Source organism: Alligator mississippiensis, chromosome 14 (genome assembly GCF_030867095.1).
Source record: "Alligator mississippiensis isolate rAllMis1 chromosome 14, rAllMis1, whole genome shotgun sequence".
In the NCBI taxonomy this organism is placed as follows: Eukaryota; Metazoa; Chordata; order Crocodylia; family Alligatoridae; genus Alligator; species Alligator mississippiensis.
Genome location: NC_081837.1, coordinates 26165185 through 26288887, shown reverse-complemented (window position 1 = coordinate 26288887; position 123703 = coordinate 26165185). Strand labels below are relative to the sequence as shown.

Genomic DNA, 123703 nt, shown 5'->3' with positions numbered 1-123703 from the left:
CCCAAGGTGGAGAACCTTGCATTTATCGGTGTTGAACACCATCAGATTCTCATCCGCCCACTTGCTGAGCCTGTCCAGGTCAGCCTGGATCATCCGCCTGTCGTCTGGTGTGGATGCTTTGCCCCAAAGTTTGGTGTCATCGGCGAACTTGGCCAGTCCGCTTCTGACTCCAGTGTCCACATCATTAATGAAGATGTTGAACAGTATGGGTCCAAGGACAGAGCCCTGGGGGACCCCACTGGTCACAGGACACCACGATGAGTGACTTCCATCAATTACTACCCTCTGGGTCCGACCCCGGAGCCAATTTTCCAGCCAGTGGATCGTGGGGGACCCAAGGCAACAATTGGCCAGTTTCTCCAAGAGACGATCATGGGACACCAGATCGAAGGCTTTTCTGAAGTCAAGATATATGACATCAATCTCATCTCCCTTGTCCAGGTGATAGGTCACCTGGTCGTAGAAGGAAATGAGATTGGTCAAGCAAGACCTACCCGCAACAAACCCGTGCTGGCTATCCCTTAAGATGTTGGCGTCGGCCAGTCCATTAAGGATGGCCTCCTTAATAAACTTTTCTAAGATCTTCCCCGGGATAGAAGTCAGGCTGATGGGCCTATAGTTAGCCGGATCCACTTTCCTCCCTTTCTTGAAGATAGGCACCACGTTGGCCTTCTTCCAGTCTTCGGGCACTACACCAGAGCGCCAAGAGTTTTCAAAGATCCGCGCTAGAGGCTGGGCTATGATGCTCGCCAGCTCCTTGAGTACCCTGGGGTGAAGATTGTCAGGGCCGGCTGACTTGAAGGTATCCAGCTTCTCAAGATGTTCCTTCACAAAGTCAGCATTAATGGAGGGCAGGGGATCACCCTCACCCGGACTTCCCGGCCCTGTAGTGGGCACGGGCGTCCCATGGGGCTGATGAAAGACCGACGCAAAGTACCTATTTAATAGGTTGGCTTTTTCCTGGGCGTCAGTTGTCAGTTGCCCCATCTGGTTCAGCAGGGGTCCAACGTTGCCCCTGCTTTTCCTCCGGCTCCCCACATATCTGAAAAAGGACTTTTTATTGTCCTTTATGCTCAAAGCTAGCTGGAGTTCAGTTGCAGCCTTGGCTTTCCTGGTCTGCTCCCTACAGGACTGGACCAGTGCAGAATAATCCTCCTTGGAGGTGACTCCCATCCTCCATCCTTTGTAGGCCTTTCTTTTTAGCCTCAGGAGGTCTGCTAGGTCCCTGGAGAGCCAGGGGGGCTGCTGTGCCCTCTTGCTGCCTTTCCTCCGAGATGGAATAGACTTAGTTTGTGCATTGAGGATCGCTCCCTTGAGGAGCAACCACTCTTCTTGAACTCCCCTCTCCCTGTGGTCACAGTCCCTTAGGGCCTCACTGACAAGCCTCCTGAGCTTGTCAAAGTCGGCTTTCCTGAAGTCAAGGACTTGCGTGTTGCTGACTGACTTGCCAGCTTTTCGGTGGATGGTGAAGGTGATCAGCTCGTGGTTGCTGTCACCCAGCTTCCCATCGATCACTAGGTCGCCGACAAGGTCCTCCCCAGGAGCCAGCACCAGGTCGAGCAGCGCTTTGCCTCTCGTTGGCCCATAGACTTCTTGAGTCAGGTAGAGGTCATCCACACACGAGAGGAAGCAAAAAAAAAAAAAAAAAAAAAGAGAGGATTTGGAGCTGAAGATGCACTTTAATGTGGGTCAAATTATAGATGTAGTAGAGATTTGGAGTATGCTCTATGTTTTTAAACAAGCACCACAGCACAAATGAAATAAAGACTTAGAAAGCAGTCTGGAAGCCAGCCCTGGATTATATAGCTTGCGGATGAAATGCTTACTTATAAAATGTGGATAACTGCTAACTTAAGGTACATTAGATGATACCTTTTGTGCAGTACTTGAACAGGAGAGGCTACAGAAGTGCCAATTAGCTATTTTTTTTCCTTTGCCCTACTAATGGGGATGGATATAAAACAATTTTTAAATACTAGTGCAAAACCCTACTTCTAATGCAGCGAGTTTTAACTTTTTTATTGCCTTTAACTCAGCATCACCCTGTATTTTTGTTAACCCATAGTGAACTGCCAAGAAGGAATCTGATATGCTCATCTCTTTAGGTACTAAATATAGTTTCCCCCCCTTTATTTAGATCTGAGGAACCAAGAGTCCACTCTTGTCACAGATGTTTGTTACAGCTGCTGTAAAATTCTCAGTGGGCCATATGAAAAACACGTTAGTGTTGGCTCTAGATATGCCAGCTGCATCTGACAATATGCTTGTTAGTTAGCATGTGTTTATAATCCAAGCCCCATCAACAGGCCTAGCCATGCCTGCATCACTCTGGTTTTCTAGTTGGTTATTAAGAGGTGGGTGGAACAACCTATACTGCAGTGAGAAAATAAATTAATATAATGTTTAGCAGCAGCATCTGGAAATATATAGTTTGGAATGTCCCACATCTTCACCATGATAAAAGGAAGCCAAGGGTTCATAACTGCAATAAGGCATGTGTGTTTTAGAAACAAAATTCCTCATTTTCTGCTGTGAATTAGCTGTCAAGTCTCTGGACAGAACCAACCCTTTATTGATCAGTTTTCCTACTCATGTGAAAATTTCTCTTGCCAATTCATTCTAATGAGCAGATGAGGACAAGTTATAGACTTTCCCTTAATACAGTCTTTAGTGAAATGCATTACTGTGGCACTTGTGAACACAGTTTACAGGATGGGAATGAGCTCAAACAGCAGCTGCATGTTTGCTGGTATGCAGACGCACAGAGAGATAGTGGTGTTTGATCCAAGAAGTAAAGGTGCACTGCATACAGTGTGTTCACTGAATGTAGGACAGGAAGAAACCTCTTGGATCATAGGATCCACTCCCGTGCTATCACAGACACAGTGTAATAATCCTTAAATGTACTGAGTTCTGTCTTTTACGTTCTGGAACAGCCTTTCAGTGGGAGGAGAGGGCAAACTACCTCTTTCTGATTGATTGACATAATGGTTAGAAACCTTTTAACTTCCTGTATCCATGCTCACTTATCCTTGTATCAACAATGTCACCTTAACCTAAATACACAGGGGGATAAAGCACTATTTACAGAGAGCAGTCAAATCTCTTCAGTCCTAGGAGTTTTCTTGATCTTTCTTTCTGTTCCTTTTGTATGCCAAACTTGTCATCAAGTTTAATTGGTACGTCTAATAAATAAATAAATAATAATAATTTAATAATAATAAATAAATATTGGTCCCAGTACTCATTGCTGAACTCTTCTGGAACCACTCTCCAGCTGGTACTTCCTCTTTTTAAACATTACCTCCTTATCTCATTTACAATTTCTCTACTCCAGTTTTACTAAGTGTCCTTTGTAGGGTTGTATCAAATGCTTTATTCAAATAGACATGTGATATAATCTTTGTTTAGAAAATTAATTTAGCTTATCAGGGAATGTTTTTGGTTAGTTTGTTACAACTGACCTTTACCAAACTTGTGATCACATGATACAAAATTTATTTTCTACAACTAGCCTTTCTATTATTTAGTAATGGAAAGTCTGATAGCATCTCTTGTTGGGTAACTATCTACATGGTGAAAGATTTCATTGACAAGCACATCCAAGGACATCTGGCTCCTAACATTACTCTTTGCTCTCCAATATAAACCATGGGGAATTTTTCTCCAATAATGACCATTTCTAGTTGCATACTTCTCTTTAATAATCCCCTTCAATAACACACCCAAATCTGACCTTGGGGTTCATGTGAGAAGTGAAGTCTTGTTTGTTTTGGTAATATATCCCTTATTGGACCAACTGTATACTTGGGAGAGAGATTAGACAAGTTTTTTTAGCAGAAAGTACTTTTCCTTTACATCAGGGAAAGCAGCAGATAAGGTGTAAGATAAATACCCGATAAAACAATTACTTTCCCATTAATGTAAATGAAAATAGTCAAAGAAAGAGAAAGCAGTAAATCTGTGGGGCAAAGAAGTTAACAGAAGTAGCTACCAAAGGGTAGCTAAAATCGATAACCTAATTATGTAAAAGAACATTCCTATTCAAAAGGATAGAGGGTTATTAATTATGGAAGTACAAGAAGTTAGAGCAGGTACATTTGTAATTGTGCCTGTCTCTGCTCGAAGGCTTGCTCCTGAGCTGCCTTTGCCCGGGCAGCTGACCTTGTTCACCAGGGAACCTTGCGTAGACCCCAGAGGGTATCTCAGTTACCTTCAGGGTGTCCCCCAAACTTGCCTGCCACAACTTTGGATGGTCTTTCAGTGAAGGGGGTCCCCTTTGAGGGTGCCTCCAAAGTGGTCATGTGTCCCAGAGGATGTCTCCGAGGCTCCAACCTCCCCTCCACCCCGGCCATACGCCAACCTTCTAGACGAGCCTCAAGATCTTTAGCAGCTATTCCCCATTGATATCTTCCCGGTCCCCACGTCTTTCCTCACCGACGGGTACCTTGAGCTCTGACTGGACCCAGAGGGTCTGGTGACACGCGGCCTTTGGAGATGTCCCTTCCAACACCCTGTGCTATCTACGGGAGATGCCGCTGCTGCTCTTCGTGCTCTCTTGTGGTCTCTTTCCCGCCTTTGACTGGGGTCACTGCTACCCAAGCCTGGGACAGAGGGCTACGCTAACCTGCACTAGGCAGGAAACTAAAATAGAACAGCCCGAAAAAAAGAAAACACAATTGAATACCTTCACCAACGTAAAGCCCCGGCCCCAGAAGCAACCTGACGCGAGAAACAAAACTGATACCCCAGCTACAAGAACAATGAGACTGGGAAGGACAAAACAGACAAGGGGAATCACAGGGAAGTGTCCCGTACTCCCTTAGTCCCCTAACGCCCCTAAGCAAGTGCGCCCTCAGAGTCGGGGTCCGTGACTCCACCCCAACCGGGGTTTCCTTCTTCCCCTCCAGGACCCGCCTCTGCCTTGTGGCTGCAGCCCCCGTTGCCTCTCGTAAGCGCTCCCACGCCGGCTCTCCCTGTCGGCTGTTTTGATCCCCGCCAGACTTCTTCGGCACAGGGATTCCCTGCAGCTCCTGCTGCCGCTGCTGGCTTCCCTGCCAGCGACTTCTTCAATCCCTGCTGGTCTTCCCCGGCTCAGGGATCCTTTATAGATCCTGCAGCCGCTGCTGCTGCCGCAGCTGCTGCCAACAGTGGCTGGATACTCTCTGTCCGGCAGTTCCCCGCTGGTCCTCCGGCCCTCGGTGTACCTGCTCCCGCAGTTTTTGGGCTGATTTTTTATCTTCACCAGCAGATGCCTCCTCATTGCGTCACCTGGCCCCAGCTGGAGATGGGCGCGGCTGATAAACCGCTTGGGCAGTTTTTTGCAGCACGCCTCCTCGTTGCCCCGGGCCCCTGCAGCAGGTATGGGTTTTTTTCTTTTTCTTTGATCTGGGGTCTGCCTCTGATCGAGGCTTCCCCCTTGCTTGACCCTGTGTCCCTGGGACACAACCCCCGCCCCCCCCCCCCAAGATGCCTTGGGGCGCTTCGTTGTCCAGCCTATGGGCCATACCTGGTAGGTTGGTGATCTCCTCGGCTTGGCTTTTTGGGTCATCAGTCCGGGCTTCGTCTGTACACCTGGATAGAAAATCCGTCACCACATTAGCTTTCCCTGGCCGGTGTACTATGTGGAATTTACACAGCTGAAGAGCTAGGGCCCACCGTGTAATCTGGGCATTGTCTGTCTTGGCCGTGCTCAGCCGCCTTAAGGGGGCATGGTCTACCACCAGCTTGAACACTGTACCCATCAGGTAATACCTGAAATGATCCACCACCCACCAAATTGCCAGACACAGTTGATCGTTGCGTACCTCGTTTCTGCCGGTAGTAGTTTGCGGCTGGTGTAGGCAACTGGCCTCTCTGCCCCCTCTTCCTCCTGGGTGAGAACGGCTCTAACTGCTGTCTCTGAGGCATTGGTCTGCAAGACAAAAGGTTTCCGGAAGTCAGCCGTGTGTATTATGACGTCCTCGCACAGAGCCCATTTTAGCAACTCAAAATTTCGGGACATTTCTTCCGTCCACCTTATAGTCCCTGTTTTCTGTCCTCTAAGAGCCTCCGACAGGGGTGCAGCCAGCTCTGAAAAGTGGGGTACAAACCGCCGATAGTATTTAGTTAACCCCAGGAAGGATCTGAGCTGACGGCAGTTTTGAGGGGTGGTAAAGCTGCAAATCGTCTCCACCTTGTCTGCCAGGGGTCTGATAGTGCCCCTCCTGACCAAAAACCCCAGATATTTGGTCTCCTTTTGACTGAGGGCACATTTCCATGGGTTTGCTGTTGGCCCAGCTTGCCTCAACTCGGGCAAGATGGCTCTGAGGGCCTTCCTATGTTGGGCCCATGTCTGCGAGAACACGACAATGTCGTCTATATATGCCGCAGTGTATTCCGCGTGAGGTGCTAAGACCCAGTCCATCAGGCACTGAAACGGTGCGGCTGCGCCGTGGAGCCCAAATGGCATCCTCATGAATTTGTAGAGTCCCCACGGGGTCCTGAATGCGGTCTTCAGCTGATCTTCCCTGGCTGTGGGGATCTGCCAGTACCCCTTCATGAGGCTGAGGGTCGTGATGTACTGGGTGTTCCCGATGCACTCTACTAATTCGGCCACATGTGGCATGGGGAGCGTGTCGAAGACCACCGTGGTGTTTAGCCTATAGTTGGCACATAGCCTCAAGGACCCGTCCGGCTTGTGCATCAGGCCTAGAGGGCTCCTCCAGGGGCTCCTTGAAGGTCGTATGACCCTTTGCTCCAGCATTGAGTCAGTCTCCTTACGGACTGCTTCTAGGAGGTGGTGGGGAACGGGCCTCCACCGCTCTCTCACTATCGCCCTGGGTGGGGTCTTTATGGCGTGGAAAATGTCCTGGACCCATCCGGGCTCCTCGTGGAACACATCCCGAAACTCTTTTACTAAGGCTTGAGCCTCCTGCCTCTGATAAGGGGACAGTTCCTCCCCTATTTTGATCTGGGTCTCTGCCTTAGAGGAGACGTCCCCTCTGTCTGTCCCCCGGGGTCCCAGGTCTTCATTGGCGGCGTCCGTAAAGGCGGCTCACCCTTCAGGTTCTCGCCATTCTCGGAGGAGGTTCACGTGATAAATTTGCCTTTCTCACAGGTGACCTGTCCAATGCACCTCATAGTCCACCGGCCCCACTTTCCAGGTTATTTCGAATGGCCCTTACCACTGAGTTAGAAGCTTGATTGTGGAAGTAGGAAGGAGTACCAGTACCTTCTGTCCTGGCTCGAATGCTCTTTCTTTAGCATGACTATTGTATCTCTCCTTCTGGTGGGTCTGCGCTTCACGCATATTTTTGCACGCCAGGCCCTGGGCCATTCTTATTCTCTGTTGGAATTCCTGTTGGTAGGCGGGTTGGCTCTTGGGCATGTCCTGCATCCTGCTCCCATTCCTCCCTCAGGACCTGTAAAAGGCTCCTTGGGCAATGTCGTAACACAAACTTGAATGGGGGAGTACTTCGTTGTGTCTTTAGGGCTATCTTGGATGGTGAATAACAACAGTGGTAGGAGCAGGTCCCACTTTCGGTGATCCCCTTGTATGCAACACCGTAATATCCTCTATCGTACCATTAAGGCGTTCCACCAGGCTGTTGGTTTGGGGGTGGTACACTGAGGTGCGTAGATGTTTAATCCGCAGAGTGCGGCACACCACCCTCAGTACCCCAGACATAAAATTTCGCCCCGGTCAGTTAGTATTTCCTTTAGTATCCCCATCCTTGCTATCCACTTTATCCATTCTTTGGCAATCCGCGGGACAGCCTCTGGGTACCGGGTGGCATAGTCCATGAAGACCAATATGTACTGATGCCCAGCGCTGCTGCGAGGAAGAGGCCCTATGATGTCCAAAGCTATCTGAGAGGTACATCTATGACCGGCATGGGTTGGAGGGGAGCCTGTGCAGGGCGGTTGGCCCTCGTTTTCTGACATTCGGGGCAGGCTGCGCATTGCCAGGCTACCTCCCCCACCCCTGGCCAGAAAAACCACCTTGCCTTGCGATGGTTTTGTCTCGCCCCAGATGCCCTCCAGCAGGGCTAGAATGTGCCAACCGTCGTATGACCTGACGGAACCGGGCAGGCACCACTAGCTGCGTGCCTTCAGTTCCATCCCACCTGTCCACTTGCACACGGAAAAGAAGTTGGTTTCTTACCTCGAAGCGTGGAGTGTCATCGGTCGGTGGGGTCAGGTCGTCTCCGGCATCTCAGGCCTGTGTCTGAAGTGTCCTAAGTTCTGAGTCTTCCTCCTGCGCTTCCTGGAACTGTAGGCTGCTGGCAATGCCACTGAGGTCAATATCCTCTGCTTTGTCCGCCGATCCTTTGCTCTCCTCCACTTCGCCCAACCACCCCTCATGGCTCCATATCCTCTTACGCGCCTCTTCAGCATTGCATACCCTATCCAGGGTGTTGTACAGCGGTGCCCAGTCCTGGCCTAGCAGCATCTCGCAGGCTAGCTGGGGCACTATCCCCACCAGAAGCTCTCCTTGATGCTCCATTACGTGGAGGCGTACCCACTGTCAATTAATCCACTTGGCCTCTCCATGGAGGCATGACACCTTCACCAGGTTGGCCCTTTGCCCGCCCTGAGGCTGCAGCAAGTCAGCCCTCACTAAGGACTGGGCACATCCTGAGTCTAATGTAGTCTGTATGGGATTCATAGATTCATAGATTCATAGATGTTAGGGTCGGAAGGGACCTCAATAGATCATCAAGTCCGACCCCCTGCATAAGCAGGAAAGAGTGCTGGGTCTAGATGACCCCAGCTAGATACTCGTCTAACCTCCTCTTGAAGACCCCCAGGGTAGGGGAGAGCACCACCTCCTTTGGGAGCCCGTTCCAGACCTTGGCTACTCGAACTGTGAAGAAGTTCTTCCTTATGTCCAGTCTAAATCTGCTCTGTACTAGCTTGTGGCCATTGTTTCTTGTAACCCCCAGGGGCGCCTTGGTGAATAAATCCTCACCAATTCCCTTCTGTGCCCCCGTGATGAACTTATAGGCAGCCACAAGGTCGCCTCTCAACCTTCTCTTGCGGAGGCTGAAAAGGTCCAGTTTCTCTAGTCTCTCCTCGTAGGGCTTGGTCTGCAGGCCCTTGACCATACGAGTTGCCCTTCGCTGTACCCTCTCCAGGTTATCCGCATCCTTCTTGAAGTGTGGCGCCCAGAATTGCACGCAGTACTCCAACTGCGGTCTGACCAATGCCCTATAGAGGGGAAGTATCACCTCCCTGGACCTATTTGTCATGCATCTGCTGATGCACGATAAAGTGCCATTGGCTTTTCTGATGGCTTCGTCACACTGCCGACTCATGTTCATCTTGGAGTCCACTAGGACTCCAAGATCCCTTTCCACCTCTGTGCCACCCAGCAGGTCATTCCCTAGGCTGTAGGTGTGCTGGACATTTTTCCTCCCTAGGTGCAGCACTTTGCATTTCTCCTTGTTGAACTGCATCCTGTTGTTTTCTGCCCACTTGTGCAACCTATCCAGGTCTGCCTGCAGCTGTTCCCTGCCCTCCGGCGTGTCCACTTCTCCCCATAGCTTTGTGTCATCTGCAAACCTGGACAGAGTACATTTCACTCCCACGTCCAAGTCACTGATGAAGACATTAAAGCGTATCGGTCCAAGGACCGAACCCTGCGGGACCCCACTGCCCACACCCTTCCAGGTCGAGACTGACCCATCTACCACGACTCTTTGGGTGCGACCCTCTAGCCAATTCGCCACCCACCGGACCGTGCAGTCATCCACATCACAGCCTCTTAACTTGTTCACCAGTATGGGGTGGGATACCGTATCGAAGGCCTTCCTGAAGTCTAAGTATACGACATCCACCCCTCCTCCTGTGTCCAGGCGTTTCATAACCTGGTCATAGAAAGAGACTAGGTTGGTCAGGCACGATCTGCCCGCCACAAACCCATGCTGGTTTCCCCTCAGCATAATTTGTCCTGCCGGGCTCTCACAAATGTGAGCCTTGATAATTTTTTCAAATACTTTACCAAGGATGGAGGTGAGACTGACCGGCCTATAGTTGCCCGGGTCCTCCTTCCTCCCCTTTTTGAAAATGGGGACCACGTTAGCCCTTTTCCAGTCCTCCGGGACTTGGCCCGTGTGCCACGAGCATTCGAATATTCCCGCCAGTGGCTCTGCAATGATGTCAGCCAGTGCCTTCAGCACCCTCGGATGGAGCCCATCCGGGCCTGCCGACTTAAAGGCATCCAGTTCTTCCAAGTGACTCTGCACCACCTCAGGATCTACGTATGGAAGTCTGGCGCCTTGCTGCTGCCTCTCTACAACCCCAGTGAGAGACTTGTCGTGCCCCTCACTTAGGAACACTGAGGCAAAGAACTCGTTGAGGAGTTCAGCCTTGTCCCCCCTATCTGTCACCAATTGTTTCTGCCCATTTAGCAGCGGTCCTATTCCTCCCTGGGCCTTCCTTTTACTCCCAATATATCTAAAAAACAATTTCTTGTTGTCCTTTACTTGGGTTGCCATCCTCAGCTCCATGGTAGCTTTGGCCCGCCTAACTGCCTCCCTACAAGCACGAGCAGAGGAGGTATATTCATCTTTAGTGATCTCACCCTGTTTCCACTTTTTATGTGCTCCCCTTTTGGCCCTTAGGCTGCCCTGGATTTCTCTGGTCAGCCATGGAAGCCTCCTGGCCCCTTTCCCTCTTTTGCCTCGCTCGGGGATCGTCTTGCTTTGTGCCCGAAGGATAGTTTCCTTTAGGCACAGCCACCCTTCTTGGGCACCCATCCCATCAAAACTCCTACTCTGCAGTGCTTCCTTGACTAATCGCCTGAGTGCGTTGAGATCAGCTTTCCTAAAGTCTAGCACTTTCACCCTACTAGTTACCTTACCCACTCGCCGTCTTATGTTGAATTCTATTATAAGGTGATCACTGTCTCCCAGATAGCTACCGATCTGGAGGTCCCCTATCATGTCATCTCCTGTTGCCAATACCAGATCCAGTATGGCATTCCCCCTAGTGGGACCATGGACCTCCTGTGTCAGGTGGAGGTCCTGTACACAAGTTAGAAACCTGCGTGAGCGATGGGACCTTGCTGTCTGCGTCTCCCAGCAGATGTCCGGGTAGTTTAGGTCCCCCATGACTACCGCCTCTTTAGCTTTTATGGTCTCCGAGAGTTGCCTCAGGAGCCCCGCATCTATTTCTTCCCCTTGGTGTGGGGGTCTGTAGCAGACCCCTACCACCGAATCCCTTTCTCCTTGCCCCCCCATGTAGCCTAACCCACAATCCTTCTACTTCCTCAACTTCGGATTCTGTCTTGATGAGGGTTGATGTGTATTGCTCACTGAGATAAAGTGCAACCCCCCCCCTTTCTTCCCCGACCTGTCCTTTCTATACAATCTATAGCCCTCAATATGTACCGCCCAGTCATGGGATGAATCCCACCAGGTCTCTGTTAGCCCCACTAAGTCATAGGTGTTTAGTGCAAGCAGGAGCGCTAGTTCATCCTGCTTGTTCCCCATGCTCCTAGCATTAGTATATAGGCACTTGAGCCCTGGAGGGATGTCCCTCCACCCAGGCGTTGACAATGGGGCGACTCCAAGTAACATCTTCTCCCCTGACTGCATAGCTGCAATCCATGGGCTCACTTGCCTCGAGTTCTCTCTGTCCCTCTACTTATGACCTAGGCCTGTTATTGGGGAGCCAACTTTCAGTGGGGTTACTAGGACATTCCCTCGAGAAGTGGCCATTCCGCCCACAGCGGAAGCATACGGTATCCTTAGTTGCCCCCAGGTTGGGCGGATGCCTATGCTCAAGCTCCTTTGGCGCTACCGAAAGGGGTCCAGGGTTCCATCTCTCCTGGGGGTAGCTGGCCTCGGATGTAGCAAAGGCCTCTGCCAACTCATCACATGTGCATGGTGAGTGCTGGCGAACCCAGCGCTGTGTCCGCTCCACCAGGTCGTTTTGAAACTGCTCCAGGAGGGTCTGATCCACCACGGCCTCTCGGTGGTGTCCCTCCGGATTTATTCATTTGTCTAGTAGATCCCGCAGCAGTTGTAACAGTACCATAGGCCGCCTCTCATCGGGCCCTTTCTTGGCCCAGAACAGCTGGCGGTAATGTTCTGGATTGATCTCCAACCTGTACAGGATGGCCGCCTTCATGCGTTCATAATTGCAGGCGTCGTCTCTCGGGAGGGCTTGGTATGCGGCCTGGGCTTTGCCCACCACTAGCGCTCCTAGTTGGCTAGCCCAATACACTTTGTCAAGCCCTGTCATGAGGGCATGGCATTCGAATGCCTCAATGTAGGCCTCTGGGTCATCATCCCCGGTCAACTTCGGCATTTTAAAAGACGCCAGGCTGTGCTGGAGCCAGTCCTGCTGGCGGTCCATCATCTGCTGCTGCGAGTCTAAGATCTGGTGTCACGGCGGGATCCTGCAGGAGGGCCGTGATCTCCTCAAGGTCCCTCTCACCGTGTCAAGGCCGGCCCAAGGGCACCCTCTTCTTCTCGCCTGCCACGACTTTGATGTTCAGTATAAATTGGGAGGCTGCCTTATACCGTCTTGGGCACGGTGTGTCGGGGCCTCTGTCCCCGCAGTCTTCCCGGACTCTTGTGGTTTCCCCGTACGATGGGTGCTACTCAGGCACCCTAGCCTTATGGGCTATGCGTGGCTCCAACCTCCCCTGATACCACGCCCCAAGCCTCGCAGATGTTTCTGGACGTTGTCTTGTCACCAATCAACTTGCCCGCTCCCTCGGCCTACTCTGTACTCTCTATGGAAGCACCACCCCCGGACTCCCTTCTCTGCGCCCACTCCGGGCTCTCTCTACTATACTGCTCCTCTCTTGGGGCTCTTGAGTCCGACTTTAGGCCTTCTCTAAAGTGTCATCCCTTTTAGGGACCCTTGTCCAGTCTGGGACTCTATAGTGAGCCTCCGGCCTTTCTGGCCCACCGCACTGCTCTCTCCTTCTCTCAGGGCCAACTGCACTGCTCTCCCCTTTCACTGGGGCCACCTCAGCGCTTTCCCCTGCTCCGGGGTTTGCCGCAGCACTCGCCGCTCTCCCGAGGCTCACTGCGCCCGCACTGGGCCTCTTAATAATGTTGCCCCCTCTCTAGGGCTTGCTGCGCCCGTCCTGGGCTTCTCCAATATCGCCCCTCTCGGGCTCCTCAATACCGCCCCTCTCGGGGTTCGCACTGGTCCCCTTCTCTGGGACCTTCTGGGCCCCCCTGGGCTCCTCAAAGTGCCCCTCTCTGTGGCTGGGATCTATGCACCCCGCACACAACCCGGGGTCTCTGTTCCCCGCCCGCAACCCACTGGTTGTGCTTGTTGCTGCCAGTTGTGCCTTCACTGGTGCGCAAGCTGCGCCTTCACTGGTGCCGGGGTCCTCACTTTACCGTGAGCCCCCCTATGAGGATAATGCGCCCTCCTGGCGCTAGACTGCGCCCTCACCGGCGCTAGGGCACCCCACCCCTATGGGGTCCCTATGAGGATAATGCGCCCTCTTGGCGCTGGGGCCCCACCCCTCTGGGGTCCCTATGAGGCCTCCTCCAACCCCTACAGCCTCACCCAAACCTCTGGTGTAATAAACAGAGCCAAACATAAACTCAAAGCACAAGCCTCTAGGCTATAACATAACTACAAGCCGCCTGGCTATAACTTTAGTCTCATGACTCGAGCCTCCAGGGCTATCATGAGCTATACTTGCAATCAGGCTTCTTTCCACCTCCTGGCCGAGGGAGCTCCTGCCTCTCCGGCTGCTGGCAGGGAACTGCCAGCCTGGCCTCAGCCCTGGGCTTTATAAGGGCCAGGCCCTGCCTCCTAAGGGGAGCCAGCTGCCTGTAGTTGCTTCGGCAACCCGCAGCTGCGCTCGTTACCCTGGCAACCCTCAGCTGGGCTTGTCATGTCATGCCAGGGCTCTCTCTCTCCCCCTGGCAGTTTCTCCTCTCTAGGAGCAGAGCACCGAGGTGCCCTGCGACATCTGGATTAGGACCTGTAGGTTCTGTCCAAGGATAGCTGTAGGGGCCATGGCTGCTGGTTGCATATTGGCATAGGCCGCCAAGTCGGGGTTCTCCATATTCCCGGCCAATGCACCATTTTGTGACCGTCTCCGCTTGAAGGCTTGCTCCCAAGCCGCCTGTCACGGCACAGGGTCTTGCAGGATGGCCATGAACTCCCCGAGATCCCCTTCCCATGCCAAGTTGGCCCAAAGGGCACCCTCAATTCTCGCCTGCCACATCTTTGATATTAGAATATGTTAGGGAGGCTGCCTTTACATCTCCTTGGACACGGTTTTTGATGTACTCCAAGTCCGTGGCTCCAGCCACCCCTTTACCGCACACCAAGCCTTGCAGATGGAACTGACATTGTCTGGTCTGGGCCTGTTTACAATTTAGCCCCCTTGTCCTCACTGGGCTCTCAGCAGCCCCTATTTTCTCACTGCGCTCTCCTGGCACTTGGGTCCTCCACGGCCCTGTCTTGCTCTGCGCCTTCTCTGGCGCCTGGGCTCTCCACCGCCCTGCAACGTGCTGCGCCTTCTCTGGCGCCTGGGGTCAGTGTACCCCCCAAATGCTGACCCTGCTCTGGGGCTTCTCAACTGCTGCCCCCTCTCTGGGGCTGGGGTTCCCACATGATCGTGAGCCCCCTATGAGGCCTCCTCCATCCCCTTATAGCCTCACTCAAGCCACCGGTTATTAAACAGTAAACACAAAACACAAGCCCCTGGGCTATAACATAAATTCTATCCGCTTGCCTGAAACATCCTTCAAGTCACCCCAAGGGTGCTCCAACTCTCACCAGTATCAGGCTGCTGGTGCAGTCAGGCCTCTCCTCTTTGTCTGCTCCAGCAGAGCTCCTTCCCCCTTGGCTGCCAGCAGGGAACTACAATCCTGGCCTCAGCCTGTGGGGTTTATATGGGAGCCAGGCCCTGCCCCTTCTGGTCAGCTGACCTCTGGCAGGTGTGGGCCACTAGCGCCCTCTGGTTGCCCTGGCAACCCACAGCTGGGCTCCTCACTCACTGCTAGGGCTCTTTTCCGAACAGTTTTTTTTTTTCCTCTACTCTTAGGAGCAGGGCACCTAAGTGCTCTGTGACACACTTCCCCTCTTTATAGGAGCAGAGCACTGAAGTGCTCTGTGACACCGCCTTTGCCCGGGCAGCTGACCTGCACCAGGGAACCTCATGTAGACCCCAGAGGGTACCTCGATTACCTTTGGGGTGTCCCGCAAACTCGCCTGCCATGACTTTGGATAGTCTTTCAGTGAAGGGGGTCTCCTTTAAGGGTGCCTCCAGAGTGGTCACGCGTCCCAGTGGATGTTTCCGGGGCTCCAGCCTCCCCTCCACCCCGGCCACACGCCAACCTTCTAAACGAGCCTCAAGATCTTTAGTGGCTATTCCCCATTGATATCTTCCTGGTCCCCAGGTCCTTCCTCGCTGATGGGCGCCTTGAGCTCTGACTGGACCCAGAGGGTTTGGTGACACGCAACCTTTGGAGATATCTCTTCCGACGCCCTGCACTATCTACGGGAGATGCCGCTGCTCCTCTTCGTGCTCTCTTGTGGTCTCTTTCCTGCCTTTGACCGGGGTCACTGCTACCCCATCCTGGGACGGAGGGCTACGCTAACCTGCACTAGACAGGAAACTAAAATAGAACAGCCCGAAAAAAGGAAAACACAATTGAATACCTTCACCAACGTAAAGCCCCGGCCCCAGAAGCAACCCGACATGAAAAACAAAACTGATACCCTGACTACAAGAACAATGAGACGGGGAAGAACAAAACAGACAAGGGGAATCATGGGAAGTGTCTCGTACTCCCTTAGTCCCCTAACACCCCTAAGCAAGCACGCCGTCTGGGTTGGGGTCCATGCCTCCACCCTAGTCAGGGTCTCCTTCTTCCCCTCCGGGACCCACCTCTGCCCTGTGGCTGCAGCCCCTGTTGCCTCTCCTAAGTGCTCCCACGCCAACTCTCCCTATCAGCTCTTTTGATCCCTGCTGGGCTTCTTTGGCACAGGGATTCCCCACAGCTCCTGCCGCCGCTGCCGGCTTCCCTGCCGGTGTCTTCAATCCCCACCAGTCTTCCCCGGCTCAGGGATCCCTTGCAGCTCCTGGTACTGCTGCTGCCGCCGGCCTCCCTGTCGGTGTCTTCAATGCTCACCGGTCTTCCCCGGCTCAAGGTTCCTTTACAGCTCCTGCAGCCGCCGCCGCTGCCAACTGCAGCGGCTGGATGCTTTCCGTCCGGCGGTTCTCTTCCGGTCCTCCGGCCCTTGGTGTCCCTGCTCCCATGCTTTCTGGGATGATTTTTTTATCTTCACCAGGTGACACCTCCTTGTTGCATGACCCTGCAACCAGCTGGAGATGGGCGCAGCTGATAAACTGCTTGGGCGGTTTTCCACAGCGCGCCTCCTCATTGTCCTGGGCCCCTGCATCAGGTATGGGTTTTTTTTCTTTTTCTTTGATCTGGGGTCTGCCTCTGACCGAGGCTTCCCCCTTGCCTGACCCTGTGTCCCTGTGACAGTAATGAACTGTAAAACCATTGTCTATGTTTAGTCTATGACTTTTAATATCCAGTAAAGTGTTTGAAATTTTTGTTCCCAGTCTTGTTTTCTGAAGTCATTTTGTAGATTTTCCTCAAGTACAAGGAATGCGGTAAAAATGGTGTGCTTTTGTTCTGTGAGAAATGTTCTCCTGCTGGTAATTGAGTGTTTTTATCCTTTATAGTTTTTGTGCGAATTCATTCTGGAGCACAGTGGTTGTTTTAGGTCTATCTGCATAGCTTCCAAGATAGCATTTGTCACATTGGTTGGGATCTATCATACCTTACAATAGATGTGTAAGATCCAAGGATGCTGATGGATTTGTTGTGGAGTGTATTGGTTGTGACAATGGTGGAGACAGTTGGCAGGGTTACATTCTAGTTTTTGGTATGGTGATCAGCAAGAATCAAATCTGTTGTCGCAATCTTCTTTGTTTATAGTTCCTCAGAGGACTCTGGTCTTGTCTGTCTCCACTGTCTTTTCTTCCCTTTTGGTGGCTCTAGCTTTTTCTCTTCCTTGTTATCTTATCTTCTGTTGTTTTTGTTTCCTTCAGTTCTCCAGTGCAGCAAACCTATTCCTCATCTTTCTCCTCTGCTAGCTGATCTCTTCCCTGCCTTGTCCTCATGAACATACATGCTTCCACAGGTCAGCTTTCTCCTCTCTTGGTCTGCTCTCTAGGTCATCTTTTTCAGCAACTGCTTGTACATCCTCAGTTTTTTGTGCAGTTTCATTTCCCCTTTGCCCACTCGCAATGTCTGATTTCATCATTGTCATCTTCAGCTGCTTAGTCTCCAGTGCTTAGAATATGTGCAGAGAAGATCTGTTATGCTTCATGCACAGCTGGGTTCTGTCAGGAATGTCCTTTAGGGTAACATACCTGTTGCAGCTGAAGTGAAGGAGTTCTAGGTTGAACATATGGAAGTGTCCTGCCACAAGACTTCTTGGCTTAGAAAATCTCCCACTTCAGCTTTGTATGGGCAAGAGAGTTGTACCAGTAGAGTCCAATCTATGGAAACTGTTGTATCCCTACATTTCTTCCCCAGCTAATCTGGTTTCAAATTGAAGTTAATGTTCCCACTGCATAACTGACCACTCCAGTTACCTTTCTACACTGTTTTACACAAAACCAAAAGCCAACAGTCACTATGTTCAAACAATTTGGTAAGCAGATAGGTCCCAACAGCAAGCCATTTTAGTCACACAGCCACTTGTAAGAATCTCAGGATAGTTTGATGATGCTTAACTGATCTATTAACTATTCCAGTGCAATTTGTGTTAAGCAGATGGCTTGTCTTATCCCAGTAAGTTACAAGAAAGCATAATTAAATAACTTGGGGAAAATTCCTGACAGCTGGGGAAGGACTCCCCACTCCCACTCGGGCAGCCAATAGGACACAATCTCCAAGAATAAAAGAAGGGAAGTCCTAATGAAAATGCCTTCAGGCACCATGGAGAGGAGAGGAGCTGCTTGAGACTCCCGAAAGAAAGGATCTGGTGGAGAGATCCAAGACACGAGTTAGGTGTAGAAACCAAGGGACCATGGAGCTCGGGGCTGGCAAACCCCGCTCACTACTTACCACGAGCCTACAGAAGTTGCGGTGGGTCTGGGAAAAGACAAGCCTCTGTGCTGGGATGAGCCGCAGTTCCATGCTAGGATGGGGCTGGGTAGCTCTAAAGTAAAAAAGGGGTCGCAAGATGAGAGGGGAGAGGGGAGCTGGGTCCAAGCTTCGCAACTCTGGTGGCGGGAAGATTCCCTGAGTTGCGCTGGCACAGAGCGTGGAAAGAGAGACTGTGTGGTGCCCGTAACAAGCCGCTAATGAGTTAATTGGTGGCGGGAAGCCGGGACACAGGCAAAGAAAGGCCCCTTTGATTTTTTTTCCTTTCCCTTATTATTTTGTGGGGACAATGACTGGGACAGCAGGGGGTCACCAGGAGTGACCTGTACAGAGAAAGGCAGATGGGAACACCCTCCATAAAGGCAACCGACGTAGAGCAGAAGCCACCAGGTATGCTGATTATGGGCACAGCCATTAGCCTGCGAAACACCGGCCAGCACTCACCTTGGGGATTTCACCACCAGAGAGCCTCCTTTGAGCCCAAGGGGGATCCCGGGGACAGCTCGACTGAGCTGCTGCCTCCCATTCGGTCCTCTATAAAAGAAAGAAGAGAAGAATAAATAAAATACTTTAAATTATGTAATGGGTCAGGAGTAATTATTCGGCCGGTATCAATTAATAACTCGTCAATCTCTTTCCTCCCCTCATAAGATCTAAGTCATGGCAGGCAAGAACCAGAGGAACGGAAGGTACTCCGCCAACCCGTTAACAAACTGTCTACAGGCAAACAGGAAATAATATAGCTTTTAAAGGTAGGCATAAATTAAGTTCTTAAAATTTTCCTTTATCTCATAATGAAAACCTCATAATAGAGCTTCATCCAGGAGTCTATGCTCCTCATCTTATTAGCAGAATTCAGCTAGTATTCAGTTGTTCCTCTGTTCACATAATATGTATTTTTAGACCATGCTAGTACAAATTAACGTAAAACACAGGTAGCTTAGATTAGATAATCCTGTAATGCTTACAGAGCATGAATCCAGGAGTCTGTAATCACTGAGAGCCGTGAACACAACAGCAAAACTGGTTAGTCTTTTTGCCAAAAGTAGGAGCAAAGGAAATGGGAGACAAATGACAGTGTTTACCGGGAAGCCAGGTGGACTCTACACTGACTAGTAAATCTTCCATGTATAACTTGGGAAGGAAAAAAAAAAAAACTACCTTTCTAATAGTCACTGTAATTCAATATTTTAGATGATGGCTTACATTTTTATAATGGCAGCATCCAAATTCCTTATGCTGATCACCTGCAACATTTGGGAGTTTCACTTGTCTCTAAATATCATGGGTTAATTCAGGGAGTTTAAAGTCTACCTTAAGTTAAAGAAATAATTGAAGCGTAGGAATTCTCACACAGTTCAGGTCACTTTTATCGCAGTCTGTTGCCTTTCTAATGTATAAGGTTTCTCTTTGGTGAAATATACAGATGCACACCTGCTTCTGCCTAAACAAGTAGTGATATGGGTGTAAATTGAGAGAGGGAGAGATCTCTGATAGCTAGAGGAGTCTCTGAAACTAAATTCCAAACAGAAAGAAAACCAAGCAAGTAACAAGGGACAAAAAAGGTCTTGAACTGATTTGTAAGTGGGTTATTTACACTGTTGCCTCTGGTAGGCCAGGTAGTTCTGCTATCAAATTTTAGTCTCTATTAACACGTATAGAACAAATCAAAATCCTTGATTTTCTCTGGACATTAAGAGAAGGGCTGTGACAGCTGAAATTATGTGTGTGTGATAAAGGTGCTTGCTGAAGGCCCTATGAAGATTAGAATAAGTGGGTTTTTTTTATTTGTTTAGATTTTAAGCTATATGTTGTTGCTAAAAGCCTAATTAAAGTTTAAGATGTAGTGAGGCCTTGTATAAAGTAAGGCCTAGTAAATTTAGCACAGCCTTGAAGTAGTAAGGCCCTGTGGTGTAGTTAAAATTACCTTATCAAAGGAATGCAAGGCTTGTACTGCTATTGCTCAGTCTAAGGACAGTTGAAGTAAAAGGAATCTGAGCGGTTGTTCATTATCAGAACCATTCAGAAGCTTTAAATTGGCTGGAATATCTGGAAACCATCCAGAAGGAAGATACAGCTCTGTGAAAAGGATTAGTTAGCTGTTGCCTGGATCAGTGGGCCTGTGGACCTCGAGGAGCCCAAGAACTGCATTCCAGGGTCCTTCCCGGTACCCCTTGGACAGCGCTGTTCAGGGACGCCTGACTTCGCTGAACTTTGTGGAAAGAGAAGCTTGCTGTGTATCGGGCATCAGAGGGGACTGCCGATAAGTTGCAGATGCGAATTGCTTTTGTCTGTCATTGTTTGTCTTGTTACTACGCGTAGTTGTGTTTTTGTTAAGTCAATAAACCTTTCTTACCTTTCTGCCACCGACCATACTCTCAATCCTGAACCCTCCGCTTGTGGCTGGGACAAAGGGCCACTTTCCACGCTGGCTTTTCCCTTGCATACCAGCCTATTTTTTTCCTCCTTGCAGGCTACTCCCTCTCAGTTGGCCCCTTCTACTCACTGTTCTCAACATTATTGAATTAGTTGCCAGAAAGATCGAGGCTCCAGACGGGTCTCGTCATCCTCAGTTAACATAAGGCAAACAAACCATGAAGATTCCTTACCACTGGTTAACTTTTAAACAATCTAGTTCCTATTTGTTTGCTTGTCTCCAGCTTTTGACTTGCATATTATACAGTGGACTAAGTTACAAAACTTTGATTCCTTTACAAGCTAACAGTCTGATTCAGTCACAGATGCTCTTGTTATCCATTGCAAACACACCAGTTTAACAAAGGATCATGTGCTAGGCACAGGCAATGCCAAGCCATTTTGTGGCTGGCAAATGCCAATACAGTATTTGGTCTCAGAGTAGTAGCCAACTTCGTGCTATGCTGAACAGGTAAAACCATACACTTCAACTCTAGCTCTGGCTAGGAAGTATTTCATAAACTAGACTGAAATGAAGGCATATATTTCAGAGATCAGGTGTACATTGATCATCCTGGAGGGATATCTCTTTTAACTTGTACTTTGTCTAATCACTGAAATGCAACAATCTCCCTAAGTAGCTTTGTTCCAGCACTTAACCATATTTTTATAAAACATTTTTTTTCTAATATCCAACCTAACTCTGTCACCCAAAGAGGTTTCTTTCCCTACCCACAGTGGACAAGAAGAATTGATCACGAACCTATTCACAAACTTTAAAAAATGTTATATCCTCTATTTCTTCTAGATTTCTCTTCTCATACACAAAAGCAAGTTGATATTAGCCAGCCTTATCTGATTGCTGTCTCAAGGGTGGCAAAACATAGCAATTCTTCCTCTAGATTTCTGACTCTGCACTTGACTATCACACGTTTGGCTGTTTGCACCACTGCCCCAGAGCCCACTGGTGAGGGGGAAGAGAGAAACAATTTCAACATTGCACCTTCTAGTACTTTCCAGCATAAGCTGAAAGATCCTGTCCCAGGGACACAAATTGGCATAGATGTGTCCTCTAACAGGGTTGGGAGCTCTAATCTGTTTTAGCATGGAAGCCCTCGCCACACTCTGCATCTGGCACAGATGGAACTGCAGCCTGGCATTGTGCAATTCTCATGGAGCAGATGTTGCCTACTTTGTTAGGCTGCAGTGCTCGCATGAATCCTGAAAAGTAGGTCCTGATTATACACACAGAACTAAGGGGAATGACAGGAAATAGGAAGCAGCTCCTCTATTGCCTTTCACTCAGGATTCCTAGTTATGGAGACAGTGTTATAGTCTAGGGGTCATTTCTTTATGATAGTGAAGAGAAGTCTTCAAAACATTTGGAGCTGCCAAAGCTCTCAGCTCTTCCCTGATGGTACACTCCAGAGGATTTATGGCTATTATGTCCCAGACCATATGGTCCTTTGTGTTGAACTTCGGGCTAAGTAGAGCAGGGTTTTTGAAAAGCATGTAACCAATCTAAATTTCTTGACAGTGGAGACAGGGTAGAGCAGTGGATGAGACATACTTTTCCTTTGGGAGACATTAAGGCTTTTGATACCTTTTCTCACCCATGTCAAGGAAATACTGTCACAGCTCTGTTGTGAACAGGCAGGGGTTGTGAAGTTAGAGCTTCTGCTAACAATGCCATTCTGTCTTTGGTATATTTCCTCCCCAGGGAAATCTTAATTTCATAAGACTACAATAACTCTTTCATGACACTGATCTCTCAAAAAAGAGCCTTTCCCACTAAAGATTCACTTAAAAAAAACTAATTTGTATCCGAAGCCAAATTAGCCAAAACTAATTCCAAATCTAAGAGTCCAGAACCATCAGTGGCCCTGCTACTGGCAAACATCCTCCACCTGCACCCAGGGCTTCAGATGTTTCCAAAACCTTTGGCAAGCATCTCATGTGCAGGCCCAAGCCCAGCATCTTGTGGTTTAGATGCCCCTGAGTTTTTTTTTTTGCTTGCACTCAGCCCTAAGGCACTTGGAGCAAGCAAGGGAGAAGACTCTCATTTCCATAAACTGGGCTTAAAGCTGCAACCCCTCAGTGGGTACTGAACCAGACCAGAAAAGCACTTCTTCTGTGAAGTGGTTCAGGAAAACTGCCTTCTTGGATGCACTCTCTCCAGGAAGCAGGAGCTCTTTCCACTCTTCACTTCCCTGGTCAAAGCCAATCTCCACAATCCAACTCCCATGCTGCATTTGGTCAGGGTGACCTCTTGCTTCTGTCCCATTGGTGGAATCCTCTTTTTTTTTTTTAATTTCCTGATGGGCATTTTCATTACCTCCAAGCCCACTTGGGCTCAAAGTGTCCGAGGCTACCTCAGACAGGCCCAGGCCATATTTGCATTTTAGTTAAATTTCCCCGTTCTCCTCAATAGATGGCAGCAGAGGTCTTCCTCTGTGGAGCTTCTGTCTATGTGGAGCTCTGAACCAGCTCCAGGCCACTCTTGCTATTTACTACAGGGTATCAATAAGAAACTCCCTGTATGCAGCAGCTTGAGGCTGCAGGACTGTACACTGCTAGTAGACGTCTATTCTTACTTACTGTTAATTGCACCTCTGATCTCATTCTAGCACTTTCCTGGTCTGGAGGCTGATAAGATGATCCTATTCATGTTTGTATTATGACTTGCATATAGCTCCCATTCTGATTGTTCTGTATGGTCCTCTGTTTAGACCTCTTACTCTAGCCCTTCTGCCAGGTTCAAATTTAGGGGTTTTACACAAGCTTCTAAAGTCTGGCTCAACCTCTGGCACCCAAATCCAGAAACCTGGGAAAGTAAATTTTAAGATGGGTTTTCTAACATGAACAAATTTTTCCCAATCCCAAGTAATTTCAAACTAAAACAGGGTTTATAACAAGGGGGGGGGGGGGGGGGAAGAAAAGCAATACAAAACCTTAAAGAAAAGCTTAATTACTGAATGTTAATTGAAACCTGAAACAGTTCAGGTTTCAGTCACTGGCAACCCAGTCCAGGAGAACAACTGCCTAGCCCAGTCACTTGGGAATGGAGAGTTGCCTAGGACTGCCATCCAGGGACTCTACCAGCTACTACCATACGTCAGCCAAAGTAGCAAGTGCTAGGTAGGGAGGCCCATCCCAGAGGCCTTGCTGCTCTTCACTGCCAGGGGCTGCTGCTCTGTTCCAGGGGCTCTACTACCTGTACCAGCCAAAGTAACAAGTGCTGGGTAGGGAGGCCTGCACTGGAGTTGCTGCCACTGATGCTGGGGAACGCTGCTAGGGATTGCTGCTGGGGAGCGCTTCCCTGGCTGCTGCTTCCAAAGTGCTACCAGGGTTTACCACCATTTCTCTACTGGTCTTTTTCGGGGTGCAAGTTCCATATTTTTTTAGCTTTTTTAGTTATAGTGAGTGTTAAGTTTTCCCTGAATTTACTACAGGGGCTTATGCTTACAATCACCTTCCCTTGAAAAATCAATAAGCTACAAAGCCAGGAAGTGATTATTAAGACTCTTTCCTTCTCCTTGTACACTCCAATCATTTCACTAAAACTGAGGGCCACCTCACTGCACATCTCTGGAAAGCTCACAGTGAGGGTCAGCTTCTCAGTGATATGTTTGTACTTTTGCATTAGCAGCATGTGTACACCTACAAACTTCACAATTTTGGAAGAGAGGGCCAGTGGGGACACAATCTGATCCACCCATCATTTACAATTTTACAAGTTAACCACACACCATAAACCCAAACCCACAACAGTGAAAACAGACATGAGCATCTCCAAACATACATACTAGCAAGGGTATGCAGATGAAGTGCACAAAGTTACCATTATAGAACATAATCATAGTTTGTACGTGAAGAATAGAAGCAGGGTTACATCACATCTAAATGTCTTTAAGGTATAGCATTACATCTACCATTTAACAGCCAGGCAACACACTGTCCCACTGACTTACCATTCCACTCTGTTTTAGTAATTCCCATTTTACCATATTCCTGTTTTGTCATCAGGTTTTTGAGTTCCAACCAACAACAGAAGGTATGAGAAACCTAACGAGCTGTTTACTGGGATAATTCCAGTCAAATTTTTGCAAATCCAGGAGACTTGAATAAGCACCTAAGCTTATGAATTAGTAGCTCAGACTTAAGGAAGTACACTTTCTGCCCAAACGGTTATCTAGAACATCTGTTAACTATGTAGTTAGTCCAACAAAAGCTATTGCCAAATAAATCCTGCTTATCAAAACTTGGTCTCTTTTACGGTTTATCAGGCATTCTTGGAAGTGAATGCTAATGCAGATGCCTTTAACTTATTCCTGTTTGAGCTTGAAAGTCTCAAGCAAAGGAAGTAATGACGTGAGTCACTCATTGAATTTCATACCTTGATGGTGCCCTGGGAAATTTCTGTTTTCCATTGGGGAACACAATCCAGATTCAGGGTGAAAAGTCTGGAATAAAATTGTGAACTCTGTCCTTTTGAGGAGAATACCTGGGTTGCTTTCTTTGTGTTAATGCAGTTATTTGCTTAGGTTTAAAGCAGCACAATCTATTTAAACCAGAGGCGGGCAATTATTTCAGGCGGAGGGCCGCTTACTGAGTTTTGGCAAGCCATCGAGGGCTGCATGACAGGCAGCCAGGGGCAGATAAATATTAATTTTCTAATTTTTTAGGGGCCCCGTAGGCAGGATAGAATGGCCTGGTGGGCCTTATCTGGCCCATGGGCCGCATTTTGCCTCCCCTGATTTAAACCATCCTAGAGAAATACTTCTTTAATTTGCGGTTACATATTCTGTGATGGAGCTTCCACAACTTCGCTCAGTAATCTGTTCAAGTGCTCAACTGTCCTCACAGATAAAAGAATTTTCCTAATACCCTTTACTACTTTTCCTCCCTGCAGACACAGAACAGTTGAATGTCTTTCTCTTTCAAATAGTCCTATTTGAAAACGTAGCAACTTCCCCTTTAGTCTGCTCTTCTTTGGACTAAGTCCAATTCTTCCAGCCTTTCCTTATATGCCAAGTTTTCCAGACCAGCATTTCCCAGCCAGTGTGCTGTCAGACATGTGCAGGTGTGCTGTGGAATCTTGGGAGGCATGGCTCCCAGCAGGGTGTGGCTACAGCCAGTGCTGCCACCACTGCCCCATGCTACCATTGTGCCCTGACCAGACCTGTGCCAATACCCCCTCCAACCCCTGCTCTGCGTTTAGCTATTTATTCCTCCCGCTCCGTGTTTGGCTGCTCGCTATTCCCCCCCCCAACCCTGCTCTGCATTGGGCTGGTGTGCTGTGGGACAGAAAAGGTTGGGAAATGCTGTTCTAGACCTCCAATCACTATTGTTGCTCTTTTCTGGACCCTACAATGATCCATATCTACCTTAATGTAATGCCACAAATGGGACATATTATTCAATGATGTTGAATATTGTGGTGGGCCAGTAGGGGGTGCTCCTACACTGAGCCACCCACCTCACCGTGCCCAACCACCTTCCAGGCTCTGAGTGCCTCCCTGGGGGTGCCTCGCATCTGGCCAACCCCCTTCCTGGAGTGCACCTGTTACCCTGGGGCTAATTCTGCCACCACCCAGAGTCTGGACTGATCCTGGAACTGTGCCCTTTGGGAAACACAGGCCTATTAGCCCTTCAGGGTACTTGACCCACTACAAGAACTTGGGGTGCTTCCCTCAGTCTGGAGCACAAATAGTGGTCTCTCTTAGTCAGCTGAACCAAAGGGACCCCAAGACATAATCTAGACCCTCTCCCAATAAGTCTCCCACCCTAGGTACAAAGGAGAACTTTTTTGGTTACAAGGAGTAGGTTTGAATTAGGGTACAGGGTAGAGCAATATCAGAGAAATACCTTAGAGGAAAGTGGCGTGGTAGCCTTTGATTACGCATCTGTGTTACTGCAAGCTATATATCTAGTTAGATCTTGGGTAGCTTACTCACGAGTATCATCCAGAGGCAGGTGGAGATTCCCTCTGGAGGCAGCCAGTTCACTGATCATGAGTTTCAAGAGAGAGAGCAAGTTTCAGATGGTCCAGCTTCTCTCTGAGTTTTCATCGTGGCTACTGCCCCTGGACAGTCCTTAACTTATGTAGACCTTATGACCTCATTTACCTGATCCAATGAAGTCCAGCAACTGTTGGCTGCCAGCCAACCAATTTGAAATGCATCACTGGTTGCCAGGTAGACTGGCAGGGTCTTTAGCCCCCTTTCAGTCAGGTTGGCATTGCTTAGAACAATAGGGAGCTTAAGACCCCCACCCAGGTATGTGATGCCAGTCACGTAGGCACAGGGAGCAGGTTTCCCCCCTCCCTCAGGAATGTATCCAGCTCAGGTTACAACTCAGGGTTACCTGAAGAGATGGGGCAGAGAAGTCTGCCCTTTGCAGTGACCATGGTAACCAAATTGTCAGGTAGCAGAGTTCGGGGAGAGCCAGAGATGGTATTCTGCCACAAATATAGTGGAAGAATTGCTTCCCGTGAACTGTGTGAAACTTCTTTTTAATATATCCCAGCATACTATTTAGTATGTTATCTTCTTCCAGTTTAACTTTGAGCCATTAATGACTATTCTTTTGAGCACAACTATCCAACCAAAAAGCACTCGCTTTTTATAGCAGTTTCATTTTCCTTGACAGTTTTTCCTTGACATGGGTGAGAAAAGGTATCAAAATCTTCAGCGTCTCCCACAAAATCAAGGTATGCCTCATCCACTGTTCCTCCCTGTCTCCAAATGGCCTGTTTTTACTGTCAAGAAATTTTAGATTAGTTGAATTATGACCTGTTCTCAACAAATCCATGTTAGCTTATCACCTTGGTATTTTCTAGGAGGTTACAAACTGATATACTCCAGTACCTCTTTCTGGTTATTGAAGTTAGACCCCTTAATCTGCAGTCTTCTCTGTTCTCCTTTTTAAAAGATGAGCACTGTATTTGGCAGTTTTAGTATTTTAGAAACTCACTTGACCTCCCTGAATTTTCAAATAATGGCCACTGACTCTGAAGTAATTGCAACCAATTCCTAGAGTTCTCAAGGATTAACTTTTTCAGCCCCTGATTATTAAAAAACATCCAGGGCTGTCTAGGTTGAGTACTTACCCCTAATCTTTGGTGCCAATTACTATTTTTTCCACTGTAAGGGAGCCAGAAATGCTAATGTTAGAGGTCAATAAAACATAGCAGCAATATTCAGGTCTCTGCTGGGGGTGCAACTGTGGCATCATCCAGCCAACCTGCCCCCAATTAGGCCTTGCCCCTGGTGCCAGGGGCACAGGCTGGTCAGATGAGTGCGGGGGGCTGGTGGAGCCTTGGGGACAGCAGCAGGTGCAGCTGGGGTAGGAATGGCAGCCATGAGCTGCTCACTGACCCTGCGATCATGTGTTATGGCCATATCAATGGAGGCCCAGAGTTGCCATGTCTCCTCCAAGCTCTGTATGACCAGCTGCTGCTCCCCCTCAATCAGGATGACCAGGCACCCCAGGGCCACCCTCCTAGCCTGGAACTCCCCAATGGTCACAGCATGGTCATGGCAGAATTGATGGTGCTCCCGTAAGACTTGGGTCTGGAAGTCCTGAGCCTGCTGGTGGCATAATCGCTCCTCCCAGACTGCCTCTTCCTGGTAGCCTTCTCACTGGGGGTGCATCTGGATAGCCCCTGGTGACTTGATGGGCCGCTCTTGGGCGCAGGGCAGCAGCCTCTCCTCTGGCAGATGAGCTGTCTGGAGAAAGAACAAGTGGATGGCCATCTTTAGATACAGCAACATGGCATGGGTCAAGAACAGCCTCATGAGGGTCCCCAAGGATTAGCCTTACTCTTGGGCACATGGCCACGCAGGCAGTCTATGCCCATGTGTCCACGCCCAGACCTATGTGGGCCCATCCCCCTGACAAGGGCCATGGCCATCCTGGGATCTGGCAATCCCCAGCCATCCCTCCCACTATATGCTCCTGGAGGGATCCTCCTGGGGACAAGCATCACAGCCAGCTCAGGCTATGGTGTCCAGCATCTCCCTCTTACCAGGGAAGATCAGTGTTCCAAGAAGGCCAGGTCCTCAGGTAGTGGCCCCATGGGCTCGTGGGGTGAGTCCTACACCTCCCCCCTGCCCCTTATCTCCAGGGCCAGTCCCATCCAGCAGAGAGTGCTGGCAAGATGTGGGGATTGTCTTGGGCCGGCTAGGAGGCAGGCCTCAGCATGGCTGATGAGTTGGGGTGGGGTGGGGTCAGGAGAGGAGGAAGGCAGGGAGGGAGGTGGCAAGGATGTGCATGAGGCACATGCAGACCTTGAGGAACGGGCCGGGGGAGAAGCTCCCAATTCCCCATGGCATGTGTAGGACTTACCAGGTCTTGGTGACAAGTGTCTGGCTTGAATGACGGAGCTGGACCCAGATTCCAATGGGGTGAGGGCTGGTGGCAAGGTTGCTGGGGTGTGCCCTCCACTGATCTAGGTGACACCCTGGGATGCCCCTCCCCACTGCTACTGCTGTTCAGCAGGAGGCAGGTGTCCTTTTGTTCGGGGCTCCCCTCAGGCGTGGTGGTGGCACTGGCTGTGGTTGGCGGTGTCTGTCCCTTGCTGCTGTTGTTCCTGCCACTCGTCGATGGTAGGCTAGCAGGTCTGGAGGATGGCCCGGCTTCTGGGGGCTCTGGCTGGGTCCCTCCTGCTGCCCTTTGCCCAGTGGCAAAGGAGTAGCGGGGGGGGGGAGGGGAACTCAGTGACCGTGGGCGCCAGGATGCGAGCTAGCTCCTTGTAGTGGGGAATGGTGGTGCGCCCTGCTCCTGACCACCAGTTGGCATCACGGACAGCAGTAAATTGCCGCCGCAATGCCTTGGTCATAGTGCGGCACTGCTGCCACGTCTTTTGATGCCCCCGGTCTGCCATCTGGGCAGCTATCGCCCAATAGATATGTTCATTATGGTGACCTGCTCTAAATTGCAGAAGTGTGTCCTCCTGGCCCCAAATGGCCAGGAGGTTGGCCACCTCCTTCGCCCTCTAGGTGGGTCCCTGGTGCTGGCCCTGGCCAGGCTCCTTTGCCAAGGTCTCACCAGTTGCCTCATTGGCAGGGATCCTGAGGTTCCCTGTTTACAAATGTCAAAACCTTGGATTAACAAATCCCAATTGCACCTATTAGAAAGCGAACCCCAAATACCTGTGAACTTCCATAAGTAAAGTGGGCAGTGCTTTAATGACATCTGGACATTTTTATGTGGTGGGGGGTGGGTGGGTGGGAAGAGACAGCCACACGTGTGCCCCTGCCCACTCCCCCAACCCCTACAACTGCCGGCATCAGGCAGCCCCAGGATCCTCACGGTGCTAGCTGCCTGCTGCTGCTGGAGTCCCCCAGTGGCTCCAGATGCCACCTGTGTTCACCTGCTGGACATGGTGCATGCCCGCAGGGCCCAGCTGCACCACTGTAGGATTGGTGGGGGTTCCTGGGTGGGCGTTGGGAGGCCCCCCCACACTCCTGCTCCTGCCACCCAGAGCCCCACAGCTGCCTGCAAAAGGCAGCTAATCTAGGGGTCTTTATCACAGATGTGATAAAGACTTTTTCAACAACAAAAAAATCATTATCTCTGGTGAAGGGGGGCCTGATACTAAAAGTTCTCCCAGGGCTGCCAGGAGTCTAGGTACAGCAGTGGTCTGATGTCATCAGACGCAGGAATAGTGAGACAGGTTCACTGCAGGTAAAGGTTCCTCCACTGCTTCTCTACCCTTGAAACTGGGGCCAGTAATGGTCCCCTGTTAAATTTAGTCTTTCCAAAAGTCAGTGAAGGTCATGGGGAAGGCAGTGATGGTCCAGAATGTAGCTGTTCACCTTCCGGGTTCAAGGCAAGCGCCCTATTCTTCCGTCGCCCTTCCTGTTGCTCCTTTTGAAGCTCTCCCCATGGGGTTACTTCCTCCTCCCCATCGTCCCCACTGCTTCCACCTGTTGTGCTGTGGGTTTTCGTAGGCTCTTCTCTCTCTCCTCCGTTGCTGCTGTCTCTGCAGCCTGCAGAGACTGCTTCTGATTTGTTTTTATTTTTTTCGGCACATTCCCTGCCGCTGCTGGCACACTCCTCCTCAGGAGCCTCCGCTGGCTCCTCATCCGAGGTTCCGCGCCTCCTGGGGGATTTCCAGTGTGCATCACCTGCCCGCACGCTTCTCTGGTCCATCCTTCCTTTCCCTCTGTCGTTTGCCATTTTAATTTTTGCTGGCCAGTGATTACTGGTGACGTCACTGGCCAGTCTCAGTTGAATAAAGACACGGCTGATGAGCTGCACGGGTTCCTCTTCCTGCTCCCACTTCGCTATGGCTCCTGCTGTGGGTAAGTGTTTTTTTTCTTATTTCACTTTTTCGGTTTGTCCCCTCCCCCTCTCATTCTTTCCTGTGACACCCACCTTTTGTAGTTCAGCTAGTAAGCCCAGAGGGCCCTCTTGTGTTGCACCCACGTCTGAGTAAAAATGATGATATCGTCTATGTCGGCTGCTACATATTCTGGATGAGGCACTAGAATATGATCCATCAGCTGCTGGAATGTAGCTGCTGCCCAATGGAGTCTGAACGGCATGCATATAAATTCATAAAGACCCCATGGTGTTCTAATGCCGTCTTAGCCCAGTCCCTCTTAGCTACCGGGATCTGCCAGTATCATTTTGCTAGTTCCAGTGTCATAATATACTGGGCCTTCCCTATGTGCTCCATTAATCCAGCCACATGGGGCATGGGGAATGCATTGAAGACTGCCAGTGCGTTCAGGTGACGGTAATCAACACACAGCCACAGGGACCCATCTGGCTTGGGGACTGGGACTAATGGGCTCTGCCATGGGCTCCTGGATGGATGCATTACGCCTTGTTTGAGCATCTTTAGGATTCCTTTGCAGATTTCCCCAAGAAGATGATGAGGTATTGGGCACCATTTCTCCTGTACTATTTCTCCAGGAGGCATTACTATCGTGTGACAGACGTCCCGGAAACACCCAGGCTCTTCGCGGAAAACATCCTTGAAATCACGCACCATTGTCCGCATTTCATATTTCTGGAGTGTCTATAATTCTTCTCCTATCCAGACTAAGCCTTCTGCCTTTTGTTTTTAGCTCCTCCCGTGTCACTCCCTGAGGGCTGAGTTCCTCTGTGTCACCTTCTGTGAACATGGCCCATCCTTCAGGATCGTGCCATTCCCTGAAATGGTAGATCCATTTTTCCCATAGGTGGCCTGGTCTTTGAACCTCATAATCCACCGGGTCTACCTGTTGAATTATTTCAAAGGGGCCTTGCCACTGTGTTAACAGTTTGCTCGTGGACGTGGGTAGAAGCATGAGGACTCTCTGGCCAGGCTCAAACTCCCTTTCTCTGGTACGGGTGTTGTACTTTTCCTTTTGCCAGTGCTGTGCTCCATGCATGTTATTCCTGGCAAGGTCCTGGGCGACCTGGATCCATTGTTGAAATTCTTGTTGGTAGGCAGTTGGGTTCCTCACACCTTCGGTATCCTGCTCCCAGTCCTCCCATAGTGCTTGTAGTAGAGCCCTAGGGTGGTGGCCCACTACAAGGTCAAATGGTAAATGCTTTGTTGCCTCCTGCGGGGTGTCCCAAATTGCAAATAACACCAATGGAAGGAGCAAATTCCATTTCCGTGGATCGCACTGTATACACCGTCAAAGCATCTGTTTTATAGTGCCATTAAGACACTCGACCAGGCCGTTTGGTCTGAGGATGGTATACTGAGGTCCGGAGTTGCCTAATTTGGAGGGAGCAGCGTATGACTTGTAATACCCCCAACATGAGGTTACGCCCTTGGTCGGTGAGGATTTCTTTCAGTATCCCCATCCTGGCAATCCATTTGATAAGTTCTTCAACTATCAGTGGTGCTGTCACCGCCCAGAGTGGTATCACCTCGGGGTAGCGTGTGGCATAATTGAGGAACACCAGTATGTACTGGTGTTCCATTGTGCTACGGGGTAAAGGTCCAAGTATATCCATTGCTATCCTGGAGAATGGTATATCGATGATGGGTAGGGGTTGGAGTGGGGCCCATGCCAGGTGGTCTTCTCTCGCCTTCTGGCATTTGGGGCATGCAGGCAACCTCCTCCCCTAACCCTGGCCAGAAGAACCACCTGGTCATCCTGGTGATGGTCTTATCACGCCCAAGATGTCCCCCCATAGGGTTCGTGTGGGCGAGCCTCCATATTACTTGGCAGAACTGGGTAGGGACTACTAGTTGTGTTCCCTCTTGCTCTGCCATATTCCCTCTCTGAACTCGATACAAAGATGGTTCCTTACCTCAAAATATGAGTTCCCAACTGGAATCCTTCTTTAGCTAACCCTGGCATTGAGGGCTTGCGTCCTGAGTGCCTGGAGCTCCTGGTCTACCTCCTGTGCTTCCCTGAACTATGGGCTACTGGCCACATTGTGCAGGTCAACTTCATTGGCATTGCCCATTGATCCTTCATCCTCATCAGGTTCTCCTATCCATCCTTTTTGGCCCTTGATTCTTCAACATTCTACTTCAGTGTCCTGAACCTGCTCTAGGGTGTCATAAATGGGTGTCCAATCTCGTCCGAGCAACATGTCTCACACCAGTCGGGGCACCACACCCACCAACAGCTCCCCCTGGTGTTCCATTAGCTGGAGCTGGACCCACTGACGCAATTTGCTTGCCACCCTTACAGGGCTTGCCTTGCGGTTCCTCCAGGATGTGATGATGTCGGCCTGTACTAACGATTGTGTGGATCCAGAGTCCAACGTGACTTTGACAGGGCAATTTTCCACCCATGCGTACACAACTGGATGTCCCCAGATGGCATTATCTGCTCCCAAGGCATAGCTACAATCCATGAGCTTGCTTGCATCTGTTTCTTTTTCCATGTTTCAGTTTGTCCCGTTAAGGAATTGTCATGGCACCATAGCTTGCCGAGACCACCCGGGTATTCTCGGGAGAAGTGACCCATCCTTCCGCATCAGAAACAAACCACGTCCTTCAGGTTGCCTCTGTTAAAGGGTCGCCTCCATTCTACCTCTCTAGCGGGTAGAGTCACCTGTGTAATGGCTCAATTCTCCCATCTATACCCTGCCTCTGATGCAGCAAAGGCCTCGGACAGCTTCAAGTCCTCTTTGCAGCTGCAAGGGAAGTGTCGACGGACCCAGTGCTGAGTTTGTTTCTCCAGATTGGTTTGGAACTGTTCCAGCAGTATTTGGTTTGCTAAGGTGTCCTGATCATAGACTGCAGGGTTGAGCCACTTATTTAAGAGATCCTGCAAAAGCTGTCTCTTGTCCAGCCCTTTCTTAGCCTGGAACAGCTTCTGATAATGCCCTGGGTTGATCTCGAGCCTATATAGGATAGCTGCCTTGACTCAATCATAGTCCCCGGCTTCATCTCGGGGAAGAGCCTGGTAGGCTGCTTGGGCTTTACCCACGACAAGTACACCCAATTGGCTAGCCCAATACCCTTTGTCTAATCCTGTCATAATTGTATGGCGCTCAAAGGCCTCTATGTATACCTCTGGGTTATCCTCCTGGGTCATCTTTGGCATTTGAAACATGGCCAGACTATGGTGTAGCCAGTCTTGCTGGTGGTCCATCATCTGTTGCTGGGCATCCAAAATCTGCGTGAGGGCTTGCAGATTTTGGCTGAGCACATCCAGAGGGGCCATTGCTGCCGGCAGCATTGTGCTATAATCTATGTCTACTGAGTTGTCTTGGCGTTTTCTGGCCAATGCAGCACTTTGTGCCTCCCTGGTTTCAAGTATGCTTTCGCAAGCTGCCTTAGCATGTGTGTCAGGTGTTGGCCATGGTGCTGGTTCCAGAGACCTCTGAATAAGCCCACGATCACCCTGGGGAAAGCCCAAAGACTCGCCTGCCACAACTTAGATGATATCTTCAGTGGTGGGCTCCCCTTCAGTGGACTTACTTGGATTGGCTGCAACCCTCAGCAGGTCTCCGTGGAGCTCCTCTACACCCCATCCATATGCCAGCTTCTAGGATGTCCCTCAATGTTCCCAAGGCTTACCCTCCAAGGTTGCCTCTTCTCTTGAGTTGCTCAAGGCCTCCCGACAGACCCTTGGCTAAACCTGGTTGTTGGCCGTAATCCTGCAGCCGCTCCTTTTGGAGTGTCACCTCCACTCCTGCCCTTACTTCAGGGCCTCTCAGGGTGCCTCTGCCCTCACCTCAGGGCCTCTCAGGGCTGATCCCCACCAAAGGCGTAAACAAGGAAAATCCCTTACAAAAGGTCAAAACAAAGAAAAGAAAAACAAAGAAGAGGATTTCACCAGTAGTTGGGAGTAGGGTTCTGGCCTGTTACTTTCTGACTTGTGGACTCTTTTGGATTATGGTGTTTGCCATCCCTCGATGTCATCCGAAGTCCTGACCCCTGCTGGAGGCCTCCTCTGGTGCTCCATCTCCGTGTCCCTCATTGCATGCCGGTGTTGTAAACACCTGCCGTGGGAAGCACCTTCGGTATGCGTCTCCTGTGGTGTTTCCTTGGCGTCTCCCTCAGTGCCTGCTTTTATCCTGGGTCGGGCGAGTGGGCATGGGTGGGCTGTCCCATTCTCTGTCCCACCGCGGGGGGGATCCCCCATCTCCTGGTGACTGTCCTCCCGGGACAGTGGTGTACAAATAGTCTATAATAATTGGCTAGGCCAAGAAATGATCTCATTTGCTATGGTTCCATGGGGCTGCAAATTCCTGAATGGCTTTAACTTTGTAAGCCAAGGGTTTTATGATACCCTGCCTCACCAGGAACCTGAGGTATTTGGTCTCTTTCTTACTCAATGCACACTTCTTTGGGTTAGCAGTCTTGCCTATTTTATGCAGCTCTGTCAATATGGCTCGTACAGCCTTAAGATGTTGCAGTCATGCTTTTGTGAAAATAACAATATCATCAAGCAGTTGTGTACCCTACATGAGGCGCCAGAATGCGGTCCATTAACCACTGAAAATGTTGAAATGTCGTGGCAGCCCCACGCAGTCCAAATAGCACCCTTAAGAATTTGTATAATTCCCAGGGCATCCCAAAGGCTGTTTTGGCTTGATCTTGCTGTGCCATAGGGACCTGCTAATAACCTTTTGAAAGGTCTAATGTGGTAATATAACAGGCCTCCCCGAAACATTCAACTAACTTGGCTATCTGTGGCATTGGGAATGTGTCAAAGGTAGTGATGGCATTGAGCTTATGAAAATCCACACAAAACCTCAGAGATCCATCAAGCTTGGTAATGGGCACCATCGGACTCCTCCACGGACTTCTCGAGGGCCGGATTATCCCCTGGTCCAACATCTTAACCAGCTCCTGATGGACTTCTTCCCGTAAACTATGTGGTATTGGGTGCCACTGCTCCCTCACTACCACTCCTTTATGGGTATGAATCTCATGTTCTACATCAGGGGTTGTCAACTGGGGCTACATGGGAAGACCCTAGGGGTTATGTGCAGGTGGGTGGGGACAGAATGCCGCCACCCACCACTCCATGCTACCACCTCCCAGGAGCAGGACCAGGGTGGGGCAAGGGCAGCAGTGCCTCTCTGTAGGCAGCACAGGTGCCGCCCAGGCACTTAGATGAGAAGGGAGAGCTTGCATGTGCCATCCACCACCCTGTGCTGCCGCTCCACGTTCAGCCACTCCTCTCCCCACCCCCACCCCCCCAGTGTCCAGCCACTGGGGGTACACTATTAAAAAAGGTTGAAAACCTGTTCTACATTTTTTGCCACCCTGGTTCTTCTCTAAATATGTTCCTGTAAGACTGTATGAGGGCCACCAGTTCTTTCCTCTGACTAGACTCATGATGGTCCCCAATCTATACTCTTTCTTCTATGGGTTCCTCTCTTCCCCAGTATTCTGTTTCTGGTTCCAATTCCTCAAGTTCTCCCTCTGGTGAAATTAACCAGGTCTCTGGTTCTTGCCATTCATGAAGCAGATTTACATGGTATATTTGTCTGTCATGACTATATCTGGGCTTGTAAACCTTGCAGTCTCTGGGACCAACCTCTTGGGTGATTTCAAAAGGACCTTGCCACTGTCTGTCCCTTTCTCAGCTCCCGAAGTTTAGTTTCTGCATCATAATCGGCTTTCTGGTGGTGTTGCGCCTCTCTCAAATTTTCACTAGCCAGCCATTGAGCTGTGCTCAGTCAAGTTCGAAACTCCCTTCAATACATTTCTGCCCCTATCGTGGCTATGTCTGGCCATTCCCAGCCTTCTTTTGCCACTTGTAGAAGCCCTCTTGTGGTATGCCTATATACTAACTCAAATGGGGAAAATGTAGTGGAATCCTGGGGAATATCTCTTAGAGCAAAAACGAGAGGGGTAAGCAGCAGGTTCCACTTATGGGACTCCTTCTGAGCACTGCACTGCAATGTTTTTTAATGCTCCTATTCAAACTCTCTACTAGACCATTAGTTTGCAGATGATAAACTGAGGTCTTTAGATGTTGGATCCCTAAGGTTTGACAAACTGCCCTCAGTACCCCGACATAAAATTTGTGCCTTGGTCCATCAGTAGTTCTTGAGGGATACCCTTTCGAGCTATCCATTTAATTAATTCCTCTGCCACATGGGAAGCCGTCACGGCCCTTGGGGCGCTACCTCCAGGTAATGAGTAGCATAATCGATAAATACTAAAATATATTGGTGTCCCACGCTGTTTTCAGGTAGTGGCCCTACCACATCCATGTCTACAAAGGAAAAGGAGTCTCAGTAATGGGCATTGGTTGGAGAGGTGCACTAGGCAGCTTAACCTTTTTATCTTGTTGACACTGGGCATGTAGCGCATATGTAGGCTACATCCTCATGTAGAGTTTTGGCCAGAAGAACCATTGGGCAATTCTCACCACTGTTTTACCACACCCAAGATGGTTCTCGGTGAGTGTGGCATGAGCAATTAGCCATATAATACGACAGAACAGAAAAGGTACCATAAGCTGGGCCACCTCTATACTGGTTTCAGGGTTCCTTTTTGATACGATACAAAAGGTTCTGCCTTACCTTATAATGACTATCTCTAGGAGGTCTGTCTGGTCGCTGCTCTTCTCCTTGGGTTATTTAATTTCACCGTATTTGTTTGAAGCTTTTCATCTTCTAGCTGAGCTTCACAAAATTGTGCCCCACTTATGAACCAGTCTAAAGCCTCTTCATCCTCTCTTCATCCTCATTTCTGTCACCTCCTTCAGCCTCCCTGAGCCATCCTCTGTTGTTTTTCACATGGCGTCTTTCTATTTCAGTTTCTTTGACCCTTTCTAGAACATCCTATATAGGATGCCAGTCACGCCCCAGAACCATCTCACAGGCTAGCTTAGGGGCAATGCCCACCCACAAATCTCCTTGATGCTCCATAACTTTCACTGGTAGGAATTTTCTTTCATAGTCTATCGATTCCCCATGGATACAAGTCATTCTTTTGGGTTTAGAGTCCCTCATTCTCTGTAGTGGTGCTAAGTCTGCCTTGAATAGTAATTGAGAACAATCAGAGTCAAGAGTGTCTTTCGCCAGTCACCCTCCAACCCATGCAGTCCCGACTGGGTGACTCCACCTGATACTTTCATCACTACAGCTGTAGCTGCAGTCCATAGCTTCAATAGTTTCACTTTCCTTTGTTTTTTCATGGGGAATTCACATAGATACCCTTGGTTTCTATTGTTCACCCAGGTAGCTCCTGCATTCTTTGCCTATATGCGCAATCTTGCCACATTTATAGCAAATTACCTTTCGAGGTCTGTGTTGGCTTGGGTCATGGCATCTCTCATCTTCCTGAGGGTTACTGGACCTGGTGCTGCAGTTAGCCCAATCCCTCACATAATCCCTTTCAGATACAGCAAATGCCTCAACTAACCTCATCGCCTCCTCACAATACTGGTGAAGGTAGCATCTCATCCAACATTGGGTATTATCTTCCAGATCACCTAGGAATTGTTCTAATAGAATCTGATCCTTTAAACCTTCCCTATCATACAATGATGGTCATTGCCTCAAATTGTGATGCAGCTTTTGAAAGACCTCACAAGCAAATGGCTGACTATCTTCACAATTTTCCTTGGTCCTAAATAATTGTTGATTAGTGTTCAGGTGTAATATCTAGTCAGTATATCTAGTGGCCGCCTTTACTTTCTCATAATCTCTCGCTTCTTCTTAGGACGATACCCTGTAAACTGCCTGGGCTTTACCAATTACCAAGGCTCCCAGTTGGCTCACCCCGTATACCCTCTCCAATCTGACCTGCATGACTCTTCATTCAAGTGCCTCAATGTATGCTTCTGGGTTATCTTTTGTCATTTTGGGCATTTTAAAGAAGGACAGATTATTATCCATTCTGGCTGCCTAGCCACCTGCTCCTGCTGTATCTCCAGCACTTTGCTAATAGATTGCAAAGTTTGTATGAAGAGTTCTGGGTGAGGCATCATGGCTGGTTGCATATTAGTGGTGTCTGGTTTTCCAGGGTCCTGCTCCAGGTTCCCAGCCAGTGTACCACTTTGTACCCACTTGAGTCCACAGTTGGTGTCTTGTATGCTTGGACCAAGTTTGTTTTGTTCTGGCAGTCTTCCACCACCGATGTACAGATACTTTGGGCTACTCACTCACGGGAAGTCTGCCTTAACTTGCCCGCCACATCTTGATCTCAAGGAAAAGGAATAAAGAAAAGGGAGGTTTCTGAGCTGGTGAAGACAACTGTGAGCATATTCCCATCAATGGTGTTTCTTGGGGCTCTGCCTCCCCTGCATCCTATCCACTCACCAACCAAGTCTTGATGGGTCTAGATGTTTCAGTTTTCAGCAAGATGCAGATCTTTCTTTGTCTTTAGTTTTTTCTTATACCTTTAATAAGGATAGGGACGCTACTATAAATTGATCTGGTGTCCTTTTTTTTAACCTGACAGTTCAGTCCAGCATAGTTCTATAATAATCCTGAATCCTTCCTTCTTAGTCTTCAATCAATTGCGTCTCCATAGTTTGCTATAGGGAGTTCCACTCATGCTTGGAGCCAGAACCCCTTCTCTGGATTTTATGACTCACCCTTTACCCTTCTGTAGAGCCTTCATCCACAGAGTTTCGGCCTGAGGCTTCCGTGGCATCCTTTCTCAGGGTTTTCATCTTTGGGTATCAGGGTAGGGGTGTCTGCGCAGACCTCGCAGCTCTACTGCGCTGCACCATCTGAGGGCTGGAGACCCCTCTGGGTCTCCAGTCTGAGGAATTAATCTGGCCACTTACCCTGGTTCAGTCTGGAGCAGTCAACGGAGACATGCTGCTTTCTTTCTCCTCGCTGACTGGCTTCCCTGGACTTTTAAACTCCAACGATGGGTGTGAGTTTTTTATGTCAGAGCCTGCCTGATTTTTAAGCCTCAGTGTGTACACACTTACAAACAAGGGCATTGGTGCCATGCGCTGCAGTTTTTTGCCAGCTCCACACCTGTGGGTAAGATTTGACCTTTTCCTGCCACTGCTGGGCAAAACAAGTGGGTGGTCGGCACCTCGGCTGAACTGCTTGGCTCCACGCTGCTACAGGGGTATCCGTATACTTTGCTGCTCAGCAACAGGCGCAAAGTAACACCTTTACAAAGTCAAATGTGCGAACAACCACCTCACCCTGACTTTGTATCAATTTCAGGTCAATTGCACCCATTAGGGCTTTTGGAACAGTTGCAATCCTACTGACAATTATCTAAAGTGCTATGTAGCAGTGGTTCGCTTCCTAATTACTTCCAAGTATAAGCATAAAAGCTGCAAATTGGGTATTTTAAGGGGCTGTCAAGTTTATAGACTGTGTAGAACCAGGGGCCCCTGGCATGATGGTCCATGATTGTTTATTAACCCTTAATTTGAACTGAAATTTGATTTGAACTGTGACGTGAATCAGTTAACACAGTTTAGAAAATAGTGAGCATGTCTACAAATTACCTTAGATACTCTTTAAAAAGTGAAACTGCAAGTGGGCTCAGGCTGGCTGGCTAGAATTTTGTAACAAGAATTGGAAAAAGAGGGGTTTTAACAGCCCAGCGGACAAAATCCTGTTCTGGCTTCAGGGTAAAGCCAGAAATCTGTGCTCACATGATATGCAACTGAGCCAGAATCCTGGTCTGCCTGCAGAACCTCTGGGGATGGTTTGAACTGCAGCTTCATTCACAGTAATCTGCTTTGGGGAGAGCCAGTTGGTGGGATTTGTAGTGTTCTTCCCTTTGGGCCAATTTGGGTGTGGTGGGCAAGTTAACCTGAAGTGACTGGCAGTTGGGAATGGAATAAAATAATAAGCAGGACCCTCAAGTTTCCTTTTTTGTTTCAGATAGGGGCATAGCTGCCTGGATATCTCAGAAGTGCTGAATAGTAGCAAGTCTCTGTCCAAGCTTGTCCATCAGGGCAATGCTGGACCTGCTGTAAATTTAATCTTTCAGTTGCTATAGCCTTTTGGTGAGGAGTAGAGCTAGAAGCATTTTACATTCCTTGGAACCAAATTTCTTTTCCTGGCAGGGCTACCTGAATCTAATCTTACTTGGAAGGAAGAAGAGCTGCTGGTGTTGGAGTCTCTTGATTGAAACATTAAAATACAAGAAATTTAGGTGCCTGTGAAACGACGTTGTTGACATGCTTTAATTAGCTGATGGGGTACACACGGGGCACTTTGCAGGCTCAATGAATAATCTCTTAACACTGAATAATGTCTACACTTCCTGCCTTCAAATGCACTCAACCTCTACCTATTTTTCTCTTTAGCACAAAGGGACATCTAGAGCCAACAGATGTGATAGGAAATTTAAGCAATAGCCACAAGTTACTTAGAATGACCAGTATACCATTAATCACCCAGCCAGTTTTAGTATCAAACTCGACATGGGCTGCAAAACCTGCTAGAGAAGCCCAAATAATTTCCTTGGTGTTTATCTGCTGCTAAAATTTACACTTTCTAGTAGTGCCAATCTTAGTTTAAAGCTAACTTGAGTATGTCTAGACCAGTGCTTCCAAAGCTTTTCCTCAGCATAACCCCCATTCCCCTCACTTCTTGCAGCCTCTTGCAAGCTTGAACACCTCCCTCCTGCCACCACAGCCTTACCTCCTTTGGCAGGTGGCATGGCCGGAGCGAAGCTCATGTGGGTGGGGCAGGATGCGGGCTGCCTGCTTTGGGCTCAGGGCTTCCTACACTGCTTCTTCCCCTGGGGGCCTCCATGGTCCAGTGGGTGGGACCTAGGGCAGGAGGGTGGGGAGGCTCAGTGCCACTGCTGGGAGCCCAATGCCAGCTGTGCTGCTGTGGCAAGGTGCACCCTGCCTGCCCAGCTGCAGTGGCAGTGGTGGCATGGAATTGTGCCCTTCACTGTGGCCAGGCAGGCAGGGGGCACCTCGCCTTGGTGGCGTGGCTGGTGTGGGCTCCCAGCAGCAGCACCAAGCCTCCCTGCCCTGCTCTGCCACAGAGGTGCCGGGGGGAGGGCAGCAGGGCGGGGAGGCCCGGGCCTGCAGCGGGCAGCCCACATCCACCCATGTCCTATGCACAAATCCGGGCAGCATATGCCTTCCTGTACCACCTTCCCTGGGAGTGTGCACAGTGATGGGCAGCCAGCCCTTTGCCACCTCCCAGCCAAGCCTCATCATGGGGCCTCAATCTGCCTTCACCCCACCTTGCACTTGCCTAGAGGGAGCTGCAGGAGCTGCTGTCCATGCTGTGTGGTTGTCCCATGTATGTGCATGCACATGGCGCCTCTTGCCTGATTGCTGTCCTCTCTCTGCCCAGCCCCAAGCAGCCTCTTACAGGCTGGATCTGTGCCAGCATGCAAGGGGATCCTGCCATTTCCTGTGTCCTTTTCCTTTAAAGGAGAAAATCTGTGATTATCTTTGCTACTCCATTTTTAATCATTGCAACCTCAAATGGGGTCACGACCCCAAGACTGGGAACTGCTAGTCTAGACTATAGTCACTTTAGTGCAGGCAACATACCTCTCATAGATGAGACTTGTGGACCAAGCAATTGTTCACCAGTTTTTCTTGGACTATATCCTGGGATATTACCCTCTTGCCTCTCCCCAAGCTCTTCACCCAGGAATATTTGATTCATAAATTGTATCCCCTTAATCCACACTAATTACTCTGGATTACTTCATTCCCTCCATTCATGACTTGCCCCTAGGTCTAGGATTCCCTTCAAAGAGCCTGTACATTTCAGGCTAGCTCCTTTCATTGGCCCATTCTGCGTCTCCTTGCTTGAAGGTACCTCCTAATCTGAATTTTTATAGGCATTTTAAGATCATGGAAAATATTTCTGGAAGGGAGCTCTTGAGAGGTTTAGTCCAACCCCCCTCCTCCAGGCAGCAGGGACATGTGTCTCTAAACCAGAGTTGGGCAATTATTTGGGCCTGAGGGGAGCTCTGATGAACTGTCGTGGGCCAGGTCAGCAGCACTCCACCTACCCCCACCACAAGTCATTAAACTCCCTGTGGGGCTTTTGGTGGGTGGGGAGCAGTGTTTGGGAGTGGGGTGGGCACAATCTGTACCTTGCACACCCTGCCCAGTGGGGGTGTGTGTATGGGGTGGGATGTCTGGGTGCTATGTCCCAGGAGTCAGCCAGGGGTGAGGGGAGGTAGAGGTGGAGGCGGGGAGCTCGCTTAGTTGCATCTGCCCCTGTGGCACTTCTCATGGTGCTGAGCTCTGCCTGGGCAGTCTGCACTGTGCTCCCATTTGAGCACACTGGCCCCAACCAGTGCACAGCTTTTGGTGGGGCTGTTCCCAGTGTGCCTGCAGTTGGCCGGGTGTTGTTCTGCTCCCCTTGCCTCCAGCAGGAGCCATCCAGCTGAAGCTTCCCCCCGTCCTCCTGCCTGGAGTGACACAGCAGGGGCAGGGGGAGGTGTGAGGGGAGCAGAGCAGCACCTGGCCAGTTGCCATTGCACCAGGAATGGCTCTGCTAGAAGCTGCACACACTGGGTGGGGTCTGGGCCCAGGCTGGCAGGGCTGTTTTGCTCCCCTCATCTCCAGCAGCAGCTCCTTCTCTTGCTCCTGCTGCGCCTCTCTGGGAAGGTGGGAAGCTTCAGCCAGGTGGCTCCTGCCCCAGTGCACAGGGCTCTGATTCCAGCTCCCAAGTTGCCTTCCACCTGCACCACACATCCACAGGTGGCTGCTCATCGCACTGGGCAGTCAGAGTGGGTGGCAGCCTGGAGCTGGAGCCCCATCTGTCGAGGTGGGAGCTGCCTGGTTGAAGCTTCCCACTTGCCTGCCCGGAGCAGCGCAGCAGCAGCCACATCCTCAGCTGCAGTTGGAGGTGAAAGAGTGGAACATCCCCACCAGCCTGGGCCCTGACCAGCACGTGTTGCTTCTTGCAGGGCTGTTACCAGTGCAACTGCAGCTGGCTGGGTGCTGCTCTGCTTCCCTCCCCTCCCCTCCAGCAGCAGCTTCTCTTTTGCTCGTGCCCCTGCTCTGCCCCCTGGGCAGGCGGGCGGCGATGGGGAAGAGGGAAGCTTCAGTTGGGCAGCTCCTGCTGGAGGCAAGGGGTGCAGAGCAGCACTGGGAACGGCCCCGCCAGAAGCTGTGCCCTGGCTGGGGCCTGGGCCAGCAGGCAGGAGCATGGCATATGCTGTCTGGGTGGGTGCTGTTGGGGCTTGGCCCCATGTGGAGCACCATGGGCTGGATCCAGTTAGTTGGTGGGCTGGTTCCGGTCTGCAGGCTGTATTTTGCCTACCTCTGCAAACTATCCTAAAACAAGGCCACTCTACCTACATATAACTAGGGGAGTGTGAAATGGTCTGTATTTGATTTGGATTTGGATTTGGCCCGAATCAGGGACAGTGATTTGATTAGTTGATTCGGATCACGTCCCCAGTTCACTGCGGCCGAATCCAACTCTGAAGATTTGATGCTGATTCGGAGAATCAACGATTTGGCCATAGACACAGCTTTACATGTTTTTTCTACATACCTCGAGGTACAAGGCACAGCCTGCAAACGCTGCAATGCTGGGGCAGATAGAGCGTCCCACAGGAGTGCCCCCCCCCCCCCCCCCCCCCCCCCCCCATACTCGGTGGCAAACCTGGAAGTGGACTGAAACTGAGTATTGTGTGTCCCTCATCAGACCCAAATGGGAATAGTGTGCTCTCAATTTTGCTCGATTTTGCTCCAATTATCCCAGGACATGGCAAAACAAAGAAAAGGCATGCTATCTCACCTCCTTCCTGACAGTGGATGACCACTTTTGCACACCACTTGAATGAGGGCAAGCTTTATTGATTCTAGCTGTGGTGTTTTGAGGTGCTTTTCCAATATAACTGGGACAGCTTGAAATAGTCTGATCCTCTAGGACTATAGATAACCATAATTGCTTATTTTGAATTAGTAAAACCAAGCAGATCAAAGTAACTTCTTGCATGGGTGAATAGATCAAAGGAAAGCCTTTAAAAGGAAAGAATACGGATATTACATTTCTCCATCTGCACTCATAATCACAAAAGATGCCAGAGGTAAAGAGAGCATAGAAGTAGGAAAAGCTACAGCACATTTCTCAGCAGGAAATAATTCAGTGTTTGACTAGTTTATTTTATCATAATTTAGTATCAATGACAAGCATGATCTTCAGGTTAAAAAAAACTCAGGAGCATGAAAACAGAAGGCTTAAGTGAAGACATCATATAGTCAGAGTATACATTTGTGGGAGACTTGCACAAAGGACTGAACTGCATACTGATAGTAGGGGCCTGATCCAGATAAAACTTGTAGGCATCCCTAGATCTTTGGTAGTGCTACTTTCAAGCTAGTTTTGCTTCTTTATATAGCTGTATTTCTGGGTTTTTTCCCTATGTGTAGCAACTTATTTGTATTTTGCCTTTGTTGAATTTCATTTTGTTTTCCATAGCCTGGCTTTCCAGTTTATCCCAATCCATTTGAACTGCAATGCTAGTTTGACCAGAGGCTAAGAGACTGCTTCAGTTAGCTTCTTCAGCACCCTCACTGTCTGTCCTTGACTTCTTACCCCATTAATTCCTTGCCGGCCACATTTTAGTTTTAGTTCTGGAGCAGTTTTCTGGTGGAGTGCTCTGGCTGCTAACATGCCCCTTCAGGTCACATGTTGGAATTGGGTTACATGTTTGAGAACTGATCCTGTGTCTCTTTTTAATAAATGTGGTCATTGGGATCACATGTGGCCTCTAAAATTGCTTTACATTGAGTCCCACCCATCTTTCCAGAGTCAGTGGCACCATTCACAGTCTCTCAGTAACTGTATTATTTGCATGTAGCTGTTAAACTAAGCTGTTCTCTCTGATTTACAATTTTTAGTTTTAAAGGGCAGAGCTGGAAATGGGTGTTTTGAGTCACGAAGGGACCATGCCCCAACAAACACAGATTTCTAGGTATAACAGAAAACTTACGTTCTTTACCTCAGCTTCCCTTTACCTAAAAGTATCTGATGGAGTTGCTGGTGCTGCCCTTCACCTAGTGGTGGGCTTTCATTGAGCCTATGCCAACATGGGATAGTCTTTTGAGGTTCTCAGCTGGGGTAACGCATAAAATAAGTGCCAAACTGTCCAGCTCTGATGAGATGGAGATGTCTCTGGATGTGTATGGAGACAGAACTTCAGGCATTTGAGAGAACACACTGGGTGGAAACTGGACTTGAGGCTCAGATTTCACCGGTTGCATTCCTAGACTTTTAAGCAGAATTTGGGCATTTAAATCCTTTTCTGGATTAGGTTGCAGTGTTTGAACATAGCTGGATTGGTACAAATGAAAATATTGGGGACTAGATCTCAAATATTTGATGACCTAGGCAGGGTGTCTTAGATTGTTCTGGAGGAATGGTCATGGTACTAATGGGGTTGAGTTGTACTTCTTGCTGCAACTGCCTCTCCTGCTGAAGGCTTTTTCTAATTGCACCTCTGATGTGGGATGTGAAAGAGATGTGGCCAAAATTAAATCCAGACACCTTTTAGCTTTCCAATGCAATCCCAAGTCTGGGTTTCTTTTTCTCAGTTCTATCTGCTTTAGAAAAAATCTTTCATTGTTCACTACTTTTTTTCAAATTTGAAATCAATTGACTGTCAAGTACTTCCTAATCTAACAAAATCAATTTGTAAACATTGATGAGTATTACCCAGGAATCTGCAAGCTGTTTCACCCCCTGTTTTGGAAGGGTTATTAATACATAGAATAATGGATATCTCAGGCAAGGCTGATATTAACTTCATTATTAATGATTAACAAGGCCTTGAGGCAATTCAACAAATTTACCTTTCTCTGTGGCTACTGGGATTACATTACTAATGCCAGCATTCTCCTTGCAGCTGGTGTTCAGAGCTGGGTTGGAGCCCAGCTGCAAAACACAAAGAAAATGGCTTTATTTCTGAACTGCATTTCCTCACCTTCCCCTTCTTCTCCCCTGTGCAAATGATCTTCACAATCTGGGCCCCCCTTTTTTTTTAACATGACATGTTTTTTCTTTGCCATGCCAGTTAAACTCTGCAGCTTGTTCTGCTACACTTCAGGTGCGGATGTAGACAGAAATTGGGTGATGGGTATCATATGTGATACTGGTGTAATCATGCTTTTAGACTGTTATAGCATAATTCAATTTGGTGAACAGCCTACATAGGTAGGAGAACTGGCTTAGAGTCAGGCTACTCTACATGCTATGTGTAAGACTAGCAGGAATGGATGAAAGCCAAGTCATCAAAACACATTAAATCCCAATGATGCCTTGTTCTTTCTCATTCTTCAGTCTTTTGAAGACTGCATGCAAGTCTCCTGTAGGCAGTATATAAGTGTTGTAGTGGCAAAAGTGATAGTCCTTCCTTTAGAACTTACAGTGAGCACAGAATTGAATATTTGCCAGCTATTTGCAGCTCACCCGATATGGGATTGGTACATGTTGTATATGGCACTGTGCATAGTACCTTTAACCTCCCATCCCATCCTGTACAGACATTTAAAGAATGAGGTGCTTCCTGGTTCAATAAATAATGTGTAGAATGGAAAAGAACATTAAATAGGAAAGCCAGGGAATTGAGGTACACTGGAACAACTTTTTGGAGCGAGTTTCAAAAGTTATAGAAAGCATATAAACTGCTCTTCCAGAATAAGAAAACAGAATATTACAACCAGCAGTTGGACAGATTGAGGTTGGCAATTATCACCAAAGATAGTAAAACCTTTTGGCTACTTGTGTCAAAGGGAATGGCTAATTATAATTATAATGTTGAAAATAACATTACTGCACACAGTTGGGTAGAATATTTTTTCAATCAGTTGTATCAATAATGGGTATATTGCCCCCTTGATTACTATTTCTTTGCTCCATGGAAGAAGTAAACTAAGTATCAGGTAACAAATGATCATATAGAACATCTTCTCAAAGTACAATGGAAGAATAAAGTCCCAGGCCCAGATAAACCTCCACCAGTATTCTATATTGATAATATCAAATGGTGGACTCCAGTCTTAGAAAAATGGTATAACTTTATAATTGATCTGGGCCAAATCCCAGATTCCTGGAAAGGGAGTACCGTCATACCTATTTTCAAGAAAGGTCTAAAAGATGAGTCAGAATCTTTTCGCTCATAAGTTTAATAGACGTTTCAACTAAAATCTTTGGGTGCCACTTGTTATACCAACTCATAATATGTTTTCTTCTCTTATCCATGCTATATGAACATCAGACTGGATTTAGGGATGGATATTCCACTATTGACAACATATTTATCCTTCAGTTTTTGAGACATAAATATATGCAAATGCACAAATCAGTATTGTATGTTGCATTTATTGAGCTGTCAAGAGCTTTTGACAGCATAGATAGACGTAAACTTTGGGATAAATTTTTAAATTATGGGATTGACCCTTTTCTTTTGCATCTGCTGATAGACTATCATAAAAATACATGGGCCCAAGTTAGGTGCGGCCTGAGGGGCAAACTTGCACAGAAATAAAAAGGGGCTAGACAAGGATATATTTTGGCCCCCTTGCTATGAATGACATTATTGGAAACATTGAGGATGCTTATTTTTACCCCCCCATAATTATTAGCAACCCCAATCCCTACTTTAGTATACACAGATGACACCATCACACTGTCAAGAACCCCCATTGGGTTACAGAGAGCAATTACAACTTTTGAGCATCTTTGTGGACAAAATAACTTAAAGATAAACTATGATAAATCCAAAATAATGTTTGGGGGAAGCTGTTTGATGAAATACCCATGGAACATGGGCAGAATCAAACTCAAAGGTGTTAAAACCTACAGGTATTTGGGTGTGATGTTTACAGCTTTTCCATCATGGAAACACCACATTCAGTCAGTTAAAAGTAAGGCAGCCCAATTGGCAGAGGCTATAAAGAAATTTTATGAGACCACAGCAGGATGATCAGTCCAAGCTCCCATATTACCATACCAAGCCGAAGTTGTGTCTTAGATCCTGTGTGGTGCTGAAGTATAGGGCTATGCTGCCAGTAGTGATGTAGACATGCCTCAGAATAAGTTTATCAGGGCTCTTCTGGGTCTTCCTCCTTCAACTCTTGAGATTAGAGATGGGATTAGATTCCATTTTAACCAATATTATTATTAGAATGGCAGGATTCTGGTTTAAAATCCTACCTCTTCTACCATTGTGCTTGCTCAAGTTGTGCTATATAGAAGACATCAATGATCCCCCTTCTCTTCAATTTCCCTAGCTAGCTTTTCTTTCCCACACTTTTGCATTTTCTGGGATGGGACACTATGCCAAAGACAAAGAAAGACTCTTCTCCCCCATAGAAAAGGTCCGGCTTTTTCAGAGGTTCTCAGATATTGCCAGGCAGAATGACTTTACAGTGGCCAGGGCTACTTGCATCGCCCTTCTATATATACTTTGAAAATTAGATTGTGGGGGAGAAAGGTATTTACAGCTGGATCTCAACAATAAATGACAAACCTCTTTTGCTAGGCTCAGGACCTAACAGATGTCCACAGCTGTTTTGGCTGGATGTAGACTTTCCATTCCAAGGGCTAAAAGATGTTGCCCAGCCCGTCTAGGAGTTTTGGAGTATACTATTCATTATGTCTTAGAATGTCCTCTATATAATGACATAAGAAGAAAATATTTATCACCCTTCTTGCAGAAATTGACATACTTCTCAAACAAAGAGAAATTAATATGGTTACTCCAGCAAACTGATCCATATTTAGTAAACAGTCTTGCAATTTTTGCTTACAAGGCTGAAGCGATCAGAACTAAACATGCTTTACTGACGATATGACCGATAAATTTTATCATTATATTTGTTTTTTACTGTGTTAATTGTGCCTATGCACAACATCTTTATAAATTAATGATCTGATTTATCACCATATTTGTACTTTATTATGTTAATTCTAGTAGGAATAATGCTTTTTATAATGGTTGACCCTATTTTATTATTATATTTGCACTTCTGTTATTTTTGTTTAAATTTATATTATGGTTGTATGTCTGTTGCATTGTTTTTAAGAGCATGGCTTTCAGCCAGAATCCTGAATAAACTGAAGGACAAAAATATATAAATTCTTGTACCCCAAGTAGGGAGTCTGTAACAAGGTCCTGGCAGTGGCGCAGCACCTCTGGGTGGGTGCTCAGCCCTAGCTCGGTCCATCCTTCTGAGGAACAAGCCCCTTTGGCACCTGCCACGACTTGGTGTTATGGTTTATATCTGAGAGAGGCTGCCCCAGTGGGCCAACTAGACATTTTGGGGTGTCCATATATGCTTGTTGTGCTCAGCCCTTCTGGCTTCAGCCACTTTTTCTCTTGGCTGGGTCCTGTAGCCTAGGCCCACTGCACCAGACCTGGCTTTGGGTCTTGGCCTTGTCCTAGCCCTCTGTGGGCTTTGTCTGCCCTACTCTGGGCTCTGGGCACACTACCCCCCCATACTCTACCCTGCTCTGGGCTTACTACTGCCTCAGAATGCCTTGACCCTGCCCCCAGCAGGGCTCAAGGCAACTATGTGCCCCTAGGGCACTAATGAGACTTCCAAATACCTCCCCTCACAGTCCTAACCCAAAACCACTGGTCTGATCTACAACCAAAAGAGAAGCCCCCCCATGCTAAAACACAAGCTCTCCCTTCTGGGCAATTGAACAACAGCAAATGGAAAAACAGTATGCTGTCACTTTAAACGTAGGAAACCATTCCACCACCATCAATCAGGGTGGGTAAGCAAGCACCCAGGGCAGCCCTCCCTCGGTGCCAATATAACCTCTGCTCTGTTGTGCCCCCCCCATGTAGGCATACACAGCCTGGTTGGTAGCTCCCAGGCAGCGTAGCAGGCTGACATGCCCTCCTTGGCAGCTTCCTGGTGAGGAGCTCCACCCCACCCAGTAATGGTGTAGGGACCTGTTACACCCTCACTGCCCCTTTTCTTCTGAACTCATGATCCTGATGCCTCAGCGAACCCTCTTCATTTCACAGAAGTGTCGGGAAGTGTAGCTTCCCCAGATGGTGTTCCACAATAAAATTTATAAGGTTAGGAACTAAGCCACCATCAAGTTAACTGGGGATTGTCCACTTTCATCTGGTGCAGTCAACAGAGAGGTGCATGGTTAGTTACTACTGTAAACTGTCTCCCCAATAGGTAATACCGGAAACTCTCTATTGCCCACGTTATGGCCAGGCATTCTTTTTCTACGATAGCATAGCCTCATTCCAGGGGGTGCAACTTGTGGCTAATATAGGCTATAGGGTGCTCTTTCCCCATTCTGATTATGCGACAGCATGGCCCCTGTGGCAGCATTGGAGGCATCTGTTTGCAACATGAAGGACTTTTCCAAATCAGGTGCATGGAGCACTAGCTGCAAGCGCAGTGTATTTTACCCTGTGGAAGGCGATCACCGCTCCTGTGGTCCACTGTACCCTGTTTGGAGCTGCAGTCCTGGTCAGCTCATGAGCTCCAAGAACATGGGGACTGGTCGGCAATAGTAGCTTACTAAGCCCAAGAAGGACCTCACCTACCTCTTTGTATGTGTCAGGGGATAGTCCTTTAAGGCTTGCACCCAGTCCATGAAGGATTTGATTTGCCCTCTTCTGACCAGGAAACAAAGGTACTTTGTTTCTCTTTGGCCCAGGGCACACTTCTTTAGATTGGCTGTCAAGCCAGCTTTTCTGAGTTCATTTAGGACTGCTTGGAGGGCTTTTAGGTGCTCCTCCCACCCCTGTATGAAGATTATCACATTATCACTGTAGGCAGCTGCATACTCCTGGTGGGGGGCTAGCACCTGGTCCCATTAAACTTTGAAAGGTGGCTGCTTCATGTAGCCCCAAAGGCAAACTCATAGAAGACCCAGTGGGTGGTGAAGGCTGCTGTCTCCCAGGACTGGTGTTCCAGGGGAATTTGTCATTACCCCTTTGAGAGATCTAGGGTGGAGATGAAATGGGACTCTCCAAACTGCTACAACAGGTCTTAAACTCTGGGCATGGGGTAGGCATTGAACTTTGTGATCTCACTGATCTTATGGAAGTCTTTGCAGAGCTCTAATGTTCCATTTTCCTTCAGGACAATCACAATGGGGCTCCACCATTTGCTTTGCGATTTTTGGATGATGCCGTGGGTGAGCATCTGGCTCTCCTCCTCCTTCACCAGCATCAGCATCTGCATCTCCAGCCTTCTCACAGCACCTTGTTGGTGCTTGTCTCTACACGGTGTTTGATCATTTGAGTGAACCCTGGCTCCTCTGTAAAGCCTTTTGGGAACTCCTGCACCACTTGCTCTAGCTTGGCCTGCTGGGCTGCATATAGGTCCTCCACATGGGCCACTGGTCTGCTACACTCTGATTCCCTTACCTGGGGCTCCAGCTTTTGCTGATCTGGGTAAGGCACCATGAATAAAAACTCCCTCTCTCTCCATTTCTTCAATATATGATACATTTGACATGTCTTCCTTCTGCCAGGCTGCCATTCTTCATAGCACACCAGTCCTATCTTCTGGGTGACCTTGTACAGCCCCTGCCATTGGGCCATTGATTTGGACATTTCATCTAATAGCAACACTATTACCTGGTTTCCAATCTCAAAATGGTGCTCCTGATGATGGAGGTAGCTGCCTCATTACAAGTCTTATAGAATGATCAAGAGCATTGTGAACTATGGGGAGCAAACATTCATAGTCCAATACTTATTCTACATGATAGGCTGTGAATTTTTGAGCACATACTTTAAAGAGGTTATTTTTAATATGCAAAACTTTTACGTGCTGTCCTTTATGTGAGCCATCTCAACATAATTATGTCTCCGACTCAAGCAACTGGGTCAGTTTAAGTACCAATTTTCCTTTAAATGAATCAATTCTCCCCACATTAGGGAAAAGCACCAAACAAAACCCACAACCCCAGGTCATTAGCATAAGGACCAAATCTTCTGCTGGCTCTGAACCAAAGCACTCTGGTAAAAATAGGTTTCAGTTTCTTGTACATCAGATTACCGGTGTTAATCTTTTGTACTGACACTGCATAGCCTTCAAGAGGAAGTGGTGCATAGGTGCATATGTTCAACCTGTTTGTCTTTGAGAATTTGCTAAGGAGGCCAGAAAGATGCAGCTGTTTTTATATTCATCTTTCATAACTCATTCTTACCCTGTTCACTCGCTTGCTCAAAATTCATTTAGTTAAGAAAGTGAAATCTTCCACACGATGATTGAAATTGCCATCTCCCATGGTGTCACTCTCATGCCTTCGATACAGCTGCTTCAAGCAGCGGATTCCTATTTAGAGTTGCTTGCCTACCTCTTTTTATCTTTTTGCTACTCCAGAAAATGTGAGGGGAGGAAACCAGGAAACCTTTGTTTCTGCAGTGCTGTTCTGTGGTATTTTTGTCTGGGGCAAATGTAATACTGCAGCCAAAGGACATTCAAAGTAATTTGATTTAGCAGTGTAAAGATTTGGTCATTATCAGCATCTGCTCTCCTGCATGTATATGCATCTTCCAATGTCTTGAAATGCAAAAGTGATGATATTGGTGTAATACAACGTGCCAACCAGACAGGACAGGGGAGTGTCCTATTGTTTGAGAGAATATTGTTCTACCTATAGCAGGGCGATGCTTAAGGGGTGCACATGAGTACATGTGCACCCCCTATGCATGGTGGTGCACCCCCTGCAAAAAGGCACCGCCAGCAGCATCTGCGGGTGGTCCCTGATTGTCCCTGGCTGCCGCCACCTCTGCCGACAGCACCTGCGGGTGGTCGCTGACCCATGGTCAGCACTCGCCGTCCCCTGCCTCCCCCTCCATTGCCACTGACAGTGCTTCCCGCTCCCTGCTGCCAGGCTTCTGCTACTGCCGGCACAGCTGTGCCCCCCCCCCCCCCCCAGCCAACGGGGGCACACACCATTCATGACCTATAGGTTGCAAGATTATACTAATGGCTGGCTGTTCTGGTCCATGTCAGTACTCCTGCCACCGTTGCCCATTCACACCATCTAGTTTATAGAAGCTGAACTGTCAGCTAGGAAGGGAGAATCAATCTTTACGGTCCTAGGCAAAGCTGGAAGTAATAAGTTTGTTGTGTAGACAGACTTCTGTCTGCTTTTGAAGCTGAGGTCATGGTCACTTCTAGGTCCATGTTTCTCTGCCTCTGTTTGGTGAGGGTCTAGAAACCCCATTGTTTATTGTTTCCCCTCTCCCATTTTTTTTATAAAAATCGGCAAATTCCATAGCTTGCATACAGTTGTCAGCAAATCTGTGCTGTTCAACTATGAAGTCATTTCAAACAAGTTACACTGCCTTTCTCATGGCTGCTTTTACCTAGTTTTTTAGAAAAGGTGCAATTCAAGTTGGCAGTTTTTGCATCGCCCTTGATCCATGAAGTAACGCGACTTAACCTGTGATCCATATTGATTCCACTGAGATACGGGGCCAAGGTAACCTAAGAATAAAACCATAGGGCATAGTCCTTAAGAATAATATGCATGTGTTAAAGGGATCAACTTTTTTCGTCAGGTTCTTTTAACACTTTATCACCATGGTATATAAGCATCTTCTAGAAGTGCTGTCAGATGCTACGTGTGTGCATGTCCACGTGCGTGTGCATGTGAGCACATTTCTTCCTGCTACTTGGTGCTTCTATTCTTGATAAAAAAGCTTTACAATGTCTTCTATGTGAGACTGGGAGAGTAAAGCTTCATCTTTGAATAAGTGAAATTTTGGGAGGGAGTCTTGCTCTGTTCTTGAACTGTCTGAAGCAAATTTTAGATCCTATGGGGCATGAAACTCCACGGCTTCTGCTTTTGGGACAAAACTGGCCTTTTCCCTTCCTCACTCCTGGTGACTCCTTTGAGATATCCTGTGGTAGGATCCTGGATCCCACATTGGGTCTGCCTCCCTTAGCCCATCTTCTGGGTTTTGAGGTGGTTGGGTACAACTCTGTTCTCCATGTTTCCCTGGAATGCTTCCACATCTATAGTATAAACTTCCTTTGAGCTTACTTGCATAGGGATTAGCAGAAGATTGACACTCTGGCACTCCTGTCTTGTAATTCAAATACTAACAGGCCTTTTATTCCCTTTTCCTGTCTCCTATTGTAAATGGCTAGTTTTATGGTCTCTGCTAGTGTCGCATCTTGTAATGCTCTCAGGGGGACCATTTGGCTTGATAAAATACCTTATAAATTGGCAGAGCTGTTGCTTTTTGAGGCTTTCTTATGTGACAATTGTGAGCCCAATTAGGGATTTCCTTTCATACAAACACAGCATGTTTCACTTGACTACATGGCTTAAAATTATCATCTTGTGCTGAAGAGCTCCATGCTAGATGTTTCTCCCTTTTGATTTGTTGCTACAGGACTCCATGCTCAATGTAGTACTAGATATGCTTGAAAAACCATCCCAGGAGTCCTGTTGCAGCCTGATGGTCCATTTTGTGGGTTATATGTGCATTTAAAGGCAGGATCTCATGCTCACAGTTGTTGGTTGGTGTTCAGTTATACAAGATGCTTTGTAGTGTAGGGACCAGTTGATTAACCCTGCTGAGTCATAAATGATGTAAATATACATGGCACCTTGCAGCCAAATAACTCTTCTCCTTGTAAATAACTTACAATCCAGGGTATGGACTGAGATATTGAATACTGATGTTCTAATGATGATTCTCAATTTGTCATAGGTATGGTTCTCGCTTAGTAACAGGGGCTCTTTTTTTTTTTTTTTTTGAAGGGCTGTCAAGCATCTGACAAAGAACAGAATGAAGAAGTCTGTAGTTAGCTTTCTTCATAGTGCAAAACAAATCAATTAAGATAATAGCTGTGCACAAACAAGACAGTATTCATTTGACTGGGAATGAATAGAGGATTGCAGTAAATTTATAGAGAACTGAATTTTTCAGCTGTCTTTGCATCTTATATCTTCAGGTTTCTTAGCTATTCAAAATTTATGCTTTCATCTAGAGCCAGTCACAATGGAAGGGGCAGCTTTACCTTAGGAGTCAAAGGAATGTTATAGGCTATGATGCTGTTGTGTAAAAAGGGGGATGGTGGTGGCTAGTCTGCAGATATGTTTGTTCTATGGTTAAATGCATCAGACTAAAAATGCCACAAATGTCAATGCCAGATTCAACTGCTTGCCTGCAGTCTCATAAGGGGTGTGTGGGGAGAGTGGCTGACTGGCTTGCTTAAGAGATGAATAGTGTATAAATTCTTCTGCAGAGCTTGTGTGTATGTGTAATATGCTGAAATACAATTGCCTTGAATAGAATGTCCACACCAAAAGCACTGATGCTGCCTTACGTACAAAGAAAAATCACATAACAGAAAACAATCTGGCCCCGAATCTGAAATGGTACTTAAATATATTTCCATTATGTTATCAGTCTTAAATACATGGCTCACTGCATCTCTAACTTTTATTGCTGCAAAATTGTGCAAATTGCGGGCTTAAAGAGGTTCATTAGAATAATACACAATGGATTTATTTTCATGAATAGAAACGATGCAAAACACAAGGCTTGTCTTTTGTGAATAACCAGATACAAGACTTGAGAAGATATAAGATTGGGCCCAAATGGCAGTTGAAATCTGATTGGACTCGCAGTGTATCTGCTGAGCATTAATAAGCCTTCAGATGCAAATATTCTTTCTCTTTAGAAAAGGATGAAATTACTTTCCAGGAATGTTTGCTATTTCCTTGATCCGTTGCTTGGAAATGATTCCTCCTAATTTAAGCTGCTGCCTAGAATATTTGCAGGAAGTCTAAATGAAATGGAGGGATATTAGTATGAACAATCTTTTGCAAGATTTTTTGTCCCATTCTACACCTGGGTTGGATATAGTGTGAGATGCAGGATAGGCAGGCAGGACCATCTCATTGGTGGGTGGAACTGCCCTACAATCTAATAAAAGCTTGAATAGCAGAAACTACAGGTCCCAGTGGCTACCAGGAACATCCCAAGCTAGTTACCTTGGTGTCCATGGGTTGCATGCAGCTTCATTTTGCAGGTTGTCATATATTCTTAACCTTGAAATGTTAATGAGACTTCCTACGTTTTTAGACTTTGTCCAATTTTAAGATGTGTTCATAGCAATTTATGCAAATGTTCATTGCAATACAATTGGTAAGAGTCCAGATTATCCAGAAATGGCTTGAGTTATTGTAATCAAGCTTTTAGTGCGATTCTTCATGCAGTCCAAAGCCAATAAACATTTTTCCTTTTTCCTTTATTTCAGAATGACAAAACACATGCTTTTGTGTGGCCCTGCTTTTAACTACCTTTCACAAAAATAGATCTCTTAGATAGCCAGAATCCACAAAGCAATTGCCTGATTTCTGAGTGAAAAGACAAATTATCTATGATTTAGTTTCCTTTTTCTTCTATTCCCTAAACAGTAAACATTTTTCATAGATGCACCCAGTGCTTTCAGCATATTATGGCTGTTCTTGAAATATTTGTTCACTTTAATCAAAATCTTGAAACAAGCAGGAATGGGGGTGGGAGGAGAGGGAGGAATAAAAGCCAATAATGTGCATGCAGTGAAGCCCATAGTATAATGAAATATACAAAGCCAGTAGTGGCTCTAATGTTACATCTTACAAATATTTGCTTTGACTTGCATAAGTGTCAATTCACCATTCCCTTTTACTTGATACATGGCACCATGGATAAAGCGGCTGGCTTTTAAAAATCAATTTACTTAATATCTGCACATCTCTGGAGGAAAGTAAGTCAGTACTTTGTTATGGCTAGATAACAGTGTATACTAGGGGAACCTCACATAGTGCTTTCAAACAATGCTCAGCCATTATCTTTCTGCTTTGTTATATACCATGGTGTTGCTTGAGTTATCAAGAGCAGGGAATGAACCTGAGACTTCAGCTTTTTTTAATGCATGAATGTAAACTTCTTGAGTTGAAACCCAGCAGTTGTTAACCAAGGCTTTATTAAGCTCAAGCTTAGAGGCCAGTAGAGGAAGAAAGCAGGCAGGTATTGGTTATGCTTACAAAATATGGAAAACTGGATAAAGAACAAATTTGAAGTAAAAAAAATCACTGGGTTCTTTTAAAGACTAATGTGCTGGCACTATGTTGTGTGTTTGTGGTGGCAGGATTGTTTGAGGGGGTTGTGTTTTTTGGAGGGTTTTTTGCAGTTCCCTATAGCAGAATTAAGTACAAGCCTATCATGAATTGTATTGCCTACTTGACAACGGTGCTTCCCAATATTGGTACTTTCTCTAGTCTTCTGCTCTCTGTATTCCAGAGGGCAGAACAATCCACTTCTATTTTCTCATTTTGTTGACTCTTGCTTTTTTTGGCTGCATCTACATGTGATGCTAACTGCAGTCATTACTGCACAGTCATTTAATACTTGTATAAATAAGTACTAAATGACTGTGCAGTAACTGGAGTTACTGAGCAGTAGCACTGAGGAATGACATTTTTGTGACACTGACTGCGCAGTAGCTTGTGACTACTGCAAAGTAGCGTCGCATCACACTTCCTGCCACACAACATTTACTGTGCAGTAGTCTCAGGCTACTGCTCAGTCAGCGTCTCATGTAGACGTGGCCCTCGTGAACTACACCAAAAGTCTATTCTTGTAGAGATAACACAAGTTTCTTCAAATATTCTCCCTTTGTTTTTCTCTGTATAAGGCTGTTTATGTCATGCCAGCTTCTGGCTTGGAAAACCAATACTTGGAGTACTGCATGTGGAAGGGGGTGGGTTTGGCAGCAGCATCAAAGCTGGAGTGAGGGCTTCATTCAGCTTCCTCCACAAACAGCTGTGCAGCAGCAAGTAGGAAGTCCCACATGAAAAGCAAAACTTATCCAATTGATAGCTCTGGAGATAGATTTGCTCTGTGGTCATAGAAGCAAACCAAAGTAACATTAATGCTTACAGTGTGGCTGAATGAAGAGTACAATTTATTTGCTGTGTCACAACATTGGACATAGGCCAACCAGGAATGACAAGCTCTTCTCAGAGGCTACTAAATGCTCAATAGCCAATTTCTTGGGACAACAAATGACAAAACAAGAATGGAAGTTACAAATTAATGGTGCCAAGGAAGGACATGAAGGAAAAGAACTCTAGCCAAGTGCCTACTGCCCTCTGAAGGCATCTGAAGAGCTACTGGATGCTGCCCAGTGAAATTGCACAGATATGCATGGACAAGGGAAAGGAAGAGCGCTCCACAGTTGCCCAGGTTCCCTCTGGCCAGCATCTTCTTCCTATTCTAGTGGATGGACAGCTTAGCCAAGGCCAAGGAGGAGGTTGATCAGAAGGTTCTGGGATTTTGTGGGGTTTGTATAAATGGAAAGGTGCTGGGAAAATTGCAACCAGAACCTCAACTAAAGGTTCTTGAGGGTCGTCGAAGAGGGCTTGTAGCCTGACACACTCCAGATATGTGAGCACCAGTCTCCCTCTTCCTGCAGTAGGCACAGGTGTTGGAGTCTGTAAACCAGTAGCATCTGACATGCTACTGCTATAAACCTGTGCTGAGGGCTCCATGCAGAGACCAGCAGCCAATATCGTCGGTGGGTTGCAGGACTAAGGTGGAGTATACGCTCTAGGAGGCCATTAGGGCTCCTCACCCTCAGCAAAGGTAGTTTTGCCATTTAGTGCCTGGATGGAACACGAGGGCAAGTTGATGAATGGTATGAAGCATTATATAAGTGGTGGTAAGGTATTGTTCTGAAGTGGAAAATGTCACCCAACCTGCTCAAATGGAGTGGCAGGCAGTGGCAGAGGGCTGGCAAGCCAGGAGGCCTGCGACAAGAGGTGGAGGATATGGGCATAGGGGGACTCTTGTCTCGCAGGACCCATTTGGTGGATGTAGTCAAGGGTTGTTGGTGGCAGGGTGACCTTGACCTCCTAAAGTAAGTGGTAAGTAAGAGTACAGGAACCAGGGTCTATGCAGTGTTAATGCAGGGCTCAACTTTGTTTAAGTAGATGCTGTAATGGGAGGTGAAGTTTGGTACAGGGCTATAGCATTGAGCCCTTCCTCTGCTGCTGCTTGGCAGGAATGTAGTCCCACATGAGAAACAAATCAAGGACCCTTCTTTTTCCTTCTCAGTGCTGCTTCAGGAGAGTAATTTGCTTTGTGACTTGTATCTCTTGTTTCATATTATTTGTTTTAAGCAGTATATGCAAGGATCTGCTCTCACCGTACAGAGGTGGGTAACAAAGATGCCTTCCCAGTGTTCATAAGCTATTATGGATCCAAGTCTTCTTTCTCTGAATATTCTAGATCAGCTGCCTGACACTGAACAAAAAAAAATCCAAGCAGCAAAAAAAGAGATTTATGAGGGGCCGCATGTTGACATGCCCTGCACTGGTCAAGATTTGTTTACTTTAGGATTGTTTGACAAGAAAATTAGAGGCTGTAAAATCTGGAGAGACTGCCCTGGATTTTATTTACTTGGGAGAGAACTGATGAGGTGACTTGAAGTGTTTCTCTAAATACCAAGCACTGAGAGCAGAGCAGAATGAGGATGTGTGAACATCCCCTCTCTCTGGCTATTCTGTTTTATATCACAGACCTTAATGGTTAGGGCAGCTGTTCAGGTTTAGAGAGCAGTTCTCTCCTAACTGCAAACCATAGATAAGTCCCTAACATTCCCATCGCCTGTTTGTAAGCCATGAGGGATGAGGTCACCTTCACTATACTCAGAAATGGAGGTGCCTATGTATTGCAGTACTTTTTAATATGGTCACCTACAATGGGCATTACTCAATGCATTCATCATGTATATAAGCTTCAGGGTCAAAGCTCTGCTGTAATATACACAAAGGCCTTTCAGAAAAAGCCAAGAAAAAAAAATCAGCTGTTGAGTGTCAATGTGGGTATTTCAGAACATTCCAGATGAGCCCCGTAGCACTGAGACTGGGCCACTATTTACAGAATGGAACTGGCAGCTGTGGCCTAATGTATCATAGGGCTGAGACAGGGGACCTGGATTTAATTCCCAAATTTGCTGTGGACTTATTGTGTGACCTTGAGCTGAGTTACTTGTCTCGTCTGGATGGATGCCTGCAGCCTCTATTAAAATGCTCAGACCCAAGAAAAATGCTGTGTAAGTGTAAAAATTAAGGAGGCTGCAAGACGGGTAGTATAAATCCTGCAGAAACTCAGCAATTTCAGGGGAATTATTTCTAATTCAGATGAATAACTAAGAGTCAAATTTGATGCACTATGAACTTTAAACTCATGGTGTAACTATTTCAGGTTGGCTTAGAGTAATGCTACCTTTTAAATTGTGTTTAAATGGCATCAGGCTACAGCCCTGAAAGCCAGCAGTAGAAAATCCCAAGATAACTTTCCTTTTGCAGGATGGTGCACATCTGGTCTAGTTTGTCAGCCTCATCTGGAATGAGCAGGACTCTGGATCCTTGCTGTTTCTGTGGATGATTGTATACTTTCTCTCTTCCTAGGGTCAGTAATGGCATAGTAAGAGACTAACTGTAATGGGGACATGCAAATCTGTCCTTCGTCAAGGCTCTTCAGTGTGTTTAGTATCACTCCCATACTGTTTCAGCCTGTGATGCATAGTATCCATGGCATGATTCTTTTAGCACCTCTGGATAATTAATTTATCCTCTTAACCCTCCTGTGAGGTATGAAGGTACTGTTCCAATTTTACAAATGGGATACTGAGGATAAATTCATTATAGGATAGTAGGGCTGGAAGGGACCTTACAAGTTTATCTAGTCCCACCCCTGGACTAAATTGACTTGTGCTCAAGTCACAATGGCTCTGTGAAAGGAAAAGCTTGGCTCTCTTGGGTCCCAGTCAATTGCTTTAACCACAAGGTCACTTTTTTCCTTCACTTGCAAGCACTGTTCTCTGGGAACCAGGGGTGGCATTCTTCCATCTACAGTCCAAAAAACTCTTCAAAGAAACCTTCTAGGAGATGCCCTATTTCCTAGTGTTAGAGAATAACAAGGCAGACTTGAGAATCTAATGTCTCATCCAACATGAGCCTGCCATCTTCAGTTCAAGGATAAATTCCAATGTCTGCACAAGATTGTCCAGGCTTATTAAGGAAATTGGAAATGAGGTTTCCTGTAATAGCTTTTCTTTACAGACTGTCCCTCTAAATTCCTCATTAATAATGCTACCCTCATTAATAATGCCTTTTATCAGTGTAAATCAAACTGCCAGGGGGATTTTTGAGTTCAGCTCTTCCACCAACTGGCCTGATGTCCTGTCCTGCTCTAATTAAACTGTTAGTGGGGAGTGGTCAGGGCTGTGGGGGAAGCTCTTTTTGATCAGCTGTTCCTTTTTCAATCAACAGGGTGGGAAGGGTGGGATCTTGGGAATAGTTTTAGCCTCTGAATTAAGCTCTAATATCCAGATGGCATTCAAATAAAGGTCCTAATTCTCCTGAAAAGAGTGGTGCGGAAACTGATGTGCCTATCATAGTACCCATGATTTTAAGTTTATTTTTTTCCTCCAAGATGAGTTCTCGTGACAGGGCAGCTTATGCACTTAAGCCTTGTCTTCTTTAGCACCTACACCGTTATTACTGAGAGAACATCAGCGCCACTGCTGATGAGTTGTTGTAATAGAGATACTAATAATTTTAGAATAAAACAGTCTAAGCAGAGAAGGCCCAGATCCTGTTGCTAAACACATGAGGATTGGAGCGTGGCAAGATTTCACTGTACCTCAGTTGTTCTTTTTATCCCAATGTGGATGTTTTTCACCTTCCTTATTATTGACAGAAGAGTCTGCTGTGGTAAAGGCCAACTGCAGGACACAGCTGCTGATTCCAGTTAACATCTTGCTTTTGGCAAATTCATATTGTTTTACATGAAGAGTCTGTGAGCTGCACTTACCTCAGAAGTATGACACAAGGGTCCCTATTTCAACAGGTAGGGTTACCCACCAGCATGTTTAAATATGAATTCAAGGCCTGGATAGCTCAGGGGATTAATCATAGAGAATATTTTACCTCTAAAGCATAACCTAATTTGAAAATTTTCTGGAAGTTCTTACACTACTTAATCATCAGGTATGTGAAACAAATTCTGATCTCTCCCCTTCACAGCAGGACAAGTGTTTACATCATAACTTTATTGGATTTTAGTTAATATTTTGATACGTTTCTAATAAAATGTTTAATAAAAATGACAGATACTTGCATAACTTCTTGCTTTCCCAAATAACATACAACACTGCTATCCTGTTACTTCACAAGATGAGTACACCACCAACCCAAACTTTTGTGAGTCCAGAAATAGTTTTTCCTATTTGCCATATGCCTAAAAACAAGCAAGCCATTAGCTTTCTGGAGGCTGATGTAGAAGTAGGTTACACACTTCAAAGACATTGCTTTAGCCCCCTTTTCACCTTTGACAGGGACACCATACAACACTGTGGTTCCTGTCAATCTCTGTACCCATTACCTAGGAAGTAAAATGACTTGCCTGGCCCCTAAAACATCTGTTTCAATCTGTCTCCTTTGAAACCAGTCCCAGCAGAAAAACTGGATCAACCCTACTTCTGGTGCTGTTGGTTGCTTAAGGATATGGTTAAAGGAATGCTGTTCACAGCTCCTTGGTTTAAGGGACTTTTGTCTTCTTCTGCCTTGCCAGGCTAGTGGCTTTCACCAACACTGAAAAGCTCTATTAAAGACAACTTCACCTCAGCAATTTGAGTGGGCTGCAAATTGTCCCATCATGCTCTGGAAATGAAACTTTAATAATAAAGTGCCTCTGGTGGGAGCAAGTGCCCTTCACAGGTGCCAAGAGAGAAAAATGCCTGTCTGAAATGGTCCATCTGGTGTTTGTTTTCTTCTCTAATGGGGACTGTTTGATGAAGCAGCTCCATTATTAGAGGAATGGACTGTCAGCACTTGGACACTTCTTAGTAATAAAGCCAGTGAAATGGAATGTGTGGAAGTAATCAAAATGCAAGTCTTTTGTTTTTTTCTTTTTTTAAGAGAGTGGGGGTGGATAAAACAAGCTGCCTGCTCAAATCCAGGGGGGCTGCAAGGATGTGGAGAAGGAGCAGATCCTCAACAATGAATGACAGCAAGATGGTTGCAACATGATGGGTAAAAGGAAAAAAACTTAAAAATATAATTTGCCCAAAATGTTAAAATGCTTTTGGCCCAATGAGTCACATGAGTTCTTTTCTGAATCTACCCAGCACTGTTTGCCTGTTTTAGGCTTTTGTGATGAAACTTCTTTTCTTCAGCCCCTCACCCCTTTTTGAAAGCCCCCTTCTAGTTCAGCAGAAAGTCAGACCTCTCATTTGAAAGAGTGCGCAACTCAACCTTTCTTTCACCTGACCTGAGATTTCATGTGCCATAAAGTTCAGCAACAGCTCTTTAAGGACCTGTGTGTGCTGCTTCTGGAGTGGGGCAGAGGGGACCAAGAAGCTCTTGGGAAAGGAAATGAGGGAAGAAAAGGGGAAGAACATATATCCCTTGCAATAATTTGGTACAAATGAACAAAAATGAAATGGCAATGTTTCTATCGCTGGCTTTGGTTGAAGTTTTCATATATGTTTTTTTCCAAAAAAACAGCAGATTTCAATTTTGGTTGCTATTTATGTTCTGAGCAAGACTGTTAGTCAGACATCCTCTAGTTCCCCAAGGCATTTGCATCTTGAGTTTGTGATTTTGCTCCCGGGGGACTAGATTCTGTAAGATTGTCTGAGACCACTTCATAACTGCAAATCTTCAAGCTCCAATACCATGGGCAAGCCGATTTCATATTACTGGGTTTAAGAAATTAAGCCTCCCCCTTACAAAATAACTGGATAGGAGTGAATGGGAGGTAAGATCCTTTATCTCTGAAGCCATGAGGTACTTGATTGAAAAAGGGGCTTAAGTTCAGAAGTCTAGTCCACTCCCCTGATGGAGGCAGAATAAATATACCTACACCATGTCCAATAGATATTTCTCAGTCTAAGCTGTTTTCTCATAAACCTCCAATGACATCAGTTCTTTTTGTTTCTTCAGTAGACATGGGGAACAATTGATCATTTGTTCTGTAACAGCCCTTTGCATCTTTGAAGATTTACCATGTCTGCCCTTCGTTATCTTTTTATTTGTAGACTCTGCCAACCCACTTCCTTCAATCTTTCCTCATACTCCCTTTCTCTCCAGTTTGTCCATGTTTGTTTTAAAGTGTGGTGCTCCAAATGGGACTCAGACCTCGAGCCGGGACATCCACAGGGCCAAACAAAATGTCTTGCCCCAGGTCTACAGCACTATACTACTTCCTGTAGGATTATTTGCCTTTTTCATTTTCTGAAGGTCACACAGGACATTATCATGAGCCTTACTAAATTCAAGTGATATTGCATCTATTGCCTTTACCTTTATCCACAAAGCCAGTTATCCTGTCCAAGTAGAAATTAGATTGGTTTGACAGTGTTGTTCTTGATAACTTCATGTTGGTGGTTTTATTCTTTAGGTGCTTGTAAATCAATTGTTTAAATTTGTCTTCATATATGTGTGGGTTTCAAAGTTAAGCTGTAGTTTCCAAAGTCCTAGTAATTCCTCTCTCTTGATTATAGATGCTATAGTGTCCTTCTGTGACCCTCTGGGACCTCCCCTGTCCTCCACAAGTTAGTAAAGATAATTACTAAATGTTCAGATATTGCTTTGACTACTTCCTTAAGTGCTGTAGGATGAATTTCATTAGACCCAGATGATTTGATCATATCTAATTATTCTTTAATCTACTCTTCTTCCTATTCTGGCTGCATTCTTATCTTTGTTATCATTTTCTAAGTATCTGTTCACAATTAACCTTTTTTGTGAAGACTGAAGGATTAACACTTCAGCCTTTTCTGTATCATCCATTTCTGTCCTTCCACATTAACTACATTCCTTCTGTCATCATCTTGCTTATATAATATCTCTGTTACCTTTTCATGCCCCTTGATAGTTATAACTAATTCTATGTCTTTGCCTTTCTGATTTTATTCCCACATGCTTATACTGTTCCTTCATGAACATCCTTTGTCATGCATCCTCCGTTCCACTTCTGTAAAACTTAAAGTTTTTCAGGTCCTTAAAGAGCTCCTGCTGAAGCTATTATGGACTCTTACTATGTTTCCTACTTTTCCTTTGCATTGGGATGGTTTTGTCATTAAAAGTGCAATGTAAGTTCTTTCAGTATCTGCACTCCTTTTCCTTCTATATTATCGTCACAAGAGACCCTTCCTACCAGTTCCCTGAATTGTTTGAAACCTGCTTTTCGAAAGTGCATTGTTTTTATTCTCCTCTTCAGCACTTCCATTTCTTAGACTAGCGTACTCTATCATTCTGTAATCACTTTCACCCAAATTACCTTCCACCTTTATATTCTCTGCCAGTTACTTCCTACTAGTTGTCACAACCCAAGTTGTGAGTTTTTGTTTTGTGTGCTTCGGCACAGCTAAATTGCTCCCCGCTAAATTGTTCCCACCAAATTGCAGCTTCTTTGCACGGTGGAGTTTTCTGCTGCAACAGAGAACCTTGGGTGCAAAAGAAGTTCCCGCCAATTCGTAGCTTTCTTTGCAGTGTGCATTTCTAAGTTGCAGCACGGTGATGCACGTTGCAAAGAGTTCCCGCCATTTGTATTCTAATTCGAGCCCCATTATTGGTTTACGTTAAATTATTCACACGTGGCAGCTAGCGATTGGCCTGCTAGCCGTATAAAAGGCTTGTGTGGTTTCCGCCCTAGTTGGAGAACTCCACGAACACCAGGAGAAGGAGACTTCGCACTGTGTGAAGATCTCTAAGCGCTGCGGATCCTCACGGACCCAACGCATTCTAAGCAGGCAACAGAGGTCTGATCAACCTCTAGCCTCTCCCCGTCACCGTATGATCCTAGACGTATCCTTCCCTGCGCGCCAAAGAGACGGATCCACGGAGCCTAGCAAACTTCGTGTGAGTGAGTCTATTCAGAGCTCTTTACCGGACGGCCTTTCTCCGGTTGGTCTGACAGGCTCATGGTTTAGAGCCTCCAACCGGATGGGCTAGAAGAGTGTTCCCGGAGGAACTCTAGTCCACCTCTCTTCTTTTCTATCCGCAACTGTAACTCAAGCAAGTTTTTCAGCCTGCACCGCGACCATCTCGGTGTAAGTAAACAATCTTAAAATCAACCGTTACGCGTCTGTGCCTAATTCTAGCTCGGCGACCTCCCTCTCCGACCCGGCCTGCCCAGGCTGCCGGCCACAGCCCGCGTGCAGAGCGACGAAAGTGACCCGGGGTCAGACCCGGCGTGCACACTAGTAAAGAATAAATCTAAAATAGCAGCTCTCAGAGTAGCTTTCTCTACCTTTTGAAACAAAAGTTGCCCTCAAAACATTTAAAGACTTCAACTGTGTCCTGCTGTAATGGGTAATTAAACTCCCATTATTGTCATTTTTAACCTTTTGGATGCTTCTACACATTGCTCTGAAAAGTGCTTTCCTCCTTCTATAGCATAGTTCATAATAGACACTGTCATAATATTTGCCTGTTTTTTTCTTTGAATCCTTACCCAAAGAAATTCAGCCAGCCTGTCTTAAATCTCTTCCTGAATTTTGCAGCCAGTAGATACATTTATGACCATAGCATCTTCACCTTTTCTTTCCCCCTGCCTCAATGTTGTTGCTTCTTATACTATTATTGCAGTCCTGTGTTTTTTGTCCCACCAAATCTCTAAGGTGATACTTTGGGTGTGTACTGGGGCTTTTGGTTCCTGTTTGTTCCCAATCATTAGGGAATAGCAGTCTTTGTTATTGCCCAATATTCTCCCTTTGGGTCTCTTGTGCTTTTCGTTTTCTGATTCATCTTCCTCATATTCTGATTCTTTGGCCAGGTCACTATTTTATTGACCCACTTGGAATTTACTGCCCACCTTTAAATCTCACTTGGTGAATTGTCTTGAAATATCTTTCCCCTCCCCACTATTCGCAAGTTAAGACCATGGTGAAGACTGCCAAGGTCAAGACTCTGCCAACACAGCTGGGTGCCCTGCTCAAACAGAGGATGAACTAGCAGGATGATCCTGATGTACTGTTTTCCAACTACTGTGAGTTTCTTCCTGTGGAGTATTTGCAGTAGCGCAAAAGTAACTAGCCTGTTTCTCTAGTGTGCTCCTAGAGCGCATAGAAGTCCCACTCTATGGACTATAGTCTGAGTGAATCTCTCCCTCTCTGGTTCATTTCCCTCTTAATTCTAACATAATTTATACTGCTGTGACTTTAGAGCCCTGTGTGATTTCATACTAGTAGCCAATTTGGAGGGTAGTCTAGCCCAGTCAGTAATCTAGAAATTGGCAGAAACTGGCTAGAAACTGGGCAAAGCTTAAAATAGGAGGTGAGGCTAGAGCCACTGCCTAACATCACTTGCTGGGAATACCTAGTCAGCCACACACAGTCCTGTTCACTCCAGCTGTGTTCCATAGGTGAACTGACAACACCATTATGAATAGGGCTAGCTGATAACTTTCAATAGCATTACATCATTGGTAGAAATAACAGCTTAATATTGTGCCTTGAGGTGCCTTGAGGAAGGAGTAGTAGAAACTGAAATATTATTAGACATTTGGGATCAGATTATGCTTGGCAGGAAAAATATACTAAATGTCTCTCCCACTGTGTCATGAATACTTGGTGGTTTATTAGAGGTACTCAGAGTTATAATCTTGCTGGGCCACTCTGCCAGTATCTTGACTCTGACCCATTATACTTGTGTGGGAGGTCATGGGGGGGAAGGTAGAGTTCTGACTGCTCTAGGATCTCCAGTTAAAAACACATTTTTCTAAGGACTGTTGCTTCCAGCCTACAAAACCATTTTTGAAACATTGACAACCAGCAATGGTACATAAAACTTGACTGAAAACCAAAAGGTTGAGTTTTCAGGACAGGTCAACACCCAGTCTGCTCTGACAACCCTTTTTTTAAGGGACTAAAGCTGAAATCTTGTCCTGAGCTATGATCTTTAGGCAGTTGTCTTGGTGACTGGTTCATTACCCATTGACACTCCATCTCCTCCAGAGTGCTTCAGCCTGGTTTTTGTCCCTCCACAGCCACAGCCTTTGGTCACTTGGTCTCTCTTGGAAATGAACCATTTCTGTGGGTCTGTATTATCGTAGCCTATGCAATAAAGCCTCAATAACTGTATCTCTTTAATAGCCAACTGATCTTCAGAGCTGTCCCACAATTGTCTATTCAATGTGCCATGCACTCAAAATGATTCACACATGTGAATTGCTGCTTTTGAAGTTATTTTATTCATCTGAAACTGCAGAGAGCTTGTTTTTAGTACTAAGTGCCCTGCAGCCAGCTTGTTCTCCCAGGATTAAAAGCTTGCCTTTGTATTGCTCCAGGCATCCTTCCTGCTGCCATTCCTTTCAGGGAGACTTCCTTTTTCCAGACTCATTCCAGAAACAAGATTCATAAAAGGGTAATGCTCACCCCATTAAAGGAAGAGTGTAATCTTTTTGAGACAAAGCTTTCTTAGGCAAAATGGACAGCTAGGTGCTTAGCTCCCATTTGGATCTCTGAAAATCTCTCCATATTTCTATAGGTCAATTTTTCAACCAGCCCAATCCAAATCCAAGCAGAGGCCGCATCTAAACTTACAACAGGACAAACCTGAGGAGTTGTTATACAGTGAAAATCCTGGAATCTCCTATAATTATCCATAGTTCATTTCTCAACAAGCAGAACAGAATAAGGTCCCAAAGAGTTAGTATTCCACCCCTTTCAGTGTCTTTCAAAAATGGGACTAGGAAAAAAAACAACATGTTAGGTTGTAAGAGGGAGGTCTGTATCTTTTTAATGTGAGAATATTCTACTGGGAGCTTAAAAGCTCCCAGAAGGAAAAGGAAGAGAGAGGAGGAAGCAAACTGTGAAGGGAATAGCTGTAACGTGCCCAGTGCTGATGTGGCAAAGACACCTCTCCTGGCCACTGCCCAGGCCCTACTTTGTTGCAGCCTTTGGCTCCATAGGCTCTCACACTGTTGTCTCACCTGCCACACCTTGATGTTACAAGTTGCCAAGGAGGCTGCCTGTAAAGGGCAAAAGGGGGTTTTGGATAGCAGGTCTTTGTCTGGGTTGAGGCCCCCTGTCCTTATTCCACTTTACTTTGGCTGATCCCCTCTGCCTGGGGTCCACTGTTCCAGGACTGCAAGTTCCCAGGCCCTAGGTCTGGTCCTCATGGGCTCTGGGCTCCTCACCCCCTGTTCGCACCCTTATGAGCTCTGGACTTGTGCCCCAGTCTTTGATATGTTTTATCTCTATCTTCTGTCAGACAATAACAGTCTTTCTGCAGGTGTGGGATATTGGACCTGTGCAGCCCCCTGGGTCACAGCCCCGGGAAGGGCTCTACACTGAGGGCCCTTGCTGTATTCCTTGTGGCCTCCAACCTGCCCCTTTCAGCCACTCCTGGTTAAACGAAAATCAAAAAACATGTGTGTCCACTTCAAAATGAAGGGTTTCCCTCCTGGTGTTAATCTTGCCCTGCAGAAGTCCTGGTGTAAATGCCTGAGGCAGTTGTCTGTTTCTGTTTGGGATGCAGGGGTCCTTTCAACTCCCCGTCAGCTCAGAGTCTTTCATCTGTGCCACTTGGCCTGGCTCTCTCCTGCAGCTCTGCCACCTGAGGTTCTTATGGCCAGACTGCCCCTACTGGCATAGGCCACGTGCTTATGGGTCACCTGACCCTCCACTTCTGCCCCCCAGCCTGTCGGTCACTGCTTGCACCTGGGATGGGTAGCTATTTTATTCCAGGGCTCTATGCCTGTGTTAGCCTGTCCCAGGGGCTGGGGAAGGCCAGTTACCCCTGGGCTCCCTGTCTCCTTTAGTAATGGGGTAGGGACACCTCCTCCTTTCTTTTTTGGTGCTTATGGTCCTGTGGTTCTTGCTGGCCCTGTAAAAAAAGTCAGTGTTACAGTGCTACTTCCTTGGTTGGTGCTCTATCATAAAATTATAGGGCTGTAAACTTAAAATCCAGTGGGTTAACCAGGGGTTATCTGCCTTCATCCAGTAGAGCCACTTCGGTGTTGCACAGGCTGTTACCACTATGAACTGTCTCCCCAGTAGACTCCCCGTGTTGCTGACAAATGCCTTTGGCATCACCTGGTTCTCTAGGACTAGGGTTTGCAGGGTTTTGGCCTGGCAATATTGCAAGTATATTATATGTTTTATCTTAACTTCTCATTTCTGGGCCCGCTTATTAGCAATGGCTTGTTGCCAGGCCCACAAACATAGCAACTGCTCCATTTCCATATTTTATCTTTCTGGCACCTGGGACAGGCTATGATTTTATTCCAGGGATCTCTACCCATGTTAGCTTGTCCAAAGGGCTGGGAAGGCCAGTTACCCCTGGGTTCCCTCTCCCCTTTTAGTAATGGTGTAGGGGCTCTGTTGCAACAGCCTGCTGAGCTGAGGCCAGGGCAGAAAGGGGCTCTTCTCCAAGTGTTGGAGAGGACAGAGGGATTTTCTTTTCTTTATTTAAAGACTAAGCTTTGCTGTGGAGAGCTGGCCGAGGAGCTATTTAAGTGACCCGCTTACAGAGGCATTCTCGGCTAGTTCAGAAAAGTATATGTGAAAGGTCATAGTGACTGATGCCTCTTGGATATCTGTTCTTGAGTTAAACTAAGAATAATAGAAAATTAGGGCTGGAAGGGACCTCAGGAAGTCATCTAGTCCCATACCTGCTTGAAGGAGGACCATACCCAACTAGATCATCCTAGCCAAGGTTTTGTCTAGCTGGGTCTTAAAAACCTCCCAGGACGGAGAGTCTACAACCTTTCTGGGTAACCTGTTCCAGGGCTTTACTGGTGAGAGAGTTTTTCCTTATACCTAACCTAAACTTCCCTCGCTGCAACTTGAGACCATTGCTCCTTGTTCTGTCATCTGCCACCACTGAGAACAAACAGTCTAGCTCTATCCTCCTTCAGGTAGTTGAAGGCTGTTGTTAAATCTCCTCTCAGTCTTTTCTTCTCCAGACTAAATAAGTCCAGTTCCCTCAGCCTCTCCTCAGAAGTCATGTGCCCCAGTCCCTGAACCACTTAGTTCTTCATCTATGGCACTGTAAAGTGCTTGGAAACCGTGGCAATGGGGTGCCTTAGAAATCAAGCATTTCCTTTTTATGTCTATATGAATTTATGTATAAAATTCTTATGAATGACTTGACAAGCACAGTTAAACATAAAAACCAATCTGTGGTGATTGCTTCAGCTCATGTAGATGATCTTCTGTGGAATGGTGTTTTGCTTTTCTCTGTCTTACCTTCCCTGTTACTCCCACCGGTACTTTACCTGCAGTCCAGCAAGATTTGCACCACGCCTATCATCCTGTTACTTCAGATCATTCATCCACCACCGGAGTCCTGCTTGCTGTTCTGGGTCAATCTCATCTTGCTTCCTACTTATGAGCTCTGCACTGGGGCAAAGGTGAACACTGCTCCTACACATAATGCATCTGGGCAGTTATGCAATGCCATAAAAAGGGGCAGCAGAATTATTTCCTGACCAACTCCATGCCTTATTCAACCTCTGAAACAGAAATTGCAATTACTCTTGTTTTATTACTCCAACTCTTCTTGTTGTTCAAATTTTACCTGTACATGGCACATAAATAGCAATCACTGATCAAATTAATCTGCATTGCTAGCTGCCATTTCGAGGATAGTGACTATGTATATAGAGAGCATCCTTGGGAGTGCAATGAAAGAGGCATCCTTGTATAAGCAGCTTTAATCCCTTGACCTTCACGAGCCAAATAATTTATTGTCATTCACAACTCCCTGTCCCCCTCCCCCAACAAGAACGCGTAGGCACATAAAAGCTTAGAGAATTCTAATCAGGATAAATGTAACGGCATTTCTGGCCCTGTGAACACATGCTTTATGACTATTGTGTTTTTTAAAAAAGTCCCACGGGGTTTCTGTTAACATAATTGTGTTGAGCAAACTTGAAATATTTGAAAGCTTTTAAGTGCCTGTTATATACATCCAAGGTTTGTATTGGAACATGCTAGGCAGCAATAGACATTTTCCAATTAAGTGTAACAGCAGTGAGGATAATGGGTTTATGGAAATGGAGAAGCCATGCTGGAGGGAGATGGAAAGCCAAAAGGCATTAATCTTAATAGGATCCTTTTTCTTTCTTTCTTTCTTTTTTTTTTAATGCTTTGCTTCTCCTTTAAGCTTTTTATTTCTCCAGGCTTTTGCCTGGTTCTGCAAAGGAGTGCTCCTGTCTTAGAAATCTGTCTCTCTTTTACCCCAGCCCCTTTCGAATCATTCTTTTATCCTTTTTTTTTTTCCAAGAGATCATCCATGCCTTCCTTCATAATGATGTATACTCATGTACATACACAACCATCAGTCACTTTAACCACATACACATCTTAGGGAATGGAGTTCACAGCCTTCTGTTCCAAAATATAATTCTACTCTCATAGGAGCAAAGCCTCTTTCATTCGGCCTGTAGTAGGGGAAGCCTATATAAGTTACCTGAATGGCTGTAATTAAATCCTGGAGCCCAGTCACCTTGGGTCAGACTCTCCCCACAGTCACGGTGAGTAGAAACTTACTGCATGAATATCCTCGGGGAAATAAATGAGATTAAGTCTACTATGAGTAGCAGAGTCTGCTGCCTCATACTGTCATCGTTTTGTATGTACTCAGGTGGGAAATTCTCAAGGTAGAAAATGCTGTTAGCAAGCCAGCAAGAGGCAGTCTGTGCTTTTGCGTGGTCATTGGACTAATGCGCTGGTCGGACACTAGGGGGAAGGATGCTGTGCTGCTAGAGATGTAGATTTCAGACAGGATTTGATCAAGTGCTAATTCAAGGTTATTTGCCCAGTTTTGGAAGAGCAGGGGTATTGATGCTGGTGTCCCAACCACATTCTCATGGTGTAAGTTAGTTTGCTAGAATTGAAGCATGAAAGATACAAATTATTGGGTGTGTGACTTGTTTTACTGAGTACTCATTTAAAACTCATGGTGATTGGGAGAGGTCCTTGGATGATTGGAAAAGGGCAAATACAGTGCCCATACTTAAGAAGGGAAGAAAGGAGGATCCAGAAAACTACAGACTGGTCAGTCTCACCTCAGTTGCTGGAAAAAACCATGGAGCAGATCCTCAAGGAATCCATTCCTAAGCACTTGAAGGAGACGAAGGTGATTAGGAAGTCAGGTATGGATTCACCAAGGGAAGTTATACCTGACCAACCTGATTGCCTTTTATGATGAGATCACTGGCTCTGTGGATGTGGGGAGACCAATGGATATAGTATACCTTGATTTTTAGCAAGACAAGGTTCTTTGGGTAAATGTGATATCTTTTATTAGACCAACTAGTTGGAAAATTGTTCTTTGAAAGCTTTCAGGTACAAACACCCTTCTTCAGGCATAAGGAGAGTCTATTGGTGTTTGTATGCTCTCCCGGGTAGAATAGAAGCCAAAATGCAAAATGCAGGTCTGTGAAAATGCAAATGCATGGCAGTGAGGATCAGAGGAGTGGAAGATAATAAGTGTGAGATAGGGAGGGGGAAATGGGGCATACTGAACCATCAATAGAAGACTGTAGCTGGTAAAATACAGATTGTGCTGGGGTTTTCAGATGGCAGGCAAGTTATAATGTGCCATAAATGCAATGTCTATATTTAATTCATGGTTTTTTTTAATCCAGTAGATTTGTTAAGTTTGTAGGTTTGTCTACAAAAGGTGTTTTGTAAATTCCCTTTGAGGATTAGAACTGATAGGTTGGAGATTTTGTGAGAAGTGTGCACCCACTTCTCACAAAAATTGCATATTTTTGTCTTTGATAGACTTTCAGTGTGCATTCATTCTGGTACGCAGTTGTTGTTTGGTTTCTCCTACATATTTTCCATCAGGGCATTTAGTGCACTGGATGAGATGCATTACATTTCTGGAGGTGCAGGTGTAAGATCCAGGAATGGTGATGGTTCTGTTGTGGGGTGTAGTTTTTGTTGGAGTGATAGAGATGTGTTGGCAGGTTTTACATTCCTTGTCCCGCATAGTATGGATCCATTTAATGTGCTTTGGGCCATAGGAAATTTGCTTCTGGTGATGAGGTTGGTAAGGTTCAGTGCTTGTTTAAAGGCTAGGATGGGTGGTTCTGGAAAGATTTCTTTAAGAATTGGGTCTTCTTCTAGTATGGGTTGCAATTGTTTCAGGATTTTCTGTATAGGTTCCAGGGAGGGATGGTGTGCGATTCATGGGAGTTTTCTTTTTCTACTGCAGCAATTCTTCACGTGGTATCTGGGTGGCTCTTTCAAAAGTATGATCTATCTCTCTGGAAGAGTGTCCTTGTTGAGCGAAAGCCCTTTTGTGATTTGCAAGGTGACGATTGCAGATATTCTCTGCAGTGCAAATTCAGTGGTGTTGGAGGCCTTGGCTGTATATTACAGCTTTCTTGGTGTGTTCAGGGTGATTGCTGGTTCTGTGTAGATATGTATGTTGGCCTGTGGGTTTCTTGTATATGGTTGTTTGTATTTTACCATTCTGGATATTGATCATAGTGTCTAAAAAGGAAATGTTGGTGCTGGAGTATTCAAGAGAGAGTCTGATGGAGGGGTTGATGGTTATTGAATTTGTGATGGAAATCAGTCAGAGGCTGCAGGTTTTTGGTCCAAATGACAAATATGTCATCTATATATCTTAGGTATAGCATGGGTTTGGTGCGGTTTTTGAAGAATTCTTCTTCCAGGTGGGCCATGAAAAAGTTGGCATATGGTGGGGCCATTTTGTGGAGACCATAGCTGTGCCCATGGTCTGGAGGAAGTGTTGGTTGTTAAAACAGAAGTTGTGTGAGAGGATGAAGTGTAAAAGTTCACTAATATCTTTAGGTCTGTTCTCTTGATTTTTAGCAAGGCTTTTGATATGGTCTCCAGCAATGTTCTTGCAGGCAAACTAAGGAAGTACAAGTTGAATGAATGGACTATAAGTTGGCTAGAAAACGGAACATTGGGCTTAGAGGGTAGTAATCAATAGCTCGATGTCTGGTTGGTAGCCAGTATCAAGTGGAGTGCCTCAGGAGTCAGTCCTGTGGCTGGCTTTGTTTAATATCTTCATTGACTTGGAAGATGGCATAGGTGAACCCTCAGCAACTTTGTAGATGACACCAAGATGAGGGGAGTAGTAGATGCATTGGAGGGTAGTGTTAGTCCTAGACAAATTGGAGGATTGGGACAAAAGTAATCTCATGAGGTTCAATAAGGACAAGTGCAAAGTCCTGCACTCAGGATGGAACAATCCAATGCACCAGTACAGGCTGGGGGCTGACTGGCTGGGCAGCAGCTCTGCAGAAAAGGACCTGGGTGTTACAGTGGACAGTAAGATGGATATGAGTCAACAGCGTGCCCTTTTTGCTGAGTCTAACAGTATGCTGGGCTACATTAGTAGGAGCCTTGTCAGCAGATCGGGGGAAGTAATTATTCCCTTCTGTTCAGCACTGGTGAGGCCACATCTGGAGACCTGTGTTCAGTTTTGGGCACCCCGCTACAGACAGGATATGGGCAAATTAGAGAGAGTTCAGTGGAGGGCAACAAAAATAGTGAGGGGCCTGGGACTATGACTTCTGAGGACAGGCTGACGGAACTGGACTTAATTATTCTGGAGAAGGGAAGACTGAGAGAGGATTTAATAGCGGCCTTCAACTTCCTGAAGGGTGGTTCCAAAGAGGATGGAGCTGGACTGTTCTCAGTGGTGGTAGATAACAGAACAAGGAGCAATGGTCTCAAGTTCTAGTAAAGGAAGCTTAGGTTAAGATATTAGGAAGAACTTTATCACTAGGAGGGTAGTAAAACACTGGAACATGTTGCCCAGAGAGGTGGTGGAAGCTCCATCTTTGGAAATTTTAAGACCCAGATAGACAAAGCCTTGGCTGGGGTGATCTAGTTTGGGCTGGTCCTCCTTTGAGCAGGGGGTTGGACTAGGTGACTTCCTTAGGTCCCTTCCAACCCTAATTTTCTATGATTCTGCTGCTGGTTATTTGTGCAGTTTCCCTCCTGACCATGAGGAGTACCAAATGGAAAAATTCTAATCTGTTGTGTTCCGATCACAACCTACCTCACCGTTTCTGGGTCATCCTGCAGACTATCCCCATTCTCAATGGCAATCCTGCTTTATCAGGTACTGGGCATGTCTACAGGAGATGTTTACTGCAGACTAACTAATTAGGTCCACAGTAAATGTCTCAGAGTCTACACATGCAGCGTTATTAGGCTCGAGTAAACTAATAAACTCCACAGCTGGTTAGTACTTGCAAATACCAGTATTACCCTGCTGCAGTGTGTTTTTTCATCCGCAGCAGCGCATGTGTAGATGCTAACCTAGCTGGCTGGGTAGCACTGAAGCACCCCTGTGCTTCAGCCAGCCACTCTGCAGTACATTGAGCCTGGTTGGAACAGCCCCAGGCTGACAGGCTGATACCCGGGGCCCCTGGCAACTAGGACTGCTACAACTGGACTCCAAGTGCTGCTCAGGCACATATTCAATTAGTGTGCCTGGGAGCAAAAAGTTCCAGAGCCATAAGCTCTGGAGTTTATTCATATGCACTAATTGCCCACTGTTAGGCACAGTACTTCCCCAAAGGATTTCTTGGAAGGGGCAATGGGATGCTTAGTTGAGATGCCTATCTGTTTAAATGCCTCCTCTTGAATGAAAGTGGAGGTATTTTGTTGAGGAAGTGGGGATGCGGTATTGTTTGACATCCTTCCCCATATCCAGTGTAAGTTGGAAAGCACAAGTTGCTTGTTCCTTTAAGCCTTAGCAGTCACTTTTACATTTTCAAAGCTAACTTTCCAGGAAAAAGAGCCTAGAGACTTAATTTAAAAAAACAAGAGCTCTGGTTCTTCTTTATACCTATCTTCCCCCAAATAAGAGGGGCATGAGATCTTGAAGCCACAGACTTTATATATAAGTATCCTTTCTCCCCAGAGGTGGCTTCATTTCAATACTAGATTATGTTCAGGTTAGATAGACTTCTGCACTGGAATAGTCCCAAAGGCACAACATAATTCCATTCTATTGAGGTTCTAATACTGCACTTGTCACTGTAGTGCCTGTATGATATTAGAACAGGTCAATAGAGAGAGTCTATTGATCCCATCTGTGTACCGTCGGTAGCATCCTCTGCATTCTTTATGTCCAGCACAAGTTCATGCTCAGTTTTTTTCTGCCCTCCATGTAGCAGATTATTCTTATTTTCAAGCAAAGATGAAGGGGCTTTTTACCAATCTTGCATTCAGTATTTCCTTTCATTTTTTTTGAAAGCATTCATTTTGGAGTTGGACTAACCTTTGTGCTCACTGGCTGGTGTCACACCCTTGCCTTCTGTATCGCATCCAGAGCGTCTGTTTAAACCCATAAAACTTTTGTTGAGGTGACCAAACAAGGGTTGACTTTCAAGTAAATTTGATCAGAGAGAGATGACTGTGGTGGAAACAGTATGAAAGAAAAATAGTTTTGATTTGAGTTTTAAATTGTTTTGACAGGGTATACATTTAAATAACCCCAAACATAGGAGTGCCTACCTGGCATAACTGAAATTTGCAAAGAGCCGTGCCCAAGCTACTGCAGAATCAGAACTTGAAAAATCTTCATTAATCTGCAACAGCACATTTTACCAAGTTGCAAGGGTCGTTTTGTTTTTTTTTTATCTTGAGTTGTCCACTGAACTGGCCACAGGGCATGCAGAATACAACTATGATGTTTATAGCGATGCTGCAGATTTGTGAAGACTTTTTTTCCCCGCTTGATGGCTCATGGAGTGCTTTCCTACGCTATCTAATTAATTTTGGATTCCTGGGGCTCATTGTGCTATGAATAGTGTGGCCTATGTGGCTCAGGGAATTTGGTGATTATCCATCTGATGAAGAAACTCTTGTCTATGCTCCACTGATGCTTGCATTTTCTGCATGGTGGGAACTGGGTTGGGGGAACTGAGGTTTATTCTGTAGAGCCTATTAAGATACTGAGGTGGTTATATTTTGAGATCTTCATATTGAGGATGCATCTCGTAAGACCAGATGTCATGTTAAATGGATTTTGAAGGGCTCAGAGATTAACTCTGAGCTTGCTTCAACACTTCATTATTTGGATTTGTTCCTCTAGGAGTGGCATTCAACACCAGACAAGTTTAACTTCACTGCAGTCACTTCCAGTCACTGCAGTCAAAGAAGCATGCGGGAGAGTACTATCTGCCCACCTTCCTGATCCCAATCCCTAGCATGTTAGCTCCTTTCTCCAGTCAGGGAGCTCTGGAACTCAGTTACGGGACACCTTCTTCAGTATCATTGCTCTGTAAACAGTTAACATGAAAATACACAAAAACTCTGAAAAGCTGAAAGATTGGCTACTGAACAGGATTATATTCTCAAATAAAGATGCCTCCTGTCCTAGCCTGGACTCAAATGCACTTGAAATATATATCTTTACAAATAAATAATGGCTTTGTAGATAATTAGATTTTATACCTCTTTCTCTTCCCTCCCCAGATTTATTTCATTTTCCTTTCTAATTTAACTCTAGAGCTGACCTCACAGCTATTGCATGTTCTCTCTTGGATATAGTTCTGGGAGGTTTAAAATCTAGCATCCAGGTAGAATTTTAATATGTTCACCCTCTAGGGGGTGCTCCTGCCACATCGAGAATAAGGTGAAAAACAGGCATTCAGAGTTGTACATGGTTCACAGTGTATTATTCCTCATTTTAGAACTGTATGTATATTCACAACAGAACCTGGCTGTGTTTCATGTGGTTCCTTTCTGGCTTCAACTACATTCTGAATGTTGTCTAATCCTAGCTACCTTGCTTTTAGCTCTTGGCTTTTCAGCCCTGACATGGGGTAGGCTACAATCCACACTGGATTTGGAGCCCTTTGGTTTCTCTCTTGTAAGATCCACAAAAACTCATCTGCTAATATTTCTCCCTCAAATTTCAACTACTTTGTGAAGTAGCCTGAAATTCTTTCATCTCCTGCTGAAATTCTTTCATCTCCTGCTACTTGATATGTGTTTCCTTTTTATCTGTGTTTATGTTGTTTAGACTAAATACTTAAAGCATTAACATACTTGTGACATTCAGAGTAACAGTCCTCACCTATCTCAATGGTAAGACATTCTGTCCCATAGCCACTTAAAGCTCAGAGTTAATTCAAACTTTTTCTCAGGCCACCTTGCAGCAAGGCCATACTTTTGCTATTGTCCTATACTAAATAACAGGGGAAATTAATTTGAGTTAGCACTGTGTCTGCCTGCTGTGACTGCAAGTAGGCCCACCAATGACTCTGACCTCAAAAATACAGAAAAACAGCACTGGTTCCTGTAAACATCTAAGAAAGTCTGGGGCTATGTAGTGCCCACTTTGCATAAGTAAAGTAGACTTTCTCTTATGGTGGGAGACACCAAAACCTAAATTTACACAGGCATGGTCATGCAGTTTTCTTGTTGACAATCAAAATACAGTCCCCACACAGCTTTCTCTTGGGCGTCTCTTATCTAAACCATGTCAACTACAAATTGCTGCTTTATGTACATTCTCTCAAAAATTTTTGAATAGAAAAGAAATAGATGGCTTGCAATATTACAAGTCACCTGGTGGTTCTGTTTGAGAGAACTTGCACATTGGTTTCTAACAACAATATGGACAGATAAAACTTGAAAGAAATAGTATGTTAGTTGTGGTGCAGTTCTTAGAAACACCAGTAAACTTTACTAGTTAAATATATCTGAAATGTTCTTAGTATAGTCTAATTGATTGAGGATAAGCTTGGGTAAAGCAAGCCAAAAGCATCAGCTGTGGTCAAAACGACATATGTAACCCTTCTGCTGGGCACCAGTTGGCAGCAACCGGTTGGCTGGGTTCAAATTTTGGGGTACCCAATAATTTTTCACTGTGGCTTGAGTCCCCACCCAGAAAGCCAGATCACTGAATTTGGCTAGAGTGTCCTGTATAAACAAAAGCCCCTCCTTGCAAGCAGCATAAACACAAAGGACAGAAAACAAAGGCAAGGAAAACAAAGGGAACACCAAATGCAGTTGGAAACAATATTAACAACAGGGTATATTCTCTAGTTTGCACCCCTTTTGGGGAGGCTCCACACATGCCCAGGCAGTCTGGGATGTGGGGGCTCACCCAAAGGATTAGTTTGGGGTGCCTGCACCCCTATATCTGCCCACTCAGCAGCAGGTTGAACAGGTGAATCCACACTGGAGTTGTATGAGCTGCTCATTGGGTTCACTGCACCTTGGGGAGCTACTAGAGAGCATAGGTTCTTCTGCTGTGCAAGAGGCTCCTTGTTGCTCCCTGGAAAGCTGCAGGGCGCTGAGCTCCACTTCTACACAGCTGCTTTGAAGGGGTGACTTGTAGCTTCAGTCAGCATACCGCAACCCCAAAATTCCTAGTTCCAATCCCCAGCTCTCCTGGAGCAGAAGATCTGCAAAAAGAGCTCAGAGGGGCCAGGCCTCAACCCTGGCCCAAAACATGCCAGCGGACATACAGCTGTGGTTCACCACACAGCTAGAGTTGCAACAGCAACAAAACATGCCAGGCTTCCACCCTGGCCCAAAATGTGCCAGGCTTTTAATCCTGGCACAAATCTGCCAGGCTCTAACCCTGGTCAGTGTGCTCCAGGGTTTAATAATACCCCAATGGTATTATCCCACTCCAAACCCAGGAAAACAGAAGGGGAAGGAAGAGGGAGAGAATAGGAGTCCCAAGCCCTGAGACAGACTTTCTCTCTCTGTACCTAAGGCTTTCCCTTCACATAGCTTCAGCTTGCTTCTCTAGTGAAGGAGGAGCAGGTGGGGGGACAGGCCCACCCCACGAGGAGCAGTTTTTCTGCAGCTCAGCTTTTCCTCTCCTTCTTGCAGCCACCAAACTTACCTTGGCATATTATATCACCCCAGGTATCCAACTGGGGGTTGCCAGGTCTCCAGCCTTTCAACCATTTAATTTAAAAGAGAACACTACCCAGTTAAGCCAATCAGGCTATGGGTCTGATTTCCCCCTTCCCCCACCTATCTGACTTTCTGGTTTCATCCCACAGTATGGGGTACTCTAAAATAAAAGCCGCAGGTATCTGCATATGTGCAGTTTCTCTTCAAATCACCAAGCCAGAAGAGATGAGGCCAGATACTTAAATTTTACAGCACATATAAAAGACACGATTATGTACAACATGTATGAGAAAAATAACAATGTTTAAATTAAAACAAAATAGCCAGCATCATGAAGACTAGATCAGGCTTTGAAGTACAAAATGGCTTTTACATTTTGCGGGTGTTACACATGGATCTCATGCATATATTCCAACACATCTATGGTGTGATTATGCCTGTGAGGCTAGAGAAGCTGACTTCTGTACCATCTGCAGCACCAAAAAGCTGCAACAGCAGTTTCAGACCTACCTCCTATTCAGGCAGACCTGGGTTTGTCCGAGGACCTAGGCTTCTAAAGATTTAGTAACTAGGCTCTGATTTTGCTGCCAAACAATGATCTTTCAGTATGCTTGACCTGATTGTTTTGCTTGCACTGGTGTAAATCAGGAGTAACTCCACAGAAGCCATTGGAGTAAATCAGCAGGTGAGGTGAATAAACACAAGGATTGCACCTAATTATTATGCCACCAAAAATCCAGTCCCGCCTCAGTTGCCAATGGAACTCCTTTGTAATTGTACCTGTAAAGACCCCATTGTTTCCATGCTGCATCAGATCACTTACCCTTATATTGCTGCCTGTTGCCACAATAAATTCTTGAAGCCCCACTGGAAGGGGAACACACTTCCCCACACCTAGGGGCATTTGGTTAGTTTTGCAATGTTGTGTGCATGCATTATTCCTTCCTGTTGTAGACACAGTTGTTTTTTGCCTTAAAGCATGAGCATTCATTATCCCTCCCCACTTTAGTATGCAGAAGTGCAAATGATGTTCTTGAGGTGTTGTGTATATTAATTTGCTAATGTTTGTACAGCACTTAGCAATTACAGCATGCAGCACTTGAAATTTCCAAATGCTGATATGCAGCTGCTAAGAAAAGATCAATCAAACATGAGTCTGTTCCTTCTGACCTCATCATTTGGCACTGATGACAGACATCATGACATACCACTGCATCTCAAACAAATGGTGAGTCTATTGAACCAGAGTCCCCTAAGCATGAGGTTAGGTAAGGGAGTATTAGACTTGCTAATCAGGAGAGGTCTGGCATGATGTTGGGGCATATTATCTATATTGATGAATTATCTATGTGTTTGGGTCAGTGGAATAGATGGTGACTATTAGGGATGGTTAAACTAATATAGAAATAGTGAGAATTTCCCAAATCTCAAGCCTACCCCTAAAAGAAGGAAGTTTCCAGAGTATGTGATGATCCTACCTGCAGCTACCGCTACTGTTTGTCAAAAACTTCTCTATTCATTTTGGTTGATTATTATTATTATTATTATTATTATTATTCTCTTTTGATCCTTCCTTATCTACAACTCTTCTTCTTCTTCCCCCACTTCCAACTTTTTCAGTTATTCCAAATCTGGAGTAGTATTGCTGTAGAAGGTGATGGTCTCTGATCTGGGGATGTTGCTGCCCGGCTTATGTCTTGAACATGGGATTTTAATTTAAAAAATACCTGGTTCTGCTCCATTGAAATCCATGATAAAACTCCTATTGAAAGGCATATCAACATCCAGACTGAATCCTCTGAAACTCCCTGTGCTTGGTTCCCACAGGCTCTTTCTGGCTGCGGACTGCAGTTCTGGGCAAACCAAGTCCCTGAGGTCACAGAATATTTGGAGACCGGCAGCTATTGGGCATGGTGGCCAAGTAATTGGCCGAGATGTGAAGCATATGCAACATGTCAGTATGTGGTGGGCTGTTGTAGACCAGAGGAATGGAGTGCGAAAGGAAAGGGAATGGTCTTTGTGCATGTGGGAGGGAAGCAGAATGGAGTCAGTCGTACGGTCTGCCCTGGCTGGTGGTATGGAGGATGAGGTTTAAACAGAATGCACGTGGTTAGGGTATTAGACTGGAACTGGGGACATCTGGGTTAAAATTTCTGTCCAGCCACATCCCGAGTAGCATTGAACAAGTTATTTGCCCAAATGGAGCAACTGAGGCAGAGGAAAGTTAACACCCCTGTTTATCTCACAGGGTTGTGTTGTTGAGGATAAAGACATTAAAGTGCATAAAGTGTTTAGGCATTATGGTAGTATGGGTAATACAAGTACTTAAAATGGGTATTGTATCCCGAGACTTGCTTGTGCGTCTGCTTTTCTTTCCCCCTTTCAAATTACAAATATACGAGAGGAATGAATTGCCTCAAGGAACTGAAATAGCCTCGCAAACTTTCTCAGGATCAGTTCATCCAGTTTGCCCATTGGTGGCTGACACAAATAGAGTGGGTCTTTATATGAGGTAACAATTATCAACCCCAATTAAATCAAAATAGCTTTAAAAAAAACCCCAACGTAATGCAATTCCCTTAAAATTGAGCTTATGTCAGCAACTTGTTTTAAGTACCTCTCATGCTTTCTAGGCAATATTGCAGCTTCTGCTGAGCTGTTTATTTATCTGATGAAGGGCAAAAAATATAATCATATGAAACAGGTTTGTTAAGTGGCTGCTCTCTGCATTCCCTGCTCTGCTCCACTAGGTGGCAATCGCATCCTGCAAAGCTCTAGAAAGCAGAAAACACTAAAGAGTCCAAGGATTCTGAACAGAAATTAAAAAAAAAAAGGCAAAGAAGATAGGAAAAAAAAAAAGGAAATGTATAGAAAAGATTTTCCAGGAGGCTCATTTTTGTTTGTTTGTTTGTTATTTTACTTGCTCAGCAAAGCGGATTAACGTGTTAGGGGGACAGAGGGCCCCAAATAAATATGGAGGGGGGAGGGAGGGGGAAGAGGATATTGCTTTTTGATGCCCCAATGGGTTGAAAAATATGTGGTTTCCAAACATGATAGTTAATGCTTAATCTGACAAATTGCCTCTTATCACCAGGCTGTATGTGATAGGCCATTATGTGATAATAGAATTCTATATGGAAACCATGGGAGACCAGTTCCATTCGATTAATTTACAGAACTGCAAACCTCCAAAGTGTTATTTTGTCTTGTCTTCCCCCTACCTTATTTTTTCCTTATCCTGAGAAAATGAGAAACTGGATATTTCTATTTGTTTTGCAGAGGATTAGCACCAGCTAATAGGATTAATATCCTGAGTTGTGTGGTGAATGGAACATTGTTAAGTGGGTGATTATTAGGGAATTATGTTGGGGTGAAAAAATTAAAGCAACTGAGAGAGAACTCCTGGCATTTGGAGATGCTGCCCCAGTACTGAAATATCCTAGCCTGACTCCACACACAGTCAGGGTAGTTACTCTGGGCATTTTAATATCCCTTGTACTTTGCTAATTCTTACGTCATGGGATAGGAAGGATTCCAAATGGTTACAGCCCAATGATAGACCCAGGGGCATTTGGTTAATGCATCTACTGTCCCTAGAATCTGTTGCAACAGACATGTATTTGATACTTGGTGTAACAGCTGGATATGAGGACTTATTCGTACCAGCCATGTAGTAGTTCTGCCTGTACGTTCCATCCCATTCCAGTCAGTGATGAAATCTTCCCCACTGGCTTCTACCATCCATCAACCACCACTGACTTCCTCTCATCTCCTTTCTCTCTAACCAACTGATTACTTTATTTTTTATTCTGCTGTCAGTCTCTACCTGCTCCCCCTCGCATCATCAACCACCCTCATACAAAGGCCAGAATGCCACTTCTATACCAGATGAGCAGTAGTGTGCTATGTGAGTATTTCTGCGGAAATCAATTGGCCTCATTGGCATGCATGACAGTGGCAGTCTTTGACCAAGTGCAGCCTTAGTGTTGAGCTCTGCCATGCCACCTACCTATCATGACTCCATTGTGTATGGTCTAATGCACAATAGAGTTTGGGGTTTGGGTGCCCGTCTGCATTAGTCCTGAGTTTTTATACAGCCAGCCAAACACAACAGGCAAAAGCTTGAAGCATTAGTGCATATTAAATGTAAGGCCCAGTATACAACTTCTGGAAGCTTGTAAGATGCTTTTTCATAGCAAGTGCAATGGAATGGGCTGGATTTCTGCTTTATAGCTATATGCTGGTTTAATACATTCCTATTCAAGACCCACAGCTTTCCCATTTTCTAAGAAATTAGAAATCGAGAAGAGACGCATCATATTTTTAAGTCACTAGACATTGCCTTTATTTTTAACAATAAAACAAATTGTAACCCTTCTGCTGAGTACTGGTTGGTAACGATAAGGGCCAGGTTCAAATTTTGGGGTACCCAATAAGTTTTCACTGTGGCTCTATCTTGGATCACTGAATTTGGCTAGGGTGTCCATCATAAACAAAGCCCTCTCCTTGCAATCAGTGTAAACACAAAGGTAAAGAAAACACCAAATAAAATTTAAAACTACCAACTACAAGGCATAACCTATAGTTTGCACCCTCTTGGGGAGGCCTCACCCATGCCCAGGCAGTTTGGGACTTGGAGCTCACCCAAAAGGCAGTTCTGGTGGCCTGCCCTTCAGCATGGGGCTGGAGAGAGGGGGCCACACTGGAGAGTCCTCTGAGCTGCTCCTCGGGTTGGCTGCACTGCGGAGAGCTGCTAAAGAGTGTAGGTCCTTCTGCTTTGCAAGGAGCCTGAGAGAGACTTTTCTTTTACCTTGTATTCTCCCTTCACAGCTCCAACTCACTTCTCCAGTGCAGGGGATGGGGGGATGCCCCCCCATCCCCAGGAAGCAGTTTCTTTGGCTCCCAGTTCAGCAGCCTCTGTAGCAACTCTCTCTCATGTCCCCCCCACAAAAAGCAAGCCTTACCTGAGAGTTTCCTATATAGCCTGGCATGACATCACCAAAGCTTTTTCAATCGTTAGGCCTGTGTGAGTCAGCAGCGATCCGATCTGGCTTCGGATCCAGCTGCTTCGGATGGCAATGACCTGATCTGGAGCTCTGAAAGCAAAACTCCTGTCATGTCTACGTGTTACAACACAGGGGGGTCAAAACTGCAGGGCTGGTAGTTCTTACTGAGGCTACAAAATCTGCCATGTTTCAAGAAGATCGGTGTAGGGGTTTGGGGGGAACTGCCCCTCAAGCTGAGGACAAGCAGAACTCATGACATGAGTGACCCTGCGTGTGTTAAGGCTGCAGGGATGGTGGCCCCTGCTGTGTTCACGATGCCTGCCAGCTGCTGAGGATATCAGTGCAGGGGGGTTGTGGGGCCCTGCACCCCTAGCTGCTGACAGACAAAACTTGTGATATGGGTGCTAGTGGGACTGCCTGTCTCTGTCTTGGGGCAGTTGATTGTCTGTATTGATTCTTTCCTCTCCTTAGCCTGGTTTTGTAGGTGCTAATTGATGGCAATTAACTGACTACATTAGCTAGGTCCTGTGTATTGAGCTGGTCCCTGAGTGAATCATGACAGATTGGTAACTGGGAACACAGCAGCTTAGCAGCCAGGCCTGCAGTAGTGTCTCCCCTCCCCACCCCAAGACAGAGACAGTCAGTCCCACAGCGCCCATGGTGCGAGTTTTGCCTGTCAGCAGATAGGGATGCCGGGCCCCAGAACCCCCCTGCACCGATCTTCTCGACAGCTGGCAGGCATCGTAGCCACAGCAGGGGCCACCACCCCTGCAACTGTCACCCTGCTGTGCCTTAACACACGCAGTGTCACCCATGGCATGAGTTTTGCTTGTCCACAGCTTGAGGGGCAGTTTCCCTCAAACCCCCACACTGATCTTCTTGAAACTTGGCAGGCTTTGTGGCCTCAGTAAGAGCTACCAGCCCTGCAGTTTTGACCCCCCTGGGTTGTAACACATAGACGTGACAGGAGTTTTGCTTTCAAGAATTTGGGGTGTAGTTCCCCCCAAGCCCCTGCACCAATCTTCTTAAGACTTAGCAAGCTTCATGCTCTCTGTAGAGTCTACCAGTCCTGAAAATTTCATCCAAATCAGACAAAAAACAATAGTTATAGATACTTTATTGTTTCCCCATTATACCTTATGGCCGGAAGCTCTGAACCGCTTCAGGAAGTCAAACGAGGCAGCACTTTGACCCGGATGTGCTGCTTCGGACCCCGAAGCTCTGTCCAAAGCCTCGCACAGCTCTACAAATCATGGCTTGGCCTGCTTACAGTTTTTCCTCTTAACCAAATTAATTCTACAAAAAGAGCGCTGCCCAGTTAGCCAGTCAGGCTAAGGGTCTAATCCCCTTGTCTACACGACTAGAAGCCGGGCCCTCTTGCTTACAGTAAACACAGGGGGGGTTACTAAAACAAAAGACCCACTGTTCAGTGCATAATACAGGTTCTCCTCTATACTTGACCCCTAGATAATATGACTCTTATTATAGCCCCACCAATGGAGAAATGATTCATTAGCATGTACTGTAGAAGCTCATGATTTTAGCTTTGGAGGTCCCTCAGTTGCTCCTTAACCTGGCAACCAAGATGACAGCTATCATGATGGAAATCAGTAAAATGCAGGTGAAGCAGATTTCCCAACAGATAAGTGCATAACAAAAGTGCTCTCTGCTGTCATGCAGTCAGTTTAGGCTCCCCTATGCCACCACCCTATTTACTACTACCAAAACAATCCCCATTCCTTAACCAAACCTATGGTTTCCAAATGCTATATCATTTTCCTCGATGTCTGGGAAAAGATAGGCATTGCTATATATCTTGATGGGTAATGTGTGCTAGTCCCAGATGGTCAGTACTATGAGGAATGGGGCTGTAACAATACCCCTGTATTGAGCTTCTGGATCCAGCCTACATGTCATAGTCTCTAAGGCACAGATCCTCCAAGGTATTTAGTCCTGAATGCTTCTGAGGAAATTCTGTTCCAGCAATTGCTAGGAACATATTTCCACCATTTGGATACCCATGAATGTTATGAGTCACTACTATTTATATCGGCTGCAGATTTTTCCCAGTATTGGCTATTTCTGGCTACCTCCCTCATGCTCGGCAGAGATTTAGTGCTTTTTTATTACACTTCCTTTTAAAAATGTTTTTCAAGGTTTTTGCCTTTCATTCTTATTTAAGCAGCTGTTGAAATGTCTATGCATTTGGCTGCCCTTGCCTGCAGCTCGTCCTCCTGCTGGAGCTTGGGATATCACTAATGCTCTTTAGCAGGTGCAACTCTTATGATGAAAAGGGGAGTGATTAGTTTTTAGGTGGCAAGAATATCTCCTTCACCAGAGAGAAGGGAATGCTTTTGCATCAGGGAGAAGTTTACCTGTTGGTACAACTCAGATGGAAATAAATTCACTGTTTTTCTAATGCCTCCATCACCATAAAATACGATTACCTCAAACAAACATGAATTTACCTTGATGAATTGGAGAATATCATTAGCCCCATTGTACAGGTGGGAAGTTGGGACACTACGTGTAAGCAACTCTCAGAAAATGATACCTGGAGTCAGTACTGGAGTTGGGCATTCGATTTAAATTTCGCAAGATTTAGACCAATGCGTGATTGGTCATAGCCTTACTTTAGAGGCCAGGGATTCCTTGCCCAGCTCTTCCTCTCTCACTTGCATGTTTATCATTTGGGACACTAAGGCCAATTGTTTTCTGGTTTTGACTAGATTAAGAAAACTGATTTCTTCTCCTTTCCCCCACCTCCACTCTGGTGACCTTGGATTATGTAAAACCCACTGACCTGCTCTACAAGAAAGAAATGCTTAGATTGAGAAGATTTGTCAAGCATGTGTTTAAATAGAGTAGGCACATCAGGGTCATGTGAATGTAGCTGTACCATATTTAACCCTGTTTTCAAGACTTGCCCTTAACTCCAGCTCCCATCAGTTGTAGTAGGTACAGCAGGTGTTTGTAAATGAATAAAACACTACGTGTTGGGGCTTTTAAGGCATCGGATATACAGTAACCAATTAGATGACCGCAAAAGTGAATTAGAGTAGTGATTTTTCCCCCAACTATTTTAGTTGGTCTTGTGGCCCTCTGAGGTCTGACCTGAAATGGAGGAGCAACGTCCCTCTTTGCTTGCCTGCTATGACTTGATTACAATGAAAAGAATACATAAAAAGGAGACTCCAAAACTATATGTTCTCCACCCTTTCAACTCGAGGTTCCTTACAGGTGTACTTCTTGAGGCTACACATCCCCTACACCTCTTCCATATGCCACCTGTGTTAAGTCTGCAATGTCTTGCCATTTAGGTCTCAAAACAGAGAACTGTGGGGCTTTGCCAATATTGTAGTCACTCTACACTCAGCAGCCTTAAAGGGACAGTAAGGAAAATATGCTCAGGTAGGAAAGTTCCTATCACTCATGACTTGGAAAAGTTCTCTACTAATGTTTGACAAGTGCTATCACGGTCTTGACTTGTCCAATTCTTAAGTATATAAATGAACACACAGAAAAAAACAAGAAAATATATCCATCACCTCACAGCACCCTATGTCTGGCACAATGCGAGGATCAACTCACGGGACTGGTTCAGTAACTGCCTCCCAATCTGCAGTTTCACTGTTGTCAAAAAGCCTTGCTCCCTTAGGGACGAAGACTCCTCCAAGTTCTCTTCAACAAGTTTCTCTTTCAGGTGAAACTCCAGAGCCTCTCTTCCTTGGCTCACTGAAGCTCGGAGTTATCTTGAACTTTTCTGTCTGGCTCAACAGCACGGGTTCAGGGCTGGATCAGAGTATGGGGGCTCTCCCAGCTGCCACCATTTCGCTCTGGCTCCCAACAATCTCCTGCCACCTCCAACTCCCAGCTTCCCTCCGTCTCTGGGTGCTTCCTATATATGTCACCCTCTGTGTGTCCTCCAAAATGCAGGGAGTATATGCTTTTAAAAAAGTGTGGGAGCAGCACATGTCACTCGAAGAACTCTACTACAGACCCTTTCTTTAACATGTCAGTAGCCCTTCCCAGGCTACTCTCCCTGCAGGTTTGTGAGCGATTAGATGAAGCTCACCATGTTCCCCCAGCAGGTGCACCATTAGTCTCCCAGCCCAGTAACGGGTCTAATAAAACATATCAGATTTACGCAAAGAACCTTGTCTGCCTATGTCCTTAGACCAACAGGGCTACAACCAATACCCTTGGAATAGTGATGTGATTCCTATATGTCCCCCAGATGGTGGCTCTCCAGCATTCCTATATTGGTTTGCTGTATAAATAGGAACTGCCATTCTCTCAGGCATCATCACTGGGTTCTCTGTCTCACTAGGCACTCCTATAGCATCTTGTCACTGTAATGCCTGAGCATGTAGCTGTGGCCTGTGTTTCTTCTCTTGCTTAGGGGGGCAGCCTATGAAACCAATCTCCTTATTGAGTCAAGTTAGGCATTCCTAGCAAAAGGGGGGTGTGTGGGGGTGGGGGGGAGGGGGAATAAAAGTCCATTTAGTTCAAAGATTAGTCTTCTTGTGCCAAACTATGAAATAATTTTCAGAACCTCCCCCCCACTCCATAAAAGGTTCCCAGTTAATTACCAGTTGCAGCTGATTTCAGAGCAATTTCTCTGCCTCTAGCTAAGGTCTTGTGGTAGCCCTTTCATCTCTCAGGCTTATTGGGAAAAGCTGCATTAAATATCTTTAATCCTGCCTCAGATGCACTACTGTTGATCACCTACAAATTTTATATATAACATGCATAGGTTTGCATATGTGCACACATGCACCCTTGGGGAATGCTTTTAACCACATTTGTTTGTTTGTCTCTCCCGTCTGATCTGAAGAATTCAGTGAACGTAATTGAAAGTCCAAGATCCAAATGACCACCCAGGAAGTAACAGATGACACTTAGAAATACCTCCTTAGTAATTCTGGGAAGCCTGGATAAGTCATCATTACACATAGCATTGCTCTTAATTCTTTCTGGACTTTCTTGCTGGGATACAGATTATGAGAGATTCCCTTTTTCAAGAAGTACCATTTTGGGTAATGTGAGGAATGTGCATTAGCTCAGGGGAGAAAGTTTTGCCAGATTTGTTCTTCCCAGCAGTGGTATTAAAGTAATATATAAATATCCTCCTCATTCTTCCTGACATTAGGGCAATCAGCTAGTTACCTCAGGTGTCTGTACATGAATGCACAGAGCCTGAGAAACAAGTAGGAAGAACTGGAAGTCCTCACACTGTCACAGAACTATGATGCGATTGAAATAACAGACTTGGTGGGATAGCTTGCATGCCTAGAGTACTGTCACGGATGGGTACAAGCTGTTCAGGAAGGACAGGCAGGGGAGAAGAGGAGGACTTGTGCTGTGTGTAAAAAGAGCTGTATGATTGCTCAGAGCTCCATTATGAAACTGGAGATAGACTTGTCGAATGTTTCTGGGTTAAGATTAGAGGGGAGAGCAACAAGGGTGATGTTGTGGTGGGTGTCTGCTATAAACCACCAGACCAGGAGCATGAGATCGATGAGGCTTTCTTCAGACAACTAGTGGAAGTTTCCAGTTCACAGGCCCTGGTTCTCATGAGGGATTTCAGTCACCCTGACATCTGGGAGGGCAATACAGCAGTGCACAGGAAATCCAGGAAGATTTTGGAGATCGTTGGAGACAACTTCCCAGTACAAGTGTCGGAGAGACCAACTAGGGGCTATGCCCCTCTTGGCCTGCTGCTTACAAACAGGGAAGAATTGCTTGGGGATGTAGTAGTAGATGGCAATTTGGGCAGCAGTGACCACAAGATGATCAAGTTCAGGATCCTGTCAAAAGGAAGAAAGGAGAGCAGTAGAGTGTGGACCCTGAATTTTAGAAAAGCAGACTTTGATTCCCTCAGGGAACTGATGGGCAGGCTCTCCTGGGAGGCCAGTTTGAGGGAGAAAGTAGTCTAGGAGAGCCGGTTGTATTTTAAAGGAACCTTATTGAGGGTGCAGGAACAAACCGGCCCAATGTGCAGGAAGAATAGCAAATATGGCAGGTGACCAGCTTGGCTTAACAGAACTGGAAGCTTGGCCATTTCACTAGGGAGGAGTATAAAAATATTGCTCAGGCATGCAGGAATGAAATCAGGAAGGCTGCAACAAACCCAGCCTGTGTCCTCCCTATTGCCCACTCTGGGGGAGAACTGTTCCCTGATGAGACTCTCGCCCACCATAACTTGATGGTGATGAAGTCTAATATTATAAAAGCCTTAATCTGTCTGTCTGTCTGTCTGTCTGTCCATAATGCTTTAGTCGTTGGGGTCGTTCCCCAGCTCCCCCTTGCTCCTTGGAGGTAACAGTGGCGGTGATGGTGCCCCGTGAAAATGGAATTTTCAAGTTGCTTACAGGACAAGACTAACATGGGTACATTTCACTATTATTACACTCTATGTTAACATCACCTACATTAGTTCAGTTCATGCTACAAGAGTTCAGACCCTCCCAGCCAGGGCCCCTCTCCCTGGCAGCTGCAGTTTCCTGGCTGGGACTTCCAGGTTGTCGCATGCTGGTGGCATGTCCTGTGGCACAGCGCCTAGTGCTCCAGCTGCATCGCCCCGTGCCTACATCAAATTTCACTGGCCCATTGGTAAGGGAGAGGTGGTGAGTGGGGGCCTCTCCCTCTTTAACCCCCCTCACGCTGCCAAAGTGCAACTGGATTTGCAGCTAGCAAGTGATATGCAGGGTAACAAGAAGGGTTTCTACAAGTATGTCAGCAACAAGAGGAAGGTCAGGGAAAGTGTGGGTCCCTTACTGAGTGGGGGAGGCAACCTGATAACAGATGATGAGGAAAAGACTGAAGTATTCAATGCCTTTTCTACCTCGGTTTTCATGGGCGAAGTCAGCTCCCAGACTACTGCAGTGGGCAGCACAGTTTGGGGAGAAGGTCAGTAGCTCTCAGTGGTGAAAGAAAAAGTTAGCTACTATTTAGAAAAGCTGGATATGTACAAGTCCATAAGGCTGGATGTAATGCATCTGAGGGTGCTGGGGGAGTTGGTTGGTGTGATTGCAAAGCTGCTGACCATTATCTCTGAAAACTTGTGGTGATTAGAGGAGCTTCTGAATTATTGAAAAAGGCAAATATAGTACCTTCTTTAAGAAAGGGAAGAAGGAGGATCCAGGGAACTACAGACCACTCAGCCTCACCTCAGTCCCCAGAAAGATCATGGAATAGGTACTCAAGGAATCCATTTTTAAGCACTTGAAGGGAAAGAAGGTGATTAGGAACAGTCAGCATGGATTCACCACGGGCAGCCTGATCAACCTGATTGCCTTCTATGATGAGATGACTGGTTTAGTGGACATGATATACCTTGACTTTAGCTAAGTGTAACCTGGGTGGCGGCCCAATAGTTGCCACCTCTGCCCAGGTATCAGGGATGGTGTGGCGAGAGTGGGGCAGGGCTTCCGGCCAGCACCAATTTACTTTCCAGCTGGCCCTGCTCCCCACAGAGCAGCCCATGGTCCCAAGAAGGTCTAACACTTAACTGATTTAACTATTTACACTTTATTTACAAACCAAGAATAATAGGAAAGGTTATTTACAAGTGAACTTAAATGGCAAAACAAACCAGAATGCATTAGTCAACCCTTGACTCAAGAACCACAGGTAGGTTACCTGGCAGCTTTCACTGCTGAGATGCTACAGCAAAGAAGCAGGGTGCTCGTTTGCAGCAATTCCAACAGGCTTCCCAATAAATGACAGATTGCAACAGTGTAAACTCTTCTGGTCTGCAGCAATCAAATTGTAGCAAACCCCAACCCCCCGAAGAGGCTGAAGGGTGACCCTTTGTGGCAACCAAAGAGACAAGCAACGTTGCTGCAGGAGCCCACTATCAGCATGACTCAAGCACAAAGCTCAGGGACTCCATCCAATGACAATCAGCTGTAGAATAAGGGACAGGGCTGAGTCCCCTCTGGGGCAGTCAGTGGCAGAGGGTCAGCAACACAGGCAGCTCCCAAGGGTCACTGCTTTAACCCCCTGCTCCAGATGACTGGCCAGGCACCCTACATGCCTTGTGGCTTGCCAGTCCCGCTCTGAGTGCTGGCCTGCGCCCTGAGCTGCCAGGGACCCTCATCCTGGTGCTCTGCCACTCCTCAGGATCCCAATGCCTTGTTTGCTGTCCTGCTTCCCCAGGTAGGCAAGGGGTTTCCTCAACTCACCGGCCCAGCTCCCTGCTCCAGATAAGGATGCCACCTATGCTTCTGGCCGCTGCTTCTTCTCGGCAGTGGAGTACGGGGCTGACTGCCACCCCTAGCCTCCGGGACGCCCGACACATCCAGCACACTGCGATGGGGCCTTGGGTCACCAGCTCTCTGCCCCAAGCCCTGGCCACGGCTCCCTTTCTGCTGCAGGGCTTGAGGCATGGCCGACTGCTGCTGCCTTCTTCTCCCAGGGCCTTTGAGGCTCTTCAGAGGGATCTCTCTGCTCCCTCTGCTGGGTCAGCTCACTCAGCTCTTCTTAGGCCTCCTGCGTCGTTCCCCGGAGTCACTGTCAGCAGCCCCCACATGCCAGTTCGACTGCTGCTTTTATCCCTTCCAGCAGCCCCTCCCTGGCTTGCAAACTGGCCAACCAGGGCTCAGGGTGGCTGGCCCACAACCCTGGCCATCCCCCTTCCATGTGAATGAGGGGATTGAAAACCCCTTCTTTCAATTGGCTTCTCCTTTTCCACAGGGCAGGGCTCCCCTGCTCCACCCTTGGGGTCGCTCAGACTTCACCGGCACTGTTTCTAGCCCAGGGTAAGTATCTTAAGCCAATCTGGTGAGCCCACATTGGCAGTCTGTTACATAAGGAAGTATGGGTTGGATGAATGGACTGTGTAAGATAGATAGATACTTGGCTGGATTGTCAGGCTCCGCGGGTAGTGATCAATGGCTTGAGGTCTAGTTGGCACTTTAATTAAAGTGTGCCCTCCCCCACTACTCCCTGGGCATATGTAGAAAATCCCTAAGAGATGGTTCCTGCCCCAGCCTAAACAGAAGGGAAGTCATTTTGTAGAGGGTTTTTAGTAGATTAGTGGCAGAAACCAGTCTTTAACTCCTAGTCCTGTGTCTTAGCAGGAGGAAGAGAGTCCAGTGGTTATGACAACTTTGCCTTGTTGTTTTAGTAACACTAAAAGGTTGTAACCTGGAATAAAAGCCCCTTGTCCCAAGTGTTGTCTGCACATAATGAAAAATGCTTTTTCAGAGCTCAAAGGCTTTGTCACCCAAAGGTCATCAGAATTTTTTTGCAGGAACAATGTCCCTTGAAAGGATCTCAAATGTTGTAGACTAGAAGCAAGGGAGATAGGGGGCAGGGTGGGAGGAAAGAAATCTTTATCACAAAAGTGCAGCACTTTCTTGGATGGAACTGACAAAATATTTAATAGGGCGCAAGAATGCCACATAATATTGACTCTAGAAAACTTGGAGTATCCATATGAAAGCTAGTACTGTACAACAAACAATGTTGTATAAATCCCTGCTGGGCCAGACATTCAAAATGCTTGACTTTCCAGTTTTTACTTGAAGCTGTGCACCCAAATATATAATATGATTCATTCTTTTATTCTCATGGGGATTTGTACTCCCAGCAACCCAGTTTGAGCACATACTTATGGCAATTGGCATGAGAATGCTGGGCATGTGGTCAGTTTCCTTAAAACTCAAGCCTTATAAATGAAAAGGAAAAGAGTTTTTTCCGAGAAAGGCCCATTAACTCAGTTTAAAGGAAAGGGAAGCCGGGAGTGATCTCTTTGTTCTTGAAGCATCCAGTCTGAAAATAACTAGATGGTAGGAAATGCAGGTTCAGATCTCAGAGGGGTCAAACTCAGTCCTTTTGTTCTGCAGAGATCGATAAATGGAGTACTCCACAGTTTATGTGGTGTCTTTTCAGATGAGACCTTGGCCCTGTCAGTTTTGTGCAGACATCAGATTCCCAAGAGCCCGTTTTGTAAGCACCATATCTAGCTATAATTCCTCTACTATTTCCTGCTCCTTGTGAAGCATTGGCAGTTGCTATCCTCTTTTTCTAACTTTAAATAGGTGGATTGCACTGTAGTGTAAGAGATAGGTGTGCATATAACAAAACTGCTGTGGGGATACATCAAGACAAGAGTTACAGTACATTTGTCTCTAGCAGGACAAAAAGAGAAGATGGGAGTATGGGAAGATGGGACCATGCTAAAGAAAAAAGAGGACTTGATTTTTCAGAACTGCTGCTGAGTTTGGTAGGTACTGAGCATCTATAGCCACTAGGTCCCGAGAAGCTTAGGTGATATCTCATCCCTGCTCGGATCACTGGTATCACAGTTAACTAGAATAAGGCAACAGACTGGGATTCCATGGATTCAGCTGAGAATCCTTTTGCAATCGCAGGTAGAAAGAATTTGGGAGAAAAGTGTGAATGTCCAGCAGCCTGTCTTCCAGAGACAACTCCCCTCAATAGCCTGCTTCCAGCAGCTGTTACAGCTCCCTCAGTAGCCCAACAATTGGGAAGAAGCACATGTAGGTTTAAAACCACCTTGTTCCCCTCACCCTGGTTTGTGCATCCTGCACTTTCTTCCCTGTACAGCTCACAGTATACTAGTGAGACTTTGTGCTTGATGACAAAGCAGGTTACTGACTAAACCAGTGTCTTTGGACTTATCTGGTATTGAAATGCTTTTAGAAATATGTCAGGAAATGCAGATGCAGTACATCAAACATTGCTGAAGTATGAGACAGAAGCACTGTGCTGCTGAACACTATCCATTCTGCATGGCCTTGCTAATAAAGGCCAGGTCCTGAGACGTACCAGGCATCTATCCACCTCCTGCTGACTTCTTTTGGAACTTCTTGAGTCTGAGTCCAACCTAGTGATGATGAAGCATGCTGCAAAGATGGCCGAGCCCCTCTAAAAGGGAAGTAACATAGTACAAAGCATTACCATTACCTCAGTTGCCTTATGTCTACATCTCAGAAGCTTGCATCTCAGGAAAATTGTTCTTTCTGATGTGGCATAAGGATCTTATGAAACACCAGTGGGCAGGGCCCAGATCAGTGCTGCAAAGCCATGAGGGCACCATACTAGCTCAAAGAGTCCAAGACATGAGAGGAGGGTGTGTATGCGTGTGTGTGCGCGCGCGTGTGTAAGCTGGATGACCCTGAACTTGTTTCAGTTCTCCACTGTGAGTGCAATGGACATGACAAAGTGCTAAAACCACTTTCCCCTCCTGCTTCCGAGGTGATCCCAAGGGAGCTCATATGTAATTGGGCTACAGAATCCGGCAATGGCTCAGCAACCCTTGCTTGCAATCCCTGTATCTACCCTGCACACAAGAGAGCCTATATGTTAGCCCCCAAGAACTCTAGTGGGATACTCAAATGGCATGAGTCATCTTGGTGACTGAGGGTGAGAAGTAGGTACAAATGAATAAAAACACCACAGAGGGAATAAAAATGACAAGAGTGGGCAGACAACATAGATTGTGAGAGGGGTAGGGTTGTTAATTCAGTGGTCTATCACAAGGGGGTACTCTACCAATAAGAGAAGCTTCTGTCTTCTACCTGCGATTGGAAAGATAAGGAAATTTGCCCCTTAGGGCCGTGAACTTGTAGGGACTGATGGCTTCGGCACCAGAAGATCTGCTTAGCCTATGGGACTATGGCAGAGGACTCTGATGTATTTTTAGAGTCTTTGGGAGAGAATGGAACATGAAGATCATCTCTGGACCTTGGCAGCGATGCTTAGGCTCTGTTAGACCAGGTAGAGAAATGTGATGGAACAGTTTTTTTGCTGGAAAACAGAGTTTTCCACAAAAATAAATAAACAAATAAAAACTTTTCCACAGGAACACATGCAGCTTTAGCAAAATATCCAACTAACAAGTATGAAAACAAATTGTTAGAATTTTCTCATTTTGTTTTGCTTAGAAAAAAAAGTTTTTACTCAAAATATTTTAATATTGAAAATAAAACATGATTTTACGTATATGAATAGATTTCTGTCATTACTGAAAGGAAACTATTATCTTAATAAGAAACACTTTTTTCTTTTTTGTTTTTGTTTTTGAATTTCAGGTCCATGAGAAATGTCAAGGCTTTATTCCTTCTGTAAGAAAATACCTTGAGATGTCTGAATTTCCCAAAGGATGAAAGATGTTCATTGTCTGAGCAAAACTTCTGTCATACGACCCACTTCTCATGGTGCAACCTACAGTGTAGCCAGAGGCTTCTGTCTGGTCTAAATCTTGGCACTCAAATAGTTGGCCCGTGCTACTCACCTATATTCCAAATAGGAGGATGTGGAGGAACAGTAGCAGGAGGTTGGGGATGTTTCTGAACAGCTGAGCCAAGGAGTCTAGGAAATCAATGAGACAAGTGATTGGTAGGATAAGGAGTAGAAATAGAAGCTGACAGGAGGACTCCTTCCAAGTTGATTTTTTATCAGCACTGTCTTTGTGGGAGGACATATTTTATTAGATTTGTCTCTGTAGTGCCAGCTGGCAATGCCAGACTTCAAGAAAGCAGGAGGAGAAAGTCTGATGTGCCTGGCAGGGAGGAGAAACCTTGAGTGGAGGAAGCCCTGGCTTTTGAAACATAGTTACAGCACAAAAAAAGGCTTAAAGAAACACTCAACAAGGAAGTCACTGAAGGAGCATAAAATCTGCTGTGCCAAGATGTCAGGATGGGATTTGTTTCCTTCCTTCAGTCAGAAGCAAGTCTTTTCTGCTTGCCAGCCCTGCAGAAGCCCAACCAGCTAGGTTATAGCCAAGCAACGTATGTTCTGCCTTGCATGGCACCACTGACTGTAAAGATAATCAGTTGGTTCTTTCTGTAGCTTTCCAGACAAGGAAGAGACTTCATACATTTCCCAATGAGCCAAGAACCTAAGGTGGGAGAGTCAACTGGACTTGGGAAGTCTGTGCTATGGCTGGCCCTCCCACCAATTTATTGTGTGACCTGGAGTGGGTCAACTCCCCTTGCCATGCTCTTGTTTCCCCCTGCACTTTCTAGTCTGCTAGCTTCAGGTCTAGGAGTGCCTGTTACTGTGGGCTCAGCTATTCTAGAGAGAGTATGCCTAGAAAGATCCGTTGGACTCAGTTGCTGGTATGTTATGTCTTGGGATCTACTGGGATAGGTCTACCAGCAGAATTCATCTTTTGCCAGGGTGGCTTAAACCAGTTTCCTGAATGGTGAGAGCTATTTTTTTGTCAGGCAGATTGTTTACACTAGAGCTGGCAAACTCATAGCCATGTTGGTAAGGCCTCAGTAATAAATCTCTCAACCCCTATGGCAAAGTATATGGCAATGTTATTTTCTGAATATGCCATCCATTCAGAGTTCTTATTCCTGGATTTGGGCTGCTCTGACCCTAGTGATGTCATGGGAGGAGATTCTCATGACTTTTCTTTTTCCTTTAAAAGAGGGCTGATGGACTCTGGCCTTTTGGACATGCCCTGGTGTTGTGTCTCAAGGACTTGGAACGTTTCCAGTGACTCCTGTTAAACTAAGGTGATCCCTTCTCTTCAAAAATGCCCAGTGGGGAAGCACATTAGTCTTCAGCTTAACTGTCACAGCTTTCAGTCTTGCAGCTTGTTCAGATTAATTTAGTTCCTTTTCCCAGAACTTCTAGCCAGCCTCAGTGTTTGGTTTTGTAATTTAATTGGCTTTGTCTGCGTTTCCAAGATCCCAAATTCTGCTCTAATTTGGCACTTAAACTGATATCAGGGAGTACGGCATTGAGCAGATCTGTCTTGGAAGAAGCAATCAGGTAAATGAGACTACGCTACAGGGGGGCATTTTTACAGGATTATTTCTATGCTGATCATAACCATGTATAGAGATCTGTGACTAATTCTGCTGTGTCAGAGGCACCAACTTTCCCCTTCTCATCTGTGTTTCTCTTGATCACTGGCTAAGAACATAGTTATTTTGTCCACAGAGTAACAACGTGATTTCTCGCTGTTCAGTGCGTGATTGTTCCTTAGAGCCTGCAAAGCTGCATATTGGCCCTAGTGTCTAATAAACTGCACTATGCACTTATTAAAAAGCATTTTCTAAAATGATATTTGAGTGGAGCACCCCCTGTCTTTTAAGTGGAAGTCTATGGAAAGCACTTTGTTTCCAAGCTGCCACTTGTAAAACTGGATGTGACAGATCAAAGACTAACCCATTTTTCAGATACAGGGAGTTCTGGAGAACCATTAGTGTTGGTGGCTAGATTTAGGGAACCTATTTTTAACTGCAGGAAGGTAGTATTCAAGGGCTATCAAACAGAGTCTGCTTTCAATCATAGCCTTTGCATCTGAAAATGCAATTAGGCCGTGTTTAAACTTCCTTCTGTCCTGTACAGAGGACTTGGGATAGGATCTCAGTGGGCACATCTACACATGCAATTAATTCTATTTAGATTTACTGCATAGCTTTAGTTCAAGCACCCCCCCACCATCATTTTGAAGCATGGGCCACTGATACAAGAGACACAAGAAGCTTCTGGAGCACAGTAATTACCATGTTCCAGCCAACTTGATTTAATGGACTCTGCTTTGACACACTGTAATTACAGTGCAATGGAGCAGCCTCTACGCTCGTGTATAGGCACCCTGTCTCTTCAGGTACTAGAAAGCTGTGCATTAGCCTATCCTAGTGACACTTTACTTCTCAGTAGATTAGTCTACCATGCATTAAAGCATCTTGTGTAGACGTACCCTGTAAGTCTCAATGCAGGACAACTGAGTCAACTTTTAAGATGATCATCAAGTTTGCTTTATTCTTCATTTTAGGGTTGAACCGAAATAAAGCTGCCACCCTGTGTAAGCAAACCTTAGGAAGAATTTTTTCCGAAGTAAAATCTTGCATCTCCTGTACTAGTCAGTATCTCAGTGTGCTCAGTTAGATTGCCAGCCAGGTCTAAGGAAATCCTGACTCTTTGAAATGGAAAAAACACACTCATGTCCAGTGGGTTGTCTTAAAATGTCAGGGGCAGTAAATCTGTAGCAATGCAGAGGACATTACAGAACCAGCAAGACTGTATCTTCCAAATGCTATGGACCTGATGAAAAAAAGATATATTGTTAATTTTGTGAGATGTGTTTTATTTTGAGATTTAAGTAAAAACACCCTTGAAATTTTTCCATAAAAATTATTTTCCATCAGAAAATGCCATTTGGATGAAACTGAAAATTTCCTGAAATCCTATCTTTCTTCATGTTATTTTGCTTAGGAAAAAAATTAAATGACCCTCCCCCACCAAAGATTCTCATTTAAGAATGTCAAAAAAGAATATTTCAGTATATGAAAAATAACATGTTGACCCTTTCTTGGATAAAATTAAGTAGGTTGTTTCTAATTTTTTGAAACAAAGTGTTCTGATTTAACCCAAAACATTTGTTTGGCTTTTTGATTCAGGATGTATATATTTTTTTCTTCTTTGTTGGACAGAAGATCCATTTTTTAGCCAGCTCTGCACTTTATGTATTTAGAGTGATTTCTGAGTTGAGCCTATGAAGACTTGTACCGTGGTACTTTTATGGTAATGAATCATCTGGTTTCCTGGCTGAAGAAGCCTGTCTGATAGGGAGTACCTTAAACCATTAACCATGAAGAGTGAATGAGGAAAGTGCTCCAAGCTTCCTGATTCGTGGAACAAGCATATTTAGAGTCTGACAATGCATAAATTATTCAGGAGCAGCAGTGGAAATGGAGTACCCATTACATTTACAAATATTCTACAAAGAGTTCAAGGCTTCCTTGAAATAGATCAGACAGCATTTATTGTAAAGCCTAGCTGAATCTCATTGTAGATGTAATTTCCCACAGTTATTAACACAGGATCTGAAATCCAACTTTGAAAGGGAGATTGAACCTTTTACTATTAATTTAAAAGTCATGTGCATTATTATACAGTGTAGGTGAGTTTTGAGCATTCAGCCTTTGTCTAAAATTAGTCCATGGTGTTGTGGATGATTAAGGAGGGGTTGTTCCTTCAGGCTAGGTGGGATTGATGTTTTCTATTAAAAAATGCATTGCTAAGGATTTGTGAAATATAGAGAGCTCCTTTTGGTTGTGTGCAGCTTATTATGCAGATGTGCTTAACTTATCAGATAAATGATAGATGATTTCCATAAACTGGATGGGTAACATGACCCAAGGGGAGTTTTCCTCCTCTATAATACTCTGAGATACCCATTTATCTAGTTGGCCAAGTGAGGAGCCCAGAGATTGTATGTCAAAAGGAGCTGTCTGTCTGAAGTGGGCAGGACAGTGGAAGTTAATGATGTTGCACCTCTTCGGACTCCTTCCTACTAAATTTTCCTTGCCCTTTCCCTATTTTACTGCAGTTTCTTCTGGCTTTTGATGACACTGCTTCTGTTAGTAGTGCCTACTGGGAAGCCTGCCAATGCCAAATAAAAATGTGCAAATGCACAGTTAATGTCATCCAAATGACCTTAACTCTGCCCTGCACTAATGCCATGCTGAGAACAACCAGGAACTAGGAGACAACTTAATCCATTCATCTTACAGTGACCACAAAAATGTCAATATTTTTCTCTTAATCATGTAGCAGTTGTGCAGACCTCAGCCTTCTTTACAGTCTATGGAAATAAGTCACTACCAGTTCTTGCTTAAATGGAAAGCATCTTAAAGATGATTCTGCCTCACTGTTGACAGGTACTGGCATTTCCACCTTCATGCTACTGGGAATGTAGCTAGAACATTAACATAACCAGACCCTTCCTGGGCTGATATTGTGTCAGTCGCAGGAAGAGAAATAGTTGATGTACTAGGCAAAGCATGATGCTTAGCAGTGAAAAGATGCATGGAACACTGCATTGTTAATATGCTGTGCTTTATATTATTACTTTTTATTGACAAACTATACTAACACAGTGTCTTTTGGTACAGAAGGGATGGTAAGAGACTAGTGCTACAGGGCAGACTCACAGTTTTTTTAACTGTGCATTTGATTTGTTTTTCACTGTTTGAATAAACCAAGTTGAAGAGCCACATACCACCCCCGGTGGCAAAAAAAAAGCCTTATGGGTTGATTTGAGTGCTGTAGATCAGAGGTTTTCAACCTTTTTTAAGGAGTATACCCCTTCTGGGTACACTTCTGGCAGAGTGGGGGGTTGGGGCAGGTGGTGGCAGCCAGATGCAGAGCACAGGGTGGATGGAGGGTGGCGCTTATCCCCACCTGCCCGTGTGTACCCCTAGCCCCTTTCCAAGTACCTGCGGGGTATGCGTACCCCTGGTTGACAGCCCCTGCTATATATCTTGCTTCTTTGCAGGAGCTTGAGGCATCATCAGAGATTGGAATCCATTGTTGTAGGTGCTGAATATGGGTAAAACCATTCCCCATTGCTGGTTTATACCATTCCTACAAATCAGTATATTTCTCAACCACCAGAGCACCTTTTCCTGTGTTTTTTCCATAATCCCCCCTCTTGCTTCTCAGAAACATTATAGATCAGGGGTTGGCAATGTTTTTGGCTAGAGTGCCAAAATCACCCCAGCCTCTACCCACACCCCAACTTGGCGTGCCAGAGATGGGGAAGCTGCAAGGGGCCTGATCCTTGTTGCTGGTGGTGGCTGTATACAGGCCTCTGGGTGGATGGCGGGGGAGGGGGTCGAGGTTGAGCTGCCCCAGCCCCTTCCCTGCCATGCACTGCAAGCCACATATGCACCCACTGCCACTGCGGAGCTGATGCTGGGGCTCCAGAGCCTAGTGCAGCTGTTTGTAGCCTCCCAGCTGCCCCTGTCTATAGCTGGGGTAGAAAGTGGGTGTTGGCATGTGGATATTTGGTTAGAAAACTTATCTACAGAGTACATAAATAAAAGAAAGAATCCAAGCTCTCTTGATGGCAATTTAGGACTCAAGAGAGATGTTCCAGAATTTGGTGGCTGTTCCCCGTCTGTCCATCAGTCTGTGGGTAGTGGGCGGGTGAACTGAGTGAGAATCTTGAGTTGCTGAGGAGTTTCTGCCAAAAATACAAGATGATCTAGGGTCCCTGGTCTGAAATGATACTTGTGGGCAGGCTGTGAAGGCAGAAAATCTGTTCCCAGAATTGCTGGGTGGCTTCTTGGATGGCAGTGAGTCATGGGGGAAAGGAATAAAATGGGTCATTTTGAGTAGGACATCAACTGCCGCTGACTGATCTGTTGATTTTTTTTTTTTTTTTCCCTAAGCAGTAATACACTTCTGGAAATATGAATGATATGCCCAAAGTCACTGCTCACTTAAGAGTGTTAGAATGCTTTCAGGAACAACACACCATTGCTTAGTATCAATTCATTACACGATTGACCTCCACAGAACAGGTTATTATGTGCTTAACTGCTGGGGAAGTTTCACGTACCCAATGTACTGTTCTAGGCATAATTTCCATGGAAACTCCTTACTCTGAGGTCACCATCAATCATGAGTCACAGGCAGCCACTGCCATGCAAGTATTGATTCTGATGCACAGATCCATTTTGCCATAGGGAAGCTGACCTGAGTCAACTCATCATTGCTATACCCAAGATGGAAATAAAGAACCAGGTGGCATTTTCTGCTCTATCAGGTGGCAGGTGCCCAAAATATGCTGTATTGTTGGAGACTGGAAGATGACTTTGGCCATGTGCACATGTGAAAATGTTGGCTGCAGCCTTAAATATCTCAAACTGGTTTATGGGAATCCTGGACTCTTTCAAAAGGGGAAGGCCTAGGAGGAGGCCTCTTCTGCCAATCACACCATGGTCTTGTTGGTGTGTGTACCTAGGGATGTAATATGAACAGGAAGGAACTAAGGTTTACAGATCTTTGGAAATTGCAGTTGCTGTTGAATGGATTCAGTAGTGGGACCTTCAGGCAGGGGGTTTGGTAAACCTTTAGGTTACCCTAAATTTCCTGCGGACATCAGTCCAACAGTAAGTTGCCCTGGCATCAAAACAAAAAAAGCCCAAAGCCACCTTGCTTTGTGACCTCCCTTCAGCGCTACCTCTCTAGTACTTCTTAATTCCTTAATTCCTTTGGTCAGGATTATGAGCAAAATGTACTCACTGTAAAAGCTGTACTTGGGATGATTGCTTGTTCAGTTGCTTTTAATTTGCAATATGTAGCTGCAGTTCATTAGAACATGCTGGCCATGTTGCTTGTCTGCAGTACTATCCTGTATTCTCAGGGAGTTGACAGGGGCTAGCAAATTCTGCAGGATGGGTATTAGTTCATTTGCAGATATATGGGCTTGTGTTGGGTCTGTCCTGCAGATAATACCAGGTTAGTAGCTAAGGCAGAATACAGGGAGGCTTTCACACCTACTGAGAGTTCATAACAAGTGGTCCAACGACCATGTTGTGCAGTATCAGATGCAGCAAGTTCTACAGAATGCATCAAGGCCCTTATGCCAGCAAGCCAAGCCTGCTCCACCTAACCCCATTGTGGTTCCTGCTCCTGTTTTAGCCTCTGAGTAGATGAGAGAGAGGCTGGAAGAAGGCAGGCTCTTTATTAGAGTTGGTCTTGATTTTGAAGCAGGTGAGATTTGTTTTTCCAACCACATTTTTATGGGAGTGGGATTTTGTTTTGGAATTATTGATCATGGTGCTTAAATTGTGCCTGCTGTAAGTAAACTGGTACTGCTGTAAGGTCCTCTATTTTGGGCATGTTTATTGACAATACACTCAGCATCTTCCTAAAGTGGCTGCATTCTTCAGGAATGGACTGGTGCCCCAGGAATGGAAATGCCCGGATAAGTCAGGCATGGCATGGAGACTGTAGAATGCCACAAGGAACTTCCTGTGTGTTGTGGAGTTTAGTGCTGGGGATGACCATGCTTTCTTTCACCCCATGCCTATTGCTCTGTTTAGCTGAATTGGTTGGGTATTCTTTGGGACAGTTTTTTTCACTAGAAAATTTCTGCAAAGTTTTTTTTGTTTTTGTTTTTTTTTAATTGAAGTGTTTCACTTCAGGTTGCTTTGCCCCATATTGAAATGCCTTGACTTTTGGAACTGTCCTGAAACATTGCTTTATAAATCCAGTTAAAGAAACATTAACATGAATGTTCTTATTGGTGTGTATTGTCCTATGATTATAGTTGTTTTGGCTGTCACTCTCTCCAGTGAGCTGGCTTCCTTGGAAGACAGTTTTCCAGGGTTCTGGTGTCCTTCCAGCTGAGCTGGATGGCACATTATGCAAGTACCTCCCAGGTCAGACATTCTGAATTTCACTGAGCTGTACTATTTAGATTGTAAGCTCTTTAGAGCAAGAGCCCTCTCCTACTAGGTATTATGTACTGCAGCTAGTAAACAGGGCTCTGATCCCTGTTAGGGCCTACAGATGTTCTCATAAAACGATTGAATGCCATATCCAGGTTAATAGTATAGATTAAATAGGTGTTTTTGAATTGCCTGAAACTATTTTTGTCTTCAGAACCACAGCACAAATAGTTGAGGACATAGTAAGAAGGAAAAATCTTGGGATTTGAACAAATCAGGCTGGATTAGGGCAGCATGAGAGAATCCCTCACAATGTACAAAGTGCCTTTCATCCAATCCTGTTAACTCTACAGACAGGAATTGCTTCACTTGGGGCTGACTTGCACATGGCAGCATCATTACCTATTGCAGGGGAGTGCCAGAGGATTTTTAATTACTGTGATCCACCATACGTGATATTAACTTCATATTGAGATGACTGATTCTGTAGGTTTATAATTTCAGGTGGGGAATAAGCAACAAGCAGATAAACTCTGCTGAAGTTCAGCTCCTCTTCAATTTTCCACTGCCAATGTACTTAGAACAACAGAATCGCTTCTGTCTTAGTGGTTTGCCTCCTCTAACTTTGAGGAGCATCAGCTGCTTTTAAAAGCATCTATTGTTTCAAAGCCTCGCTTGCTAATGCTAAAGGACAAGGGAGGCTACCCAGCTATGGTGATATAAATATGCAGTCATTTATTTTTAATCAGGATGAACAGTGGTGAGATCACAAAGTAACATAAAGACAGTGTTCATAAAAATGATCGGTATTGGTTTGGGCTCTCTTTCTATTTCCTACAAAGCCTATATATCATAATGTGATATCATAATATGATATCATAAAAAAGAAATCAAAGAGAAGGAGTATGGTGTCTTTGGGAAACTTTTACTCTAACAACTTTGCTGGAATATCACGCTATTTACATAGTACCTTGGAAGCGGCATAGAAGAGTGACTAGCATTTCATCTTTTTGGAAGGCAGAGGTTTGTTTCTGCATGTTTTTGTCTGCTTTCAGAGAAACCATTACTGAGGGTTTATTTTTTTAACCCTGGCAGGTACATATCTACATTTGCACTGAAAAAGCTGTTGCTTCTGGCAGCTCCTAAATGTCTTTGTGGATTCATGCTCACCCAGACTTGATTTGGAATCCAAACAAAGCCATGCGTTTCTTTCCTCTTATGCTTCCCTCCTGCTTCAGGTTCAATATCAAGGAAAGAATATTGTGTTCATCTTTCTCAGGGTTCTGTACTGATGCCTGCCACTGGCATATGTCTGCGCTTACGCCATGCATTCCATGAAAAGTGTTCTACCATTGATTTATACCTTTGTTAAATCATTAGCCGCTCCCATCTTCTAGTTAGTTACTTGTTTTCTGTTTCGTCAAAAGTGAAGATTATATGCTAATATCTTTGGAACTTTCTGAGAGTAATTAACAACAACTTAGTGGGCTCGTCTTCATGCGCACTTTAATGTGCAGTAGCTTATTTTACTGTGCATTACCGTGTCACGTCAAACACCATGCTAATATGCTAATGCACAGTATAATTAGGCTACTGCACATTAAGTGTCACTAAAAAAAAGCATGCACTTTTGTGACAGCACATTAGGGCGCCCTAACGCGCATTTATTTAGTACCTCACATTAGAGGGTGCCTATACAAGAGTGCAGAGGCTGCTCCGACATGCTGAAATTCCAGTGCATTGGAAAAGACTTGATTAATCAAGCCTGCTGGAGCATGGCAATTGCCATGCTTCAGCAGCCTCCTGTGTCTTGTATATCAGTATCCCCACGCTTAAAAATGGTGGTGGGGACACTTGAACTAAAGCTTGTCAAACAAGCTTTAATTCAAGCACCCCTGTCACCATTTTTAAGCGCTGGAATGCTGATGCAGGAGACGTGGTGGTGCTTTAATAAGAGTGGCTCTTGGAACTGCTGTAATTAAAGTGCCACCCCTGCCATCCCTGGAACACACCTAAAAGTGCCCAAATTCATGTGCAGTAGCATAAGTGCATTAATAAACATGTAGACACACCCACTGGGAATGAGGCACAACTAGAATCTGTTTAATTTGAAGCGGAGGGATGTCTGTTGATCCCATACACTTTTTTAGCATCATTGCTCCTAGATTTTACATAGATAAAAGTGTATAGGGAGGTCTCTCCAAATCTTTTTTTTGCTGCTGTTATTATGTGGAAGTCTGACAGCAAATCAATCACAACCTTGACAATCTCCTGTCACTGCCCAGACAGCCCTGGGCTTAAAATGCAGTATTTAACAGTGATGATGAAGAGATGTAGAGGGATTCAAATTTTGTCCTCTCTCCTAAAGTTGCTGGATGAAACAATCAGCAGGAAAACAATTCACAATGTTGTTGATAATCATCACTTAGCATTCTTTTGTAATGGTGGGTGAATGGACACAGCTGGCTTTTTCATTGGAGACAGAGCTGTACTGGGGTGCATTTGAGAGGTTTTTTACAATGCATAAGGGCTAGTAACTTTTTTCCCCATGATGGTTGTAGCTATCAGGATTGCTAGTATGATTTCAGAGCTAGGGCAGTACAATTGCTGGCATAGTATTTCTACCAAGTGACTTACTGCGTATCTCTGCTCCAGCTATTTCCCTTCAAATCTTCATGAGGTTCCTACATGCTTGTATGTTCAGTTATCCTAGGGGAAAAGAAAGTGGAAGCTGCTTTAAAAGGGGTTGGAAATTCTGAGGCTGTGACTATTTTTCTGCACATGTATTTTTTCCTAGATATGTTCCATGTCTAGGACTCTGGATGAGTTCCTGAATAAATTGTAATAAATTAATAGTTTCACCAGCGGGGGGGAAATCCAGCTCCAAGCATTTGTCCTTTTGAAACCTTTCCTCCAAAGCTTGATCTTTTGTCTTTCATAAAACAAAAGCAAATCAACTGAAGAAAACTGGGAACAATTCCCAGAGGCCTCTCTTACCACAATCAATCAGAAAGGGACAGCACATTAGTTCCCTCCTTAGTCCTCTCTGGGGCACTTTCCTCTTCCTTTTATACAGTTGTTCTCTGTTGTCATGTGACTGGTTGCGCCCTGCTAATCCATTGTATGCTGCAAGACCTTTGTCACAGTTCTGGGCTGCCAAGTCTTGCAATTTTTATGTGAAACTTTATAGTGTCATAGTTGTTAGGGGCTGGTCTGGACCTTACAGATCATCCGGTCCAGCCCCCCTGCATGTGGGCAGGAAAGACTGCTGGGACCAAATGATCCCAGCAAGATGGGCATCAAGACTTTTCTGAAGATCACCTGGGTGGGTGACTGTACCACCTCTGGGAGGAGCCTGTTCCAAACACTTGGCATTTGGCTTGTAACGAAGTTTTTCCTTATGTCTTGCCTGAAGCAATCTTCAGTCAGCTTGTGCTCATTATTTCTTGTCCTCCCCTGGGGGGCCTTAGTGAATAGATGCTCCACTAAGCCCTGATGTACACCCCAATATACTTATAGGCTACAACCAAGTCACCCCTGAATCTTCTCTTCTACAGGCTGAACAATCCCAAGTCACTCAGCCTTTCCCCATACATCTGATGACTTGTTCTTAATTTAATCTCTTGGAATCGAGAAAATCTTAATTTTTCTTCTTTTCCTAAGTTAATTTATAGCCTCTGTGATCATAGAGAAAAGCTTGGAAATATGACTTGTGTACTTCCCGTCAGCTCAAAAGCCTGAAATAGTCACCATAACTTTAGGAGTCTATTTTCCTTTTGGTTTCTAAGTTGATCTCATGCTTCAGTGGGAGGGGGCAACAAGTTTTGGAGTGTCTGAGACTTGGTGATACTGCTTATTGTAAGTAAGCAGCCTCTAGCTAGAGTCATACAATTCAGTGCTGAAACAAAACAGAAGGCTCTGACACCTCTCCGAAACCAAACCAAACCAAACCATCCGAAACAGAATGGAAGGCTCTGACACATTCAGAAACATCCAAAACATTTCAGATGGTTTGGTTTCATTTTGGAGATGTTACAGAGGTGCGCCCTGGGAATAGTCCAGCACAACCCTGCCAGCCCTCCTTTTAAAGTGTTGTGGGGCTGGGGCCAGGCAGGGAATGGGGCCAGGCAGGGCAGCCATGGGGGCTTCTCCCATGGCTCTCCAGACCAGGGCAGAGGCAGGCACAGCCAGAGGAGCTGCAGGAGAAGCCTCCGCCTGGCCCCAGCCTCCTTCAGCTGGAGCCTGGCACCACTCAGCCCCAGAAGCCCCAGCTCCCAGACAGCGCACCACAGCCTGCCGAGCTGCACTGAACCTGCGCCATGGGGCAGCTGCTGTGCAGGTACCTGGTGGGGAGGCGGGAGGCAATATCCACTGCCTCGTGCTGTGTGAAGGGGCTCTGCCATGAGCCCTCGGAGGCCCTGATGGCCGCTGCTGCAGCTGTTGAGTGCGAGGCTTTTTTTTATTATTATTTTTTTAAAGGGCTGGGCTGGGCTGGGCTGGACAGGGCAGCCATGGGGGCTTCTCCTGCAGCTCCCCCTGCTGAGGCAGAGGCAGAGACAGCTGGATGAGCTGTGGGAGAACCTGCAGCCCCCTGGCTTTGCCTGCTTTTCCCCAGCTGATCCAAACCTCCAGAACAGCATTGAAACTCCAAAACAGATTTGGCCAGATCAAAACGGAAAAGTGATCCGAAACACCAAAATGAATCACTGTCCTCCGAAACAGCCGAATCCGAAACTAAAACAAAACATAGAGTAGTGCAGTGTATAATAGGGCTGTGCAAAACTGCTGTTCTTCTATGGTAAATTGTGGCAGTGTTCAGTACTAAGGCATGAAATGATGTAAAGTACATGGTCACATGCTGTCTCCTTCCAGAGCATCCACAACTTCTTTAGGGCTGAAATGGATGCACAAGGATTGGGAGAGTAGAGAGGGCATCGTCGAACTTGAACAAACATTCTGGCATCTACTTTTCAGGTGTTTCCTCTGTTCCCATTCTGTTTTTACCCCTGCCCCTCTTCACCCCATGCAGTACATAACATACAAAAGCAGCTGAACTGAGCTCCATAGGCAAGTTTGAACCTCCTGCATGACTTTATTTTATACCCACGTGTAGCTGTGCTAGAGCAATGATTGTGACAACTGAAGAACAGTAAGTAGCAATAACCTGAGCTGTGACTACTGACCTTGCTAATGTTGTTTCATGAGAACAAGAATCTTGTTTCTAATCTCGTTTTCCATTCCCAGGAGGATCAGATGTGGAATGCATCTGCTCCTCCCCTTTTGCATGTCTAAACTGAAAGCGACAGTTGTACTTGGGGAGGTTACTTAGGAGCTCTGAGACAAGAGCTATCAACAATGCAAGTGCAAAAGTTGTATGTATTTGTGCCCCTTCGTGTGATTGAGGCATGATCAATTTGAATCTCTCAGAAGGAAACTGTCATATGGGAGTCACCTGTTCTGGCTTCAAGGAAGACACTAGGGTGTCAGAATGTGCTACCAATGCTTTGAACATCTTAATTCTTCCTAATTTTATTTTTAATTTCCTCTGAAATACCAAAAAACACATCCATCTGCACAAAGGTACCTGGTACTTGCAGACATTTGTTTTGTTGCTTTTTAAATAAAGCTGTTTGCTTTTTTTTTGTTTTTTAGCTTGCAGAATTTGTCTAAGGGGAAGAAAACCTGTTTGAAAAGGGAAAGGAAAAAACCTTAAAAAATTTTAGTGATCCAAGAAAAATATTTATTTAAGCTGCTATTGCTTTAGAAAACTAAAACATCTGGGGTTTCCTCTTAGCTGCCAAGTTAAAATGGCAAGTTCCCAAGTACTGTAGATGATGTTGCATATATACCAATTAAAAAAAAAAACCAAACAAACCATGTACAGTTAAAATGGAATATCTCAGCCAAATTAAATCTTGTTGTAAACGTGCAATTTATAGTGGCCCAGTCTCTGATTTTTGAAATTTTTGAAATTTTAATTACATGGGTAGTAATCCAGTGCAAGTGCTCTGGGTGCACACACTCAGAGTTAGAATGTTGCCCATTGACTTCAAAGAAAATTTAACAATGCCTATTTACATTGCTGAATTAATCTCTTTTAGCTTGTTCTTCACTATTTTTAGATGTATTTGAATTGAGGTCTAGGTCATCTCCTCCTGCAGTACATTGTGCGTGCCTTCCAGTTCAGCTGGAGTGTTACACGGTAGCTGTAAGCCTTCCACTGATATGTTATAACTGTGATGCACCCAGAGGCATTCTGTGCTCCTCGGTAGATTAGAAAGAATGAAACACAATTTGCCTTCCGTGGAGATCTTCTGACACTAGATTGTCACGTATACCGGGAAATCAAAATGAATTGACTTAAAATACAAAGTTCTATATGAAAAGGAGCAAATGTTTGAGACATCCGTAAGTTCTGTGCTGTTATATCGATTATCAGTTTATACTGGGTAAATTAGGAAGTTTCCATGTGCTTTTAAACAGTCAAAAATGCAGCTGTTTTAGTACAACTCCACTTCAAATATGCTATTTCTTATGTAAACTATATTTCTATCATCTAATGAATGAGATTTTGGAGTGTATGAATGGTCCCAAGTTAGCATAAGCATGCACAGTACTATCATTTTGATAAGGAGTCCAATAGCAGCTAATTTACATTTGTCTTCATAGTATCTCCATGCTAAAGGTTCCCTAAACACTTCCCAAGCAACATCCTATTATTTATTGTTATATTTACAATTTTGAAGAAATTTGGAAGCCTACCAGTGCTTCAGTCACTATAATAAAATAAATTCTAAGTACCTATAAATTTTGGTATTTGATTTTGGGTTTTTTATCATGGAAAATCAGAGCTCCCTCTGCCCCCTTCGCTAAACAGGACACAGGTCCAGGCCTCTCTCTCCCAAGCCACAGCCCCCTGGCCCTGCCAGTGCTTCTCACTTGCCCCCACAGCCTTCCCCCAACCAGTCCTGCTGGCGGGGGACAGCAGCTGCCAGGGCTACAGGGCTAAGGACCCGGCTCCGGCACCAGCAAGGGGCACAACTCCACGCTGCCACCCCCGCGGCTGTTGGGTGGGCAAGGGGTACCTTGCCAGAGCAGCGCAGGGCTTGCAGTGGCAAGGAGCTTCCCTGCCCAGCCCTGTTCTGCTCTGCCATGCTGGATCCCACCTGCTGAACTGCAGGGACCCAGGGGGGAAGGTCAGCAGGGTGGGGAGTCCAAGCCTGCAGCAGGCATCCTGCCCCTGTCTCACACACACATCTGGAGGGCATGTGCCCCCCCCCTCCCCCCTTGGGAGTGCATGCAGCAGTGGGGAGCTGGCCTCACCTCTGCCCCCGAGACAAGCCACCAACAGCTCTGTCTCACTCCCCACCTGGGTCCTGCGGTCCCACATGGCCTCGGGCCTGGAGCCCAGGGCTGGTCCTAGACATTTGGTAGCTCTGAGCAAACTTAATACTGTTATGTGGGGGAGGGGACACCAAAAATAAGTATTTTGCAGTGTGGAATGACTCAGTGCAAATTATTATAATTACTGCATATCGATCTGCCTACCCCCTACCCTGGCCCCACTTGGGACCTAGGCTCGAGAGAAATGAGTCTGCAGGCCCAGCCCCCACCCCCACCCTGCCAGTGCCCCTCCCTCCTGACCCTCAGAACCTGCCCCAAAAATCCCTGCCAGTGCCCATCACTCCCAACCCACAGCCCCTTCCCTCCACCCCCATATCTCTAGGTGCCTCCCCTCCCCCACTCCCACTCCTGCTCTGCCTAACAGTGATACCCACCTGTGCCCACTGCAGGCAGGGGACAGTGGGACCCCTGGCACACACCATGAGGGGCCGCTGGACCTGTGGGAAGAAAGGGGGTGGGAAGGAAACCCACTCCCTTCTGCAGCAGTAGCACGGCCTGTTCCCCACTCTATCCCTGCATCCCCCCTGCCCTGCTCTGCAGCTCCCTGGGATGGAGTTTAAGGGTGGGGAGTAGGACTGAGCGAGAGTGGAGACAATGGGCTGGGACAGGGCAGAACTCCCATGCCCCCCGCAGCTAGCACCAGGGAATGCTTGAAGCAGAGACATAATATTGAATTTTGATTGTCCTAGCAAATAATGCATGTCGAATCTGGCCATAAATCATGCTATTTTTATGTTTCCAAGTTTTTATACAGTGCATGTTGCAAAATTTTGTGGCCCTGGGCCACCGCCCTGTTCATCTGCCCCTAAAACTGGCTCTGCCCATGCCCCACACACTGCCCCAGCTGGGCAGCAGCCCCAGCTACAGCCCTGCCCAACTCCCTCCCTCCCTCACTATGGGGGCCTCAATCCCCTCTCCCCCCATGCCAGACTTACCTGTGGGAGCTGCTATCGAGTCTGCCCGGCGGTCATGTTCATATGTATGTACACACATGCACATGGCACCCCCTGCCTGACCACCACCCTGCAGCTCCCCCTAATCTGCAGGCTGGAACTGTGCTAGCCTGCAGAGAGCTCTTTGCCAAAGTGGAAAACCCACAGGTTTATCCGTTAAAATGAAAAATCCACGTTTTTCTCCATTAAAAGGGAAAATCGATGTATTTTTTCCATTTTTCTGTGGGAAACAGAAAACCTGGATCCCTGATTATCTCTGCATAGAATGGACCTTCTACACTTGTTGAGCAAGACTTCCCAAAATAAATGTTCTCTCATACAGGGAAAGTAAGAAGCTCATGAATTCTCTTTTTTAACAAGCCTAATATGCACTTATTGCTGCTTATTTGCCGTAGTGTTGAAAGGCTGAGGTGGTAATAGTGGCAGTGGAGTCTGTGCCTCTAATGATTTCAAGGCTTCTGCTTTGCACCAGTAAGCCAGTTCCTCCTTACGTATACATGTGGAATTATGTTCAATAGAATCTTTCCTCAACAATGAGAATCTTGGCTAGATCTTGTCACCTGTCTGGGGTCATGTGATCCCAGCGTGTGCTCCAACCAGTGGCGGGGGGTTAGACTAGATTGATCTGTTCAGGTCCCTTCTGACCCCTTACTGCTATGAAACTATGAAATCTTCACTGTAGAAGCTTAAACAAGATAGTCATGGTCATAGGATGTATTTCCTGCATGGAAACCAACTCTGGGAGTGATATAACCTCTTGATTACTGCTTAAAATTGTGGGCCTTTTTTCTTTCTACAACCATTGTTCCTTTGGAAAAAAAGGATTGAACCTTCCAGGGTTTCTACCATCAGGGAATAGAGTTCACAGCTGTAACATATCAGCAGAGACACACTACTCAGAGGTGGTGCTTAAACCATGTCCTTTTTCCTCAGTTGTTTTCTGTTGTCTAGCTTAGGGGACTCTGCCCAGTTGGTTGGCTTTGGAGAACCTCATTTTAAGTGCCTATAGTGAGTTATCTCACAGTACTTTATGGGGCAAACTTGTCCCCACAAGGAAAATCACTGTCCATAACACAGCAAGTATTTAACTTAAAACTCTATACCTAATGAAATGTCAATTCACAGTTGTAATTTTGCTTGAACCTGGGCTCCACATCTCAGCTGGATACTCTCGGCTGGCAATGCCCCATCCCTCTCTCCCCCAGTTCCACTGTTGTTGCTCCACACATCCAGTTACATATCACCCCTCTGAAGAGTGGAGTCTGGAACACAATCTTCCTTTAATTCCCTCAGGCGAAGTCTGCATTAGTGTGTGCCAATCCAGGGCAGAGCTGTTTTGTAAAGTTGAAAGATTGTAGCAACAGACCTTGGACCGTGTCAACCAGGGGTGGGTCTTCGGTATGGCATTAAGCCATGTTAAAGTGGCATGGGTCTGTGACCAAATGGAACCAGGCCTATACTTTCCATTTGATTGCTGTTACAGGGTAAGCTTCGAGGCCCAGTGCTAGCACTGGCCTTCTGTCTGTGGGCACGCTGCCTGCCTAGCTTACCTGCCACCCCTTTTTGGTAAATAGTAAAGATGGTACTTAGATGGGAGGCTTCCCGTTTTGAACCCCTGATGTCTAGGAGTGATATCCGCAGCTCCAAACCTTCCCTACACTGTGGCCTATGCCTCGCAGATAGCATCCATGATTATAAATGCTCCGGCCAGAAGTCAGGCCAAACTCTGCCCCACATTGGGCCTCTTCTACTCTCTCATTCATACTGCCCCCTCTCACTGGGCCTCACTCACTCTGCTCCCTCTCACAGGGCCTCTTTCATTCTGCCCCTCTTCTGGGCCACTTCCACTTTGCCCTGGTTCCCAAAAGCAGCCTTAAGGCCATCAGGCTTATTCACACTCACTCTGGGCGATCAACCTCGCAGCCATCTGGATGCCTCTTGCAACCCGGCTCACCAGTGATGATCCATGCCTAACCATAGGTTGAATCTAGCCACTGGCCCCTTCCTGGGCACTCGGCTCTTTCTGTCCCCTCTTGGAGCCACTTTCCACCCCTCCTTGTGGTCACCTTTATGCCCCTCCTGGGCTCCATGCTGTCTCACTCTAGGGCTCCATACTGCCTCCTCACTGGGGCTAACTCTATGCCCCTTCATGGGCTTGGGGCCTTACACTCCCAGGGGCTCAGGTACCTTTCCTTCAGCATGCCTGGCCCCATAGTTTGTATCTTCTCCACTATATAGTGGGGGCTTAGGTTTTAAGGCACCCTACCCACCTTTCACTGGGGAGGTAACTGGCCTGGCATTTTCTAGGGACACCCAAGCTACTAGGAGCCCCAGCAGGCCACCCTTCCCCAGCAGTGTGCAGTTTCAAGTCATACTCTGGACCAATGCAGCCTCCAAACCATCCCTATAGCTTCATCCTTACTTCCAAGGTGCTCCAAGAGCAGCTCAGCCCGATGTTGCCTCTTTGGCTGCTTAACCCAGACTGCAGCATTTCTGACATAAGTTTAAAAATGGCCACTGCAATCAGCCACCTGGCAGCTCCCTGCTCCAGCCCTTAAAGTGGCAGGTATCAGGTGCTCTGTCACAATTGCTAGCCACTCCTTCTTTATAATGGCATACTTCTGTTCTTGAGGCATGAGTTTCCTACTTCTGTACAAGACGGCGTGTTCCCCATCTTCAAGCTCCTGGGAGAGCATGGTCTTTAGGCCTCACTCTGATGCGTTAGTCTGTAATATAAGTTCCTTTGTCAAGTCCAGGCTGTGCAAGACTGGTGCACTGCATAGCAGTTGTTTTTCTGCCTGGAATGCTGTCTTGCATTTGGGTGACCATTGTATCCTTTGTGGTGTTTCCTTCCTCAACAGGTCAGTCAGCAGAGCTGTGATGGCTTCAAATCATGGGATGAAGCATTGGTAACAACTGGCCCAGCCTAGGAACAACTTCACCTGTTTGAACAACTTTCACCTATCTTGTCCAGTAAGGGCTTGATTTTCCTGTTGCCTAGTTTATACCCCAGGTACCTGGTCTCTGTACACCCCAGGTGACACTTATCTGGGTTCGCCATTACCCTTGCAGCTTGTATTGACAGCAACATGTCTTTTACCTGCTGAAAGTGTTTGGTAAATATTGCCACATCATTTAGATAAGTGCCCACATATGCCTGGTGTAGGTGGAGTACTTTGTCCATTAACCTTTGGGAGGTCTCCAAGGCTCTGTGTAGCCTGAAGGGCAACATCTTAAAATGGGAGAGCCCCCAAGATATCACAAAGACTGTAATTTCCCAAGATGCTGATTCCAGATGCATTTGCCAGCATCCCTTGGTCTGTCCAAGGTAGTTACGTATTTGGCATTATTTATTTCCTCCACCATCTCATGTATTTGGGCACAGGTAAGCATTGTGTTTTGAAACTGCGTTAACTTTGTAGAGTTCTATGCAAAATTCGATGCTGTGGTCAGGTTTTGGGACCAACACAATCAGGCTACACCACACATTGCCCGATTCCTCAATCACACCCAGGTCTAACATTTTCTTAACTTCATGTCTTAAGGATCCCCGCCCGACTGAGGGAAACAGTAAGTGTCTGGTAATCTGGTGTTCTATGAAAGTAGTGTGGCCCTGACTCTTGGTAAATATTTCCTTAAACTCCTCCAGGAAGGTTTTTATTTCTGCCTGCTGAATCAGGGATAATGTCTCCCCTAGCTTGAGGTATGCCATTGGATCTGCGAGGCGATTTGGAACTTCCTGGCCCATCGCTAGTAGACATGTTAATACCAGACAGGCTTCTCATGCCTTCTAGGGTTTTAATAAATTAATGTAGTAGATCTGTGCCCCATGTCTTTTCCCCACCAAGTGCACTTTCTTCTAGGGTTTTAGTAAATTAATGTAGTAGATCTGTGCCCCATGTCTTTTCCCCACCAAGTGCACTTTCATAATTTACCTGCCCTACCCTCCATAGGACCTTGAAAGATCCTTGGCACTTTGCCAGTAATATATTCTCAGAGGAGGGAAGCAATATCAAGACTTGATTTCCTGGTTGGTAGACCCAGTGTTGAGCATTTTTGTTGTATTTCTGATCTTGCCCCTGTGGAGAAGCCTTGAGATTCTTCCTTGCAAGGGCTCCCACTAGGTCTAACCTTTCCCACGGCTTCAACACATACTGAACCATGTTTTGTGTGGTTGTCCCTTGGACCTGCCAGTAATCCTGGAGAAGGTCTAATACGCCCCAGGGTTGCCTCCTGTATAATAACTTAAAGGGTGAAAAGCCCATGGATGCCTGGAGAACATGTTGCACGGCAAACAACAGATAGGGTAGCAATTGGTTTCACTCCTGTGGTTCCTCAGAGAAAATTTCTTCAACATGCTCTTCAATGTTCTATTAAATCTTTCTACTAGTCCATCTGTCTGGGGATGGTACACTGACCTCCTTACAGAGTGCACTTTGAATAACTCCCAGACTTCTTGCAGCAACTGGGATATAAAGGCCATACCCTGGTCTGTTGAAACCTCTTTAGGGATGCCTACCTAGGAGAAAATCCATAGAAGTTCCATGGCCACCATCTATGCAAAGGCCAAGTGGAGTATGACCACCTTGGGGTAGCTGGTGGCATAGTCCATCAGAACCAAAATGAATGTGGACCCTCTTGAACTGGGCTCCAGTGGTCCCACCAAGTCAACCCTGACCTGCTCAAACTATGCTGTCTAGCTGAATGGGCACCAGTGCGGCCTTATTAGCAGGCCAGGGCTCAACCAGCTGGCACTTGGGACAGGATGTAGAGGAAATACCTTCTAGTATACCCCAGGCAAAAAGAACCTTGCTCAGAACACTTTCTTTTCCACCAACAAATGCTTCCCCCTCTCTCCCTGCAGTACATCATGTTGCCAGTTTCAACACCTGGCAAACGTATTGCTTTGGGACCAACAGTTGCAACCACCAGGCCCCAGTGACCTTGTCTTTGGTTACCTTCCTCAGGAGGTCCCCCTGCAATTCAAAATGTAGGTCCTGGGCTGCTAGCCATGTATACTAACTATGGCCCCATTGACCCATTTCAGGCAGCCATACAGAGGTGCATATACTGGCTCCTCCCTTTGATCCTAGATGAAATCTTGCTTTTTGCCTACCTGATCTGATTTGCCCTACTGAGGAATGCCAGAGGTCTTTTGGCCCTCTGCTTCCTTTGCCGGGGGAACGGGGGGAGGGCGAAGGGTTCAGGTCACACTGTACCCCAACCCTTTTTTGGGAGCATTTCCTCTGGCTGATGAAGGCCTCTTGCCTGCCCTGTCACCACTCTTGGTGGGACCAGGGTTGCAGTCCAGAAAGTTCGGGGTTGGAAAAGGGAAATATTTCCCCTCCCATGGATTCTTTTAAGAAATGTTTGGATGCTTATCTTGCTGGGATCCTTTGACCCTAGCTGACTTCCTGCCCCTGCGTCAGGGGGCTGGACTTGATGATCTTCCGAGGTCCCTTCCAGCCCGAATGTCTATGAAAGCTATGAAATACTTAGATGTGCTATGGGCTATGGCTGCGTATCCCCATGAATACACATGACATGTGCACAGTAACCTACCGTGACGTTGGTTAAATTCACAAACTGCTCGTGCAAAAAAGTTTGCCTGGAACCTGAGTCCGTGAGTCCAATCACCTGGATATCCCCTATCTGGACAGAGACTGTGGCAGAATACCATCCCTGTCTCTCTCTCTAAAACTCTGCTACCTGACAATTTGGTTACCATGGTCACTCCTCTGCCCCATCTCTTCATGCGACTCTGAGCTGGATACATTCCTGAGGGAGAGGGGAAACCTGATCCCTCTGCCTATGTGACTGGCATCACATACCTGGGTGAGGGGTTTAGGCTCCCTATTGTTCAAAATAATGCCAGTCTACCCAGCAACTAGTGATGCTTTTCAAATGGGTTTTCTGGCAGCCAACAGGTGCTGGCCTCCATTGGACCAGGTAAATGAGGTCATAAGGTCTGTATAAGTTAAGAACTGCCCAGGAGGAGGGGCAGTAGCCATGTTGAAAACTCAGAGAGAAGCTGGATCATCTGAAACTTGCTCTCTCTTGAAACTCATGATCAGTGAACTTCTTGCCTCCAGAGGGAATCTCCACCTGCCTCTGGATGATAATCGTGAGTAAGCTATCTGAGATCTAACTAGATATATAGCTTGCAGTAACTCAGATGCGTGATTAAAGGCTACCACAACTTTGGTAGATGAGCAAGAGCCTGGATTGAGCTGTCATGTACGTAAGTCTGTAAGCTTCTATGCCAAAGCACAGAGTCACAACCTTGGGTCGCACACCTCTGACCAGAACTGGCCTCCTCTATAAGCCTCCTCTATAAGTCCCAGCAAGTCCAAGATGGCTGCTTTGAGGGCCCTATAATCCTGGGCTGAGTCCACTGCCATGGCCTGGTAAGTGGTCTGGGCACTTCCAGTTAACAGGGGGGCCACCCTCACAGCCTGTGTATCCTGAGGCCATTGATAAGCCTCTGCCACTCATTCAAATGTGGCGAGAAGTACTTCTGGGTCATCTGCTAGTCCCATCTTTGTGAGGACTCCTCTCTCTACACATGGGGAACCCGGTGACTCCTTGGCATCTGACTGGCCCCCAGTTGCTGCCTCAGGAACTCCTGCTACTCCCGCTGAAACTGCTGTAGCTGTTGCTGCTGCTCTCCTGGACCTGCTGCTGCTGGTTTTGGAGCTGCTGAAATAGCTGCTGCTATTGGTGTTGTCCCTCCTGCCATGGTAGCAGATTCCCACTCTTCATAGATGATGCTGCAATTTAGCGTGCCCACATTCTCTACAACATGTAGCAGGTTATCTGGCAGTACTTTATTTTTCTGGTGCAAACTTGTCCCCACAAGGAAAATCACTGTCCATAGTACAGCAAGTATTAACTCATAACTCCTGTACCCAATGAAGGGTTAACTCAACAGTTGTGGTCTTTCTTTGGACCTAAAGAGAGGACCTGACTGCAGCTGTATTCCCGCCACTGTTCCACACACCCAGTTACAGTGCCTAACTCTTCCTATGCACTGTTTATGGAAGGCTTGATATTTAACTCCATCTTGTGTCACCATGAAACAACAGAGCACCCCTAAAAGTCAGGTGTTGCAAAGCTCAGCATTGTGATGTCTAAGTTTTCGTTGTGTATCTAGTGAGAAAAAAATAGTGGGGTCCAAGGATGGTAGTTTCATCTCCAGTACATAAATGCTGTGGAAATGGCAAAGGGAGCGTTGTGTGAAAAATAATGCCTCATCCTGCAACAACCCTTCTATGGGCAGGCATTAACCTATGTAGAATTTTTTACTCCTTATCATCTGAGGAAAAGATAGCCTTAGATATTTATAACATTTAGTTTTTCAGATGCAGACATGCATATCTGCAAAATACAGGTCACATACCCGCGAGCTAGTGCCACAGTAGCATGTGGGGCTTAATCAATATATACTTCTTTTGTGTGTGTGTGTGATTTAGTCCTCATCTTTTCCTTACTGCTGCTTTCCTCACATCATGCATAAAACTGATAAGGTCCCTATTAGCTTCCAAGTAATGAGGGGCCAGATAAGACTGCCAACAAACATGAATGGCTGTTGTGATTTTTGTGGTTTTTACTTTCCACTGGCCTGTGGGAGCTGCGTTTTAGTTTCCAGTGAAGAACTTTCACTGGTGATGTAGGTTGGATTTGAATTGGAAACCATATAGCCTCTTCCAAGTCCATGATAAAATTCAGTTCTTCTATTCCCAGCCTCCTCCTTTTCTATTTAAAGCCCTTATTGCAGAAGAAACCTTTTCCAAATAGAAAGATCTCCAGTTTATTGAGGATTTCCCATCATTACATGTGCTGTACACTGGGAGCTTCTGATTGTAATCAGTATGATTCATAACTCTTCATTTTTCTCTTCATCCAATATATAGAGCCAAATGCGGACCCAGTGCCAAGAAGTACAACCTATCTATTAACTACTCTTTACATTATGTTAGCACCTCAGGCCCCCAACCCAGTTGGTAGGTGCTGTACACAGGCATAGTGAGAGACAAGAAGTAGGCAACAGTCAGTTCTCTGGATCATATTATATATGTAGGAGGTCTAGTCAGGTGCCTGATGAATCTGCTTATATGCAGTCCTGTGACCATCACACAAGACCTTCAACACATGGGCAGCCTCTACTCCTCCATACTCTTGCCTAGGCATAAGACCTACCATCCCCCTTTAGAGCACTGAGACAACATCCAAAGACCAGACCGAGTCTAGATGTTTAGTGCCTTGATGGTTGCAGCTTCTGCCAGAAAGCAACAGATAAGAACTGCTGCTGACTGCCTAACACCTCAGTGAGGGTGTGTTTCTGTCAGAGTGATGTCCCTTAGCTTTTCTTCAACCAAGGAGTACCCACAAGGCAGTGGAGGCCAGGGCTTTGACGCATCCTATACTCACTTTATT

At 46.1% G+C, this 123703-nt stretch overlaps 1 protein-coding gene across 1 annotated transcript; it reads right to left on the bottom strand.

Moving 5' to 3' along the window:
* Positions 1-2705: 2705 nt before the first annotated feature.
* LOC109284492 (hypothetical protein) lies at positions 2706-95483 on the bottom strand. The gene is made up of 6 exons (XM_059717539.1): positions 94920-95483; positions 18546-18635; positions 18063-18156; positions 5808-5914; positions 5474-5574; positions 2706-2746 (listed from the first exon to the last, which is right to left on the bottom strand). Exons 1-6 carry the CDS (start codon positions 95033-95035, stop codon positions 2706-2708), a joined length of 549 nt encoding a protein of 182 aa, XP_059573522.1. The 5' UTR covers positions 95036-95483.
* Between the last annotated feature and the right edge of the window lie 28220 nt (positions 95484-123703).

Bases quoted from the DNA above. Each gene is read 5' to 3' on its own strand.
- LOC109284492 (XM_059717539.1), bottom strand. From the start codon at position 95,035: ATGTGTCGGGCGTCCCGGAGGCTAGGGGTGGCAGTCAGCCCCGTACTC. The intron at 18,636-94,919 runs GTGAGTTGAGGA...TTTCTTTTATAG, and splicing joins TGGAGCAGGGAGCTGGGCCG to AGGACCGAATGGGAGGCAGC. The intron at 2,747-5,473 runs GCATCTTGGGGG...TCTGCATACCAG, and splicing joins GGACAACGAAGCGCCCCAAG to CAAACATGCAGCTGCTGTTT.